General features: G+C 41.5%; 6 protein-coding genes and 1 long non-coding RNA gene across 12 annotated transcripts; 3 read left to right on the top strand and 4 right to left on the bottom strand.

The window, feature by feature from the left end:
- Positions 1–6362: 6362 nt before the first annotated feature.
- Positions 6363–16448, top strand: xab2 (XPA binding protein 2). The gene is made up of 19 exons (XM_037792798.1): positions 6363–6554; positions 7506–7654; positions 8400–8523; positions 8833–9030; positions 9484–9618; positions 9716–9880; positions 10062–10206; positions 10295–10446; positions 10603–10722; positions 10823–10954; positions 11883–12014; positions 12224–12337; positions 12443–12605; positions 12721–12911; positions 13079–13201; positions 13317–13488; positions 14420–14546; positions 15193–15302; positions 15431–16448. Exons 1-19 carry the CDS (start codon positions 6519–6521, stop codon positions 15490–15492), a joined length of 2550 nt encoding a protein of 849 aa, XP_037648726.1. The 5' UTR covers positions 6363–6518; the 3' UTR covers positions 15493–16448.
- A 2890-nt stretch (positions 16449–19338) lies between these two features.
- Positions 19339–50838, top strand: camsap3 (calmodulin regulated spectrin-associated protein family, member 3). Of its 4 annotated transcripts, none has more exons than XM_037792025.1 (18): positions 19339–19851; positions 29644–29906; positions 39773–39913; positions 40488–40574; positions 40948–40980; positions 41762–41900; positions 42494–42633; positions 42734–42818; positions 42927–42969; positions 43064–43119; positions 43436–43469; positions 43811–45935; positions 46035–46171; positions 46643–46932; positions 47046–47139; positions 47625–47743; positions 47836–47954; positions 48598–50838. In XM_037792025.1, exons 1-18 carry the CDS (start codon positions 19644–19646, stop codon positions 48895–48897), a joined length of 4413 nt encoding a protein of 1470 aa, XP_037647953.1. In that variant the 5' UTR covers positions 19339–19643; the 3' UTR covers positions 48898–50838. The 4 variants fall into 4 exon arrangements, with proteins under 4 accessions (XP_037647953.1, XP_037647952.1, XP_037647950.1 ...); XM_037792024.1 differs by having other exon boundaries at positions 43433–43469; XM_037792022.1 differs by having other exon boundaries at positions 43397–43469.
- On the bottom strand, positions 38833–48113 carry LOC119501576. The gene is made up of 3 exons (XR_005209860.1): positions 48026–48113; positions 39782–39895; positions 38833–39640 (listed from the first exon to the last, which is right to left on the bottom strand). It is a non-coding gene; the product is annotated as an uncharacterized LOC119501576 (long non-coding RNA).
- Positions 50839–51090: 252 nt separating the features above from the next.
- On the bottom strand, positions 51091–56960 carry nr5a5 (nuclear receptor subfamily 5, group A, member 5). Its single transcript, XM_037792026.1, has 7 exons — positions 56585–56960; positions 55180–55295; positions 54857–54998; positions 53830–54587; positions 53355–53474; positions 53101–53248; positions 51091–51721 (listed from the first exon to the last, which is right to left on the bottom strand). Exons 1-7 carry the CDS (start codon positions 56676–56678, stop codon positions 51474–51476), a joined length of 1626 nt encoding a protein of 541 aa, XP_037647954.1. The 5' UTR covers positions 56679–56960; the 3' UTR covers positions 51091–51473.
- A 1624-nt stretch (positions 56961–58584) lies between these two features.
- Positions 58585–61801, bottom strand: soul5 (heme-binding protein soul5). Its single transcript, XM_037791177.1, has 7 exons — positions 61702–61801; positions 61411–61470; positions 60762–60843; positions 60554–60674; positions 59998–60131; positions 59031–59194; positions 58585–58923 (listed from the first exon to the last, which is right to left on the bottom strand). Coding segments are annotated over exons 1-7 (660 nt in total). The 5' UTR covers positions 61704–61801; the 3' UTR covers positions 58585–58826.
- Positions 61802–69540: 7739 nt separating this feature from the next.
- On the top strand, positions 69541–74035 carry LOC119501082 (retinol dehydrogenase 8). Of its 3 annotated transcripts, none has more exons than XM_037791170.1 (7): positions 69541–69699; positions 71424–71591; positions 71689–71850; positions 71930–72109; positions 72202–72295; positions 73526–73709; positions 73805–74035. In XM_037791170.1, exons 2-7 carry the CDS (start codon positions 71495–71497, stop codon positions 74012–74014), a joined length of 927 nt encoding a protein of 308 aa, XP_037647098.1. In that variant the 5' UTR covers positions 69541–69699; positions 71424–71494; the 3' UTR covers positions 74015–74035. The 3 variants fall into 3 exon arrangements, with proteins under 3 accessions (XP_037647098.1, XP_037647099.1, XP_037647100.1); XM_037791171.1 differs by having other exon boundaries at positions 69574–69705; positions 71434–71591; positions 73805–74014; XM_037791172.1 differs by lacking the exon at positions 69541–69699 and having other exon boundaries at positions 71430–71591; positions 71685–71850.
- A 2121-nt stretch (positions 74036–76156) lies between these two features.
- Positions 76157–108479, bottom strand: notch3 (notch receptor 3). Its single transcript, XM_037791932.1, has 32 exons — positions 108339–108479; positions 107218–107290; positions 95532–95674; positions 95094–95429; positions 94310–94432; positions 93973–94206; positions 93720–93875; positions 93067–93252; positions 91936–92049; positions 90309–90422; positions 89094–89327; positions 88690–88800; positions 88400–88592; positions 88112–88257; positions 87193–87426; positions 86936–87088; positions 86585–86813; positions 86280–86481; positions 86019–86175; positions 85745–85929; positions 85499–85631; positions 85037–85407; positions 84402–84925; positions 83980–84318; positions 83747–83895; positions 83435–83657; positions 83228–83318; positions 82380–82548; positions 81941–82245; positions 81182–81329; positions 80996–81093; positions 76157–80904 (listed from the first exon to the last, which is right to left on the bottom strand). The coding sequence occupies exons 1-32, from the start codon at positions 108400–108402 to the stop codon at positions 79399–79401; spliced, it is 7443 nt and encodes a 2480-aa protein (XP_037647860.1). The 5' UTR covers positions 108403–108479; the 3' UTR covers positions 76157–79398.
- Between the last annotated feature and the right edge of the window lie 1427 nt (positions 108480–109906).

The raw sequence follows: 109906 nt of genomic DNA, 5'->3' as shown, positions 1-109906 counted from the left end.
AATCCAGTAAGCTAGGATCAGAATTTTTGTATATTTTAGTAAAACTAAAAATGAAAAGGAAGAAAATTAGCGAATACAACAGCTTCAAATTCCGTTATTGCATGATATACATTTTGTATATCATACACTCTGTATGATATACAATAAGATCAAACTAATTTGACAAATACACTCATCTATTAGTTAAGTTGTGCCTTGACCTTCCTTTTTGAACCCATAAACTCTTTACTCTAAGATGAAGTCAAATGTCATCGGTATAAGTAAAATAACACTTAGCATTGTAACTTAAAGTCCCTCACTCACCATATATACATTTTGAAGATTATGCCATATAGAGAAGCATTGGACTTGGCTGTATGTCTGCTCATGAAGCTTAAGTGTGGAATGGTAATGCCCAACGTATGTCCCAAAATAGATGTCGTGCAATACATACACGGGTTTTTGAACCACTAATTTGTTGCAACAAATAATTTACTCAAATTAAGATTGTGACTTACACTGTACTAGAGAGGGCTTTCATTTATATTAGATGTTGTCTCTACTTGCCCTTGCACTTAAATATGGCCACAGCCAAGTAAGGAACTTAATTTTGGAGAAGCAGCCAAGGGCTGCTGGTATATGGTTGCAGCCAGGACATTGGCCCGTCTCATATTCCTCTGAAATTGAATGTAAGGCCCTTTCCACAGAGTTCAAGCGGTATTACACCTTGCCCTAAAAGGACCAGAAGGACATTTGCCAACCACGCTGAGATAAGACCTATAATAAGTCCCACTCGGATGTCAAAGATCTTTATCCCCGTGCTACATTTGATTCTGGAGATGTTGTTGCTGTTATGGAAACTCAGTGTCCTTGAAAACCTCTGTGACTATGGTTTTGAGACACTGCTGGCACTGGCTCAAAAATATAATTAGCTAAATTAATCTGAAAACAACTGACAACTGTTCAAATGTTGTTCAGAAGTATCATTATTGAATTATACAATAATAGTTAGGGATAGTGAGGGAACGGATGAATGAAAACCGAGGCAAACATGCAAAAGGGAATAATAGAGTGCTGAAAATGAGCAGCGATATGAGCAAGTTCAGAGGGAAAGACCTGAGAAATGTATTGTCATAATAAGGTTTAATGAAAAGGCTCAAGAAAACATGAAGAAAATCAACCCATCTGTGCTGACGCAACACAGTCTCACAGCAGTTTGTGAAAAAGTCATGAAATTTAATCTATTTGATTCGTGTACATAGACACAAATTTCCTTTTTTATTTTTTGTGATGCTCAGCACGACTTTCAACAACGTATTTTTCATACGTTTTCCTATGAATGTCCAGCAACACGTGACAAACTTGCCAAATACCGCTCCAGTCTTTTCAAAATCAAACTACTTAGTTAGGCTTAGGAATAGATCAACTTGGTTAGGCTTAAGCAACAAAACTACTTAGTTAGGTTTAGGAAAAGATCGCGGTTCGGGTCAAAATAACTCCGGTAAGATAAGTGCTGTAACTTAAAGGTCCCATATTGTAAGTGACATTTTCATGGCTTTTATATTATAAAGCAGATTTAAGTTCTTTATAAATACTGTGAAAGTATTGAAACACTTAATCCACAGTGAAATACACACAGCCCGTAATCAGAAACTGAGCTTTTGAAACAAGGCGTCAGGATTTCTGTCCATTTGTGATATCACAAATCTACAATATTTAGACCATTTCAAAGTTTTAAATGTAAACATTCTAAAATGTGCCCAGTTTATTTCCTGTTGTAGTGTATGTGAATGACATCAGCTGGACCCAAGCTGTTACCTAGTAACGCAATTCTGTTGCAATTCCATTGAAATGTACTAAAACGGAGCGTTTCAGACAGAGGGTAAATACAGGTATATTCAAGCAGACAGCATGAGGAAAATTAAGGGTTTTTTTTAAACATTGAAGTATGTAAACATGTTCCAGTAGAAACCCCAAATACAAGTATGAACCTGCAAATTGGCATGATATGTCCCCTTTAAGTACGGAAGTTACGTGACAAATAAATGGTTTCACACGGGACACCAACACCGTTCTCCTGGGCAAAAGTCCTGTGTTTTTTGACCCACACATCCACCCTGACTTCCTCCCTACGCGGTGTTCCCCGCTCTCTGTACTTCCTGAATCAATACATTACATTTTGTGACTATTTGACGAACTGCCGTGAGACTGGGCTGGCTGACAACAGCTCTGGTAAGTAAGATATGGGAGATACTCTATGCGAAGGTCCTTAATGATGGCAACCTATTGGTGAGATGCGCGAATGAAGAACAAGTTGAGAACGCACTAAATTTAAAAGAGATAGGAATACTTAAGGTGGCGAACACAGGGAGGGTGGGAGCATGAAATGGTGGTGGATGTAAAGGAGTGATCACAGGGGTGCCAGTGAGTGTTGGTACGGAGGAACTAAAGAGGAAAATAATGAATGCTCAAAGACTGAAAACTACTTAAGAAGGAGTGAAAAAAGGACAGTACTGATTGAGTTTGAAAGAGGCTGTATGCCAAAGAAGGTATTCCTGGGTTTTATGAGTTACCTGGTGAGAATGTGCCAAAGCTATTGAGGTGCTTCAATTGTCAGAGGTTTGGTCACACAGCCCAAAACTGTAAAGAGCAGAGGAGGTGTGCTGGATGTATGGGCGACCATGAGTATGGAAAGTGTGGAACAGGGGTTCAACCAAAATGTTGTAACTGTGGAGGAGCCCATAATGTGGCACATGGAGGGTGTGAGGTGATGAGACAGGATGAATGAAATCCAAAAAGTAAGAGTGGAAATGGTGGGATGCACATATTGAAGGGACTGGCGGGATTACATGTCACTGTGTATGATTACATGTGACAAATGAAAATCGTGCTAGCGAATCTGTGAGGCTGTACTTAGGACAGGTGCTAAGCTAATACTAATTGCTAGGGTTAAATGCTCATGTCCACATACCAGCATGGTGACAGTGACAGTGACAGTGACAGTGACGATGCTAACATGCTGATGTTTAGCAGGTTTAACGTTTACAATATTCAGAATCTTAGTTTAGCATGTTAGCATGCTGAGATTTTCTAACACAATAGGAACGTTGTTAGTTTAATTAATGAAATTTAAATTCTGACCTGATGATGGCGCAAGATGGTAGACAGTTGTTACAATTCATCCAGAGGTGGACATGGTTGTCTGAACCAAATTTCATGGAAAATACCCAGTAGTTGTTCAGACATTTCACTTTTTTGAGTTTTGTTATCTAGTGGTATGTAGTGGTGATTTTAGACTATTTTTAGGGGTGCTCAAGCACATCTAAATTTCATCTCGCCCCTAAAAAATACTACAAAACCTAAGGAATCCATGTTATGCTATCTTATCGGGAAGGAGGCTAAGTAACGCTCCAAAGTTAGTAAAAATGTTGGCGAGGGAAAACTGGCCATTTTCTCTTGATCTCTGGCATCAAGATATCTCGATGAAAATGGGATCACATGCAGTTTGGGGGAAAGAACTGCAGTTTTTTGCTACCCCCAAATTGCTGCAACAACTTCAGTAGTTTATCAGGTGGTGGCTCTGTGGATGTATGAAGTCCTTCAGTCAGTCAAAAGAATAGCAAAGCAGGGAGATGCTGATGCTGCGGGAACCAACGCACGGGCATCGATCACAGGGACGTCCCACACCAACACACGTGGACGTACTGAGGAGAGATGCTGGACGGTGCTGGCGAGCTAGCCAGATGTATGGTGGACTGAGACAGCTGGAAGCTCCGCTTGAAAGCCCGTCTGAGGACGACCCAATGACATTAATTCCGATAGTTGTATTATCACTCTTTCCATCCACCACTATTGGTTTTGTGTTATCAGTCCTACTTGTATTAGCTATTACAGCTGCTAGGCTATTATTGTGGCTGCTTCTCTCTCTCTCTCTCACTCTCACTCTCACTCTCACTCTCACTCTCACTCTCTCGATCTCTCTATCTATCTATCTATCTATCTATCTATCTATCCCCCCAGCCGGTCTCGGCAGATGGCCGCCCGCCCTGCGCCCGGTTCTGCTCCAGGTTTCTACATTTACATGACATTTACATTTACATTACAATTATAAAAGGAAATACTTTATACAAGGGCATATTAAGAACATATGTATTTAGAATATATACAGTATATACAGTATAAGATATATTTTTGTGTAAGAATGTGTCGAATTAATTATAGATTTAAAAGTCTGATGGCCTGGGGGATAAAACTGTTCCTCAGTCTGCTGGTGAGAGTCCTGGGGGTCCTGTATCTTCTACCAGAGGGCAGGAGGGAGAACAGGCTGTTGTGGGGGTGTGTCGTGTCCTTCATGACCCTCAGGGACTTCCTGAGGCACCGCTGGGTGTAAAGCTCCTGCAGGCTGGGCAGCTCGCACCCGGTGATGTGTTGGGCCGAGCGCACCACCCTTTCCAGCGCCTTACGGTCCACGTTGGTGCAGCTGCCATACCAGGTGGTGAAGCAGCCTGTCAGGAGGCTCTCTATGGTGCCCCGGTAGAAGTCCCTGAGGATATGTGGTTTCAGTCTGAAAGTCTTGAGTCGCCTCAGAGCGTACAGTCTCTGCTGGGTCTTCCTGACTACAGCGGTGGTGTGGGTGGCCCATGTCAAGTCCTTATGGATGTTGACACCCAGGTATTTAAAGGTGTCCACCCTCTCCACCGCTGTGCCGTTGACGGTGACTAGGGGGTGACTGCAAACCCCCCCTCCTGTAATCCACGATGACCTCCTTGGTCTTTGAGATGTTCAGGGAGAGGTGGTTGTTCTGACACCACTGTTCCAGGGCGGTCACCTCCTCCCTGTAAGGCGTCTCGTCGCCATGGGAGATCAACCCCACAACTGCTGTGTCGTCCGCAAACTTCACGATGGTGTTTGAAGCTCTTGTTGCCACACAGTCGTGGGTGTAGAGGGAGTACAGGAGGGGGCTGAGAACACAGCCCTGAGGCGCTCCTGTCTATACTTAGACTATAAACTGTGTTACCTTCATCACAATGATCAGGGCTGTATTCGAAACCGCATACTATACTAGTAGTACGTACTGATTTGGCCAAAATGTAGTATGTAGTATGCAGTATGCGAACAAAAGCAAAATCTACAGTATGCCAAAAATACCCGGATGACGTACTGATTTGGAAAAATTCTCCAGTATGCATCGGACCAGTCTATCTCGCCTACTGTATCCCACAATGCAAAGCGCCGGAACAGCACAGGCTACGGGTAAAAAAACAGCAGCCAAAAGCTGCTTGTTTTTTACGTTTTCTGTAGCCATTTCAACACTAAATTCACTTCTGAAAGTTTTTGAGGCGAGAAATCAACTGTGTAGATTATTAATATCGGCAGTTTTACGAAGTTAGATGGCGAATCGAACATTTGTTCCACCGTTGTCGGAGTTTAGAAGCTCCACAAAATACCCTGACAGCCAGCTAGTGCCTGCCTGGGTCGCTGCCAGCAAGCCGGGTAGTCACGCTCAGAGACCGCTATGAGCTGCTGGAGCTCACTCCGGTCTCGTAGACAAGAGGCTTTTATTTCCTTGTTGACGGATAGTTTGTTTAAATATCACAACACAGATGTCCATTATAAATGAACAGGAACCTGTGTTTATTTACCTTTTTTCGAGTTAAAAAGCTCCACAATCGCCCGCGGGCGTAGCTCGCTGGAGAGCCGGCCAGTGACGCTCACAGAGCGGTTGCAGAGCAGCAGAGTGGCGAGGGAAAGAGCAGCTTCTGACGGGGCAGAGAGGTTCCTGCTGAGACAACATGACACTTTTTTAACATTTCTCTAATATCTGGAGGGAGATCAGTCCTTTTGCTGTAACTGAAAAAGCAGTTTGAGTAAAGTAAATGTTGTGGATGAATGTTTTATATTTCCCATCTCTCCTCGTTGATGATCCTGTTTGTCGGACTTCTTTATGAGCTGTCAGAATAAATAGTTTAAACCTGCAGTATCTTATAAAGTAAACAAGCATAACATAAACAACAAAATCAAAGTTGTATTTTTTGATAATATTGTAATAGTGGTACAAGTTAGTTTTTTTGTCCTGTGCTTCAAGAGCTGGTTTGAAAGCTTAAGCCTCGTCTAGCATACTGCTAAATACATCACTTTAACTGTCACATACTGCATACTACTCAGGAACGCAGTATGCAGTATGTACTGCATACTGCATACTGCGCTCCTGAGTAGTATGCAGTATGCGGTTTCGAATACAGCCCAAATGTTTTGCGGCTCCTTTTGACTAAAATGTCTCTTTTGATAGTAAAGGTTGCTGACCCCTGGGTTAGGGTATGTGTGCTTTTATTTTGGAGGGACGCTCCGGAGCACAAGGTGGCGGTAATGCACCAATAAGATGCCAACCGCCCTTAAAGAAGAAGAAGAAGAAGAAGACGTGACGTGCCTGTGACGAAGCCGGAAGTGAGGACTCCACGCTTTGAGTGCTCAGTGCTAGCTGCTAGCTGCTACAGTTAGCATCGCTTTATATATCTAACAGTCTTTCTCTCTGGGAAGAAATGCCTTCACTAAACGGAAAACCCGATGTTATGTTTGTAAGCTACACCTTTAAATATATTATTATCAGCATTTATTGAGTGTTACATAGTTAGCTAACTTTAGCTAACGTTAGCTTAGCCGTGTGTTTATAACAGTGATGAAGTTAGCTCGTTATGAACCATAAACCTGCAATCAAGAGTGTTTTGTTGTGTCAATTATGATCTCACAATACTTATCGTTAATTTGTTAATGTTTAATTTACAATCTAGGGGTTGTTTGTTGACGTTATAGTGACGTTAGGCGCCAAGGAGTCAGGAAACTGAACCTTCATTCAGTTTATAACATAAATATTCATCAGATATGTGTGTTTATATATAAATATATGTTCTTGCCTTCTTCTTCTTTATCATCATTGTTTAGCAACTTCTTTAAATATAATTCTCAAATTCATTCACATAATACTAGACAGGTTAATTATCTTCACCTGCTTTTTAACAAAACAAAACACTCCCTCAGATATTGTGATATATATCAATATACATGTAATCAAGAGCTCGTTATCCTCAGAACATTTTAAAAGGAAATTATCATCACATTTAATTAATGATGTTTAATTATTTTTTGATTTTTTTAGATATATTTTCTTTTTTTTCTCTACTGTTTTTGTATGTATTTAATTGTTTTTAGTGGAATTATTTTCCACTGTTTGGTTAGGATTCTCTGCACATTTTATGTACTTCTTGTTGTTGTTTAACTTTTTATGTTAGTTTAGATCTTTCTTTCTTTTTTGTTATTGTTTTTTTTGTTATTGTTATTGGTCCTTTGTATAATCCTGTGGCTTCTTGACCTCTCCTTACACTTTTTTTTTTTTTTTTCATTGACTGGATTTTGTGCAGTTTTATAGATGTGCAAATAAATAAATAAAATAAAATGTTAGCTTTAGCAAACTCTTTAAAAAGTTGTGACAGTTGTTACTTGACGTGTTGTGTGATTTCTGTCTCTGTTAGGAGGACGATGATCTGCCTTATGAAGAGGAGATCATCAGGAACCCGTACTCAGTCAAGTGCTGGATGCGTTACATCGAATTCAAACAGAATGGAGGAAAATCCACCCTGAACATGATCTATGAGCGGGCTCTGAAAGAGCTGCCTGGCAGGTAACGTTACTCACATTAACATTACAGGGGACCAGGTGTAAACAAAGCATCGACATTGTGCTGAAAGCTGGTGCAAATCCACAGATTATTGCTACCACATCAATACATACATGAATATGTTGGCTGTTGGGACATTATTGTGACCAGCACTGCTTGTGTGTTGTTAAAAGAATTGGTAAAAGTAACCATACCATGACTTTCATTTAGTTCAGGGGTCAGCAACTTTTACTATCAAAAGAGCCATTTAAGCAAAAAAAAAACAACAACAACAATATCTGTCTGGAGCCACAAAACATTTGAGCATTGTGATGAAGGTAACACAGTTTATAGTCTAAGTATATAGCATATAAGTCTAATGCACTGAGGGCCAAAGTGCAAATGTACGACGGAGTATTAGGGCCACACTGAGGGAAAAACATCTGAGATTTCGAGAATAAAGTCATAACTTTACGAGAAAAAAGTAGAAATGGTAAAATAACACGTAAAATTACTACTACTACACTACTATATGACTTTATTCTCGAAATCTTAGATTTAATTTTTTTCCTCAACGTGGCCCTAATACTACGTTGTACCATAGACCTCCAATTATAAACAAAAAAACAGGGAGCCACTGGAGAGGGGCAAAAGAGCCGCATGCGGCTCCGGAGCCGCAGGTTGCTGACCCCTGATTTAGTTGATGAGGTGATCAGGTTTAAAATACTGTATAACTATTTGCTCATGATATAATCCTTTTATTTTACAGCTACAAACTGTGGTACAATTATCTGCGAGAGAGACGGAAACAAGTCAAAGGGAAATGTGTCACTGAACCAGGCTATGAAGAGGTCAATAATTGCCATGAAAGGGCATTGGTGTTCATGCATAAGGTAATCATTCCTGTAGAACTCATACTGAACCACTTGACAGTACAAAATAGGGCTGACCCGAATGCTTCAAAGCTTCGACCGTTGCCATAGTATTCGAGCTCCAAATCAGTATTTGAATGCTTCATTTTTAAAATATTATATATATAGAAGTATGTAATAGTAATGTATAAATAGTCCCGCAACATTATTCATATTCAACATTAATTAAGCCCAAAAAATGGTATTCGGGACAGCCCTAGTAATAGCATTACATTGTGGTCTGAGTGTTGTGCTTGAAACTAACTAACCACCTGTCTTTCCTTAAACCAGATGCCTAGGATATGGCTTGATTACTGCCAGTTCCTTGTGTCTCAAAGCAAGATCACAAGAAGTCGGCAAACATTTGACCGTGCACTCAGAGCTCTTCCTGTTACTCAGCACCCGCGCATCTGGCCTCTGTATCTCCGCTTTGTCCGTAACCTGCCCCTGCCTGAGACGGCCATCCGGGTGTACCGCAGGTACCTTAAGGTGAGAGAGAGAGCACGGTACACAAACTAGTTCAATACATCAGCTCTCATTTAGGAAGGTTTCTGATTACCCTGATAGTTGTATTTGTGCCCTTTCAGTGGCAACTTATGGAGAATGGATGTGATGTGGTATGATGTCACAGTGTGGTACGGTAGATCTGAATGTATGAGCATCTTCTGTAAATATTTGAAGTTTCTCAGCAAAGTGAAAGCTACTGGATTTGCTGATTTAGTCTTAAGGATAATTCACCAATCATCCAAAAGGCGTTATCAGCATAATATTGAGCTCTGATATTGATTAGGAAGCAAAACTACACACACAAAAAAATCGAATAGGATTACTATTAAAGGTGAAAATACCATTGAAAAGGAAAGCTGTCAACATTATGGCATTGACATTTTACATGAATGAAAATGTCCTCAATATGTGCTGTCTGCTCTTTGTACTATGTAGCTTTCTCCAGAGAATACAGAGGAATACATAGACTACTTGCGGTCTGTTGGCCGCTTGGATGAAGCAGCTGTGCGACTAGCAGCGGTTGTCAATGACGAAAGCTTTGTGTCCAAAGAGGGAAAATCTAACTATCAAGTAAGATTTTATTATCCTAAACACCTCCAAATGTGCCTGTTTTTCTTAAGCTGACCAGGAAAATTAAATCTTGTTTGTGCATGTATTTGTTGGACAGCTGTGGCATGAGCTATGCGACCTGATCTCCCAGAACCCAGACAAAGTGACCTCTCTGAAAGTAGGAGCCATCATCCGAGGAGGCCTCACTCGCTTCACCGACCAACTTGGAAAACTGTGGTGCTCTTTAGCTGACTATTACATCAGGAGTGGTCACTTTGAGAAGGTGCGTTTCTTCTGAATAGCTTCAATTTTTATACATATCATAAGGCACTTCATCATAGTGAAATTTATTTATCCAAAATACTACTCTGCTTTATATTAAGCTAGTTAGTGCGCCTCATTAATTTGCCGCGTGTCGGTTTGACTGACTCTCTATGACTATTAATGTGTCTTTACTCTCTCAGGCCCGTGATGTGTATGAGGAGGCCATCCTTACCGTGGTGACTGTGAGGGATTTCACACAAGTGTTTGATAGTTATGCCCAGTTTGAAGAAAGCATGATCGCAGCGAAGATGGAGACCACTGCCGAGATTGGGAAGGATGAAGAAGGTGTGTGTGGATTCATTAATATTGGCAATGTTCCTTGCTTTCACTTCTCTTGTCATGCATGCCTTACTCTCTGTCCCTCTCATCCCAGAGGACGTAGACATGGAGCTCAGACTGGCCCGCTTTGAGCAGCTGATAGCCCGGCGGCCCCTCCTGTTGAACAGTGTTTTACTGCGGCAGAACCCTCATAATGTCCATGAGTGGCACAAGCGGGTGAAATTGTACGAGGGCATTCCACGGCAGGTGAGTTTTGGGCTTTTTACTACAAGTATTTTATTTTTATTTTTTTTTGCATACACACAATTCATAGTGGTGTAACATTTAACAAACACCACACTGATAACACTGCCTTTATGTTGTGCATTACTAATGGATCTGTGCTCACCATATCTTGTGCAGATCATCAACACCTACACTGAAGCAGTGCAGACTGTGGATCCAATGAAAGCCACAGGGAAGCCTCATTCTCTCTGGGTTTCCTTCGCTAAATTCTACGAGGAAAATGAGCAGCTGGACGATGTAAGTCACTGAGGTTTTTTTCACAAACCCTCTGCAAACACGATCAAATGCTTTTTTCTATTCTTGATATGTTACATTACATTTACTGACTGTCCTTCAGGCCAGGACCATTTTTGAGAAGGCTACCAAGGTGAACTACAAGCAGGTGGATGACCTTGCTGCAGTGTGGTGTGAATATGGAGAAATGGAGCTGCGCCATGAGAACTATGAACAGGCACTGCGCATACTGAGGGTGAGACACTTGTATCTCATCTGCAGTCATTATTACAGGTGCAATCAGTAAAATAGTAGCACCATTTACACTAGATGTTTAGTGACATCTAGTGGCAGGGCTGAGAAACTACAACAACACTGGCATATATGCCTTCCCCCAATTTTATTTGAAAATGTATTCTCTATTGAGATTTAGCTTGTGATTTTCAAACTTGTGATTTTCAAACACAAAAGTGTCACTTTTCCACCAAGCAGTTCAGTTCGTTACACATTAGAACAATTATTTTTGCATTTTCCATCAACAAAAGTTGTGGATGATGCCAATAGAGCCACTAAATTTTTTGTACCATCTCAGTCGAGGTCCCACGCGAGCTGAGCAGGTACCAAAAGGTGGAGTTAAAACACTGCAGAGCACTGATTGGTGAGAAAGAAACGCCACGAGCGCGACCGCACAAACCTGCTGCTTTTAAATAGCTAAGCTACCATCAGTAGCGACCGCAATTTTTGATTCACTCGACCCAGATTTAAAAAAAAAAAAAAAAATAGTAGCTCACAAAACTACACCGCTATCGTACCATGTAGTGGAAACACGGCTTTAAGCTCACTCAACCTTTCAGACAATGCAGAGATGTTCACGTGTTTGGGGGAAACAAAACCAAATGCATACCGGATAGTTTAGGGTCCTAGGAAAATTACAGTGTTGACAACAAAATAAATATCGGGTAGCTCTGTCTGTTTAGAGATCATTGAATCTGAGCAACAGATAAATGACTGGCATTGATTAGCCATACTTAAAAGTCCCTGCTCATGAATTATGGAAATTCTGAGCAAAGAGTAAAATATTACTGATTGCACCTTTTTAAACACATTAGACCACTTATGTATTTGTGTATAAATGCTTTGTGGGTATAGAGGTAAGACGTGTTTTTTGAATGATTTGAATACAGAAAGCTACAGCCATCCCATCCAAGAAAGCGGAGTACTTTGATGTATCTGAGCCGGTCCAAAACCGAGTTTACAAGTCCTTGAAGGTCTGGTCCATGCTGGCGGACTTGGAGGAGAGTCTCGGCACCTTCCAGGTATGTTCACTACTGGTTTACAGGTGTATATGTTACTACATATGAGCCAAAGATATGCCGAAGGTATAAACTCTCAGATATTTAGTATCACAGAATTCTGATCCACTGTGGTCTTTTGAATGTCTTTAAAATCAGAGCTGTCATTCATTCTATGTTGGTGTTACATGTTTAGTTTAATTCTTCTTCGATTTTCCTTTTTTCCTCCTCAGTCTACAAAAGCAGTGTATGATCGCATCATTGACCTCCGCATCGCCACGCCACAGATCATCATCAATTACGCCATGTTCCTTGAAGAGCACAACTACTTTGAGGAAAGCTTCAAAGTAAATAACATGCCACTAATCAACTAAACCAACATTCAGTATCATCAATATGTATTATTGCCCTGGTCAACATAAACATTTAAACAATTCGTCGTCCTTTTTCAGGCATACGAGCGCGGTATTGCTCTCTTCAGGTGGCCAAATGTTTACGACATCTGGAACACTTACCTGACTAAGTTCATTGATCGTTACGGGGGCAAGAAGCTGGAGAGAGCTCGAGATTTATTTGAACAAGCCCTGGATGGCTGCCCTGCCAAGTTTGCCAAGAGTAAGTAACTTTGTTAGAATTACATCGACAACTTGTATACAGTATATTCCACATTGTTTCTGCGTGTTTTCTTTATAAAATGTACTGATATGTACCACTGTGCCTTGCTTTGCAGCCATTTACCTGTTGTATGCCAAATTGGAGGAGGGATACGGATTGGCGCGACACGCCATGGCTGTCTATGAAAGGGCAACGCAGGCAGTAGACACGGACGAGAGACATCACATGTTCAATATCTACATCAAGAGAGCAGCTGAAATTTATGGAGTCACGTATACCAGAGCAATTTACCAGAAAGCTATCGAGGTACATGAGAAAAACTCTGATGAATATGACAACATATATAATTTTTTTACATATTATCTATGGATTATAACAAATCCTTCTACTATTTCAGACCCATCAAAATTACAATTTGCTGTTATATTAATTATTGAACTAAAATCTGAATGATCCCTTATGTATTTATCCAGGTCCTCCCTGATGAGCATGCGAGGGACATGTGTCTGCGCTTTGCCGACATGGAGAGTAAGCTTGGTGAGATTGATCGGGGCAGAGCCATCTACTCCTACTGCTCCCAGATCTGCGACCCACGGGTGAGGAAAAAAAACACCTCCTGCCATTACCCATTTCTGAATAAAAGGTCACATTTCCATCACCGATGTGCACATCATTATTCCTCTTGATATATTTATGAACTTGATCTTTCAGGTGACCGCAACTTTCTGGCAGACCTGGAAAGAATTTGAGATCCGCCACGGAAACGAGGACACGATCAGAGAAATGCTGAGGATCAAACGAAGTGTCCAAGCCACATACAACACCCAGGTCAACTTTATGTCCTCTCAGATGATGAAGGCCATAACGCTCTCCACAGGCACTGGTGAGGGAGCGTGCACTAACTTGTTAGCCATGAACTGTACAGGTGATACGGAACATTGGGGGGGATGTTTAATGGGGACCTATTATGCTTATTTTCAGGTGCATACTTGTATTTTGGGTTTCTACTAGAACATGTTTACGTGCTTTAATGTTCAAAAAACACTTGATTTTTCTCCCCCCTCTCAAAAAGCCCAGTCTGCTCTGATTGGTCAGCTGGCCCACTGTTGTGATTGGTCAACCGAACCAAACTCTTCAGACTCCGCTCCAGCAGCGCTCTAACTAGCTTTATTGCACAGCTTTTTTGAATACTTGATTCTGATTGGTCAATTACGCCGTTCTACGGTCGGTTACTTCTTTATAGCAGAGTGTTGCTATGTATAACAGACCGTTGCTATGGGCGCAGTTCTGATCTCGGACTCTGGAGGACCATTTTTGCGTCAAATTATTGATTTATTAAGTAAGTAGCCGTGTAATAAGCGCAATAATGTACAGCTAGCAGATCATTGTTGTGAAAGAAACCCCGACAGGGCGATGCAAGACCCTGACCCGAAACGGCTTGCTGTACATTATCCATTACTTGTTTGAGAGCCGTTAGGCAGGTATTATGCAAATGTGTTACTTGGTGACGTCACCACATTACGGAAGAAAAAAGGCGGGACTTCAATCAAGGCAGTTCAGGAGCAGAGTTTCTGTGGGGGAGAGTAACTTTTTGATTTTGTAACTTTACAGATTTTTACATGCACAGAAACTATACAACACCACAGGAAAGGGAAAAAGCTCCAAAGCATAATTTAATTATAATAATGTGGTAGCCACGCATACTATTTGTCCAAAATCCATCCTGAGGTTACACCTCAGAACTGCTTACGAATGAATGACCCAATATATTTTTTGCTAATGTTTCTGTGTTTATCCAACCATTTGTCTTCCAGTGTCAGATCTTGCTCCGGGCGGAATGGGAATTGATGACATGAAGATGCTGGAGCAGAAAGCACAGCAGCTCGCTGCAGAGGCCGAGCAGGACAAACCCAAGCCCAAAGAGAAGATTCTCTTCGTCAGGTTTGTCCTTTTTCCTTTTTTTACTCCTCCTATTTCAAGAAATAGTCTTATTTAATTCTTATTTATACTATTCATGCATTTATATTTAACACACTTAATAGATCCTACTTCTCAGCATTTATTATTTACTCATTTACACTGTGGTTATACAGTATATTGGATGTTTGATGCACATTTTTGTATATATTTCTCATTTCTTATTTTTATTATTTATTTATATATCTCTACATATGTTGTGTTATATATTGTAGCATTATGTACATAATTTACATGTTGCATACATGCATTATCCTTTGTTTTTTTTTTACTCCAATTTCAAGAAATATTCTTATTTAATTCTTATTTATACTATTCTTGCATTTTTATTATTTTTTATTATTAATATTTAACACACTTAATAGATCCCACTTCTCATATTATATATATAATATATTTCTCTACATATATTATGATATATTCTTATATTTCATTAAGCTTTTATATAAGAGCAACTGTAATGTCCCAGTTTCCCTCCGGGGATCAATAAAGTATTTTTTATTCTGATGAAAAGTATCTGTGAAAAATGATGCCTTTTTATAAAATTGGACCAAACGCTCCAACCTAAATGGAGACTCATAAATCTTATTCTCTCCATCTGCCGACGCAGGAGTGACACCTCTCGCAGCGAGTTGGCTGAGCTCGCCAAACAAGCCAATCCTGATGAGATCGACATTGACGATGATGAGGATGGAGATGATGAAGACCAGGGACCAGATGGTGAGTGACGGACACAAGAAAATGGGGAAACGAGAAAATGGTGGTGTTTATTTAAACATTCATGCAGACGTGTTTTATTCATGAACACGCATGTGTTAATCGTCTTCTCCTCTTGGCCTTTTTTACAGAGGTGCAGCTTGAGCAGAAGAGCGTCCCCACAGCTGTCTTTGGGGGGCTTAAAGAGGACTGAAAGATAGCTGCATCGCTGAATTTTGCTTCTGATTTCTCTTGTAGACATTGAATATGCTCCATTTTAAAGATTTGTGTAATCAATTAGTTGTATCCACTTTATTTTTTAATAGAATGTGACATGAGTGAAAAACAGAATGGCAGCCTTTTTGCCTTCCTGGTGTATTTTTGTAGTACAGTATACACAGATATAAACTTGTATTACTATTGGCCATATGGTGTCAGTCTTTCTCAAGTATGAAGCTCAAGATAATTGTGCAAATGAGCAGTTTTCTGTTATGAAATATGTTGATAACTGTAACTGAAGTCCCATGTAGTTTGACTTTGTTTCCGAACAACATTTTGTAAAAGAATTAACAGTGAAAACCCTTTTGTACACGTTAATAATAAATGCAGAGATCTTTCTGTGACAGGAAGCTCTGCCCTAGAAAACATAGGGATGGGAGGAGCATCAACAAGAGGCATTCTTTTGAAAGTGGAGCTGAGCATTTAAGCCTCACATTGTTGGCTCAAGGATCAATCGTAGGTGGGTGTCTCGTAAAACTCAGTGATCCTTAAAAGATTCCATAACTTAAATACATATGTCAACATCCAAATATTTAAATCATGCTCATGGTTGTGCATGTATTGTACACTCAAGGAACAGTTTGTACAACTGAGTTGAATAATAATAGTTTGATAACATCTTAAAATTCAATAACCCTGCAGTCAGGTCCTCGTGCCCATTTGTTACAAAAGGTGCAAGTGTTCACTTTGAGGCTGTCGGTAGTAATGCTGTACAATGTCTTTCAGTCAGTGTTGTTGAGGGTGTACTTGTGACCCAATGCAGTTTTTGGTATACAAGATGTTTGAAAGTCTAACAGACAAGCTGATCTCTTTGAATGTCTGGAACTTTAAGTACGTTGTCTTGAAAACACAGCTAATAAATAAATAAATAATAAATGATTTATACCTGTTCAATGCTGTGACTTTGAGTAATTTGGTTTTCTTTTGAAAGGATCATTTCATTGAAATACGAGCTAAGCATTCAAGTCTCACTTTCGCCGTATAGTGGATGCCTTACATAAGATTGTGCTCCAGTAATATTATGTGCAACTTCTGCATCCTAGGGGGAAATTACTTTAAAGATTAAATGTGATGTAGATCTGCTTCAGTTTTAATGGAAAAGGCAAAAGAGTTGAATGAAATAAGGAATAAATTGTTTCTTTCATAATTAGATTAAAATAACTTGAGAGGTAATCCTCTTACAAAGTTACTGCAGTGGGGCACTTGGAGTGCTGGAACATCATGTGATGAGGCACTCTGGAGATTTCTGTTTTCCAGTGAGGACGCTGCTACTGGAAACAACACTTAGAAAACAATTGGAAAGAAACTGTCTCGAGTCGAAAAATAAAAACAAATTTTCCAAACCATAAGTCCTTCCTGCATATAGGTTTACATAGAATACTAGTATGTTTACTCTCATTTCAGCCTTTTTCTATATACTGCAGCTATTTTAAGGTGCAGCAAGGTGTATAAGCAACTGAACATATCTGCAGGTTTTTGACATTGCTGCTGATTTATACGAGACAATAACTCACGTATTATTTGATCAAATTGATATAAATACTGTACTTGTACTTTGAGGACACAATTAAAAGTATTTACCAATACAAGCTGCCTCAGGGTGTCATGGTTATGTTGTTTTCTTTATTATTATTATTTTTATTTATTGACTAGTGTTGAATATTGTGAAACCGTACATGTACTTTGTTATGCAAGATACAAAACCATCGCATCATACAATATCAGTGAATAAGACTAAGACTTTGCCGTAACATAATCATCATATGTAAATCCAAAAGCAATATTTTTATGTGAGGGAAACAAAAAATGGATAGAGAAAGAAAAGAATACAAAAACATTTTAATAAAATAAAAGCAAGGAGAAACAGACAAATAAACAACCATAATATTAATAATAATGAAGGTAAATAAATAAGTGAGTGGAAAATAAATTGAAATTCATAAAAATAATAATCATGATTGTAAAGAAAGGAAATGTCTAATATTATAATAAAATAAGTACTAACAAATGAATAGGTAGATGAAAGATGATTGTGAGACAGTAGTAGAGAGGAGTATGTCATCATAATAGTTCTATAGTATTATGGTGGTTTCTAAACGTCTGCATCTCTCAACAATAACTGGTCCGAACAGGTTTGTCGGAAAATATTGTGATTTATATCTCTTGTATATCATAAAAGCAAATGAAAGTCATTCTTTCCAAAGATCAATAATGTTTTGCTTCAGGGATCTTGGGTCTGAACTTTGATTCTCTTTGTTTTCCATCTGCGAGAGGTCAGTGGTCGGGGTCACGTACAGCAGCACCCCTGAGGCTGATGGAGTTTGCCCGGGTCACTGCAGCAGGGCGGATGTTTTATGATGTTGAACCAGGGCCATCTTTTTAAATCTAACAATACAGGACCTAAAGGTGAGGTCAGCGTCAGTGGTGGAAAGTAACTAGGTACATTTAGTCTAGTGCTGTGCATATGTACATTTTTTTTCATACATTATTAGGTTTTGCATGAACATACAATTACATCAGAGCATTTTTAAAAAGTGAAACGGTATACATTCCCTTTATACCAGGACATTATAAAAAGTGACAATTGATATATTGCTAAACCCTAAAACAGCTTACAAAACTAAGAAAACTAAATTAACGCAACCATAAAAACAACAACAACAAAAACATCAGTCAGTTGATAGTAAACCGTGTCCGTAATAGACACAAATAGTACAGCAGCATGTCACTCACGCCACAGCAAACACAATATTGATTATTTCTTCTTCTAACACTACTTATTTACAATTTATGCTGCTTTATACTACTTCCTTCAGGGTATGAAATTAGCACCTGCCAAATACAGGGTAAATGACCGTTACTGAGTAAATGAGTGACCTGACGCGGTGGCACGTGAGGAAAAAAAATAATTTCAGACCCTATTTCTACTCCATTTCATTGGGAAATATTGTATTTTTGTACTGATCGACATTTTTCACCATTTTATAGACCAAACAACTAATCAATTAATTGAGAAAATAGACAATAGATTAATCGATTAATGAAGATAATCGTTAGTTGCAGCCCTTATATTATATTAAATTTTTTGCCAATATATCCCTGTAAATGTTACACACTGTTCTGTTAACCTGTTACCCTGTACTATATTCATTTTTAACAGTTTCTTCATCTCCTGTTATTTTTATATCTGGTATATTTTTTTATATTCTGTATTACTCACTTGTGTCTTTTTACTAATACGTTTTGCACTATGGAATTGTGATGCTGGAAACTTGAATTTCCCTCGGGATCAATAAAGTTACTACCTATCTATCTATCTATCTATCTATCTATCTAGACTGTCTTAGATCAAAATCATTGAATAGAAATGTACTGCACCATTGCTATTATACCATTTTATACTGTATATTTGTATGTTTTAATGGTGTCTTGTCTTATGTGTATGTAACTTGTTTCTATCTATCTATCTATCTAACTTAAGTGAATGCTCTGAGTGCTTCCTGGTCAGCCTTTATATATATATACATATATATATATATATATATATGTATATATATATATATAAAAGAATAAATCTATAAAGCTGCTGTCACAGAAATATTCTTGTTATTAGGTCACTTTAAAGGTGTTCCTTCAGGCGTTCACCTGTATGTGTCAGCAGATGAACCTGTAACAGAAGTCACACCTCCACCTGCTGTCTGTCTGTGTGGTGTTCACACAGAGAGGAGGAGGTCCCGCCCTCTTTTGCCCAGGCTCGCTTCCTATTGGCCGGCCGGCTGAGTGAGTGATGCCAGTGTGGAGCACCTGGTAGTCAGTCAGTCATCAGCTCCCTCTCAGTCTCAGTGGAGCTGCGCACAGTGAACACGACCACACAGCAATGCGGACGAAGAAGAAGGGCAAAAACGAGGGGAATAGTCGGTTTTTCTCTCACAACCCGGCGGATTGGAGCTCTTAAAGCATGATTTAATCCGGATTACGCACCGAAAGACGCACAATAGCTGGCTTTAGGAAGCAGCAGCAGCTCCAGGGCGGATATTTTCCCGACATTTACGCACATTCCCAGCTTCCTCCAGAAGAAAACAATGAATGCTTGAATATTTTTATAGCGTTTTTTTTTTTTACAGCACAGCTTCACATTGTTTTTTGTACACAAACCTCGCCATGGTGGACTCTCCCACCATGAGGAAGACTTTTGTTGTGCCAGACATAAAACCTTTGGATCTGTATGACTGTACTAAAGCAAAAATATGCGCAAGTGTCGGATGGCTGCTGGCAAAGTCCTACGGCAGTGCAGGTAGGTGTTTTATAGTCCAGGCTGCGGGCCTATAATAAAACATCCTTTATTATTATATATATGTATATATTCTGTTCTGTGTCGTGTAAAGCACTAAAGTGTGTCAGCGTTTTTCAGCACAAAGAGCAGCACATGAAAGGGACACCATGCACATTTTTGTGACACATGTCATTTGTTCTCTCTCTCTCAATGTGTGGTCACATTTTATAGGTGTGTGTGTGTGTGTGTGAGAGAGAAACAGGCCTCCTCCCTAGGCCTGATCATGATAACCCATTTTGTTGGTATTTCTAGCTGCAAGGCTTTCAATCACAAATGTGCAGGCTACTGGGGATGTTTTTAATCCGGTTTACGCAGCACACATGGGGCGTATATATATAGTCAGATGATGGTTTTTCAGTAGCCTACCATTTCTGCTCTCTGGGTGATGACAGCTCTGATCAGCCAATGTGAACACACCAGTTTCTTCTGCAGTTCATAGTCAGGATCAAAACGTGCAGTAGCTCATTGTTCACTGAAAAGACTGGATAGTCAGCTAATATCCTCAAACCTTCCAGCCACTATGATGCAAAACACATCCATATGTATAAGAAAATAATTTAGTTGCATAGCATCATAAGTAGGGCTTTCAATCAATTAAAATATTTAACTGAACAATGTAAAGGGAGATTTGTCTAGTATTTAATACTCTTATCAACATGGGAGTGGTGCTTTATGTAAATGTATGCATATATTTATTATTGGAAATCAATTAACAACACAAAACAATGACAAATATTGTCCAGAAACCCTCACAGGTACTGCATTTAGCATTAAACAATATGCTCAAATCATAACATGGCAAACCCAACAGGCAACAACAGCTGTCAGTGTGTCAGTGTGCTGATTTGACTATGACTTGCACCAAAACTGTATGTGATTATCATAAAGTGGGCATGTCTGTGAAGGGGAGACTCGCGGGTACCCATAGAACCCATTTACATTCACATATCTTGAGGTCAGAGGTCAAGAGACCCCTAAAAAATGGCCATGACAGTTTTTCCTCTCCAAAATTTTGCACAGGTTTTGAGCGTTGTTTACCTCCTTCACGACAAGCTAGTATAACATGGTTTTCTAGTTTCATATGATGCCAATATCTTCACTAGCTTTAAAGCCCGAGCCCGCTACAATCTCAGAAAGATCGATTGCTTTAATGCGTTAAAGAAATTAGTGTGCATTTTGCATTAACACATTATTATCACGTTAACGTTGACGGCCCACATCATAGTTTTGCATTAGGTTTCTTGAGACAAGGCTCACAACAGCGTCAACTTCTGACCCTGAGATGATAACAAGTGTCTTTGTCTTAGAGGCCTATCTGGTAAAGATTAGATCTCACAAAGAAGACACCAAAACAGTCCTGTTTGGGGAAAAAGAGCACACACAGTAGTCTAATGATTGTCGTGGACTGGACTGTTTTTTTCTCCGAGTAATCTTGGGTACATTTACTAAAATAACACAAGACAATATAAAAAAAACACATCCTCATTTCTGGGATGTGCATGTAAATAAATACTCAGTTAGAGGTTAATGGTTTTAGATTCAGTTAATACTAGAAGTAGGTGTTAGTTTAACTTCATTTTACTTTAACAACATGACTTGACTGTTGCACAATGTAAAGACTATTGGCTGCTGCAGCCTCTGTTTAGCACCTCAACCACGCCCTCTGGTCAAAGTCACTGTCCACGCCAAGATACAGGATTATAGGAGGCCTGTGTGTGTAGTTTTGTCCTAATCATTGCACTGATAGTTTCCTGCAAAGTCAGGATGACATCATCAGGTCGCTTCCCAAAAACTCAGCTGGGCAGAACAACAGATAGCACAGCAGGAGCCAGACCGGGTCATCTGGTCCTCAGCTCTTCCAGGTCAGTTAATCTAATGATAACAATAGGCGACATTTTTAATCTCTTTGCGATACAAAATGGACTTTCACATGGACCACACACACTGTACATCTTTATTTAGATAGAGGAATGTTAACAGATTGGACAGTAGTAGTTTTAATGGGAGCTTTTAAGGGCCTAACGATGTAAAAAAACTAAACCGAAACAGATCCCTCGTCTGATATAGGTTACCCTAAAATGAATCCATGTGCCATCATGATAATCTAAAAGCTGCTTATAGGCTCGGCTTGGCTTGAAATACCTATGTTAGCATGGGAAAAAAAAACATTTCAAGGCTAGAAGCAAGGAAAACAAGTGCACAGAATACAGTTTTAAAACGTACTGCTGTGACCCTCAACTCTACCACCACCACCACCAAACCCATGGTGTAAAGTTAACAAAGAATTTTTTAAATAACAGTTTACAACAGTGCCTAAACTTTACAGTTTCTCTAAATGCTGAAGAGAAGAGCTGCTGCAGTTATTTTCCTGTACTAGGGCTGCCCCCCTAATCTGTTGTTTTGGTCTCAGTCGACTAAGATCTCTTTAGTCGATTAGTCGTTTTTTTATGCTTTTTCATGCTGAATGACTTATAGCCAAGAAACTTATGAGCACATCAAGATTTAAAGCGGAAGAAGCGAGATTGGAGCAAATATGATTTAAAAAAAAGTTATTTTTTATTAAACGGTCGCTATATCGTGATAGTAGTCATGTACTTCTGTGTACTCCGGTGTCCTTTGGTGCTCCTAACGGCACCTGCAAGATTTCACATACCGGAGGAAAACCAGCAGTCAGAGCTGATCTGAGGTCTGCTGTCTATGAGAGCCGGCTGTCAATCCCTCGTGAACTCCGACCAAACGGTCAAACTAGGCAGCGCTGATCAAATATGAATCAATATTATGTTACATTAATCATCTTGTAGTGTACTGTTTAGCTGTAAAATGAGAAAGTTTGTGACGCCATCGCCATTGTTAAATCTGGTGAAGGAACGCCAAATACCAGTCACATGACCGGAGCACAGCCAATAGGAACGCTCTCTCTCTGAAATTACCTGTGATTAGTCAAAGTCTCCCTTCACGGGTTAGATTTTTTAAAGCCTGAAAACAGAGCCATGAGGAGGTGCAGAAGTCTAGTTTTCTCTCAGAACATTTGAATTACAATATGCTGAAAGGTTATTATGGAATTTTTGCCCAATGATGCCAAAAATATGCTGCTTACTGCAGATTTAAAGTGGTGCTTTCGTGTGATTCTTTGTGGACAAACTCAGTTTTACAGATCTATTGTGTAAATCAACTAATCGGTTAGTCGTCAAAATCGTACGAGTGTTAGTCGATTAAGAATTTTTATGCTCGAGGACAGCCCTAAAGGAACCACAGAAGCATCCTTTATGAGAAGAAAGCCATCCCCACAATTCCTTGCTCTAGCAATAGACAGAACACAATGTGGGTGTTCCCCACAGAGACTGTTTGATCCACCCAGTAACATTATGTTTGGAGTTTCATAATAGCATTAACAAGAATTAAATCTCATTACTTGCTCTAATATGCTGTAATTAGTTAGTGCTGGTTCATATACTGTATGTTGTGGATGTCAAAAGTACTTCCCGTTGTACTCTTTCTGTTTTGCACTCTTCATATTTTCCACCTTTACTTTATTAGGCTATACTGTATGTATTTTAAGACTTGCATCATGGTAGTTATTTGGCTGCTCAGTACCGAGACTTATAGTCTTTTGTGATGCCTTGACATACAGTATATCATTTATGTATAGTGTTTTCCATCAAGGTGAAGGAAAAGTGGTTAGGCAAGGATGAAATTTATGATCTGCCCTTGTCGTTGTTGTGATAGATGACTTGGCAGATCAGTCAAGTGTGACTCAAACTAGTTAGTACCTTTAACATTGGAATGAAACCAGAAACACTTGATTCACCCGTTTGTTGGCTTGGGAATAAACTGACATGTTCGTAGGGATGATATATACAAATTCTGTTTTCCTTCTTACTCCATGCTACTTATGTAATATGTGCATGTTAGTAATTCATCTGGAAACAAGCTAATTACCACTTATGAAACAGCTAATTGCCCAGCTTAACCTCTTTCTTTTCTAGCAGTGAAACCAAACCACTTACCTTGTACCTGCATGTCTCAAAACATATGTTTCTTTAACCTGTTAGCTCCACCTAGCTACAAAGCTGCATGGATCACACTGAATCGGAATGATTACTCATCCTCTTTCAATCTTTGTAACTATGGTGAGTCAACAAGGGACAAGGACCTGAGGAGGATGTCACGTTGCTATCGGTGTTTACTCATGATGAAGGAAGTCCTATTGGTGTACTGTATGAAAAGGCTTCCAGACTTGGGTAAACCCCTTGATATACAGTTACTGAGTTTCAGTGTGTTGCAAGATAATGTGATACTTTATTGTACCAGAAGTCATTTACCACACCACACAGGGAATAAGCTACAGAACAGCATAGAGACGGAGCACAACGCAGGAAAACAATTGGCGCCACAATATGCAACCAAGGACTGAGACACTAACAAAGAGCCTGAACTAGGGATGCTCATTTTGAAAAATGTTCTTAACCGATAACCGACCCTCGTTAACCGTTTATTAACCGTTAACTGACAAGATTTGTGCCTTGCGTCAGCTGCAGTGTACGAGCACAACAGACAACTGAGTCCCCAGTTCACCGTCCGGGAGCGTTAACTTAGCAGCCACGCTGCTGCGTGTAGTGTTGCGGTCATGCAGCCACTTTCCCAGTAAAAGTCTCCACCGCACATTTAGTTTAGCAGGTTGTCCGCTGTGTGTGTGCCCGGCGTAACGACACTTTGTCTGCCCGGATTAACGATAGCGATTGTCCGATAAACAGTGTGTGTATTTGTGCTACGTTAGCGTTTGGACAACATCTTTGCTGTACTCGCCGACAAACTGAGTGTCAGGATCCTGCAGTTTTCTCATTCTTCCTGCTGATGCTTCACATCTTATTGCCTGTATCCTCCTTAGTACTTAGTTCTTTACCCTGTTGGTAGTGCATCCCACCGCATTTTTTAGGCATCTGTCTATTGTTTGCTAGCAGATGTAATTGACAAGGAGGCACCTTCACGCAATACAAAGTCAATGGAGAGCGATGAGTTGTTTTCCCCTCCAGTGTGGGCGGGACTTGCACTCTGTCTCTATGCAAAGATCTGGTTGGGAGTTGGTGCATCCTGCACACTTGGTCACTCCGTCATCCAACGTTGTCCTGTTAGTCTTTCAGGCACCCGTAATGTAATCACACTCTGCCTATAGGATGTGCTGTTCTGTGTACACTGGCCCTTTAATGCAATTTAAAGCTACTGTTACTAATGTCATACCAGAGAGCGCTGTCTGTGATGATGTGTTACAGGATACACAGGGCTGTTAGGGATGGCGTATTCGTGGTAAGTGGACCTGTATAGGGTGATGGGATACGCCTCATGTGTATTGCTCAAAGTGTGCTTTCTCCTTCTGAGTACATACTGTCAGACGTTTGTTCATTTGATCAAATATTTAAGCATTGTTAATTTGCATGCTTGTATGTTTGTAAGTTTCAGCGATTGTTGACCGAGGGAATGGAACCGATGAATAGTAGTTGAAGTTGCAATGCAGTTGATGATGGATGATCATACATCACCTGATAAATGCGTCATTGTATGTCTTACAGCTGGCTGTTGAAATATGCTGAAATTAGGAGTGTTATTGTAAATGGAATAATACAGTCTTAGCATGTAAACAAGTCTAATGATCTCTTCCAGTCTTGTCCGAGTCATCTTAAAATCTGATTTAATAACGATAATTTGGAGCAGGAAAAAGAAAGAAAAAGGGAGAGGGTGAGGGTTTGCATTAATCGGCCAAATCAGTCGCCCTCTACTGTAGTGGTTATGTTGGAATTACCATTTCCCTCAGAACTAGTGTTCGCATATAGGTTAGGGTCTTAACATCGCGCCTCTCACCACTTCTAGATTTTGGGGCAACAAAACAGAACCTGCTTTGTTGTATGAGAGTAGAAAATCATCTGTGTTTGATCTTCCACCACATGATGAGGTGTGTTTGTAGCTCAGGAGGATTTACAAGTCACCGCCAGCAGCCTTATGAAAACACATGTAAAGCTGAGTTATTCATTTTGTAAAATGTTCTCCAGAAGTGGCATAGTGAAAAAAATTAGTTTTCAACAAATGGGATTTTTGATTGAGCAGGTATGCACTGATGCCTAAACATGACATGGGGGTGGAAATGGCTAATCTTGAACTTCCTGGTCGCATGTTTACCTTGCACACTTCTGCATATCTTATGAATTATTTCATCTGTGTCGGGGTTCCTGGAGCTTTCCAGTAAGCAGCCTGACAGGGTTAGACTGTCAAATCCAGCAGGTTTTGCAAACTGCTGTGCCACGTTATTAATAGAGGGAGCTACTTAATGTTCACTGTCACTGTGACAACCTTCTTGAAATCCAATGCACTTAGTTAAATGTAACATGAGAAGGGGTCTGTGGTGGGGTCTTGTCTAACCTTTGTTTCTCCAAAGGAGCCAGCTTGGTTTACACTGTGGCTGATTTCAGCCAACCTCTGTTTGGATATGTTTATGTTGCTCTGTTGGTTACTGTCAGACACGTGTGGTAATGTCTGTGGCATGACCAGCACGCTAGCTCAATCAGTCAATGAAGTAGAAGGACACATGGCTCCTGTTATCAGCAGGCGATCAAGCGCTGCAGGTCAGGACAGACTGGAGCTAAACACAACCATGGTGGCAAGCTGCATCTATTCCACTATACTTATACAGGGCTGAAATGATTCCTCTGGTAACTCGAGTAATTCAATTACTAACAATCATTTTCTTTACTTTTTAAAGTAATTTGAAATTATTTTATTTATTTATTTGTTTGCATTTCGGAAAAAATGTTTTATTTAAAACCCAGAATGTATTATGGCACTTAAATACAAAATTAAATGCGTAATTATGCATAATAATGCACAATTAAATGGGTTTAGTTTTGACAGATATTATTGTATGCAACTTAAGCAATAATAATGTAGATTTTTCAAAAAATTAAATCAGTTGTTCATTTTAAGAGACCCGTCTTATTTTCCCTTATCTATATTAACTATTGCTCCTTAATAAAGTAATTCTTTTATCCGATTACTCTATTCATTCATGGAATAATCTGTAGAATACACGATTGCTAAAATAATCGATAGCTGCGGCCCTTTTTTTAATAACTTATCCAGTTTACATACCAGCTCATCACTGAAATGGTCCTGTGGTCTTTCTCAGTTTGTTTTTGTGTGATGATAAAAGCAACAATGCGGCACGGCTGTAGAGACCGTCCATGTGTGCTTTGAGTGCATGTTAGTGCATGTAAGCGTTCCCCACTGGCTAGCTCATGGCCACCGCTCATACGCCGGTTACAGCTCGTAACAGAACTGTATCACCCACCTTCCAGTTCCCCCTCAGGTTAACACTGTTAGCTCTGTCAGCACTGTTGCTTTCCTTGTTAAGCTTTGCTTATACTCGCGCTAGACGCCCTGGCACGGGCCTCTGTAGATGGGCGTGCACAGAGGTGTTTATGCTCAAGGCGTTGTTCGCTGGAATATGCTCCAAAATGCCAGGAGGCGTACAAACAAAACATTCTGTGGATATGCACGAAGTCAACGAGTGTTACCAGAAAGAAAAGTAGGCTGCCTGGCAACAGTAGTAGACTCCGACGTACCGCCAAACATTGTATTTGTGTGCTGTAATTATTACTGTCGCTTACCTCCAAGTCAAGAACACTTTCTGTCTCTTATTACAAAACAATCTCTCATGTTCTTTCACAGCCTGCAGCAAAAAATCCTCCTCTTTCTCCAGCGTGTTGCTTATCCCTTTACAAGGATTTAATGTCATGTGACTGTCCCTGTGGTCTCTCAATGAACAGTCGTAGAGATGTCTGATGTCCATGTTGAAATGGCAATGGGCACGTAGTTACAAAAATTCAGAGGTGCACAACCAAGCGCTGCGATAACTTGCGTAGCCTTCGCACACCACGCTAAAGCCACGACGACGTCATTTTCAGCTTCACTACAGCGACTGTAAAACAAGCTTCAGCCCTGTTAGCGCTGTTAGCTGTGAGCCGCCGACTCAGCCGTCGCCATGTTGAGAGCCGTGCGGCGGCAATAGAAATGCACCCGATCTCACATTTAGCACCTTTAATAAATTTTCCGCACATTTGACTTTTGCCTTCTTACTCAGAATAGTAGATAAGCACTGACCCCATGACCTGTGACAGTGACAGACAGGCTGTTGCTCCAGTTTATGCACACACACACACAAGCTTGTGTTTTTAATCAAAATATTTCCCTGGAGGTCTATTGATGTCAACATTGTGGAGGCGTCACATTCCTTTTTGCTCGGGCTTAGTTACGCTTTAGGCTGCTAACTGGTCGTTCTGTTTATTCCATCCTATTCCTTTTAGTTCTTTAACATTAGGTGTGTGCTCTATCTTGTGATTGTTGCTATTTTTGATGTGCAGTTTTGGAAAATTGTGTATGGATACCCAACCTGTCAAGTTTGTACTCAGTTTGTTTCTGTGACTCACAAAGTCATCATTCATGGTGAGACTGTCTCATCATAGGGAAATCGGGCTCATATCAATCCCTCTCATCTCACTGAGTTGTGGCATTTGCATCCTGCTTTGCCTTCTGGGCAAGTTTTTTTTTTTTTTTTTAAACACGTCATCGTAGGAAGACTTTTTTTTTTTTTTCCTTTTACATGTAAATACGTCGACTTAAGGCTACAGGAGTACATTTTGGTGGGAGTGTCACAGTGTTTACAGCAGTAAAGTGAGCATTGTAGTTCTGGCACACAGGAGCATATAATGGACCATGTGGTGTGACGGATAATATTGTCTGACCACTATAGTCCTCGTGGAGCGAGAGTGAGAGAACAGCGCATTGTCTAACATCTGAAGCTGGGCGTTTTGTTTTGTTGGCTGTCAGTGGATCCATTACATGACTTTATAATGATACAGCAACACGGTGACACCTCCCTCGTAATAACCCCTTTGTTTTCTGTTAGGCACAATCGTAGACAATCATAAGTTTGTCTTTTCAGGCAGACTGCTGGTGTTTCAGTTTGTTAACCTTTTTTTTTTTTTTTCCGAAGGCCCTTAAACACTTATTCCAGTGTGTTTGCACAGAGACGCAGGTTGTTGAGGTTGGTGCTGGTCTGGTCTGGATGCAGAGAAACCAGTTTCACAGAGGGTGTGTCTAGCATCGTATGTTTTAAGGATAATGTTTGCTGGGATGTTATTTACAGAAAGACCAGTCGGAACAGATTCTTTAACAATCTTCTAAGTCAGTTTTTGCATCCAGTTGCTTTTGATGGTTTTGAGGTTTTGATCAGGTTGCTTATTTCTGCTTCTGAGATTCATCTTTGTGAAGATTTTTGATTGAAAGAGCAATTTTGAATTGAAGCTTTATACAAGAAATTAAGCAAGGGGTTTAGAAAGAGGGAAGAAACGAGTGGCAGAGCATCTTGTAATCTGCAGACCTCCTGAGCTCATCATGCCCCACTGACCTTGATGCTTGCTCTGCTCTACTCACTCATATGATTAAAGCTCGGGGGTATACACACACCAGTTGTCTTAATCTGCCACCAAACCTGGCAGAAAGCAGGTTTCCACACCAACAACCGTAGAACATGATGATCTTTTATTGAAGAAATGAAGGGACGGCTAATGAGGGAACAGAACATTCAGAACCTAATTCATACACCTCCCTCAACATAGTTGTTAAATTTGTTACAACCAGCTCTCTAGTAGCACCACCACTGCTCCCAGGAATTAACTGTGCCTGTATGTTTTTGTCTCTTGGTAGAGAACGTCCCTACAGACCTGCGTGACCCCTTCTACTGTGACCAGTATGAGCAGGAGCACCTTAAACCGCCAGTCACGCGCCTCCTGCAGTCCTCGGAGCTCTACTGCCGGACCTACGGCCTGCTACTGGGGGGCACCGGAGCCGAGGCACAGCCCAAAGACAACGTCGCCCTGCTACAGCTGCTCGCTCAGAGAGGCATAGTCTCCAAAGACCAGGACACGCCGGTGACCGATGCAGACCTCCGACGTAAACCCATCAAAATGGTAATGTCAGGGTTCGGTTATGGGAACAGCAAACACATAGGGGATGACTAGGGCGGCCCCGTCTTAATCGATTAGTCCACTAATCTGTCGTTTTGGTCTTAGTCAACTAAGATTTGCTTAGTCGATTAGTCGTTTGTTATGCTTTTTTCATGCAGAATGGATAGAGTCCAGAACCAATGTCTCTACAGGGACATTAAAAGTATATCTTATCTTATCTTATCCTTATCTTATCCTTATCTTATCTTATGCTTAGCTTATCGTATCTTATCGTATCGTAGCTTGTCTTAGCTAATCTTAGTTTATCTTATCGTATCTTATTTTATCGTATCTTAGTTTATCTTATTTTATGATATTGTAGCTAATCTTATATTAGCTTATCTTATTTTATCTTATCTTATTTTATCTGAATGACTTATTTCCAAGAAACTTATGAGCACATCTCTGGTAAACACAAGATTGAAAGTAGTGCTCTTGTGTGATTCTTTGTGGACAAACTCAGTTTGAGGGCTGAAACTAACGATTATTTTCACTGACGGTAAATCTGTTGATTATTTTCTTGATTAATTGATTAGTTGTTTTGGTCTAAAAGGTTTGTTTTGGTCAGGAAATGGTGAAAAATGTCGATCAGTGCTTCCCAAGTTCCAAGATGACGTCCTCAAATGTCTTGTTTTGTCCACAACTCAAAGACATTCAGTTTACTGTCATAGAGGAGTAAAGAAACCAGAAAATATTGACATTTAAGAAGCTGGAATCAGAGAATTTTGCTTTTTTTTTTAAAAAACAAAATACTCAAACCGATAAATTGATTATCAAAATAGTTGGCAATTAATTTAATAGCTGACAACTAATCAATTAATCGTTGCAGTTCTACTCAGTTTAACAGATCTGTCATTTAAATCAACTGATCGATTAGTGAAATTGAATTTCTTTGGTCTAGGAAACACCAAGTGATGACACCAGTCTGACATGCTATGTTGTTGGTAGTAGCTTCCTGACTGCATTGAGTCAAGGAAATGTCAGAACTGCTGTTTTTGTAGAAACCGCTTCATGTTCGTCTATCGCCCCGAGGACTGAATGTCTCCTCCAGTGGAACCAGATGCTCTGCTATCCAGGAGTCTGTAGAAAAGCAGAAGGGGTGCCTGGTTGTGGATATAGGGGCTTGTTTATGCTTTGATTCAGGGGATTAAAGGACATCAAAAAGACCCCCTCACTCATTCAATCCTGCCCCAATCCCCCCCTCATCTGCCCCCCAGCTGATCCCAGAGGATGAGTGGATCCAGCTGCTAGGACAAGGGCAGTCATGGGGATGACTGCTTTATTTCCTGGGTGTGAGAAGGAGGGCGAGTCTAGATTCAATAGATGGTCCAGATCAGAACAATAGCTAAACAGTTCTGGTGAAACGTAAGATTCTGTGTTGAGAGAATAATCGGGGCTGGCCCGGTGAGTTAAATCAGGAGAAACTGGTTTGTCCTCTAAACCCTTGACAATGGAGCCCTCTCTCTCTCATTCTCTCTCCCTCGCTAGTACACACATAATATAGCTCTTCAGTCTGAAAGCCTGCAGATAACTACATTTATGTCCAAATTAAGAATCATAATAGTCTGAAAGAAGAAGGATGCTTTTAGGTTTGATGGAACATTTACTGCTTTTTTCGCTTCAGCTGACAGATTATTCCTCAAATAGTGGCATACAGCTGCATTTCCCCCCGGCCACCTCAGCTCATGCCCATACAGGCTTCTGTTTTTTGGAAGCTGCGTAGGGAGTCTCCAGGGATCTGCATGGATAGTGTTGTTGTTGCTCTACTGCTGCTGCTGCTGCTGCTGTCTACTGGCCGCTGCAGCAGGTGCGGCACTGCTGGTGCTGTTGTGATGATTAGCTTAATTGTACGCTTGAAAAGGTGTGCATGCATCTGGGGCATGTTCTAAACTAAATAGCACAGGCATTGTGCGACCATTGGCAGTAGAGCCTGGTGATAATGAGAACCAATGTTGTTGACCAATCAGAGCAGACTGGGCTTTTCAGGAGGGGAGTATCTCAAACAGAGCGTTTCAGACAGAGGGTGAAAAGTGAAATGTAAACATGTTCTAGTAGAAACCCAAAATACAACCATGCACCTGATGATAAGCCTAACATATCCTCTTTAATGTACAGTAAATACTGGCAAAGTTGTACTTTGGAACCAGACAGAGTGGTTGTTTTGTACTGATAAAAAGAAGGAAGAAAGCTGGTACTTTGCTTTAATGGGGCTTTCTTTTCTATTTATTATTACCTAGTGTTTTGCCTTATCATACCTCCAATTTCCACAAGTCATAATCTTACAATATAAGTCTCAGTAACTGTCTATCAATCTTTTGCCATCCATTTAAGTAATTTTTAGTGCTGCTATGGTGCGTTGGTTTAGTCTTTTGCTATAATGTACAGCCTAAAGCACATCACATGCACCGTCCTTTTGCATTGAATCTAAGGTCATATAGTCCTTCAACCAGAGGTCTGCGGAGGACTGCAGACAGGACCGCATACCTGCTGTTTGCTCTCGAAGGATTTCTGTAAGGCTGTCCTCGACCAAAGTAATTCTCAGTCGACTAACAGTCACGCAATTTTTTCGACTAATGGATTAGTTGATGTAATAGACAGATCTGTAAAACTGAGTTTCTTCACAAAGAATCACACAAAAGCATCACTTTAAATCTTGACATCAGAGACGTGCTCATAAGTTTCATAGAAATTAAGTCATTCAGCATGAAAAAGCATAAAAAATGACTAATCGGCTAAAGAAATCGTGGCTAAAATGATCGATTAGTCGACTAATCGACTAAGAGTGGGCAGCCCTAGATTTCTGACCACTACCACCTGCACTAACGGATGTGCCATTTCACATCATGGCACCAACAAGGCATTCAATGGCAACAATATAAAATATAACGCAAGCATGAAAGATCACTACAGCACTGGCAATAATAAGCTGATGACACAGTAGGTTGTTTTCATGCATGATGCTGCTGTGATTTGTGTGCGCATGTATTTGTCTGCTTGCGTGCGTTTGTCTCAGTTTTGGGTGATGCTTCCAGGTCAGACCACGGACCATCTCAGCTGTAAATCCTAACCATTAAACTCTTATTTTGGCTGTTTTTGCTGCTTTGGTATACAGTATGAGCCTTCCAGTTGCTGCTTGGCCCTCTGCCGCTCTCTGAGCTCGTCTGTCGCTGACTGGCAGTGTAGCTACAGTGTGGCAAGCAGAGAAAGTGGGTCATGCTGCAGCAGCATTAGAAAGGATGGAGCACCAATGTGGGTCTTGGCCAGTAAACGGCTTTGGAGCAGCAGCAGCAGCAATCTGCTGCAGCACTGCTGTATATTAAAGCTTCACACACCCGTGCCAAACGAGAGGATAACATGTACTGTATATAGTACATGTACATAAAAGTGTGTTGAGTCATGCACTACTGCCAGTTAATCTGAAGCTTAGAAGTTTCTGATTTTTCACTTCACACATATGACCTATTTGTCGTTAATTGCTGATATTTGGCTCCTGTTTAAATCCAGGGATGTAGGTTGATGCTGGTACTGGCTTGAGTTGCTGCACCAGCATCAGTGCACAGCGCCAATGACCCGCTCTCTATAAAACTACACGGTCGGCGCTGTGATCAAAGTAGGGCAAAACCAGACCCACCATAGCTCACCTAATATAATATTGTACTACAGTAATTATTATCTTCATCAAACTGTTACGCTTCTGCTACAGGATGAAGATGCTTTTGCTGTTTGTCCCCGCTTCCAACCTTGAAATTCCTCAGTTAATAGTTAGATTAAGAAATATTCAGGAAGAAAATGGTGTGAGCTCTGCTGTGATATCTGGGACAAGTGGAAAGTGAGTCCCATTTTCCTCTGACTGAAGATTTGAGCAGATAAGATAAGCAGAGGCAGACACCATTAGTTTGCTAGCTAGCATAAAGTCATGCACCTTGACCCCATGATGACACACATTGAGTGACAGCCCCGTCATTTGCATAATGAGGCAGAAATGCATAAAGAAATGTAAAAAGAAATGTGTAAAGAAAAGAATACAGAAATAAATAATTTTGGGGAAATAAATAAGGGATGAAATGCAAAGGGAACATTGTGCATAAATAAATAAATAAATAAATACATGAATACATAAATAAATATAAACATTTAAAATTGAATATAAAATAATAAATAGATAAATGCAAAAATAAATTTATAAATTAAAAATAAATAAATAAATAAAAGGCAAAATGAAACAGAAGAGTAAATAAACAAGTGAAGTAATACAAAGATAAATAAATAAAAAAGCAAATTAAAACAGAAATATCAATCCATGTCATATTTTATCAATTAATTAATGATTACATTTTATTTGTAATATTATTTTTGGCGTATTTAATTACATATTAATTTATTTATCGAGTCATTTATTTATGTATTCATTTATTTTTTTATTTTGGCATGTTGAGTCCTCCATAAGCACCAGTGTCTTTACAGGCCGGGGTTATCATGAAAGGAAAGCTTTGTAGATGGCTCATCCTTGGGGCACAGTAGTGGAGCCTCCGGCTGCCTCCATCCCCTACTTGCTGTATACGTGTGTGTGTGTGTGTGTGTGTGTGTGTGTGTGTGTGTGTGTGTGTGTGTGTGTGTGTGTGTGTGTGTGTGTGTGTGTGTGTGTGTGTGTGTGTGTGTGTGTGTGTGTGTGTGTGTGTGTGTGTGCCCTACTGGTAACTGTCCTTCTGGTCGTGGCCCGGCCCAGATTAGCGATAATCTGCCATGCAGACTGAACGTCATCATCCACGATTGGATGACACGCCAGAGATGACCACTCGCTCCCCACGCTCCTAACATGTCTCACAACATCCGACTAATACATTGTTTGTTGACACAGTGGAATGAAATCATCCATTTTCAAACATACTGATATTGATTACACCAGAGATTCAAGGGGTTAAGCGTCTGTTCCCACGGTGACAAAGCAAGTCATGTAGCCATAATGCAGCTAACCCTCTTCCCGGTCCCCTGTTGGTTTTGGGTCGGCACTGACACTTTGTCTTAGATCGTACTGCTGTGTTGGCAGGTTTCTGGTCAAGTGAGCATCAGTCAGGAGCTTAGTTGGAAATAGAAGTGGCACACTATCAGAAACGCTAACCATCATCTTACACTATTGGCTCTGCTCTGGATCGCTGATGAGAAGCTAACGTGGAGTAGTTAAACTTCTCTACCGTATGTTTAACAAGTTGGGTGTAAAGCTGGTCTAGACTGGTTTTCCTTGCTTAAGCACACAGTTCTCATACATATATTGTTCATATAAGCATGTGTTTTGAGAGGACCTCCTGTCTGAAATCCCCTGCTGGGCCCCAGACCTGCCTGATCCCCCTGTTTGTCTCCCCCTCAGAGAAGGGGGGTGGGCTTAAGTCATATTTCAGACATAATCAGATTTTGCCCTCCTCATAATCTCACATAATGATCCCTGATGCCTTTGCTTTCTTTGTTTTGACTCGGTTGTTGGCACTATTATGCAAGCAGATTTGCCAAATAGAGCCATAAAGATTTCGTGTTGATGTGGTTAACCGATGGGGTGTTATTTCTTTCCTCGGTTCGAGGGATGCTAACTGTTTGCTGGCTGGATGTTTCAGAGCAGAGAGCCCGGTGCTAAGCCAGGACGCACAGAGCAATGCTGCGGTCAGGCTTGTGTTGAGATGCATTGTGGGTCAGCTGGTCGGTTGTTATGGTGATCTGGCAGGCTCTGTGCTGGGTGTTCATGAGTTGCTCCTCTCTCCCCTCTCATTAGGGAGACTTGTGATTGAGCTTAGCGAGCTCTCCTGGCTCTGCAGCGGGGGATCCACTAGAAACCCCCCCCCCTTCTTCTCTTTTCATTCTGCACTTATTGTCATGAATCATCCTCTGCTCTCTCCTCTGAATGACTACTGTACCGCATGACGACATGGTTGGCCACTTTCATTAGTTCATTTCCTTTTTCTCTCTCTCTCTCTCGCTGTCATCCTGTCTCTGTTCACACTGTGACAATAGCTCCAACCTATGATTACACATTGTGGCTAAATGCAAAAATATGTGACTACTTTCAATCACTTTGAGTGTTTGAATGACAGCTGCTGGCACAATTCAGCTGCAGTCTGTTTCTTTTGTTCTCAGGCTTCAAAGACCTAACAACAAAAATATTTGAAATCCATATCACAATATTAATATTCAATATTGATCAGGGATGCACAGATCCAACATTTTCAGTCCCGATACCGATACCTGGGCTTTGGGATTATTCTTTTATATGTAAGGCAACATCAGACTTGACATTGCTTTCTTAACATTGTAAAACAAAATGTAACAAATGAATACACAGATATACATTTATTGAATTGTTAGTTATTATTAAAATAATGAATCTTACAGCAGCAACTTGGTAAAAAATCTTCAAATTAACAGGAATTACTGAGGAAGTGTAAAGCTTTTTAATGCAGAAAGATATTGGTAAAAACTTCAACAGGAATTCAATTTCCAGTCTATAATGTATATAGTATATAAACATAAAATTGAATTAAATAAAAAAAAGTGCCAGTACCCTAATTCAGCAGTTACATGACATGATTATCGCATGTGTTTTGGATATATTTATACGTATATCTTGGAAATATGTCCCACTTTTAAAAAAACAAAACATATTTGGCCTATATACGACATACATTTCCACAGTTCATACATAAATGTATATTTGATTAATAAAAACATTTTATGTAGCTATTGATACGGATCAAATTGTACACAAATATAATATTGCATATATGCTGCGATAAAACCAACTTAAAGTAATGAGAAGGAATACCAAAGGCATTTTCAGCGCTGTTCTCTCAGTATTAAGCTGCAGCCATGTGTTCTCATACAGAGATGCAGTCACGCGGGTGTTTTGTCTGGCCTCTCCGGTCCAGCTTTCGCTGGGCGGCCGCAGGTTTCCCCCAGCTGTGACCGCTCCGACCTCCGCACGGCGATGGTTCATTATTATTATTGATCCTTTATAGCATTGGGTTTAAATTTGAAATATTGCCAAATAGGTGCTTTTGCTTTTCGCTTCGCATCATCTTGTCTGTCAACTCTCTCTCGTCCCGTGTGTGAAATATGACTCCTGCTACTCTGACCTGAGACTCCGTATGGAGCAGATGCATTCACTGTTAATTTGAAGTGTCGTCCGACTTTTTATTGATGACACGGTGCTGATACGCCAAAATGAACTATTTTATTTCTGTCAAAAAAGCAAACCGACGGTTGGGTCGGTGGGTACGTAATGTAATTAGTGTGTGCCCGACCACCGTGTAACACAGCTAACACCGACTACTACGACAAGCCTACTCCCTACCGTGTTTCAATTATCCCTGCGGAGTAATAGTGCTCTGAATCAGTCAGACTGTGGCTGGCGCTGAGAAGCCCTAGTAGTCCCTATATCAGGCCATTTGTCCCCCTCTGTACTGCAGACATTTCCACTGAACAGACAAGTCATGTCACAGACACACAAGCAGCTTCAGTGTTGGAGGGCAGGCCAGCAGGGTCACACAGCTCCCAGTGACTGACTGCAACGCATCCAGAGAGCTCGGCCCAATGCTATCTGACAAGCCTTTGCTGGCATAGCCCTGCCCTGCCCGCCACAGCACCGGGTCTGCCCCGGTCAGCACTTTACATCAGGGTTGAGTAGGCAGACACGCAGACGGGGCTCATGCACGCAGCTGGACTGCCACCAGCCCCCATCTGGGGCAACGTAAGAGGTTAGAGGAAGAATGTCTGGCCTCTAAAGTGGAATTTGTAAGTAGTAAAAGGGAACAGGCACTGATTTGAACCGATTAGGCTCAAAACTGAAGGTTGGAGATTGAAGGAGTGGCCCCTTGACAGGAATGTGTTGTTTGTGACCTGAACAGAATTGATTATTATAACAAGGAGCTTGTTGCCGTTAGCCAGTAGTGAGGAGAGAGGAGCTCCGGTGCTGCTGTTGGATGGCAACTAAAAGTGATACAGATAGAGGAGACAAAAATAGACATACTACTAACCCTGTATGGATGTGATATGATTGCTATCGCTGTTGTATGGCCTCCTTTTTTCCCCTTTGCTTTGGTGAACTCATCATGCTCTTTCGGGTCATGCTTTATAAGATTGCTGGTGTGGAAATTGGCAAAACTAGCACCACACATCAAAACTAAGAGCTGCACACATACCGCCGCTTTGTCACGTCATTTTAGGATCAGGCAACGAAACCACTATAGTTATGTTTAGGAAAGAAGTACATGGTTGGGCACATTTTCTCGGAGCGTTTACTGTTGCCGTGGATGGGTTGACATTATAGTTAAATGAACGCCCGGTACATTTCATACCGCCGCTAAAGGGTGCCGTGTGCGACAGTACCGAACGCCAACGGCTGTGACAAAACCTCTGTATTTAAACCCCTGGGAATGAGAGCGGGCTGGTACTGCGCATGTGCAGCTCTCAACAGAGATGAGAAAGAAGCTAGATGACTCACTTGTTTGTTTATTTGTTAGTTTGGATCCCCATTAGCTACTTTCATCATCGATGTCGGACACAGTGATCGTTTTTTCCAGAGCTGATGATGAAAGTAGCTAACAAGTGAGCCATCTCGCTTCTTTCTCATCTCTGTTGAGTACCGATAAGGCAGCATGTACAGATCGGGTAGCGAGTGACACATGTTGCTGTTGCTGTGTAGCACAAATGAGCTGATAAACGAGAACATGAATTAGATGGGTGCATACTAGACTCGCATACTCGCCGATAACCAATCCAGCATTTTTGTCTGTATCCGGGACATTTCCAGTGCTGGTATCGGTATCGGAACAACTCTGTGTACCAGTTACTGTGATTATCTTAATGACTGCAAAAGAAAAACATGAATGAAATGCACTTAAAATGGTTCAAATATCTGAATCATTTATAACAATGTTGAGGTCAGACATAAGAAGTGCTGTTGTTTGTTGCCCCGTGGCAAAAACATAGCACGATTTCTAATGAGCTAACAGGTTTATGGAGTTAAGGCGCTCTGTCTGACTGAGCCGACAGTGTTGGTGGTGCACTTTAATGGGCTCTAGCCATTAGACAGGACTCTGTAATGGTCTCTCAAGTTTAAGGAAGTACACGTATTTCTGTTGGATACACATGCTTGGGAATGTCAAATATGTGGAATAACAGTGTTATGGTTTTAATGTTGTATTTCTGTGTAAAAACGCTATATTGATTAGATTTTACATCCGTTATGTTGTCTCACACAGACACATTCATACACCGAAATTGCAGAAAAAGACCTGTTTCTTCCAGAGAATACTGTTCATTGTTGTGCTTCCTGGTGATCTCGTTACAACACGTCATTTTATCCTGTAAGTGTTGCACATGAGTCATACAGGAATATTTCACTGCGCAAAAGGGAAGGGAAGCACGCTGAGGAGAAAGTAAATAAAGGTACAGCAGCTGAGGAACGACAGTCCTGGGACATACATGTTATCATATTACTGGTCCATTGCTTATTCAATGACTTAATGATTGAACAAACACGGGTCCAAAGTTCACCCATATCTACTGATGTGTGTGTTTGCTCGCTGAAGACTCTCGTCAGTGTTTCTGCTGACTCACAGCGGCCTTCTGGTGACCTCTAGAGGACGCTGCTGGTAAATGATGGTCGCGCTGCAGCAGTTAGAGGTGGTCTCTGCTCTGCGGTAAGCAGGGCCCTGATGGAGCAGTAAAATGTCCAGCGTTATCGTGTTAGCTGTGATTGATTGATGCTGTCTGGGCTCTTGGCTGTGAATGCTCCCCACCCATCTAAATGTTCCTCTCTTCCTTCTCCCATGTGATTGGTGCAGAGTGCTCACCTGGCAGTGATAGATGCCCTGATGGCCATGGGAGCCATGGAGACGGTGACTGCGGTGAAGACATGTGGTGCTGCCGAGCTACTGGGTGGAGCCTCCAGCTGGGAGGATGCTCTGCTTCATTGGGTTAACGGGGTAAGGAGCAAGCCAGAGAGAAACGACGCTTGTTTTAAACACACATCTTGTTTTAATCCTTTCAGAAAATTAATTGTTCAGACTTTTATCTTCTTAAAAGACCTCTTTTGTAGATGATCCAGTGTCTGTTTAGCTACAGAAATGAGGATGCTGTAATTATTTAACTCACTGGTTTCCAGTGTAAGACAACTTATTGAAAAAAAAGTTGGCCTTTATCTCAGCATTTCATTCATTTCTGTGAAGATTTTTAAAGTTTGGATTATTATTTATAGAGCAATGGCCAAGCGTCAGGAAGAAGAAAACACTGAATTTGTTAAAAAAAGAAGCCTATTAAGTAGGTATGATTGTTAAAAATAAAAAAATACATAATACAGATAGAGTATTGTATTAAATATCCATAAAATATGTCACTTAGTCAGGGGTCGTCACTTTACTCAAAGATAGAAAAGGGGTCCCTTAAGGAAAAATATTGGGAACCACTGGTTTAATCCACTGCATTTTAAAAAGGTGAGAGTATACTGTAGATCTGTGATCTATGTGTGTTAACCATTTTGTCTTCCTGGCATGCTTTCAGTTAAACCAGAAGTTAAGAGAACGTACTGAAGGAGCCCAGAATGACACGTCTCAGGCCATTATGGAGCCCCAACCTGTCCAACCCTCTGTGAGTATTACATTACACATCCAGTGTGTTTCTATCTCTTGTCACACTCATCATTATAACTACGCACACATGATAATCTGAAGAGGATTATGCACTCAGTGCTATAAAAAGGCAAAGTGCTGTGTATTAAGATCATATTGTTGGTTCTCCTACTCTACAAGCACAACCAGTATTGGTTGACACAATAGAATTAAAGGTAGTGTCACTGCTTTGTCAACAAGGTTGTCTTGTTATTCCAAGGAGGTACTGTCATCACAACCCTTTTCTCCAGTTTGTCTAGTTCTTCCACTGAAGGCTTAATACCTCTCCTTCTGCTCCTGTTCTTCCATTTCCTTGTCTTTCTCTATTTCCTGTCCCTCCTCCTCTCTGACAGTGTCCTACTCGCTGGTACTGGAAACTTGTTCCTGTAAGTTCCCTCCTTTCCTCTGCTCCTTCCCCCCTGTCCCTCCATCCCTCCAGTGTCTTCATCAAATTTATCAGCAAATACCTGATGGTCAGGTGTGTTTTTTTTTTTTCTCTCCATATGCTGGTGTGAGAATGTGCATCACATCCTAATCAGCATTAAAGTGCACGTTGCAGCATAAATGTCGATAGGGCGGGGCGTTGTTTGCTGACTCACGAGTGGTGCATGAATCACAATCAGTACTCAAGCCGGCCTTGACACTGCCTTGTATAACCGGTTCCTCTGGTCCTCAGAGGTGTGTGTGTTTGTGTGTGAACGGCTGTGTGGGTTAACAGAGACGAGCTTCTAGGCAGCTGGTTCCCGCAGACAGGGAGCTGTTTGTATAGATACTCTAGTTAACCGGTGTACCTGAAACATTTTCTCTCTCTCCTGAGACTCTCACTTGTCCCACTTTCTCCTGACAAAACCGTCCTTCTTTCCGCTCTGATTAAGTCACTCACTTTGTATCTGTCATTTGTTCACTCTTGTACACATTAGCATGACCTTCATTTGTTCTCTTTCCTTACACTCATACTGCAAATCTTTTTTTTTTAACATTTTCTGTTATGTGTCACAGTGCCTAGAGACTTTAGAGTATCCACCCATGTTTGGAAAACCCTGACTTTGATGATGGCTTTAACATTAACTAATTTGTCAAATGATTTGCATATAAACATTAACAAAGTATCATTAAGGTCACACTGCAGTGTTTGATTAACTTCATTGTTTGTTGTTGTTTTTTTAGCTCCGCTACAGGAAGGATAAAATACAGTCCAAACAGAAGCCCATCTTTCCAGCGGTGAATGAAGTCAAAGACCTGTCTAGTGGTTGTGCTGTTGCTGCAGTCATACATTACTATTGCCCTGGCCTGCTAAGACTTGAAGGTACCAGCAAACATTGTAACCACGAACAGCTTTGTAGTACTTAAAAGGATAGTTTGGGTGTTTTGAAGTGGCGTTGTATGAGGTACTTATTACCTACAGTAGACAGCGGTTGGCACGCACCCAGTTTGAAGAAGCAGACAGGAGTTACCGTCCGGACGCAAAGCAACTCCCGTGTTCTGTGAGGTAAAATTACTGTTTTTGTCAATGGAGTCTGGTTGCTTAAGGCGAAAACATAGATAACGGCTTCAGCTTCCCGTCGGAAACATACACTGTATAGCTGTATGACGGCTCGGTAAAGCCGTGAAAATATTCTAAATATAGCGTACACTTAAACTGATATAGATTTTCTTTAGGTGAGCATTTCTTTAAGGCGACTAAAATACGTTTTGCTGCTGTCCCCGTCCACAGCAGTACATTGCTTTGCTTCCGTGCGGTAACTCCTGTGTGTTTCTCCAAACTGGAGGTGTGCCGACCATCATCTACTGTAGGTAATACACTGACTATGACTATATACAACCTCACTTCAAAACACCTGAACTATCCCTTTAATGTGTTTATGTCAGTTTAACACTTTTTTTCCCTCTCTCTGTAAGATGTTTGTATGAAGGAGTCCATGTCTGTAACAGACAGCCTGTACAACCTGCAGTTCATCCGAGAGTTCTGTGACAGCTGTCTAAAGAGCTGCTGTCACTTGACGCTGGAGGACATGCTGTACACCCCACAGGAGCTTCGGGTACTTACAGTCACTCTCCCGAACATTAGTCGACTGATTGAGACATTAACACAAATATTGAGTACTGTATTGGCTGATTTATTCTGTCTGATTTATTTAGCTCAACTTGCTGAGCTTCCTAGCAGAACTGCTTACCTGGTTTGAAGTACGGAGGCCAGAATTCGTTCAACCGATAGACACGTTGGGTAAGTGTTGCCAGATGTTGTGGTCCTGTATAATAACACTGTGTAATCCTACCATTAAGATCATTACATTGAGTATCCATTACAAAATCTTATTTTCCTTTTTGTTAGATGGACCCACACCAGTAACACCAAGAGGCTTGAGTGGTAGCAGGTACAGAAGCTCTCTGGATATGATTTTGCTTTTGTATGATATTCTTTGTATGAAGCACTCGTTTGGACTGACTGATCGTTTCTCTGCTTTACAGCACCTCCCCTTCTATCTTCAAGAAGCCTTTCCTCCCGATCTCCGCTCCTGCGTCAGGTAGGATTAAGACAGCATCCTGTCATCATTACTCATCATCAAGCTACAGTGTTTTGTATATATTTCTATCATTTTGCAATCTGGTTCACCTACTTCCCTCAACCTCGTTTGTCTTTTTTTCGTGCTGCATTATAGTCTTGTTTTCTTATTTTTATGGATATTTGAAAGTTTTTGTACATATTCTTTTTCTATTTTTGTATTGGTGTATTGTTTGATTTGTGCATCTCTGTGTGGTGTGCATGCCTTTACGTGTCTGTGTGTGTCCCATTGTATTCAGGATCTTTGACTCAGTCTACCTCAATGTCTCATATAGAAGGAGTTGGAAAGACATGGAGCAAGAAACCTCTCAGGTAGGACTCATATATTCGATACTGGGGGTACAACGATTTTTTCGGCCGAACATCGGTTTAGGCTGATATTCGCAGTGTTGACTTGCCATCAGCCTATCGGCAAATAAGATGACATTCGCTGATGGCAGTGGCCTATGTTTATCTGTTGTGTTGCATCAATTTTGTGCCGGCTAAATGTTGTGTTGGTTATTTGCTGTCAGTCTCAGACAAATAAAAAGTGAAAGAATGTTTTTATAATGAAGAGGTCTTTGTTTCTCTATGTAATCCCTATTTAATCCCATTTAAACTCTGTCTTTTTAACTTATTTTTATTGCACTTACACTCGCTTGTTTTTCTTTCAGCCGCCCCTTGTCAGCAGTGTCCTTCAGCATTCCTTTCGGTCTGGACAGTGATGTGGACATTGTGATGGGCAACCCTGTGATAACCCGCTCTGTGAGCTCAGACCAACTCAACCCAGCAGTCCAAAACATGACCCGGGTGCCCTACACCCCTCCTGAAGACCTCAGCCATTTGCTGAGCAAACCCCCCGGCTCCAACGGTCCGCAGAGAGCTTCTTGGGCCACCCAGTCTGCCAGTATTCCCAGGCTGGCAGAGGAGAACGGCCTTGCGGCGAGTGAAGCGGGAGAGCTGCCTACCATTGAAGAGGCTCTCCAAATAATCCACAACGAGAGCAAGATGGAGCCCCGTTTACACCCTGATGGCGCTCCTGATGGCTTCTACCTCCACTCTCCTGATGACCCTGTTAGTTCGAGACATAACAGCAATTTAGCACCCATCAGCTGCTCTGCCCCCCCACGCTCAGGAATGCTGTACCGGCCCACAGGGGAGTCCAGGGAGCCCACTCGCACCAGAAACACCTCTGAATGTTCACGAGATGATGACTCGGTCTTGAGAGACGGCAGTGTGGACTCGGATGCATCAGAAGACCTACCCAAGGCCCAGTCCACTCCAGCCACACCAGCTGCTGGTGTCAGAGGCCACGGCACAGAGGTGTCTGATAGTGGTGTGAAGATGACCAGCTTTGCCGAGCGCAAAAAGAAGCAGATTATAGATTCTCCCAAAGCCAGCGACCCCTCTTCTTCTTCCTCTCCGATGACCACGTGGGCACAAAAGTCTGAAGAAAGCCCCACTAAGAGCCCACAACTCAATAATGAGATGTCTGAGCTGGGAACTCGGCTCGAAGAAAAACGCAAAGCTATCGAAGCCCAGAAGAAACGCATCGAGGCCATTTTTGCAAAGCACCGACAAAGACTTGGGAAGAGTGCCTTTCTGCAGTTAAAGAAGGAGCAGCGTGAGGACGAAGGCGAGGGTGAAGGAGGGAACGGCCAGATCAGCACCTCATCCACAGAAGAAGACCTCTCTCGCTTGACACTGGAAGAAAGGCTGGCTCGAATGGAAGAGGAAGAGCAGCAGGAACAAGATGAGCAGCGCCCCTCAGTGGAAGATGACGGTAATGTCAAAGGAGGACTTCAGTTCAACAAACAGGCCGGTCACTCCAAAGAAAAAGCGGGTACGCCAGGAGAGAAGGGCTCTGGGGCTCCTGGAGAGAAAGCGGTGGCTCCACTAGGGGACTATAACAATGCTGTATCCAAGCTGACTGCAGCTCTTAGCTCTCTGCAGAGTGACATGCAGCGGCTGACGGAGCAGCAGAACCACATGGTCAAGAAGAAAGCTCCAGGTTCCAGCAACAAAACCTGGGTCATTCCACCCAGCCCTAAAACCTCCACCCCAGCTCCTGCACGCCTGTCGCGGGAATCCACCCGAGATTTAAATTCAGCCTCCTCCTCTCCGTCTCCATCTCACAGAATCACAAACCACACCACTCCTTATAAATCCCCTAAAGTCCAGCGTAGAGCCCAATCTGTGCCCCCTAAAAGCCCCAAACACCACCAAAACAGTCGTCCCTTGGACAATAAGGTCCCCACACTGTCGAGGGTTATCACGGCACCTCAGAACGTGGACCGCATCCCCCACCTTCGTCGTGTAAATCCCTGGCAAATGCAAGACCAGACTGTGTCTTCCTTCTCCCTTGGTGACTCTCACAGCCTAGATGAGCTGCGTTCATCTGGACCAACTCCTGTCCCCACGCCGACACAGACCCCTGCGCCAACTCCTATCCCGACTCTCCACCATGCCGCAGATGACGCAATGTCAGAGGTCGGCTCCATCGACGATCATAGTATATTTAGCCTGGACCTGGATGCTGGGCCATCGCATGGTCCTTTGGCTCACAAGGACAGGTTTGCACACGGGGGCTACAGCTCTGGTGCGCCATCAGAGTGCTCCTTCGAGAGTGATGTCCCTGCAGGGATGTCGAATGGCAAACGAAGTAGCCTGATAGAGATCTCGCTGTCTGCTCTGCGAGGAGACGGGGAGGAGGATGACCAAGTACCCGACACTTTATCTGACTCGATGAGTGACCGGACGGAGCCAGAGGCGAAAGGAGGGGTTGGTTTCTTTTTCAAGGTAGGTGACTAATGATTCATATTATTGTATGCACTTTTCTATAAATGCTGTTTTAAGGTCAGTACATTCATGCCTTTTTATTTCTGTCTTTATTATTAGGATGACAAAGAGCGACCGGAGGATGAGATGGCCCAGCGAAGAGCAGCTTTGCTGGAGAAACAGCAGAAGAGAGCAGAAGAGATGAAAAGACGCAAGCTTGATCAGGAAAAAGAAAAAGAAAAAGAAAAAGAATTAAGGTGAGACCCTTTTTTTAATTCAGATACCTGCATTCATGACCAAATGAAGAAACCAAATATAGAATGTAATATCTGACATTAAGATTGGTCAAGTTTGTACAAGTTTGGGTATTACTATAGTTTTTGCAGCATGTAACTAATGAGGATGATTAGGAATTACTCATTTATCGTCCGTCCGTGATATCTCAGGATCACTGGATTTCTTCAAATTAAAAATGACAAACGTCCACTAGGAGTCATGGATGAACTGATTTTGAATGAATGTATTTGGTGGTCACATTTTTGGCCATAACTGAATAATTCATATGCCAATTATGCCAATTTCACACAAATGTCTAATAGGATAAAATGATGACATTTGACGGTTGGCGGAGGCATACAACCGTGAGGCGTAATTCCAGTTACCATTGGTTTTGCAATGTCAATGTCACACAATGAAGGTTTTACACGTTATCTCCCTGCCCCTTTTAGCAAGCCTCAGTGGATGACCATCGAGGGCTGGGGGAATAAGAATGAGGACCAATCCCAGACTCCAGGCACCCCTCCAGCATCACGCACCCCCGTCGAGGGGACTCCCCAGCGCAGAGGAGACTTCACTCGGCAGGAGTACGAGAGGAGGCAGCAGCTGAAGATCATGGAGGACTTGGACAAGGTGCTGAGGCAGAAACCCACCACGGTCCGCGGCGTCAAGAAGCAGAGACCCAAGACTGTGTTCAGAGACGACTCCGTCCTCTCTCATAGCCCTGCCCGGGGTTTCATGGGTAAATAGCTCTGATGTTGTTCACCCAAATACTAAAAACATAGAGAATGCTGGCACATTATGAGATGGGTTACAACCCACGCGTAACCTGTGGTTTATTTTTCCTCCTTCTAGGCACCAAGCTGAGCAAGCAGTACTCTCACTCCACCATGAACCTCTCCTCCATGGCTAATGACTCTGGAGGCCTGACTGTCAGGAAGTCTCCCAGGTAACCCGCACTGTGACGATGGCTTGTACTTTCTTGATAAATTTTGGAAATGAAACACATAATTCAGCCTAAATTAGTGTTCGGATTATTTAACAACACCGTTATTTTAAGTACCAAAGAAATATAACATGTCTTTTATACAATGTTAGTACATTTATCATAATAAAGTAGAGCTGGGCAATATATCATTAGAATATTGATATCATTATTAGGGCTGTCAATCGATTTACAATATTTAATCTCGATTAATTGCATGATTGTCAGTGGATAAATCACGGTTAATCACAAATCTATTTTTTATCTGTTCAAAATGTACCTCAAAGGGAGATTTGTGTGTGTGGTTCTGTATAATTGTATACCAACAACTACAGCTTCTGTGGTAGCTGTTATCATTGTTATCAGTGGCAAAGGTGGATGTAACGTACAACATGTACTCACAGCCTCAAGGTCGTTCCTCACTAAACTCTTGTTTTGACTCCCTCTAGCCGGTCACACTCTCCCTCCCGGTTAATGTCACCACGACGAATAAGTGCTCACAACGGAGAGAAAGACTGGGAGAACGGCTCCACTATTTCCTCCCCTGCCTCGATCCCAGAATATACAGGTCAGTGATGGCTCCTGAACTACATTATGACAATGAAGCCAGTAAGCATTGTTTTGTTGGTTTAATGACATTTGGTAATGTTGTCTTTGCAGGACCAAAGCTCTACAAGGAGCCTAGCTTTAAGTCAAACAAGTTCATCATCCATAACGCTATCACCCGCTGCTGCCTGGCCGGCAAGGTCAATGAACCACAGAAAAACAAGATTGTAGAGGTAAGCCATCCTGCTGTGTCAGAGTCCAACCAAAAACTAGGCTAGAAGTGACTGATCTCAGCTGCACTCACCTCAGTGTTGTTGTCAAGACCAGGGTCTGAAATTAGCATCATCAGGCCATCCTCCAGGCAGGCAAAACACTAGGGATGGGAAAAAGGATGAATTGATTAAATTTTGGTGGTCAAAGGTCCCTATGACCTCACATCCATACCACTCTTGTGATATCTCAGGAACGCCTTGAACGAATTTCTTGAAATTTTGCAGAAACGTCCACTTGGATTCAAGGATGAACTGATTGGCTTTTAGTGGTCAAAGGTCACTGTGACCTCACGTCCATCCCACTCTCGTGAAAGAGATATCTCAGGAACGCCTGGAGGGAATTGTATTACATCAGACACAAACATCTACTTGGATGAACTGATTCGTATTTGGTGTTCAAAGGTCACTGTGACATCACAAAACACGTTTTTGGCCACACACTCAAGAATTCATGTGCTAATTATGACAATTTAACACAAATATCTAACAGGATAAAATGATAAAGTGATGACATTTTGGACAGACATGGATGTAAACCGCAACTTGACTGGCTGACGGAGGCGGTAATTCTATTTTCTTTCTTTTTCTGTCTCTCCCTCTTCAGGAAATGGAGACGAGCTCGGCCAACCACTTCCTCATCCTCTTCAGAGACGCCAGCTGCCAGTTCAGAGCGGTTTACACCATGAACCCTGAAACCGAGGAGATGGTACGGCTCACTGGCATCGGCCCCCGCATCATCGCACCCGAGATGGTCGAGTCCATCTACAAGTACAGCTCTGACCGCAAGCAGTTCACCGCCATCCCGTCCAAAACTATGTCCATGAGCGTCGACGCCATCACCATCCCTGGTCACTTTTGGCAAAAGCGCCCAGGAACTCCCAAGAAGCTTGGCACCCCCAAATAACGTTGGGCAGCTGGGTAGAGATGGGTAGAGATGTAACCATTCAGGGAACCAACTCCCAGTTTCTATTTTGGCCAGTGAGGCTCTTGAGATGCAGTTTAACTAGCAGTGGACCGCATGGCTGATTAGGCTTTTGGCCAGCTATCAACCTGGAACAACCCAGTCAACTCTACATGCCAAGAGAAAGGGCCAATCACTCACTCGTTCAGCCAATGTAGTTATAATAGTTTCTCTCTTGAGGGCTTCTGATTGGCTCAGCCTCGTCTACCTAGATTGTAAAATGTAATGCGACTGATTCTGTTGGGATTTCCCTCGCTCCCTGCCTCCTCATGCCTTGCCTTACCCTGCCCCTGGAGTCATTTTAGGTAAGAAAAAGGAGGGGACAACCATACTGCCTTTGCCCACACAATAGTATTTTGGGCCAGAGTAGTTCCCGCCCCTCTCAATTCTGCTTGCTTTTCCTTTTTGCTGCCTTTTCTTCTTCTTCTTCTTCCAGAGCTCACTCTCTCTCCGGTCTACTGAGACGAGTGGCTCAGCTCTCACTTCTGATAGCTGAATGGCAGGTAATGCTGCTCTCCTATGAATGTAGGGCACACACTTACCACTTATTCCATTCAAGGGTGTTGTCACTGGTTTGTCAGGACCAGAAAATAGCATAGTGGGGTGTTTCCCTCTGTGGGCTGCACTGGTGGTGGCTACTGTGCTACACCTAGAAACTGCCTGTGCCCCCATAGCTCGCCACTCACATTCAACTCCTTCAGCTGTAGACATCTGGATGTTTTTTTTATACGATTTTGACATGTTTTTTGCTGGACAAATCAGCCTTTGAGAGCTGAAAGAAGAATGAAATTCATGTGACTTTTTTTCCCCCCCTTGCTTTCTCATTTTCAACATGTGATGAATTGAAATGTTATCTTGAAAAAAAAAAACAATACTGGAAACATGAAGGAGGGCTTTATCGTTACTTGGGTACGGCTCTGTGTGAAAATGATAATCAATGCTGATTTAATATATACTGAATGCTGATTACTTTGATTTTTTTTTTTTTTTTTTGGACAATGATTTGTAAAAAAGTAAGTTTGTAAGCTACGAATAAGCTAGCCTGCTGCTTAAGCATTAGTGAGATGTATGTTTGAGAACGAGTGTATGAGAATGAAAAGAAATTGCTGAAACCTTTTTGTCTAGGGATTAATAAATCATTTAGGTCACCAGGAGTCTGTTTCCTGTTATATGATTCCCTGTTTGTGCATATAAACAGTAGGTTTCTTGATGAAGGATCATCCCGGACTGTAACAGCCCTCATCTTCCCCACACAGTCTCTAGAGACTCCTTCGTGTATAACTGGGGGAATGTACTGTTTTTTGGCCTGCGTGTCCATGCTGTTGGGAAAAACCACTTGACCCTGCAGTAAGTTGTGATCAGGTCGCCACAAAACCTGTGGGAAATGGGCCTCTTTTGCAGTCTTTAGCACTACAGATGCAGCTGTCCTCTTTCAAATCACTGACTGCCTCCAATAAATGTGTTTGAATGAGAAAAAAAATTAGGAAAAAAGATGATTGATTAAAAAGCGAGTGTGGAGGAGTGCACATGGAATCAGTGGATGTTTGTATTTATGTGTTTGTAAAGAGTAGTATGTGGTAGTTAAACACTATATTTTCCGTGCAATTCTCCCCTAGAAACCCCCACGTCAGAGAGGTGTATTTATTTGGTTTGCATTAGTTGGTGCATTTGATGTTTAGTTTCAGGTTCTACCTATGTCTTTTTTTTTTTTTGGTTAAGGTGGTTTAAGTCTCGCCTTCATTTCATAGACGATGTCATAACATTTATGTTTTCTTTTCTTTTCTGTTCTTTGAATCTGTGCCAGCACATTACGTGTGATCATTTCATAAATTGACTATCCTCCTTGGCAACTGGACCAGACGAATAAAAATCCTTTTAAAATCATTGCCCTTTTTCACTCCCATGTTTATTTTACCATTTGCATTGTTTGTTTATTTTAATTTTGAATGGGTGCAGTTGATATCAGTTTGTGCCAGTAGCCTAAGAGTGAATGCAAAATCTTGCTCCAGAAACAGTGAAGCAAAGAGATGAAACTCTGGTGCTTTGACAAAAGCCGCTACATGGCGTTGCGGTAACGATGCCGCCATTTTGGACTGAAAACATCAGTTATGGGTTTTGAGTACACATCAGCACATCCAGAAACCAAATTTCTTTATTCAATGATGCATTTTTCTTTTGTTTTTTTTCACAGTTAAGTGCTTCCTGACTATTAAAAACATCATAGTAGTGCTTGGATCTCAAATGTGTCCAACAATACTGACAGCAACAAGTATTTACTGGGCTGTTTGGCTGTGGTAATACTGTTAATAATGAGCACTTGGAGCAAAGTATGACACAGGTTTACTAAATACTCCCCTTCAATGCTGATCCTGGATCACATATTTCCCTGTCACTTCTGTGATTGAAGCAGTAAGGGGCTGTTAAAGAGAGCATTAAGGAGGTACAAAAAAATCCACTGCAGCAAACTCAAGCTTTGCCATTCTCGTGTCACCGGGGCTTCAAGACACGGCGGCGTCTTCTCAGTTGTGCTTGGTGTGCAGCATCTCAGTGAGCAGAGAGTTGCAGGGCAAATCTCCCAGAAGATGGCGCTGGTACAAATACTCCTCGACCTGCAGGCTGATGCTGCGTACTTCAGGAAGCCGGAGCAGCAGCTGGCCAAACTTGTCTGAGTGTCTTGGATGACTCTGTTGGGTGTGCTCCATCAGGGCCCGGTTCACCCTCTCCTGTGTCTGCTCCACCTGCCTGCGGCTCTGCACTGACTTCACATCTACAGCAGAAAGAAGATAAATAGTACAATCATCAATACATAAATACATACATGCATTCAACCTCATGCCAGAAGCAGCTGCATGCTTGACTTCAAAGGATAACTTTGATATTTTTCAACCTGGACCCTGTTTTCATATATTTTTTGTGTCTAATGGTGACAACACTTTTTGAAATTAGTCCAGTATTGAGGGAGCCACTAAACAAGCTGTAATGTAATCATTTGGGGCAACCTGGCACCGTCATGCACGTATCCTAAAAGTGCTTGTTTTTGTCAGTGACAGGCTCTGATTGTTTTCATAGGTGTCTGACAACATTATGGAAAGGACCCTACCTTTCACTTCCGTTTTTTTATGTCATGTGACTTGTTACAGGAAGAGACAACGGTGGAAACATGAGTGCGAGTGGAGAGAGGAGTGCCATGTGACGCCGGTGATGTCAGAGTTTGTTGTGTCTGACTACAGAAAGCGTAGCTTGGTGTTATCTAAAATAATTTTCAGTGTCATGGCTGAATATTTAGATGATTTCAACAATGTGGAGGCGACGCAGCATTTCACAACGAGGTTTCTCCGAGCGAGACACACAATAACACAACAGACCGGATCAAGCGAAAGGAAAGAAACACGTTTCATTTCTCTGTAGGGTCCTTTCCATTATGTTGTCAGACACTTATAATAACAATATGAGCCTGTCAGTGGCAAAAACAAGCACTTTTAGTGGACGTAAACTGACGGTACCAGGTTGCCCCAAATAATTACATTACAGGCCGTTTACTGGCTGCCATCTACAGAGTTTTCCCTCAATACTGGACCAATTTAAAAAATTGTTGTCCCCATTAGAGCGTTGGCACACCAAGCCGACGGTCAGCCATCGGACAGTTTGTGGCCGTCGGTGAGCGTCCGTTGGCCTAGTTTTTGCGGTGTGTCCCGCACCGTCGGCTCTAGTCTGCCTGTGTCTGAGTTTTTTCGGCTGATTCAGCATGTTGAGACGGCGGCGGAGGTCGTCGGTGAGAGAAGTCACTCTGATTGGTTGTTCAGCTTAAACGAATCCGTGTATGAGAAGAGAAACGGACGTGAGGAAAGCAAGCCAATGTATAAAGTCAAGAGAAAAAACACAAAAAGGCTCTTTTCATTTTTTATCTTCATCTCATCTGATCATTCCAATACAAGGATATTTTCACAACGACATGGCCATCTGGAATGAAGCTAAGTGGTGAGTGAGAGTGGATATGGTCCAGGTTGAAAAATACAGAAGTTATCCTTTAATATTAAAAGAAAAATGCACAGCTAAAACGTCACCCAGTTGATCAAAAAGCTACATCTGATTTGTTTCTTCTATAAAGTGCCTAATCTGACTAGACTTTCAAAAGGAAAAGCTCACCTGGGTTGAATAGCACCAAGTGTTTGAGACAGACAAACTCAAATCTGTCCAACTGGAACGCCTTCAGTTTGGACACTAAGTCCTGGGTCCTCGATACCAGGCTGCTCAGTGTCACTCCGGCCTGAGAGACGATGGTCAACACCTCAATCTGCATCACAATGAGAGATCGGTGGTGGTGATCGGAATTAAACGTGACATAATGTTCAATCCAAAGATGATCATAAGAATTCTGCATTTCGTTCTGTTAACGTTACCTGTTGTCCTGTGACCAAATATATGCAGCCTTCTTTGCTGTAGGTCACCTGTCTGCAGAGGTGATCCAGGACCAGCAGCTCACTCCAGCAACTCTGCAGCAGCACCATCTGGTCCTCCACCTGTGGGAAGCATAAAAAAATAGATCTGATGTAGTTGCAAATTAAAGACTTCGACCTTTGACCTCCAGTAAGCACCCAACATATGGTCGTGTCTAGAAGGGACAAACCATGTAAGGTGGCTGCGCACATCCAAAACTGTAGTTGGACTAGTAGAAGACAGCAATGAAAAACGAAGACCTATCCTAACCATAACTATTCGAGGTCAGTGCCTAACCTTAACAATCTCACAAGAGTTTCCCGGTTCCCTTCTAGCCACTAACCCCAACACGTAGCAAAAAGTGAATGCCGTATGTCTGCTCACACAGCTAATTTCTACTACTGTGAAATGTAACTGTATAATTTTATGATTCATCACCTTGAGCTCCTTGAAGAGCGTGCTGTTCCTGGCCCACTCCACAAGCCCAAACAGAGTCTGGTCGGCGATTTTGCACATGATGCTGAACGTATTCAGGCGGTCGTGTTTGCCCCGGTTGGCCTGCTCTCTCTGCAGACTGGCGAGGACTTTGGCACAGAGCTGGCTCTCATCCTGCTCCCCCTCCAGGAGCTGACTCAGGAAGCTGGATGTGAGAGTGGCTGATGAGTGTTTGTCTGGGGTTTGGGTGGGAGCTTGGTGGGAGAGAGGGGTGGCTGAGCTTGGTGTTGAGCAGGGCGATGATGCTGGCGTGCTTCTCGGTGTGAATGAATTGTTCGGACATGAGTGCACATAGTTTGCGGGAGCCGGGCTGTTGCTGAAAGGCATTTCTCCTTTCTCCTGGAGGTATCCAGGGAAGGTGCGGTGGTAGAGTCCAGGGTAGGGTAGCGATAGAGGAGGGAGCACCCTGTCTACGTTCATAGTGCAGTCCAGAGGCATGGGTGCATCCGACTGCCCCATGCCAGAGGGATACATGTGGGACTGATGAAAAGCATCAGAAGACAATGGAGCACTTGTGTGACTGCTCATTAGGTGAGGCTCATTTGGAGCTGTGGGCTGGTATGTTTGAGTAGTTTCCATCTTAATCCTGTAGGGAGCGGTGTTTGGCTGGTGATACACTTTTTGCTGTTTCATCTGCCTGTCCCGCCGGTACAGAGGGCCAAATTTATTCCTGCCACCTCTCATACGATCTGCTCTCACCGCTGTTAACAGAACAGGAAACAACTCATCAAGGTTTCACCATGAGATTCAGACATTGCCAAAGATGGTTTATAAAACTGATAATATGCCCACTCCATTTTTTTAGGGCTTAGATACGAAGCCATCATTTATAATCTGGGTCACTGCAGCACTATTTTATGACTTCTTAGATAAGCAATATGGGAGAAAAGAACACGCATGTCAGTGGCACAATGGCAGAATGTAAGTACAAAAGCATGAGTGCATGTGTTTCTGTGTGTATTTACTGTACCTTCGCGCTTCATGCCCACTGACAAACACTTCTGGAAGCGGCAGAAAGGACAACGTTTCCTCTGGGAAAGGTTCATGGGGCAGCTCTGTTGTTCTGCACAGGTGTAACGCTTGTTATTCTGCACCGAGCGTTTAAAGAAGCCCTGCAGAGAGAGAGAGAGACTGTAACCCTGTTGCTTCATTCTCTGCACATCACAATCAATCCTGAGTGACAATATAAAATATGCATCATGATTTGATCTATACTACGACACCAAAGTGCCTTATGGTGCTGTTAGAGATTTCATACTTTCCCATGGACTGTCCAAACCCCCTATCCCTTACCTTGCAGCTTTCACAAGTGAGCAGTCCATAGTGGTATCCTGACACTTTGTCTCCACAGATGGGACAGCTCTCCTCTGACTCTGGTCTGCCGTCTGGCTCTGTCTTTAGTTCCTGAGCTGGAGAATGAAACCACATTTAACGCTAAATGTCAAATGTACAGTATGACACAAACTGAAGGCGGCCAATTTGGCACAAGGTGATAAAACAAGTGCTAGATCAGTGGTTCCCGACCTGGGTCAAATATAACAAAAGATTCTGCTTCAATCCACATTTGTTGGCGTTTAGCCTTTTGAAAAACAACATTTTCACTGCGGTCAAAAACCTATTTGCTCTCCCGCTTGACGCACTGAAAGGGAGGCACGCACCTATATTAAAGGGTGATCTAGCAGCAATCTAACAACACCACAATTTACATTTATTAAACCACAATAACAAAAAATCAATTACGGCTCTAACATTATTATAGTAAATTAAGTCGTTACAAAAAAAGATCATATTATGTATCTGCATTTTCTTGGTGAATTTGTCAAGACGTCATCACTTTATGTTGAGAAAACTGACGGGTTTTATTCATTAAAGAAAGTTGATTCAATAAAAAAAGACTCACTTGTTTAATACACTGAATCACTATATCCAAATTGAGGATTTTGTTTTTCGAGGATTTGTAATTTTTTTTAGAGTGATGACATCATGAGCTTTTCTTAGATACAAGTAAGGGGGGCTTTAAGGGAAATAGGTTGGGAGCCACTGTGCTAGATGTTAAATGGGGATTGTTATGGTGATGTGACTGAAAACACGTATATTCTGCAGAGAGCAAATCCTGCTTCGATTTTCTTTTTTCTTTTTCTTCTTTACTTTTAGTAAAATACACAGCTTGCTAAAGGTGAGTGGACATCCCATTGTGTTTCTTTTGTTGGGAATGATCTGTGTATTTGGCAGTAAACACCAATATAACACCACATTCCAGCTTTGCATCAGTGCAGGTAATATCTCAAGTCAGCCACAATAAATATAATACGTCTGGAATAACAACATTAATACTGTCAGTTAAAATACTCAGTGGTTCAGTGCTTTGCTGCTGTCATACAGTAAGTGTGTCATCTAATGGGGTTTATTGCTCAGCTGAAATATGCTGAAAATTGCTCAGATAGTACCTTATCACTCCGCTTGATTTGCTTGACTATGATCACAGATATGACTCTTACATAATTCCCAGTCTGTCCAATGAAAACTGCTGAACCACTTTATGCCTTTTACGTCTGTGAATGTGGATTTCCACATTGATCAATATCATTTCTGCTCCACTTCATACTATACATTTACAGACACTCCAACTTTAAAACAAGACCTTTATAATACTGTACAAATTCAAACCATATTTTCTGAAGCTTTATCTTTTACTCACATGTTAAGGATCCTTCCAGAGTTAACAGATCCTCTGGGTAGCTGCCAGCGTGGTGGACAAGTGGCTGCTGTGGGTGATAATCCGGTAGGTCCATTCTGGCTGATGGGACATGAGCTTCAGAGTCTGATCTTCATCGTTGGAGGAGATCAGGAGACCAGACAGACACCGTAGGATAGTCACAGAAAGGCTGACTGTCAGGCCCAACAGCCCCAGTGGACTGATGGCTGTTCGGGGCCCACAGGTGGACTTCGATCTGTAGTCAGTGTCATAAAACCTCTCCTGATTGGCACTCCTATACCCAGTCAGTCAGTCGGCCAGCCAGCCAACGAGCCCCTCCATTGAGGACAGTCAGCTGTAGTGAAATCACTCCAGTGTCATTGAGCCATCCTGCAGCTCAGCTGATAAGATAAGACTCCACTGAAGAGTGCAGTAAATCACAGTCAACACTTCAGCCATTCACATTTCATGTCAATTCCTGCATTATCATTATGTATTGTAGCATTGCAATTTACGCAGTGGTGTAAGAAGTATACAGGTCTATTACTTAAACCTGCAGTAGGCTGAATATTTTTGGCATTATTTGGCAAAAATTCCATAATAACCTTTCAGCATATTGTAATTCATGTGTTCTGAGAGAAAACTAGACTTCTGCACCTCCTCATGGCTCTGTTTTCAGGCTTTAAAAAATCTAGCCCTTGACGGGAGAATTTGGCCAATCACAGGTCATTTCAGAGAGAGAGCGTTCCTATTGGCTGTGCTCCGGCTGGTGGGCGGTGCTTGGTGTTTCCTCAACTGATCTCAACATGGCTGCCGGGTCACAAACTTTCTCATTTTACAGCTAAACAGTACACTACAAGATGTTTCTAAAAAACATTTGAGGAGAGAAATAAGCATTACAGTAACAGAATATTGATTCATATTTGATCAGCGCTGCCTAGTTTGACAGTTTGATCAGAGTTTGCGAGTTATTGACAGCTGCTCAGAGACGGCAGACTCCAGCTCGGCTGAAGTACAAATATCTTAAAACTGTAGTAAATTTCAATACTTGAGTAAATGTAGGCTACTTAGTTACTTTCCACCACCATTCTCAAGTAAAACATAATGTACCCACTCTATTAGTGCACTCAAGGAAAGGGCAGTAAAACTTTGCTTTACTCAGTACAATATGATATCAGTCAATGGGTGAAAGGAGAGACTATGATTAACTTGTTCCACTTCCCCAGCCCGTGCTTGAGATGATAAGGTGCCATTCAGGGCAGTTCAAGGGTGGTTATGGTTATGACCCCTGCACATTAGCTTGTTGACATTCACCAATAAAATAGTTCTCCCTGTCTGACACTGTCTCCCTTCTCTCACAGGGTAAATCTTCTAAATATTCAACAATTGTTATCATTTATGAAAAGCTTCAAGTGTCAGGCAGTATGTGTAATCCTGGAAATAATGGTATTTTTGAATTTAGTAGTGCCTTCTGGTGGTAATGTAGAGGTTTGGAGAATATGCAGGCTTCATCTATTGTTAAACCTGCTGTAGGCAGAATACTTTTGGCATAATTTTTTGGCAACATGGCTGCCGGGTCACAAACTTTATCATTTTACAGCTAAACAGTACACTACAAGATGTTTTTGAAAACATTTGAGGAAATATAGGCATTACAGTAACAGAATATTGATTCATATTTGATCAGCGCTGCCTAGTTTGACCGTTTGATTGGAGTTTGCGAGTGATTGACAGCTGCTCGGAGACGGCAAGGCTCCAGCTCGGCTCTGATTGGTTGTTTTTCTCCGGTCTATGAAATCCTGCAGATGCCGTTAGGAGCACCGGACGACACCGGAGTAAACAGAGGAACATGATTTTTTTCTGTCTCATGCACTGCTGTCAGGATATAGTGACCGTTTTATAAAAAATAACTTTTTTAAATCATATTTGCTCCATTTCTACCCACTGCAGCTTTAAATCAGCTGCTTTTGACACATTTTATTTGTTAAAAAACACCAAAAGAAATCACTGCAAAAGCGTTACTTTATTGATTAGAACAAAAAAAACACACCAGTATAAAACCATTGTGACAAGTTTAGCATGGAGTATTCAATTAATTCAAATCCATCTGCATTTTTAAAATCTGTGCTCTCGCTGTCAGGTCATTTATTTATATGACACGTTATGACTAGAAGCAATGTCCAGGTGCAACGTCTCTTCATATACAACGTCTGCTGTAAGCTGTCATTGCACAGGGCCATAATATTCAAATTTCCTCACTGCTGGAGTCTTTGGCGGCGCACACCAGCTTATCCTCTCCCACAAACCACACCTCATTGTGCCTGTTAAAGACCTTCATTGGGCTGCAAGAAACAAGAGCACACACAGTCATTTATTGCCCAATATAAAATGATCAACACATGTTAAATCTTTCTGATTGTCACTGAGAAAATGATGGTGATTTGTTTACCTGTTATATCCAACAGCATAGTAGAAGTCTTCTTTGTACTCGGCCTCCACCAAGTCAAGGGCGGTGGCCAGGCTGCTTGCCTGGTTTTTGAGAGCACCGGTCATCATCCATCCTCCGAAGCTCTTCGCATACACTTTCATCTTTGGCTTCTGCTCGATGTACACCTGCAAGTCAGCAAAGTTTCATTATCTGAAAGTAGTAGGGCTGTCAAAGTTAACGCAAATTTGTTTTAACGCCACTAATTTACACAACGCATTTACACAACTTGATATTTTTAGGTTGTAGCGGGTTCAGTTTTAAAGCTATAGAGTGAAGATACAGGTATCATATGAAACTAAAACATACTGTCATAGTAGCTTGTCAGAAAGGAGGTTAAATAACGCTCCGAACATGTGCTAAATTTTGTCGAGGGAAAACTGTCATGGCCATTTTCAAAGGGGTCGCTTGACCTCTAACCTCAAGATATGTGAATGAAAATGGGTTTTATGGGTACCCACGAGTCTCCCCTTTACAGACATGCCCACTTTATGATAATCACATGCAGTTTGGGGCAAGTCATAGTCAAGTCAGCACACTGACACACGGACAGCTGTTGGGCTTGAGTTTGCCATGTTATGATTTGAGCATATCTTCTTATGCTAAATGCAGTACCTGTGAGGGTTTCTGGACAATATTTGTCATTGTTTTGTGTTGTTAATTGATTTCCAATAATAAATATATACATTGATTGCATAAAGCAGCATATTTGCTCACTCCCATGTTGATAAGAGTATTAAATACTTGACAAATCTCCCTTTAAGGTACATTTTGAACCGATAAAAAAATGTGTGATTAATTTGCGATTAATTGCGATTGAATATTTTAATGAAGTGACAGGCCTAGAAGGTAGATTTCACAGAATGAATTCAAACATGATCATGGCATTGCTAAATGAAGCTTGATGTGGTGTTTCGTCAGAGAAGGTTACCTTAGTATCAGTAGGTTGGGGGGCTTTCCCCTGAAATCCAGCTGGCAGCAAGAAACTCATTGTGTAGGATTTAAAAAAATAACCCGCCTTAGGCATCTTTATAAGGACAGGAGCTGTCATTATAATTTGCTTTCCTGATTATGAAAACACAACAGTTTGAAGAAAAAAGAAATGTCAGAAATAGGAAATACACAACAAGCACAAAAATGTTCTGGCTTGGATATCCAATAAAGCTGCCAGACTATTTCTGCTCTCTGAACACAACTAAATACAGTAATTATAAGGTCAAAAAGGCCTTTTCATTTTAGCTGCACCACATATTCAAACAGAGGCTGGAAAAACTGTTTTCCTTGCAAACTGAATGAGTTACAAAAAGTTTAAAACATTAAACTCTTTACATTACACTCCCTGCTAGCTGTCACTATATTTTCTGTAATGTGCACCACTGTATTGTGTCTAACGGTGTGCTCTTCTGATTTTCTCTCTTAAAAAAGACATCCTGATCTCAATGAGACTACTTCTTTCAGTTACATAAAACATAAATAAATAAACGCACCATCCACGTTGTTACCAGTGATGTAACCAAACAGTCGCCTGAATAATCCCATTGATGCAAACTCCATGCAGATGGAAGTCTCGTTAGTTGAAACCCATGTCTGGGAGTCATAGTGGCGGGCCTGAGGGAAACGAACAAACACAGTGGGTTTCTGGAAAGTTCACCTCAAATGTAAAAAGGTTTCTCTCTTGCTCTCAGACACACTCACCTCAAAAACAGAAGTCTCACAAACCGGATCAAACAGCAGGCACTCCTTTGTCTCAGTACAGAAGCTCAACTCAGATGAGTTTCTGTGTAATTAGAAAGGAAACTATTAAAAAAATGTGACAGCAGTAATCATGTGTGCCAAGATCTGGGTCAGAATTATGAATATCTTATAACTCATATATCCAAGAGGTAGTAACAGTACTTCCAGTTTACAAATAACCAACACTTACACTAAAAACATTCTTTTTTTTACTCAGTTTAAAGTACCTTCTATCAGTACAGAAGCTGGCAAAACAAGCCTGTTTCACTACAGTCCTGGAATGATCTGCAGGCCAAGCTTAAACTTGAGACCCTTGTCTCTTTACGTAAATGATTTTAAATTTAGAATAAAGGAAGTAACAAACACATGACCAAGATGATGCCCTGTTAATGCTGCTGCCGTGATTCAATGTTGTTGTCTTGTTATGTGTGTTGGATGCTGCTATTTGACCCTGTCTTGGCTAAGTCTCACTTGTAAAAGAGGTTTTAATCTCGATGTGACTTCCTAGTTAAATAAAGGTTATATATATATATATATATATATATATATATATTCTGTAATTTTGGTCAAATGCTGCAATCTACTAAAAATGTAAATTCAGGCTTCTTACCCAATTCTGGCCTCAGCTGTTAGTACCAACAGGAAGCCAACAAGCCCTGAAAGGTAAATCCTGAAACACAGATATAGAGTTTTTACTAAGACTTAACAGAGATAGATAGATAGATAGATAGATAGATAGATAGATAGATAGAAAAAAGAAACATACACACAACACAAGACACCATTAAAACACACAAATATACAGTATATAATGGTATAATAGCAATAGTGCAGTACATTTCTATGCAATGATTTTTTTTAATCTAAGACAGTCTAGACAGTTAAATTAAAGACTACTTACATCGTGGCAGTGTTGGGTTCTGTGCTTTGGAAAATTGTATCTTTGCAGTCTGGTCCAAAGCACTATTTATTGCTGCTGTGGTTATGAAAGGACAACTGGCCACTCCCTGAACCCATAACACAAACCAGACAATGGAGTGTCTTGACCAATGGGAACCCAAAACAGAAACAAGAAACTGGGAAGAATTATGAAACAAACACGTTTGACTGCATGTGTAATTTACGTATTATGCAACCCCTTTAGCCATTAATATATCTGTAATGTAGATGATCTTAAAGGGGATCTTTAACACAGTGTCAGGGACACAGTTTAACACTATATAAATATATATATATATAACACAATACAACAGCACTGCAACAAATACTATACTTCTATGGTTGAGACAGCCTGAGACTTGTTAATATTATTTTTTTTTACTTTTAACAACATCATCTAAAAGTCAGCTAGAAGTACCAGTGTTATGTGTGTGCATGTGGGTGAATGTGTGCAACATGACTGTAAGAAGAGGCGTATAGGTGAGACACGTAATCCTAAATATAATTTAATGTGACCTGATTTATCTTATCTATCTTATCTCTTTAAGTGAATAAAAAAGTAGGATTCACATTAAAAAAATTAAATAATCAACAAACATTGTTGTATTGGACAGAATACAAAGCCACATCAGGTGGGACAAATTGTGACAGAACATCACGTGAGGCGGTGAGACACTGTTGGAGAAATTATCTAATAAACAGTTTCTGGTCATTCAGTTAAGAAGCAAATACCATTTATTAAGCAAATGCATTTGGGTTCATACAGCAGACAAGTCAGTGTAGCCCACACCTTCCACCCTGCTTCTGAGTGAAAGCATTGTCTATTGTTAAAAAGAGTTACTTGTGATTAGCTAGTTTTAGCAGAGTGCAGAGGCGAGGATGATAAGTAATGTATCTAAACTAGTACAGTCTGTGCTTTCCAAGGGTATTCAGATTTATCTGAGTACACAAATTCTACACAAAGGGACATGGTATTTTCTCTCACAACACGTTTTAACTCTCAGAACATGAGTGAAACGCCTAGTTCCCATGTGATATTATTTACCACCACATTGTACAGTTTCCTTAATGGTCACCCTGGCTCTGGTTTACACAGTCAGACATGATGGACCATGTAAGCGAATATTCATGTCACAGGAGAATTTCTTACCTTTTGTTAACAAAGATCACGTGATAACGGTTTTGTACCTGCTGAACACCAAGTTTGTTCCCATTTCGAAAAAATGCATTCAACCACGAGACAAAAGGTTTAATCACACCCAACATGTTCCATAGATGAGAAAGGATTGGTGCACAATCAGGCTACATGGATATTATACATTTAACAATTATAAAATTGGTTACTCAAATGTGTTGGTTGGTTTTGTTGAATGATGTAAATGTATAATTTACATTTTAATCCTGAGTATACATTTTATTTTTTAAATGATCACCATAACTGAAAGAAGATATCCAATCAGTCTAAACCAAAAAAGCAAACAAACAAAAGCTATACAATTAATATAATAGTATAAAAACATATTTAAAAAAATACTCCTATACTCCCTCATTTTAATGGCATAATAAACATATATGTATATATATATATATATGACATTTTTACATTTTTTCTTTTTATGGCATACTATATTATGATTTTTTAAAATTATATTTTAATGGCATACTATACTATGACTTTTGTTTAATGATATTTTAATGACATACTATACTATGACTTTTATAAATCATATTTTAATGGCATACTATACTATGACTTTTGTTTAATGATATTTTAATGCCATACTATTGTGAGAGAAAATACCATGTCCCTTTGTGTAGAATTTGTGTACTCAGATAAATCTGAATACCCTTGGAAAGCACAGACTGTACTAGTTTAGATACATTACTTATCATCCTCGCCTCTGCACTCTGCTAAAACTAGCTAATCACAAGTAACTCTTTTTAACAATAGACAATGCTTTCACTCAGAAGCAGGGTGGAAGGTGTGGGCTACACTGACTTGTCTGCTGTATGAACCCAAATGCATTTGCTTAATAAATGGTATTTGCTTCTTAACTGAATGACCAGAGACTGTTTATTAGATAATTTCTCTAACACTATACTATGACTTTTTTAAATAGCATTCAAATTGCATACCACACTATGACTTTTTTAATGATATTTTAATGACATACTATACTATGATTTTTTTAAATTATATTTTAATGGCATACTATACTATGACTTTTGTTTAATGATATTTTAATGACATACTATACCATGACTTTTTTAATGATATTTTAATGACGTACTATACCATGATTTTTATTCACCGATATTTTAATGGCATACTACACTATGACTTTTTTAAATTATATTTTAATGGCTATGACTTTTTCAATAGAGTTTTAATGTAGGTCTTGGGCAAATAATGGTAGGAAACTTAGCCTATAGAAAAATTGTACTACTTGTACTTCTGCACTTTCTGAAACCAGCCATCTAATGTTACAGTTATTGTGTTTGAAATTCGACCATAATACTACACCTTGAATATATCATTAACCCCTAGACAATGTATATAATAATGGAAAGAACTTCTTGTTAAGCTCCATGAAAGACTTAATTATTACTTTTTTTTGTGCATGAACACTGAATAGGGGTAACCTGAGTAGAATATAGAGTTAAAGGATTTTACTTTCGTGACAAGGCATATAGAGTAGGAGGACATGGTAAACCCACCCTCAGGCCTCAGTCCAGCTCTCACACATTCTCTCTCCTGGTGTTATACAAAACACACATTTTCAGCTCTTTTCATAACCACGTTGTTTGATAAATAAACTCTTTAAAGCTGAAGTAGGCGAGATAATCAAATATGATTAAAAAAAGTTATTTTTATAAAACGGTCGCTATATCGTGACAGTACATGATACAGGTAACCTGAAAAAAAACATGTGCCTCTGTGTCCTCCAGTGTCCTTTGGTGCTCCTAACGGCATCTGCAAGATTTCACAGACCAGAGGAAAACAAACAGTAAGAGCTGATCTGAGGTCTGCTGTCCATCTGCTGTCTATGAGAGCCGGCTGTCAATCACTCGCGAACTCTGACCAATGACGCTGATCAAATATGAATCAATACGTTAATGCCTATTTCTCGCCTTAAATGTTTTCAGAATCATCTTGTAGTGTGCTGTTTAGCTGTAAAATGAGAAAGTTTGTGACACCACCGCCACGAGATTTTCTAAAGCCTGAAAAATATGCTCAAATCGTAACATGACAAACTGAAGTCCAGCAGGCAACAACAGCTGTCAGTGTGTCTGCCTACTGCCACTTTAACATGCTCGTGTTTATAATATATATTGCTATGTGAATTGTGTTATGTGAATTATATCAAGTCTTTCCAAAGTTCATGGAAAAAACATTCAGCCAACATGAAATATCAGCATTGTGTTATTGTTCTGAGTGTAGAAGACTTCTAGTGTATGGAGTTTGACTTCTTGAGCCTGTAAACAGGATCTGAGTGCATGGTTTCTACTCCGGCAGCAACATTTTATTGGAGTGATTTTGTTAGTGATATTGACTGGAATAAAGTTTGGTCCTTACCGCAAAAGTTCCTTCTAACAAATAAGGTAAAAGAGGTGTCATTTAAGTTGATCCACAGATTATATCCAGTGAAACATTTCTTACGAAAGTTAAAGAGTGATATATATGTAAGTTGTTCCTTCTGCGAATCACATCCTGAAACTTGCTCTCATTTATTCTGGTCCTGTAAATTTAAATGTGAATCGTGGAAAGATGTCAATAATTTTATACTTGTTAACATTTTCTCAGATTTTGCACTGTACTATAGAAATATTATATTTGGTTGCTATGATTACAGTGACAAGGACAGTAATGCATTTTTTCTTATTAATTTAATTTTAATTCTCGCGAAGTTCCACATTCAGAAGCGTAAATTTACCAAAAAAAGCCTAATTTCTTTGTATTTATGAAAGAAATGAATTATATCTGTCAATAATTTCTTCCTCACAAACAAAAAAGCAATGAAAACAATGAATGTATGCAATATCTTTAAAGTTTTTAAGTGAAATTATTGTCATATGCTCTTGTGGTCTTTTTGTTTTATAATAATTTTTTTTTTTTATTGTGTTTTTTTTTTTATTTTATGTTGGTTTTGTTTAATTTCTGTTGTCCTTTTATGTTTGGCAGAGCTCTTTGTTTATGTTTTCACTATGCTTCTTTTGTATGTAAATGTTTTTAATGTTTTTTGCTGTTACTATGGATACTGGCATTTTAAAATAATAATAGTATGTATGTCGAAAAATTTCATGAAAAAATCATTGCATAGTATGTCGAAAAATTTCATGAAAAAAAGTCGTAGTATAGTATGTCGAAAAATTTCATGAAAAAATCATTGCATAGTATGTCGAAAAATTTCATGAAAAAAATTATTGCATAGTATGTCGAAAGATTTCATGAAAAAAGTAATTCGAAGTATGTCGAAAAATGTCATGAAAAAAGTCATAGCATGGTATGTCGAAAAATGTCATGAAAAAAGGCATAGTATATTATGTCGAAAAATTTCATGAAAAAAAGTCGTAGCATAGTTTGTCGAAAAAAAGTCATAGCATATTATGTCGAAAAATTTCATAAAAAAAGTAATTCGAAGTATGTCGAAACATTTTATGAAAAAAGTCATAGTATAGTATCTCGAAAAATTTCATGAAAAAAAGTCATAGTATAATATGTCAAAAAATTTCATGAGAAAAAGTCATTTTATAATATGTTGAAATATTTTATGAAAAAACAGTCATAATATAGTATATCGAAAAATTTCATGAAAAAAAGTCATAGCATATTATGTCGAAAAATTTCATGAAAAAAAGTCATGGTATAGTATCTCGAAAAATTTCATGAAAAAAAGTCATAGTATAATATGTCAAAAAATTTCATGAGAAAAAGTCATATTATAATATGTTGGAAAATTTTATGAAAAAAAAGTCATGGTATAATATGTCAAAAAATGTCATGAAAAAAGTCATAGCATATTATGTTGAATATTTCATGAAAAATTACAGTTTACTAAGATTTTTATGACTTTATAGATATACTATTCTATGATTTTTTTATGACACACTAAGCTGGTATGTCATAAAAGCCATACTATAGTATGTTAAAAAAGTCCTTAACTACGATTTTTTTTTTATTACTCTGATATACTATACTGTGATTTTGATATTTGACATACTATAGTATGAGTTATTTTTTACATGCTATACTTTTACTTTTTTAAGACATACTGTATTATGAACATTTTTATGACATACTATTCTTACTGAAACAATAATCAAAGTATCAAGACACTTTTTTGCTTCACCGGTGTTTGCTTACTCTGAGTTTGTCCAGCATCCTCTGAATTGAAAAAATAAATAAATACATTCAAAATTAATAAAAATAAACACATAAATAAATAAATTAAAAATTAAACAGAAAAGTACATAAATAAAAGAATTAATACAAAGATAAATAAATAAATACATAAATAAATGAAACCAGAAATATCAATTTATGTCACATTTCTTCAATGAATTAATGGCTACATTTATTTTTAATAATATTTTTGCTACATTTAATGACATTGATTATGACGATGATTGTATTAATAAATCCATGTTTTTCTGTGTGTTTTGAAGCTAAATGGAACAGTTGACCTGAGTGCAGCGAAAAACTGCATCATTATCAAACAATAATCTCCTATCTACACTATACATTTAAAAATAATATAATATAAAAACAAAATAAATACATAAAGAATAAATGCAAAAATAAATAAAAAACATTTAAAATTAATAAAAATAAATACATAAATAAATTAAAAAGAAAATTAATAAGGAAAGTAAATAAATTCAGGAATTAATACAAAGATAAATACATAAATAAATACATCAATTTGATAAACCAGAAATATAATTTTATGTCACATTATATCAATTAATTAATGGCTGCATTTATTTTTAATCATATTTTTGCTACATTTTATGAATTTGATTATGACAATGATTGTATTAATAATAAATCCATGTTTTTCTGTGTGTTTTGGAGGCAAAGTGTTACTTTGCGGTGGACTGAATATTAGAAACAGAAAGGTCTATTTTAAATGTTGGTATTGTGTCTGCTTGATGCTTGGTAAAGTTGACAGCTGACTATATTTAGATTCATATGTAATTTACTGCCATCTGGTGGTCACAGGGAGGAACTGCAACATATTTAAATTCGTCAAGCTAGAGTCAATACTGATAGGATACTACAGGTACATACTTCAGGTAAATACTTTCAAAATCAAGTGTCAAAATTAGTTGTGGCTATTTGTCAAAACGAGTTTCTTCAACAAAAAATGAAACTAACATCAAACAGCCACTGATGCACCATTCCAGTCGGTTTTACTCAGGAGAAACACTCTAATGTCCAGGCAGGATTTAGGTTGATTGATTTTCCTGCACAAAAGCAAACAAACATTCAACATGCTGCCTCTCTGGCTCCAGTTTCCTGGTTCATGACCTGACAATGACACACCTACTATACTACCTTTATCATCTCACCTGAGTGCTTAGTTTGGTGCTTAGTGCCCCTAGTGTCCACAAAAAATAAACAAATAATAAGAATATTAAAACAATCAGTACTAATGTTAATGATATCTGTATTGGGTAAGATGATAGATGATATGCTACACAGTCTATATTATATTATATTATATATTATTATTATTATTATTATTATTATTATTATTATTATTATTATTAATAATAATAATAATAATAATAATAATAATCATGAAAATAATAACATTAAATAAAACAAATATGTCCTTTCAATACATTTAATACATTTTTAAATTGAAATATTACCTATAATAAATTCACAATAGTCATATGGTTTAAATTATTATTTCAATAAATTGTTGTTAAAATCTTAATTTTATTCGTTTCTTATTCATCATATGCACAATTACAGCAAGCAGTTGTGTGTGTGTGTGTATATATATATATATTAATATATATATATATATATAAATTTCTAATTTATATATATATAAATTTCTTATTCGTCATATGCACAATTACAGCAAGCACTTGTGTGTATGTATATATATATAAGTATATATATATATACATACACACATAACTTCTTGCTGTATTTGTGCATATGACGAATAAGAAACAAATAAAATTAAGATTTTGAAAAGCTATTTTTGAAATAATAATTTAAACCATATGACTATTGTGAATTTATTAAAGGTAATATTTTAATTCAAAAATGTATCGGAAGGACATATTTGTATTATTTATTGTTATTATTTGTATTATTATTATTATTTATTATGTGTATTATTATTATAAATAATATTTTTTATTTTTATCATTATTATTATTATTATTATTATATGCTGTTATTATATTTTATTTGTATCATTATTATTATTATTATTATTATTATTATTATTATTATTATTATTATTATTATTATTATTATTATATGCTGTTATTATATTTTATTTGTATCATTATCATTATTATTATTATTATATGCTGTTATTATATTTTATTTGTATCATTATTATTATTATTATTATTATTATTATTATTATTATTATTATTATTATTATTATTAATAATTTGTATTATTATTATCACTATTATAACTTGCTTTAGTTTAAAGTTTAACCCATGACATAACACAGTGAGTTGAGTGATGAGCTGCAGTTATTCTCGGTAGTCACTGTCACTTGAAGAACTACAACTCCCACAGACACTGAGCCGGCCGCTGTGACCTCTTTATCTAATCTCTGGTTTATGTAGCCGCTTGTCCCGCTGTGACTGGGTCGAGTGTGTGTCTGCTCTCAATCCTGCAGTAACGGTACTTTATATTATCTGTATACAGGTTTTATTTCTCCTATACATCTGCCGCTGTGGAGGATCTACAGCTGCTCTACAGGTTGGTAGACTACAACTGTGTTAAACTCGTCCTGTAGGAACTAACAAGTGTCTGCTATGCTCTCAGTCTATATATACATTCATCTCCTGTGGTGTCACTGTAATTTGGATGATATATAATGGTAATTTAAGTACATTAGCCTACTCAAGTGCTGTGTTTAACCACAATTTTGAGGTATTTATAGCCTATTAAGTATCTTATTTTTTATGGTATAATTCTATTACTGTATTTTAGAGGGTAAATATTACAATAACAAATGACAAATTACCCAATGGTATTATTAATGTTTTTGTTTTTTCAATTGTTTTTATATCTTTTATTTTATTCATTATTTTGTACTATTTGTTTTTTACTGTTTACTTACTATATCTTTTTCGTTTACTTGCTTATTTATTCGATTTTTTTTTTTTAGTTTTTGCACTTTCCCCTTTTGCTGCTGTAATCCTGCAAATTAAAGGATTATCTTATTTTATCTTTAATGCCTACAGACTTTTAACTGCATAAACTCTGAATCATCCATGTCAATATTTGAAATAATCCCTAAATTATCAACATTCATTATATCCCACACTGATTGGGATGAGACCGGATTTAAAAAAATATATTATTTTATTATCATGTTGTGCATCTTATGACACTACTTCTAATAGTCACTGTGATTGTACCTCTAACAGGGTTCAAGTGTGAATGAAGGGCCTCTATAGATAAAGCACTAATCTTGCAGTTGTAGGCAGCTAAAAATTCCAGGATAAATCAGATTAGAGCTAATTTATAATCTTTGAACAAATACCAAAGTGGCCTCAGTGGTGCCTCACAGGGGCATGGTTGGCTTATAGCAAAAACTCTGCACTAAATCAACAACATCAGGTTTAAACATTTCGATTTGATATCCACTCACAGAGGAACAAAGACTTCTCAGAAGACTTTACTATTTTGCACCAGCAGTGATTATACAGGGAAGTAAAGATGATAAAGAAATAAAAGAGAAATACTTATCGCTCCACTTACAGTTATCATAATCTAATGCAGCTGCAACATCGGTTGCATTTGGAGACAACACAAGATATGTAAAGAAATATAAGAAAGTAAGAAATGAGAATATATAAAATATGTGTAAATGTTTGCATTAAGACCTGCAATATATGACATATAACCACAGTGCAAATAAGTAAATACAAAATGCTGAGAAGTAGGTTCTATTAAGTGTGTTAAATATAAATGCCAGAATGGTATACATAATAATTAAATAAGAGTATTTCTTGAAATGTAGAGTATAAATGCAGTATTATTGACAGAGTAGTGCACAAATTATTGTACAGTTAAGTTAAGTCAGTATTGTATATAGCAGCTGACGGGTCTTGTTGTTACTGTGCTTTTTTATATATCTCTCTCTGGGGATTTTAAATAGCCTTTAAGAAATAATAATAATAATAATAATAATAATAATAATAATAATAATAAATAATAAATAATAATAATTATTAATAATATATATTATTATTATTATAAATAATAATAATAATAATAATTATAATTATAATAATAATTATAATTAATAGCGTTTTTTAAAGAAATAAATCATTAATTTAAATAGATGTACACAAGGCATTTTAGGAATAATAGGTTGGTTAAGTTGTAACAACACTAAAAATAACATCTTTCTTGTACAGAATGGTGATGACATAAGATTGGGAGGATTTTCCTTTAATTAAATTTCCCTGTTCACAGCATTTGTTTTGACTGAGCAGCCAGGATCCTCCTGAGCTTTGAGGTCAGAGGTCAAAGAGCCATGGGAAGCAGGAGGGTGCTGGTGACTGGGTGCTCCTCTGGCATCGGCTTGGCTCTGGCTGCTCGGCTGGCCAAGGATGAGCTCAGACGGTTTAAAGGTCAGCCTTTCACTTTCCTCAACCTTCAAACAAGAGCAGATGGTAGAAATAACTGCAGCTACTTACAGACGGTGTATTCGTTGTTTATCTGAGGCAGTGGTGGCCACGATGAGGGATCTTGGGAAACGGGGGCCCTTGGAGGAAGCGGCAGGTGACTCCTTAAACAAAACCCTGGAAATCAAACAGCTGGATGCTTGTTGTGAGGCCTCCATCAGAGAGTGTGTCAACAGCCTGCCGGACAGACGGGTGGACGTCCTCGGTCGGTCTCCTCTCATTCACATCCTCTTTAAAGTGAAGATCTCTCCAGACAAGCATCTAACGACACTCTGCTGTTACAGTGAACAACGCTGGCGTCGGCATGATCGGACCGCTGGAGTGCCAAAGCATCGACGCCATGAAGGAGCTCTTTGACACGAACTTCTTCGGCCTGGCGCGGCTGGTGAAGGAGCTGCTGCCTGACATGAAGCGGAGGCAGAGCGGCCACATTGTGGTGATGAGCAGCGTCATGGGCATACAGGGTGCGTTGGTTTGTGTCGGTGAAATTACAGAAGAAGCTCAAAGAGAGTTACAGTGAGAGGTTGCTAACAGGTCTCCTTATGTTTCTACACAGGGCTTCTGTTCAACGACGTCTACTCGGCCTCCAAGTTTGCTGTGGAAGGATTTTGTGAAAGTCTGGCGGTGCAAGCAATGAAGTTTAACATCAAGTGATTACATGTCCTGAGCTTTAAAGGGATAGTTTGGGTGTTTTGAAGTGGGGTTGTATGAGGTACTTATTCATACGTGTACACTATATTTTAGAATATTTTCACCGCTTAATCTCGCCGTCAGACAGCCCTTTCCTTCTCCTTTCCGACAGGGAACTGATCTAAGATTAAACTTATCTATGCTCCCTTCAAAGCCACCAGACTCCATTAACAAAAACAGTACAGATACGTTTCACTTTCAGTTCAGTTCCCCGTCAGAAAATATTCTAAATATTGCGCACACTTAAACGGATATCGTTTTTCTGCCGTCCACAGCACTGTATTGCTTTACTCCTGTGCCGGTGCTCCTGTCTGTTTCTCGGTGCACGCCGACTTTCTTCTACCGTAGGTAATACTAGGGCTGTCACAATAACTGCAATATTGCAATGGCGCGCTATTGACAAGCCAACCGCAGGGGATGGCAAGGAACCACCACTATCGCTATGTTCATGTTTTTGCTTTGTTTTTTAAGGGGAGCGTCACATTTTTACATTTTATACACTACAAATTCCAGCAGCGCGACGAGGCGCTGAGTGTTTATTCTGCGTTAAGCGCTGCACGTTTGGTGCTTTTTTTAAAAACTTTTGTAAAACTCTGAATTTGTCACTGGCACTTTTTTTACCCAGCTGTCTGATCACAACGGAGATCACATAGACCGGCGGGTCCATCCTCTCTCTCTATGTGCTTCATCCTTCCCTTCATCCAGAGCAAGTACTCTACCCTGTGCTGACATTTTTACATCTGCAGATATTCTGTATCATAGCAACCAGATGCAACTAAAGCGTCTCAGCTGAAAAAAATGCTGCACCTCATTGCCCTTCTGTGTTCTGCATTATGTCATTAGTTTTAAAACGGTCGTCATTTAAAAATTCAAAATAACAATAAAGCTCATTTATATAGCACTAAATCGGGATAGAAGAAGTAATTTGAATAAAAAAAAAAATCACAATAATACCGCATATCGCTGTGAGCCAATCACTATCAACGCAGGGGAAATTCCTTCACCGCAACACATCTAGGTAATACACCTACTATGGATAAGTACCTCATACAACCCCACTTATAAACACCTGAACCCTTTCAAAACTGAATGCAGCTGCCCCGCAACTTAAACGGAAAGGTAAGACTTGTTGATTGTACTCTAACAGTGGTCCTGTATCTCCTGTATCTTTTTTATATCTCTGTCACAAGGACGACTCTAGTGGAGCCTGGCCCCGTGGTGACAGAGTTTGAAAGGAAAGTGTACGAGGACGCCGAGAAGATGGATCTATCAGGGACAGACGAGGAGACCGCCAAAATCTTCCGTGAAGTTTACCTGCCGTACTCCAAAAAGGTCTTCGCAGCATTAGGCCAGACTCCAGAGGAAGTGGCTGAGGCAAGTGATGACGGTTACGTTTGCATTTGAGTTTCATTGGTTTTGCCCCTGGAAGTCACTTCCGGTTTTTAAATATTTGTGTTTGTGTTCTTCAGCAAACTATTAAAGTGATCACAGCCAAGCAGCCTCCTCTGCGCCACCAGACCAACCGCCTATACACGCCCATGACTGCACTGAAGCACGCAGATCCGACCGGTCGACTGCCTCTGGACACTTTCTATAAGATGATCTTTAAACACGACAGCGTGTTCAATGCTACTCTCGCAGTGCTGCGCATTCTGCAGAGGAGGGCCGGGAAGAAATAAAGATTTTACTGTCATTTTGCATACACTATAAGTGATTGACTGTGGTAGCTACAACTTGTCAAAGTTTTTTAAGTATAATATCCAACTGTAATGTGACAGAAGTTTCCTTCTGTGCAGTAATGAACTATAAAAATATAGTTAATTCTTCATGTACTGTAAATACACATAATATTTATGGATGTGCAATCTTTTTTTTTTTAACTTTCTATTGGTTTGTACAGTTTAACTCTGTATAATAACTAGGTGTGTAAGAAAATACTGAAAATATCGCAATATTGTTTTTACTGTATCGATTCTAGAAAACACTGTATTGATTTTAAATTAATAGTTTTCATGCAAATATTAACTCAGTCAATACTTTATTTCATTTGCAAAGAGATGTGCCCTCTCAGTGTATGTGTCCTCTCAAAGTAGTGCTATGATGTTGGATGTTACAGAGACTGTGATACATGTAAATACAGATCCCACTGTTCTGACTGCATAAAAAATAAACTTTTTTTACTCAGATTTTATGCACATGGTGGCATGTTCTTTATACTATGATAGTTTTCCTAAAATTAAGTAAATTAATAATAGTATTTTATTTTATAAAATAAAAGTAAATAATATTATTTACTTTGCAGATTCAAATAATAATGTAATCAATAAATAAATGATGATGTATTATTATTATAAGTTAATATAAAACTTTTTGGATCCCCGGTGGAAATTCAACTTTTGTTTTTTTGTGTTCAAAAGATCCAACGCTTTATGCTAGAAATCCCGAGCTTTGTAAATCACGTAAACGCACCAAACTCAAAACACTATAAAGTCCACTATAAACCTATAAACCCATGGTTGTATGTATAAACCACTATAAACCGGAAATTAAGCAGTTAAACTCGGTTAAACTTCACATTTTACAGTCACGCCGACAGATATATGTGTTCTTATCAAAATATTCCACCAAGACGTGTTATTTACTCTAAAAACGGCAGATCTTTAGTTACTTACGGTTCTGCTGTAGAGCTCAGGGGCCGACGGGAAATCACGGCGGCCATCTTTGTCAAGTTAGAGTGACCTGCACACAGGTGGGAGCTCTGGCTGTTAGTGGCCACCTGGTGGAGAAAAGGGGGCTGCACCAAAAAAGATTTAATTTATAATTTTTATTTATTGATTATTATTTTTATTTATTGTAAGTTTGAACACCAAAATCTAAGCAACTCTTACTCCTGACAGTTTTCTCCAGATGCTTGTCCAAATCCAGTCCTGTACTGGTCCCATCACAGTCCTGCACAGTCTAAATAAACCGAAGTCGTTAGTGCAATAAAACATTTGCTAAACAATATCTAAATTTGAACATTTACACATACAAAATGTCTATTTACCATCATCAGGTGCATCCTCACAGCTCTAGTCACAGTAGACCTGGACTGGTCCTACTGGGTGGATGTTCTCCACCCAGTAGTAGTGTGCTGACTTGACTATGACTTCACATATCTGGATGTCAGAGGTCCCCCTTTGAAAATGGCCGTGACAGTTTTTCCTCACCAAAATTAAAATTTGGATTATTTATTATTTAACCTGCTTCACGGGAAGCTAGTATGACATGGTTGGTACCAGTGAATTAGTTTTCTAGTTTCATATGATGCCAGTATCTTCACTTTAGCTTTAAAACTGAGCCCACTACAACCCAAAAATCGCAAGTTTATGCGTTAAAGTAATTAGTGCTGTTTAAACACATTTGCGTTAACACGTTATTATCCAGTTAACTTTGACAGCCCAACCTGCAACTAGTACTACCTTTGTGAAGCTTATAATGTAACTTTGCTGATGCAGAGAGATCAGATAGGTGTTCATTGTAGCGGCATTTTTTATGCTGCAGCTTGTGTTGATGTGCATTGAAATATTGAATATAATGCAGTCCAATACTACAATCGTTGATTTAAAAAATCAATAATGTAATATTAAACATGAGTCCCAAAGACAGGATTTATTGTGGGGCTGGTGTATTTGACAGAAAAAGTAACATTTCAGACTATAAAACTGTTGAATAATTCATCTCAGGTAACTGTATTTTCAGTTTTATGATTTTGAGGACCTGGATTAATGAACATCCTCCTTTAAAATATGAAACAATCACTGAAAACCAGGACACAGAAATGTAGTTCCCTACAGTTTTTATTATAAGTAACTTTACAACTTTTGACTGTAGAAAGAAAAACCGTGGAAAGGTTTTATGTACAATGATTTTGAACTACTTTTAAACAAGTATAGAAATTAATGATAGAAAATATCTATGACTGTTCTAATAACACAAGACCAATGAAATATCAGTCACAGCCTCAGCTTCAAATAATGCTAAATGAAGTACATTTTATTTTTGTCCTTTTTAGTACATAACAATCATTTCAGAAACATAAGACTTCTCAAGCAAAGATCTACCCAGAACAAACATATTTACAAACAGAAGTTGGGAGGTTGAAATGTACAAAACACTTAGTGCGACCTGGTAGGGAAACTGAAAGACCAGTTATATATAAAAATAAAAAAAACAACAGTAAGTAAAATGTGAACTGGACTGTGAACAACAACATGTTTCCCCAGGTAGCTGAGTCTATAGTGAACAGGATAAAACAAGGAATGAAAGATAAACTCTATGACACAACTAGGGGCAGCGTTAGGACACCACAGAAGTAGTAGCTAGGAGTGGTGGCCCACTAATTTCTGTTCATGATGACGGTTACTTTCTCAAAATGCTACTATTATCAATTGACTTTATGCTGAAATGTCCACAGCAGGTTAAGGAGAGGATGACCTCTATCCTAAAACACTCAGGTCACGTGGCGGTTGGTCAGACATTAAACACGGTGTTAGCTGGATGACTGGGAGTGTCATCTCAGGATTTTGTAAAAAGTTCTAAGGGTGCAGCACTACATAGTAGTGTTCGTTCCTTCAGTGTCTTCTAACAGTCATCTTAAGATGCATCTCCGCTGCGCCTGGACTGGGAGCTACTGTAGATGCAGGGGAACCGTCCCGCTGCATGCCATAAAACACCTCCCTGAGGAGTGACAGGGCATAAGCAGTCGCACAGCCCAGCAGCCACACCCTCACACACTGACCACGACTGACTCCACCACACCAGAGACGAGTGTTCGACGAGACCTCAACTGCAACAGATAGTCCAGGAATGGTTCCGTTTAGTCCAGCGAAGGACACGATGTGGACAAATTAAACTTCTGCCTGTCTGTCATCTGGTTTGACTCGGTGTTATATAGTTAGTTCACACTACACGACTTTAGCCCCGATTTTCCGCTCCCCGACAAAAGCCCCAAATCAGAGGCAAATCGGCACGCCGCTCACACATCGGCGTTCGAACTGCTCAAAGACGCTCGCCGATGCCGATGGGACTCCGGCCACAAGCTCCAGCCAATAAGAGCGCAAGACATGGGTTAAGGGGAAACATGGGCGAGGAGGGGTCGCCTGCAACAACAGGAACTTAATACATGTGTTGCATTTGCAACACAGAGCAAAGTTGTTGTTGCACCTAGAGGAATAAATAGTAAAAAAAAGAGTGTGGAAACCAATGTCTATTTTGTGAACAGGTTTAAAAAATTAACCGTTCCATGACTGTACAAACCGAACTGCGGGCTTGTTGAACCGTTGCACCACTATTAAATACAGACCTGCCAATTATATGATGAGGTGCCCGAGACAAAGAAGAGACAATTATCTGAACGTAGGCCTACTTGACCATCTTATAATATGGAAATATCGTTAATTATTATCAATCAATCAATAAATCTATTTATTTATATATTTTGGAGTTCAATAACATTAGAAGTGGTTGTTTTTCTTCTCCTTGATGTGCACAACAAACTGAACCGAAACACAAAAAACGTAATACAAACTGAACCGTGGGCTTGTTGAACCGTAGCACCACTAGCAATGTGTCACATCATTTACCGTGTGTTTCTCGTGTGTATTTTTCGTGACAAAAATTTGTTTGGAGACCTCAACGGGGATCCCTCCCGGTGAAAGATCTTGTAGTTTGTTACCCCTCTGTCGCCGGTCAGTCATGTAGTGTGAAAACCACGACGACTTAAAGACTCCCGATTACAAGACAGCGAGTTGTGTAGTGTGAACAGTACAGCGATCTGACGACTTTGAAAGTCGTGTAGTGTGAACTTGGCTTTAGATGCTACTGGAAGGCACAGCATCCAGACTCAACAAGACAGGCAAAATGGAGGAATGTTTGCAGGGAAGAGTGATATAAAATAGCAGCTGATAAGCATAGCTTAGTACATCCGAAAGTGATGTTAAAAAAAAAAAAAAAGATATCCATGGTTTTCACAAATATACAGAGTATAAAACAAATGGAACAAACAAAAAAATAACATAACTAAAAAGGGCAGTGAGAGGCTGATTTTACAGGAGTCAGGGCTGACAGTACTGGAGGTCAGAGTCCTGTAGAAAATACAGTTGAAATGGGAGCATTACACCTAAACCTGTACTCTGCTGATATCATTTGAAAGTTTATAAAACAAATTACCATGGATTAAATGCCACCCATATATTATAAATATCCATTGCAGTTAAATGTTGTATTTGACCCACACTTGCCCTTCGAGGCTGGTCACTTGAAGTGCTTCAGAGACACTCATCTACATTCTTATTCATAATACTCATATGGAAAGTAATCAATAACCACAATTCAATCAAATCAGGACATATCACTACTGCTGAGCAACTCTTAATATATATCTGCTAGAACCAGTTTCTCATCTTTACCAGTTGTCGTTGGCCTAAATAAATATCAGTCAAGAGAGGTGAAAAGTCCTCTTTCTGTCTGTTCACTGGTCTGAATGATGAATTATATTCCTTATATTCCACACTGGCTAAATAGAAATGTAGGCGGTCCGTATAAAATAGGAGGGGGTGGCACATTATGTGAGAAGCTAGGACAGAAAGAGGGTGAAAACACCTAAAAAAAACAATTCAGAGAGATAAAAACAATAAATAAAAATAAATGAATTCCCTTCAACATTTTACTTTTTTTCTCTTATCTACTTTTTAAATGTTAGTTTCCAGGAGAGTATCCCTAAGTCTTTGAAATGAAAGACTTGGTTTTCTTCATATACTTTTTTTTATAATAAAAAACAAGTCCATCTGTGACAGAATTACTTCATTAAATTGTCTGCTGTTTTTTCAGACAACACACATTTCCCTTTACTTTTTTTTCTCTGCAGAAATCACTAGCAGACGGTCCTCGTGATAATCATAGTCAATCCAAATCCAATGAAAATCTTGGAAACAGGCTGACACATATAAACAGACGGGCCACAAGAGCCAGTCCACAAATTCTTTTACCCCAGGTCCCTTTTCAAGCAGGGGCCGTGAGATCTTCACGCAAACACCTGCATCTTGCCATTGGCCTCTGGGATTTGAGTAATTTGGGTCTGGGCAGGGCCAGCAACTGCTGGGCTGGGTGTGGAATCTGACCAGTCGGAGACGCAGTGAGGAGACGGGCTGGACCAGGGCTCCGGAGACTCTGGGGAGGGGGTCAGGTAAGGGTGCTCACTGGGCAAATGGAGGTAATGCTTGGGCGTGGCATCTAGTGCGGATGAGTAGCTGTGCTGAGAGGGAGGGGTCGGGTAATCCTCCGTCCCTGCAGTGCTGCCGCTGGGCTGGGAGGGCAGAGCCTGAGGAGGCTGGGCTGCTGGCGTGGCTGCCTGTGGCGGCTGAGCGGGAGGCTGGGGCTGAGAGGGTTGCTGAGGCATCTGCTGCTGCTGCTGCTGCTGGAAGAAGGATGGCGGGGGCTGGGAGGTCTGGGGTGTCGGTGGGGTGGAGGTGCTCATGCGGGCCATGCTCTGCTGGTTGGCGATGGTGTGGTTCATGAGCTGCTGCTGCTGCTGCTGCTGTTGTTGCTGCTGCTGCTCAGCGATGGAGGGCAGCTTGACTGGGCTGATGGTGGGCGTGGAGGTAACAGGCGTGGGCTGCAGCATGGCGTTACGGTAGAGCTGCTGGTGCATCAGCATGTTCTGCTGCTGCTGCTGCATGGCTGGGCTCTGGGGGTGCATGCCCGGCTGGCTACTCTGCACAAGATTCACCACCTGCTGACCACACTGGGAGGCGGCCATCCGGCTGTGCCAGTCAAAGGGCACGCTGACAGGGCTGACCAAGCCCATGTTGAGCCCCATCTGGCCTGCGCTCAGCACGTAGCCATGGTTGACGTCTGAAGCCATGACGCGTCCCTGCAAGGACATTCCTGCAGCTCCCAGGTCATTGAGTTGGGCTAGAGACACAGCAAAGGGGCCACCTCCTTCCAACATGCTACTGTGAACCATCGGGGTGTTTGGGACAGACATGGAGGAGTGGTAGAGTGGTGACTGCATGGCCACAGGGGAAGTGGGGTTGGTCATGTAGCCAGCATTGCTGGCTCCCCCGTGGGGTGAGTCCAGTGAGTCGACTGGGGACAGGGTAACTGAGCTCTCCAGTAAGGCACTCTGCATGTCCAAGGTCAGCTTCTTATTACGGGCCTTGACTGACTCTTTCAGACTGACGGCGTGTTGGCCTCCCAGGCTGGAACCCTTGGCTCCAGGCCGCCGGTTTTTCTTGCCCTGTGGGGTGTTCTTCAGACTGGACAGGAAGGCGCTGGGAGGGCACATGAGAGGAGACAGACTGTGTACCCCAGAAAGGTGGTGTCCAGGCCCGCCGTGGCCCTGGGGACTCCTTACTGTGTTGTACTCATCAAGGAGCTGCACGATGTCGTGGTGCATGCGCTCCTGAGCAATGTCCCTCGGCAACCTGTCCATATGGTCTGTGATCTCTCGGTTTGCAAAGTGAGCCAGCAGCACCTTCACAGCCTCACAGCTGCCCTCGCGGGCTGCGAGGAACAGAGGGGTCTCCTCCTGAAGAGAAAGCAACAAAACAAACAGTCTTAGATACAAACATATCTCTATTGAAGCCACGCTGATGCAAAAGTGTAAGTGGAGGTCATACCTTGAGATCTTGCATGTCTTTGTTTGCGCTATTCTTCAGCAGGGCAACAGTGGCCTCCACGTTGTTAACGGCAGCAGCCCAGTGCAAGGACGACTTACCTAAAAGAGAAGACAAAACAATGAGATTACACATCTGTGGTTCCAGTGAATATTATCACAAAACAGGAACATGTGCACACACACTTACCCAGTTCATCTACTGCATTGACATCAGCATGACAAGTGATGAGCTCCTCTACCATGCCCTCTACTGCCAGCCGTGCTGCCAGGATCAGCGCCGTGGAGCCGTCATACATACGGGAGTCAAGATCTGTAGCCCGATTTCGGATCAGAATCTAGGAGGATGGAAAAGATTGGGTTCAACATTAGGATTTATACAGTACATGCAAGTTAACCCTTTAAAAATGGACCTCCCGTGTCTGATCGTTGTTTGCATGATCCTGTTTAAATCATTTAAACCATAATAGCTAGATTAGTCATTCTTTTAGCAGCGGAAAGCTTCTGTCTTTCGTGATGACGCTCGTCATTACGTTACGTTACGTGTGAAATTTAACAAAACTATCAAATTGCCTTTGCACTCAATCTACCCATGAAAATTTACATATCTCAAAAACTAAAAAATTTGCATAGTTCAAATAACTTATGGAGTGTCAAGAAATATTTTGATCATGTTTCTACAGTTAGAAATTTTTTGGATTGTGTTTTTATTTAGTAACATTTTATGTGAAAACATGTCCGATATTTTAATTTTTTTAATTTATGACAAAATACTTTTGTCAATTATTATGGTTTATTGACTTACATAACCTTTTAAATTAGGTTGTACAGATATGAGGGACTTGAAGAGAAATGACATCATAATAAGCAAAAACTACCAATGTAGGCACTGGTGGATCATTTCTATTGCAGAGTTCAAAGGGTCAAAGGCAAGTTGATGTTTGTTTACCTGGAAGACGCCCTGTGCATCTGCAGCCACTGCAGCATGTAGCGGTGAACGTCCTGTGTTATCCTGAGCGTTGGCGTCTGCCCCGGCATCCAGCAGCCTCTTAGCTGCATCAGCGCGAGCGTAGCGAGCAGCCAGGTGGAGCGCCGTCTCACCAGTGCGGTCTGTTTGGGCAGCGAGGGACGCTCCCTGGTAGATTAGGTCAGAGATGATGTTGGCTGAGCACTCCTCGCTCTCCTCCTCCTCTGTTATCTCAGGCTCTAAGCCGCCTCCACAGAATGATGCCAGCATGAGAGGTGTGAAACCATCTGGTAGAGAGATGAAAACAGGCATGGGTGAGTTTATGTCTACTCAAGAGCTCAACATAGCAGATGATACGAGGAAAGTATAAAAGTGCTTATCACAGTTCCAATCTTAAAACTTAGACTATCTCACTACCAACCTGGGCCTCGGACATTAACATCCATGCAGTCGCTTTCAAACTCTCCTTGGGGTGGCGTGAGTGCCATGGTGGGAGGCACACGGATGTCTGCGGCTGCGAGGTGATGCTGCGTCCACTGCCTGCTGTCCACCGCATCTTCACTGTCTGAGAGCATACTCGGCTCCTCAACCTGAAGGAGAAAACTATTTCGTTACTTACTGCAGGCTTACATACAAGCTGATATGCTGTTGTCAAATTTACATGCACACTCTTGTGCTTATATGTAAACTGATTCGGAACATTTATAAATTAGGGCTGTCAATTCATTCAAATATTTAATCGCAAGTTTTTTATCTGTTCAAAATGTACCTTAAAAGGAGATTCGTCAAGTATTTAATACTCTTATCAACATGGGAGTGGGCAAATGTGCTGCTTTATACAAATGTATGTATATATTTATAAATGGAAATCAATAAACAACACAAAACAATGACAAATCAGGCAATAACAGCTGTCAGTGTGTCAGTGTGCTGACTTGTCTATGACTTGCCCAAAACTGCATGTGATTATCAAAAAAGTGGGCATGTCTGTAAAGGGGAGACTCGTGGGTACCAATATAACCCATTTTCATTCACATATCTTAAGGTCAGAGGTCAACGGACCCCTTTGAATATGGCCATGGCAGTTTTTCCTTGCCAAAATGAAGCGCAAGTTTGGAGCGTTATTTAGGCCCGCTACAACCAAAAAAAACGCAAGTTGCGTTAATGCAAAAAGAAATTAGTGGCGTTAAAACAAATTTGCGTTAACACGTTATTATTGCGTTAGCTTTGACAGCCCTATTATAAATGTAAAGAAGTTGTGTAACTGACCTTGATCCTCTTTGGCTCTGGGCAGTCTGAGTCCATCCACTGGTCACTGTGATCTCCAAGGAGAGATTCCTCCACGGTTTTTGGCATGTGTCTATTTACAGATGAATATGTGAAATGATGTCAAAACAAACTCCTAAAGTAATTCCAAATATTATTGCTAAAGCAATTCAGTCCCAACTACATCATTAGCGTTAACAGATAACTTACTTCATTCCCAGAGCGTCCTGGCCCACGGGTTCCCTGCGGTTCTTGTTGCTGCTGGGTTCCTTCTTGAGGAAGAAGCCCTCGGGGAACCAGAGGGTGCTGTGTTCTCTCTTTCTACGAGCGATCAACATGCCTATCACGAGGATGACCAACAGGAAAAGAGAAGCTATCCCCACCAGCATCAGCTTGACCCATTGGTCGTCAGCAGTAGGCACCATCTCTTCACCTGTGGTGGGAAGTCAAAGTAGTAATCAAACACGTGTGCCTCATTAGTCTTACAAGTTTGTTTTGTGTTCTTTAAGTAACCCTACTCACCACGGGCTTCTTTGAGGGGGTAAGGGAAGCGGAGCATCTCTACAGCTGACAGGGCTCCCAGGTAGTCTGCAGCGCTGTAGGCTGAAGGGAAACAGTCCTCAAAGCCCTGAGTGCACAGACGGTTGTCTATTTCCAGGTACACTTTGGATCTATAAGAACAGCAGAGAGCAGGTGTTTAGTGTAATGTACAATCTACAGGAAAGACTTTTATGTTTACTGTATGCCTGACTGACCCGATGACCTCCTCTTGAGGCTGCAGCTCCCGCTTGAGGCGTGCCTCTCGCCGTGCCTCTCGGCGGGTGTACGGGCGGATCATGAATTCTCCATTGTTGTCCAGTCGGAAGCGCAGTGTGGTGTGTAGGATAGCACCCAATTTCTGCAAAAAAGCTGTGCTGGTGCGGAGGAGCTCCTCTGGAGGCAATAGGACTACCAAAACCAAGACCCCATCAGCAATGTTTTCAGGGACCGCCTTTGCGCAGTCCAAGCCGTCCCAGCCACACTCCTCTGTGTTGCAGCCCTGGTCACACTTTCCATCAGCGTAGTGGTCTATACAGTAGGCTTCATATATTGGACTGGAGATGACACAAACAGAATGGTCAGTTCATGTTTTCTCAGATCAGTACAGGAAAAAAAATGACTGTAAAAGTGAACTCACTTGCAAACTTTCTCCTTGCTTTTGCAGTCAAAGTTGTCGTACAGACAGTTGACGTTGTTGCAGCGCTCATCACACTGGCTGTTGTTGAAGACACGCCAGCAGTCTTCACAACGGGACCAGGGGTTCACCGCTAGAGAGCAGTCCCCGCCGTCCCAGCGACACTCGAATGTGTTGCATTCCTTGTCGCAAACACCGTCATCGGCTTTGCCATGACAGTCTGCCAGAGGGCACGAGGGTGTTGGAGGCGTAAGGGTTCTGCTGCTCTGCTCGCACCGTTTGCCCGTCCAGCCACTGGGACACTGGCAGTGGAAGAACGGGAAGCTGGTCTCTTCAGTGCACAATCCTCCGTTCCGGCAGGGCTGGGAGGAGCAACCTTCGTTAGTGCGATGCTGACACTGGGGCCCACCATAACCTTGCGGGCAGGTGCAACGCGCCCCCCTCGTGGTAAGAGCACAGCTGCCTCCATTGTAGCAGGACAGCTCTCGACAGGACATGCTTCTTTCACAATTGGGGCCGGCATAACCCTAAAGATAAACATGATTTATGCACTTAGATTGTGAACTTTCAATACACAAATAACAAAAGCCATAATGCACACAATCAAATTGGGTATATAAATGTGAATGTACACTTACAAGCTGACACGTGCAGGTGTATCCCAGTCCAGAGCTGCTAGATACAGAGCAGACTCCTCCGCTCTGGCACGGCTGAGACTCGCACACACTGAACCTGCTCTGACACCTCCGGCCGGTGAAGCCAGGCTTGCACACACATAGGTAGTCATTGGGCAACTGGATGCAGTCGAGACTGTTGGAGGGACTGCAGGGGCTGGAGAGACACTCATTTATATCTCCCTCGCATCGTTCTCCTGTGAATCCAGGGGGACAATTGCAGCGGTATCCACCCACTCTGTCCACACAGGTGCCGTTGTTCAGGCACTTGGGAGGAGCACTGCGCAGCCTCAGAGGCGGGGCACAGTCGTCTTCATTGATCTCACAGAGAACACCTTTAAAAAGAGAGGATTATTATTTTATTCGCACATAGGATAATCTCTTTAGTAATAAACATAGGTTTCTGTTGAATATGTGCTTGCATACCCAGTGTGCCAGGGGGGCAGGAGCAGATGTAATGTCCCACCAGATCAATGCAAGTGCCTCCGTTCTGGCAGGGATGTGACTGGCACTCGTTGATCTCTATCTCGCAGTTCTGTCCAGTGAAACCTGGCATACACTGTAACGACACGCAGATGACAATTACATTATCTTTCCACAATTGTGACGAAGCACTGTGTGAATACCGACTTTGCTGAAATCTGACAGAGAAGCACAAAGCAATGTACTCACATCACACTGGTACCCTCCCACATATCCCCTGCAGGTGGCGCCATTGCGGCAGGGTTTGTCTTCACAGTGGTCCACTTGGCTTTCACAGTAGCTTCCAGTGTAGTCGGCGGGACATTTACAATAGTGGGCATTCCCGGTGTTGACACAGTGACCACCGTGGTGGCATAGCTCATCCGTCTGGAGCCCTGATTTTGGAAGAAAATGTAACTTAAAGTGCTCAGTTACAACACAAACACAGACGGAGAGGTTACATGTCATATAACACCCCACATACCTCTATGGCGAGCAGCTGTCTCACAAGAGACTCTGGAAATGTCACAGTAACGTCCAGACCAGCCGTTAGTACAGTCACAGATGAAGGAAGCATCTTTTTGGCGACAGCGTCCTCCGTTTTGGCAGGCAGATGAGCGTCTGCACCAGTCGACTGGTGTCTGGGTAGGCAAATGGAAAGAAATCTCAGCATTTGTTGGTTTAAAAACATAAAGTCATGAAGACACAAGGGCTTTTCAAGAAGCGTCCGTGAGTGTGTGTGTACCTGGCATCGGTTGCCGGTGTAGCCCTTGGGGCAGGAGCAACGGAAGGACTCCAGGGCGTCTTGACAGATGCCTCCATTGAGGCAGGGCTGGGAGTCGCACTCGTTGACCTCGTATTGGCAGTGGGAGCCAGTGAAGCCTGAGCGGCAGGTACAGGAATAGCCGTTGATTTTATCTGTGCACGTCCCTCCATTGAAGCAAGAGCTGTGGACACGAGTGAAGATAATTATTGTCACATTCAGTAGTTCAGTATATGAGTAGGTTGATAAAGTACAACGGGAGATATCTCCATGACTCAAACACTCACCTTTCAGTGCAATCAGGGATGTTGGTTTCGCAGTGGATGCCGGTAAAGCCAGGCCTGCAGGTGCAGGTGTAGGAGTTGACATAGTCTGTGCATGCGCCTCCATTTTTGCAGGGCGTACTCTGGCATTCATTGATCTCTAAAGCACAGCGGGGCCCGGTGAAGCCCGCCAGGCAGCTACAGTGGAAGGAGTTCACACCGTCTGTGCAGGAACCTCCACTTAGGCACGGATCTGACGGCACAAAAAGAGAGGACGACCTTGGTCAAGAACAATATGCACGGACCTGGTATTGTGTTCAACAGCAACAGACAATTATAGTAATTCAGAACGCTATGTTTTACATGGCCACTCACTAGGAGAACAGTCATTGAAGTCCGTTTCACACGTCAGCCCAGTGAATCCAGCTCTGCAGGAGCACACAAAGCCTCCAAGCATGTTGGTGCAGGTCCCACGGTTCTTGCAGGGGTTTGAGATGCATTCGTTTACATCCACGTTACACAATTGACCTGAAGAACAGAAAGGTACAATAAGGTTTAACTCAACATCAAAAGACAGATTATTTCACAATACACGAGGAAGTGGTAAGATGGTTAGTACAAAATTGGCTTACCTTGCCAACCTTGCTGGCAGTTACACTGATAGCCCAAGTAGTCTGGTGTGTGTGTGCAGAGGGCATGGTTGGCACAGGGGTTAGGGGAACAAGGGGTGAGGACCTCAGCACAAGTGGGTCCACTGTACGGAAGCTCACACAGACAGGTGAAACTCGCCACACCGTCCACACAAGTGCCCTTGTTCAGACAGGGACTGGACGAACATTCGTTGATGTTCACCTGGCAGAGGTTACCTGTTGGAGGGGCAGAGAAGACATTAAACACATATCACAGAACTGAATTTTGATGGGCCTGAGACTGTATTGGAAACCACACTACAGTAGTATGCAGAATGAAACTGTTAAATCGATTTTTTTTAAGTATATTAGGCCAGGCTTTAATCTTTAAACAAGCTCTTAAAGCACTGGACAAAAAAACGAACTCATACCACTGCAATATTAACAAAAAATACAACTTATTCAGCTATGATTTTTGTGAATTTAGTGATGAATTAGCACATGAAAATTGTAAAAAACATCCAGTTTTTGGCCACTGTTGTTGTAACCATAGACTGTATCGTTCCAACGCTTTGCATTGTGGGATACAGTAGGTGAAGTAGACTGGTCTGATGCATACAGGAGTATTTTTGGCATACTGTAGATTTTGTTTTTGTTTGCATACTGCATACTACATGCTACATTTTGGCCAAATCAGTACGTACTGCTAGTGTAGTATGTGGTTGGTGGTGAATGTATCTGCACATTTTTAATACACCACTAGGGGGAGGTAGACGATTGTCATTCAGGAGGAGGAAAATGATGGAGGACTTGGTGGGAATCTTTTAGACTAAAAGATGTCTTTAAGCAACTCAGTTATGACTCCATATGTTGATGACTTCAGCGGTTACTGTGTGTTGTGCCACCATGACCACCCTCTTACCTCTGAAGCCTTGGCGACACTTGCAGGTGAAGCCATTGAGCTGGTCGATGCACGTGCCAGCATTCTGGCAGGGACTCGGCAAACAGTCATTCCTGTCCAGGTCGCAGTTCTTCCCAACCCATCCGGGCTCACAGTCACAGCGGTAACTGGAAATACAGGAGTACAGTCATTTATCCAAAAGATACCAAGTTGAAACTTGTAGGATGAGCAACAAGCTTGCTATCTTATGCATATATATCAGATGTGATGCCACTTTAAAACTGTGACAAAGTCTGTAACAGTTCCTACCCGTTGATGTCATCCCTGCATGAGCCATGAACACACGGGCTGCTGCCACACTCGTCCACCTGGGAGTAACAGTAAGGGGGCTTAAAGCCCTCAGGACACTGGCAGTGAAATCCATTCTCTTCATCCACACATGTCCCCCCGTTTCTACAGGGGCCAGACGCACACTCGTCTATCTCCACGTTGCACTTGGAACCTGGCAGAGACACAATCAGAAGTGTGTTTGTCAACATTTCTAAAGAGAATTGATTTTTTATCTCAAATTTGTGCTCTCATTTTTCAGAGGGTCTTACCGGTGAAGCCAGGTTTGCAAACACAGTCGTAGCGGTTGATGCCATCTTTGCAGAGGCCATAGTCACATGGGTTACTGGCACAATCGTCAAAGTTTATTTCACAGTTTGTCCCTGTGTTGACAAAGACATTTTTTACATTAGGCATTTTAACAATGGCAAGGAATATGCTTCTGTACAGAAAAATGTAAATGAAATGATACGATATTATGATGCATCTATTCCATATTGTTGTTATCACCCTCAACAGCAACATCATTTGCAGATGTGTGAGCATACAACATGATTTAGCCTACAGTTGCAGTAAATTTGCAGTAAATGTTGGCTAGCTTTTATTTTCTTAAATAGTCAATTCAAAGGTTGGAATTAACAACGTCTGACTGTGATTTCGGAGTTATTCCTCTTACCTGAGGTTCCATGTTGGCACTGGCAGATGTACTTGTTGACCAGGTCCACACACTTGCCTCCATTCTGACACGGGTTGCTGTGGCACTCATTGAGCTGGTTCTCACAGCGATAGCCGGTGTAGCCGGCGTCACAATTACAGGAGTAGCTGGCAATGCCATCGACGCAAGTACCGTGGTGGCATGGGTCGGGCTGACAGTTGTTGATATTACTCTCGCAGAGTGTCCCTTCATAACCTAAAGAGGAGAAAAAAAGTATAAATGAGATTGATGATATTTATCTGCTTTGATTTTTCTGAATAAAAGCTGTTTAGCGGTCAGTTTTTCCTTGAATGGCCATTTTCATCCAACGTTCCTCCTTTTTTCTCAATTCATTCGTTATTTCGTTGAACTTCCTCTGTCTGTTTCCCATTTTTTTCTTTATAAAAGCTTCTACAGTTTGGGGCTCTGATTACTGTGGTTTCCATGTCGACAGTGTCTGTGTGTTGGGCAAGCAAGTGTTGGGTTTGTGTGGTATGTGTGTAGTGCAGTGCTGAGTTGGGCAAAGCAGTAAAGAAGGGCCCTACACAGGCCTCCCAGTCCTGCTTTTGTTCTCAGTGGCGGAGGGAACAATAGACTGCGCCACGTCAAACAGGGCCACTTCACTCAACAGAAGGGGCCCACAAACACAGGGAATACCAAGCAGCTGGCCACTGAAACAATGAAGCAGGCTCCTCCGTAGCCTTAGGTCCAAACAAACATATTAAATATCAACGTATATACACACAGTCAGCTCATATACATGCAGCCTTTGTGCCAAACTTTAATGTAGCTCACTGTATCTGCTCGGCTTGTTTTCAAACATGGACCTGTGTGAATGTGAAGGAATGAAAGTGAAGATGCAGCATAAGGTGGTGTGTGTGGGGGGGGTTTAACAGATGAACAGATGTCGGGGTGATGACCAAGGCTCCTTTCTTGGCAACTGCTGGTCCTCAGTGACCCCATGATCCTGAGAGCCGACGAGGGAAAGAGGGGGATTAGGGGCCTCAAGTCAGTCTGCTTGGCCAGCAGACATCCAGAGAAATCGCTGACCCCCCAAAACACTGAACACTTAACAAAGACCAAACACAGCCCAACAAGTGGTTAATGCTCATCTGCTCTTCTGCCTGGGAGGATATCTTGAGCTGCGTACTCTCTCACAACTACTCACAGACAACTATTAGGTACAGAAGCCCTTACCTTCAGCACAGCGGCACTCGAACCCATTGGGACGGTCGTAGCATTTCGCTCCATTCTGGCATGGCGTGCTGGCGCACTCATCTATGTCGATCTGACACATGGTGCCAGTAAACCCTGGGACATACAAACACAGAGGTGAAGGGTCAGAAAGAAGGTCCAGTGGAAGGGTCCACGCTCAGGTCAGAGGGCAGTTCTGTCTCTTCTTAGAAGGGCAGAGGTCTTTGGCTAGGTTAGTGACGTCTGGCTAAGGTTGGGCTTGAGAGCGTCTCGACTGGTTAAGGACGTGTCATCTGTGCACTTGGACCAGTGCTAAGATGACCACTGCAGAATGCAATGGACAGCCTGTGACCTTGGTAATGTTTTCGAGGAGGGACTTACAATCTAGTGAATATAAGTTGGATCTGAACATAAATGAATATTGCTATCTGGGCAACAAAATCCCATTTATGGAGCTTCAGCTCACTTCAGGTTATGGTACATTTTGGTGTCCGTACAACTCCTACTCTACACTATAATGTAGACTCAGTGGTATATAAAATTATATAGAATGTGTTGAGAAACGATTCATTTTAACAACAATATTAATAACAATAATAACTACAAAATGCATTTCTGCTGAAAATGCGAATTAATGCTGACAGCTGAAATTAATTACAAAGCTTTGTTGAAAATACAGAAAATCTTAGAGCACTGCACTCCTGAAAAACTGATTGTAAAACTGGTAAAGTTGAAAGCTGAACTGCATGACCCCAAAAAAGCTACGAGCTGAAATACGTTGCTAGAAAAGCTGGAGGGTAAACTGTAATACTGTCAAAGGTGGAAGCTGAAATTAATTAACTAGTTAGACATAAAGTAGTATTTTGTTGGAATAAACCTTTAAAACTTTAAATACTTGGACAGAAAGTAGTATTTTGGTGGATTGAACCTTTAAAATAATAATAATAATAATAAATAACAATAATAATAATAATAATAAAGATAACAACAACAGTAATAATATCTCAAATCTACTGGCTTGGAAAGCTTGAGAAACGGAGCAGGCTTGAAATCAGTGGGCACAGCGCCCAGACAGGGGTGAATTGGTGCATTGGTAGCACACTGCTCAGTTGATTAACAGTGTCAGGATGGTCTGTGTGTTGGTGCTTGGGCTGCTAAAGGAAGGGGGTGGGAGGGTTAGAGGAGACGGTGGGATTGTTTTCTCTTTTAGGGAACCCCCCCGTCCCCTTCCTGCATCAGCTCCACCGGCTCAATAGCTAGATGGGGGGTGGAGAGGGGACGTCTGTCCCAGATGTAAATTGAGGACCTGGAAAAGAATCTCATTAGCAGGACTGCTGTTCCCCACCGCCACCAGGGCAGGATGAGGGAGACTGCTGTCCCTTCCACATTCCTCAGAGGAGGGGAGCGGGGGTCACAATAGTGTCTTTGTTCAGGCAGGACGAGAGGATAGGCAGCCTTGTGGGCCTGCCTTTTTATATGAGTGGTGGCTCTCTAAACACCAGAAGTAGCCGGGCTGACCCTCCCTCCTCTGGTTCTGGGGACATTTAAACTTTGGTTCATACTGCTGCTGTCACTGAGTTGGAGTTGTTAACAGGGATGGAAATTAACACAGGGAATAGAAAAGTCTTACCTGGCTGGCAGGTGCATGTGAAACCATTGACCATGTCCCGACAGATGCCATCATTCACACATGGGTTGCTCTCACAGTCATCTACGTCAACCTCACAGTAAGTCCCCATGTAACCTGGAAGACAAGTTTTTACAGTTAAAGCAGATTTCATTATGTTCAGGTTTGTATGTCAGATCAAGCCGGTAATTGTGTGTACTCTTTGCGATGGGGGGAAAGGATCTGTGGGAAACTTTTCTCTCATGGGAGGGCCTCAAGAGTTTCTGGTCCCAGCTGAACCACAGGACGGAATAAAAGATCCCCAGAGCATCCCCAGTGTTCCCACTCACTCTACTGACCTGAAATCACCACACCCTACTGTCCCCTCCCTGGGTCAGCGTCCCATTCACCAGATGCATGTTATACATTTTGCGTTAGCAAACTACGGAGGGTTCCTTCATTGAGGTGAAACAGAGTGTGCATCGGAGAGCTGGGGGGAGAGGCTAGCGTGGAATCAGAAATAATCAGCAGCTCCACATGAAGCTTTGCCAGGCTGGCTGATGATGAGGAGGGTGAAGAGGAAGGGCCTGTCTCTGGAAATGAAGGGGGAGGGGGAGAGGCTCTGGGAAAAGGCCTCTTTCCCTCTCTGTGTATGAGGGGTGCAAAGTGGAGCACAGAGGGGCCCTATTGTTCCGCTCCATTCCCACCACTCTACCACTCATTAGTATTCACAGCACACTCCTCCCCCTAACTGCTCGCCCTCTCTCACATACAGTCCTATAGACCCGACTCCCAGCTCTAATTTGTATAGTTCCCAAAACCCCAGGATGCATGTAGGACTGTGCGTGAGAGTTTCACTGTGTTTTTGTCACTGAGTGTCCAAACCATCACTTAGTCCAAACTAATACCCTGTCTGGGCTGTATAGTGCACAGAGAGTGGAGCACTGCCTCCATACCCCCAGCATCAATGGGAATGCATTACATAACAGTCTACACTGGCAGTCGGGGACGGCAGAACTGTAGACGATGCTTCAGCAAATTTAAATAATAAGTTGTTCCACTCTGCCATTGGTCTGCGGCTGTCCTAAGTGGAGGACATCTGGCTGAATATTGAAGTGTTCTGTATTGTTTTGTGCTGAAATACATCTTGAATACCTGGCATGCAGATGCAGGTGAACTCTCCGATGCGGTCCAGGCAAGTGGCGTCGTTCTGGCAGGGCATGGATAGGCATTCGTTGATGTCAATCTCGCATCGCGGGCCGGCATATCCCCGGCCGCACTGACACTGGAAGGAGCCCTCCGTGTTCACACACTTTCCAAAATGCTCGCATGGGTTGGCACCTGCGGGGAGAAGGCTGACGATCAGTATACACAAATCAGGGGGAGTAAACAAGTCGCCAAAATGGCGGTGGCGTCTCCCTACAATACGCGAGCATTTGAATGCAAATGGTCCCAAGAAGTGTAAAATGTTCTACTTTTACCTTTACTTTCTATCTAACGTTACTTTTGACAACGATGTCTAGGAGTTCGGGAAAAACCTGAGCTCGTAGTGACGGCAGCTGTGTCCTCAAAAAAGCCTTCAATTTTACTTAAATCAATTTTAAACACATACTCATCTGTGTTTATTATCTACGCCAACCATTTACGTAAATTACTACGAACAACCACGGACGCTGTCGGCTGAAAGTCACCAGTCACTATAACTTGCCACCACAGTAATGGCAGTGGCGCTAGATGGCGGAACACACAAAGCGGTCGGTGGATTCGTCTATATAAACATAGTACTGAGAAAAAAAAATAGCAATTACCAATCGAACACTCATCCATGTCCTGGTTGCAGGCGCCTCCTACAAAGCCGGCAGGACAGGTGCAAATGGCGCGGCCGTTAAGGGGGTTGGTGTCGCACACTGCCCCCTCGTTGCAGGGGTTACTCACACATGCATCGTCAAGGTGGCACAGCAAACCTATAGTGGAGACGGCACAGAAAGAAAACACACAACGTCAAATATTTTGCAGCCTGGACTAAGAGGGGCACAGAGGTCACTTGACGAACGCACTTACCCGTCTTTCCAACTGGGCACTCGCAGAAGAAGGACGCCACGCGGTCATGGCAGGTGGCGCCGTTGAAGCAAACGGCTATGGCGCAGTCGTCGATGTTCTCACTGCAGTCGTCTCCGGTCCAACCGTTAACGCAGACGCAGGTGTGACCACCGATGGTGTTGAAGCAAGTGCCTCCATTATGGCAGGCGTTTGGTTGCATGAGACACTCGTTGACATCCTCAGCACAGTATTGCCCTGGTGTGATTAGATGACATATTAGCTCACACCTACTCACCATGATATATATATATATATATATATAAAGTTTATTTCACATATGATGTAAATAGAGTTGTACCTGTCCATTCTGGTGGGCACTGGCAGTTGTAGGTGTTTACTCCATCCACACATATTCCTCCATTCATACACTTGTGACCTGGACAGTCGTCCACATTATTCTCACAGTTGTGCCCCTCAAACCCTGAGACAGATGGAGAGAGAAAAGAGTTATGATACACAGACACAGTAACGTACACCATCTGAGAGTTTATTAAACATTCAGTGGTTCCTGTTCCAGACACCAGGCATCTCTACCCGTGACCTCGAGTCATGTTTCCCACACTAGAGGAAGTATTGGGGCAACGTGGGCAGTAAAAAGGTTCAGGGGGTGTCTGATTGTTTACATCTTCTCATGATGGTTCCCACACGATGCCAGCGACAGCCGTGACTCCTGCCTGCTTCAGAGGCCCGCACTCCCCGCAGTGTTTGCTTGTTTTATAATCTCTCACAGTTTCAATGACTTCCTGTCTGGCAAGAGACATTTCCTGTCAGCTCCCCAGTGGGAAACCAGAAGGCCCATAAAGTAAATTCCTTCTGTTGTGAAAAGAGCAGAGTGGAGTGGAGTGGAGTGACGGCGGGCTGCCTCCTCAACTCTCCCACCACCCCATCTCCCATCTATTAATAGCAGACAGGAAGTTGACCTGGGAGAGAGGAGTAAATCCCAGCAAGAGCACTAACAGCTACGTCATCAGGCTGGGAAAATCTGTATGCCTGCAACACTGCGCTGAGAGCCTGGGAAAAAAAACGAGGTCTGCACACTCGCTCTGATTTAGTGTGTGTGTGCTGATATAGAGTTATTCTACCTGGTAGGCAAGCACACTCGTAGGAATGGTCGCTGGTCTGTCGACAGGTGCCCCCGTTAAGGCACTGGGATGGGGCACAGGGCAGGGTGGACACCTCACACGTGCGCCCGCTGTATCCAGGTTGGCACTGGCAGCGGAAGGACCCATGGGTGTTGATGCAGAGGCCACCGTTGAGGCACACGCCAGGCTTGCGGCACTCGTCAATGTCATTGCGGCAGTTCTTTCCCTGGAAGCCAGGTGGGCAGGAGCAGTTGTAGTGGTTATTCCAATTGGCACAACGGGCCCCGTTGGCACAGGGGCTCGTGGCACAGGCATCAATGAGGGAGCAGTCTTGGCCTGGAGATTAGAAAGTGAATTGTTTTCAGTTAAAAATAGGAACTTTTAATCTCCCTTCTCAGATCTGATCATTCTAATGAAGACAAATACTGATATATGTACCTCTGAACCCTCTCTGGCACACACAGGTGTATTGTGGGATACCATTAACCACCTGGCTCTTACAAGCGGCTCCGTTCAGACATGGCGATCGATGACAGGGATCCAGGTGCTGACAGAGAGGACCGATGAATCCCGGACGACATCTGGACAAACAAATTCACACACATTAGGACGTCTTTGGCCTGGAGGTTAAGACGGTCACAAAATGACAAGCTACGGTATTTAAAACAGACACTCAAACTCCAGTGTAGCCCAATTCCCACCATTTTCTGGGTTTGGCAATCAGGCTCCTAATGACACCTTGGCAAGGCCTGCTGCCTGACTCATACATTGGCTTGAGTAATGCTTCTGGGCCCTGGAACGAATTTGTAATAGCATAGCTTACCCCATAAGTACTTATCATGCAATACATACACACATACACTCAAAGAAATTAAAATATGAAGATGGAGTGAGGCCATCTCTCTGTGTCTTATGGGCTTAACACATAAGGCCCATTCTCTGTTGTTTCCAGCTGGAACGCCCCAGTTTCTCCATGTCGGCTAACATTCTTCCACTGTTCCAGTTTTTCCGCACCTCAGCTCTTGTTTCTGTTTCTTATATATGAAAAAACGACACACCCAGAAACAGCAGTCTGGAAAAGTAATGATTGCCAACAAATACTGCCGAGGAAGACGATGGCTACACACAGCACACATGAACCGAGTAGGAGAAGCAGCTGTGGTATTTGAATGAAACAACACATAAGCATTCTGATAGAACAGAGTGTTATCCTGATGAAACATTAACACCTCGTCTACACACAAGGTGTTTCAGACACGTTTTTCAGTCATCCGGAACAGACAGGCTTCTATTAGACGTAGTCACCGTGATGTCACCCATTGTTTTGTGGACTGCCATTTGGAAGCCTTCGCCATCTTGTTTTTTTGCAATCAGACGTGACACGAGAGGGTGGAGCTAAGTACAAACGAACGCTGAATAAGACATTTTCAGGCGACCAAAATGTTACAATTAACTTTCATGAACTGAAAACACACTGTGAAAGAGTTAAAGTTGTAAGACCAAAACACAGACAACTCCCAGACCGGACAATGCCATGGTAGCGATCTGTCAATCACAAGTTAGCCCCGCCCTAAAGCATCCCCTGCTTTATGGTTTATTTTACTCTAAATGGGACCATTATTTACTAAATGAATATCATGCTGTATTGAATAAGACTTGAAACTAGAGATTGAGACCATAAACTCATGTTTAAGACATTAACTGAGGTAATAAATCAAGTGAGAAGTAGGCTCATTTGCAACCAGAGGAGTCGCCCCCTGCTGGCTGTTAGAAAGAATGCAAATTTAAGGCACTTCAGCATTGGCTTCACTTTTGAGTTGCTCACTGATTTTAATCAATACAGCTGCTTACACAGGCCACATTTTTACACTCCCAAATCTATTTTCTGCTTATTTTCTTGCGTTTTACGTGCTAAGCTACTGCTACTACTGCTGCCAAAACACAGGTGACCGACACTAAATACTGTGCCTGAACGCATCCTGTGTAGACACAGGTGGAGGACTGAAGCTGCTCTGCTAAAGCGTTGCTTTCGCTTCGCGAGCTGTGTAGACATTGTGTGAGCCTGACCTAAACCTGCACCGCTAAGAAGTTGAGATAAACATATAAACATGGCTTCCTCCAGCTCTCTCCAGAGGTCCTATGGGAGTTTAGACAAGGCTTGGACTTACTAAGGAATCCAGTATGAGCTGGTAACTCTACACCCACAGTGGAGCCCCTGGCTGGGGACAAGCCCCCTCTTCAAACAGGCTGTTTGATGCTGATGACAGGGCAGTGACGGCTGGGTTTTGGCCCGCCCTTGGGCTCTCTGTCTTCTCTTTCATTGGAGAGGAACCCCTGGGCAGGATCAACAATGGGTTTTCATCTATTCTCTTTTACAGGAGCATCACCACTACACTGTTTATCTTTACTGTTTTGATGTGACCTCCCCCCTTAATAAACTATAACAAAGACTAAAACAATTCTGTGGCTCTTGCCCCTGGCTAGGAGACTGAAGCTACTCCAGGAAAGGCTACGAAGGATGAACCGATCCGGATCTAGATTTTCACTGAATTGCCTGCTTTCTTTCTGGCTGTTCTGCTCTGATTCAATAAAACTGGAGACTTTGGCTTTTTTTCCCACCTTTACAAAGACAACAGCGAATTGGAGGAGCCACAGGGCTAAGCATGAAGGAGCCAGGAACAATAACGTGCATATACACAGAAACAGTGCAGAAAAAATGTCTCCAAAGTAATAGTTTGTTGGTCTATGAAATTTAATCAAACATCTGAGCGTAGCAACTATAAATGCCGTAGGGAATGAAGATTTTTCCCATGACGAAGGTCAGCACTAAGGCGCTAAAACTTGGTGTGGGAGTTAAAGCGAAGCAGCACCGAATGTTATTCAGACAGTTATTACAGCTCTTCTTCCATCTCCTAAAGCCCCCCTGAACGCCAGCTTGGCTTTCCCCCTCAACAACCCCCTCCTCTCACGCGCTGAGAGGTCAAATGTCAGAGGTCCCCCGTCTAATTGTGATGATAATGTCACTCAGGCTGCAGGGAGCGGGTTGGGGCTGCTCTGCAGAAGAGAATGTCTTTAGAAGGTGGAATTGGTGGCGAGGGCGACGAAGAGGAGGAGAGAGTGGTCTGGTGCGGCAAGAATGTCATGTCATATTTCCTGTAATCCCTCGTCCCTCGCTATGAAAACACTGCACTCTCTCCGAATGCGTGATCCCCGTTGCCCCTAGCAACCTCGCAGACGAACAAGCAAGCCTGACACCCAACCAAACACCCCTCCCCAACCCCCCACTTTTGGTCCCCATGGCTATTTGTCATGGCTTGGCTGGGTTTATTTAGAGGCAAATTAACTATGTCTGGAATCTAGGGTGTCACTTAAAAATGAAACACAAATGTGGCACAAAGGAGGCTTTGAAAGAGGCTGCGGAAGAAAGTTGCTTACAGAGCTGAAAAATACTACACAGACTGACAGTCAAATTCTTCTGGAGCTACTCTGTACTGTGGATATTTGACTGCTAATGAAAGCCAAAGAGCTACAGCCATAACAGGCTGTTGTTTTCCGAAGACCATCGTGACTCTCTGTGGTCAGAGAACAACTTACAACTCATTCAAGGAAGTATTGTGTGTCCAAGTGCATGTTGACGTTGCACCACAGAGACTCAAATATTAGGTATTTGGAATAAAGTGTGTTCAGCTATGAGAATGAAGGGCATTGGTGTTTATTTGTGTGTCTTAGAGTACATGTGGGAGCGTAAGAATGACGATGCCTGAGAAATTATTTGTCCTCCCTTACCAATGCACACCGGACTGAGGAGCCAAAACACACATTCTTTTGTCTAGACCTGACTCATTGCCAACATGCTACTCCCATAACACACAAATCAGAGTGCTATCAGTGCAGAGACTGTGAGAGACATGCAACTTTGTCCCGGTGCACCTGAGAGTCTCCTTATCAGGCTCTTTACAACCTTGTGGCTCTTTACAAGCCTCTGGGAACAGCAGGGCAGGATCTGTGCCTTCGCCTGGGCGGGCCGGGCCTTATGTGTGGCGGATGTGGACGGCAGGTGCAGGCTGCTGTTGTGCAACGGGCCCGAGTCATATTCAGTGAGTGTCGACTTCTGACCTCTGAGGAAGGAGGTCTTTGAGTGCAGCCAGCTGAGGGATGGCCAGAATGGGTAATCTCCCCCCTGTCAACACGCATTTGAGGATTTTTAGCAGCTGCAGCCCCGGCACCATGCATCTGTCCACATCTGTCAGTGCACCTCTGGGTGTCTGGCATCTCCTGCCAGACAATAAGCCATAACAACTGCACTGTTTTACTCATGGGAAATACGCAGTTACAAACACACATTGGCCATTTCACAACACTCAAGCGATGGGGTTCACAAACACATGCATTAACAGTTCCTCTTGACAGACTTTAAAGATTACACGAAGGCACCACTGCAACAAAGCAAACACATGCAACAATCACTACACGCCCAAACACAAAGAAAGGAAAACTTACAACCAGCCTCAGCCTCTGAGGAAGAGTAGTACTGTGAACCCATAAAAGAGAAGATCCACAGAGAAAGTAATAAAAGAAGGAAGAAAGAGATGTTAAACATTTGATGAAGACGAAGAAGAGTTTAATGTGCAAATGACCTTACAAAACATTTCTGTAATTTGAAATATGTCAGAGGATGACTAAAACTGTTTGATTTATGCAAGTGTCACCTATACTTGTGTAACACAATGCCAGTTTTCCTGCTTTCTGGGTCACTGAAGATGGGTAACCTGAGCTCATCCTCTCCTATACAATAGCAGCTACTCTGCCAGAGGTCAGATGGCGGCTCACCTGTGAACAAAGAGGCTGTAATCTCTGACACGGTTCATACACACAGTCATGCTCCACAAAGCAACAAGTATAAAGGAATCTTCCTATCTCAGAGGGCACTTCCTAAAACTAATGGAGAGGAAGAAGCAACAACAACAGAACTACCATCTTTTGACTTGGGGGCGAGATTTCAACTTCTATATTGCATGAGAAGAGCTAATCAGAGTTTACTTTTGAGCCTGAGAAATATTAGAGGTCTTTGGGAAAATTCTTACAACAGTGTCTCTTTCTCTCAACACAGACCTCCTTCCCTCACCCCCTCCTTTCTACAAGCAAGCAGGAACCAGCTCGGCTCCTTTATGCGAGTCCATACTGACACCACACTGCCAACAGGAGCCCATCCACATCCCCCCCCCCCCCTCCTTCCAGCAGCCTCTTCTGCTCTGCTCTCCCCAGCTTGGCTCTCCCTTTCTCAGCAAAGAGCCAGATTGGGGGTTGGGGAGTGTTTTGTGGCCCAAATAAAAGAGCTAAAGTAGTCAGAACTCCTTTGTATGAAAGTGTTGGGGGGGGGAGCAGTGACCCAAACAGCTAGTCTTTCAGGCCTGGGCTTACACGGACCAACAGGCCTGGGCTGTAGCCTGGCAACAGTAACCCACGGTGAGAGGGAGCCGGGGTGAGAAAAAGGGGGTGTTGGGAGAGACAGGGTTTCGTAAGGACAGTTGGAGCACTTCAGAGGACTGATCCCCTTCATATGCAGGTAGCACTGAGCGCCGTGCGGGACCAATTCAGTCTGGTAATTAAGTATGATCATGTCTAAAAGGATGCGTGTTTCACAGTTTAAAGTGCAAAGTTTGTTTCAACAATTGTGCTTAGACACACAATGGAGGTATTGAGATCTCCAGAAGGAGGTTTCCAGAGCACCCCCCCAGAGCATGAATATTAAACATGTGAATATAAGGACATTTAACTTTCTCTTGAGGAAAAGCAGTAATGAATCAGACTAGAAGGCTAGGAAGGCTGTCAGTGCGTCCTTCTCACCTCCAATAGTCCCTCAGATTTACACGTATAAGAATATAAATCCAGAATGCCACGGAAATGTCTTGGCAGACAGATCTTCTGCAACAAGAGAATACAAAATGTACTCGTTGCTCTGTAATGCAGCTACGAAAAAGGGCCCGACAAGAGCTCGCAGTTTTTACACTTTTTGTCCATGTACTATCCGAACAAATTTGTCTCAAGTGTCAACAGATTTTTGGAAGAATACTCCCTGACATTTTTCAAATAGCAACGCGTTTGCCCATAACCACATTGCATGAATCCCAGGGTCGAGGTCTTTCAAAGCATTCTCCACTGAACTCGACCACAAAAACCCCACCCAACCACCTAAACTGAACCAGATTCCACTTTGAAACTGGATTTTAAAAGACCCCCATCCCCAACAAGAAAGATCAACTGCAATGCATTGTCCAATGTTTTGTCTCACTTAACAGAAAAAACATGCTGTGACAAAAGATATCTTGGACCTTCTAATGGCCTGTGTTGCCATTCATTTCACAGCAAACATTTGCTGCCCAGTTAAAGTGGATTAAATCGAACTACAACTGATAAACCACACTCTAGTTTAACAGTGTTGACAGAAACTGTTGCACAGATTGAACAGCACAGACTCTCACATGCTTATAGTCCTGAGCACTGGCAAAGGTTCTTAATGATAAGCAAAACAGCCAGAGGATGTCTATTATCTCAACTGCTGTTACCCGAAGAAGTACTAGTTAAAAACTGTGCCAGATGGAAATAAAACAAACTTGCTACATTATAATTTGTTGTAGTTTTATAACATCTTTAATTTGGTATGTCTGGCCCACACTCTTCTTCTAGTCCCAAAAGCTCTGATAAATCAGCAAAAGGTAAACACTGAAATCAAGATTTCTGTGGAAAATGTGCTTAGTGGAAAAGTGACTTCTTTTCCTGAATCATTTAATGATGGACCCATCCCTTCCTCTTCTAAAAAGGGAGGGAGAGACTAAGGAGATTTTGCTGGCGGACCTCAGTTATTCCAATCAGTCCTGCCTGCATGCCTCTTCAGAAGTCGTCTTCTCCCGGATAAGAACAAACAACCAGGGGGATGAGACTTCAGAGGCAGGCTTATCCCTACATAAGCATGAGATTCAGACATACATAGACTCCAAAAAAGAATAATAATACACAAATCCCAACTGGATGTTCCTGTGCCGACTCACAATAACGGCAAGACTGACATTAATTAGCACACAGGGTTGGTTTTCTGGATATGTGTGACGTGCGAGTGAGGAAACTATTTTTTCATTGCCACAGACGTTCCAAGTAATAAAACAAGTTTAGCATTATGAGGGGAGGATGAAATAAAGTGAGGCAAAAGATGAGAAAGTTGAGGAGACCTGGGTGCACTGAGTAAGCTGCTTAAGCTTCTCTGATAAGACAGGATGTGCGTAGCAGGCAGGTCAGAAGGCACCACTTCCTGTGACGGGGGCCTGGGAACCACAGCTCCCAGTCTCCAGCCATGACCCAGAGAGAAAAAGGGACAACAAACCTTCCACCCTATGATGGCGTAACCTCTGGGTCAGATCAGCTCCTAATAGATATGACAACTGTAGTTTCAAACTACGGGGTCTGTAATGCGTCAGTTTTCCTGGATAATGACATGACAAATGGCTCCATCTGCCTGTCAGGCCAGCGTGAGTGATATGGGCTATATGTTGCCTCACGAAATTGCAAAGTAAGTAATTGCAAATCAAACAAGTCATTCCAAACATCCCATTTTCAATGAGGCTGGGCTGACAGTATTGTTAAAGGCATTCCTGAAGGGGCTGCCAGGGTGAATGGATGGGAGGTATGGACAATAACCTGAAAGCACCAGAGGGACAGGAGGAATCTTACTAAGCATTCCTCTCTAATCCACCATAAAGATGCCAAAGAAAACACTAGCCCTGAGGTGCTCTGAACTAAGCCAACAATATAAGCTGTCTCTTTGCTACGGTCCGTCAGTAAATATGTGCCTTGGCATGTGTGTATATTTCAACCTCTTAGTGAATTGTGTCCTTCAAAAATGCATTTTTTGAGTAAATTAACTTGTAGACGCCACATTTCACATTTGGAAAGGTTGTTACCTCCCCAGAGAAAATTGAATTTGTCCTTGTTGAAAAAAGGAGAAATAATGTGTCCCTTCTCTTCACATACAGTTCTTGCTATTTTCCACAAGAGGAATAAAGTAGGCAGATGCAAACCACTGGTTTTGGTCGGAGTCGACTAAGATTTCTTTAGTAGATTATTCGTTTTTTAACCTTTTTTTCATGCTGAATGACTTATTTCTAAGAATATTATGAACACATGTCTGGTAAACATAAGATTTAAAGTGGTGGTTTCGCGTGATTCTTTGTGGAGAAACTCAGTTCTACAGATCTGTCAATTAAATCAACAAATCGATTAGTCGACAAAATCGTATGAGTGTAAGTCGACTAAGAGTTTCTTTGGTTGAGGACAGCCCTAAAAGTTTTACTAGAGACACAACACTCCACACTGGCTGGACAGTCTGCTCCCTATCAAAGTCAAAGATGTCCTCCTTCATCATGTTAAGAGGCTGGGAGTTGCCGGGTCATAACGACACACAATTTATATGCTAACCCTGCTACTGAGGGCGAGGGCCAAGCATTAATAACATAAAGGGGACCAGTGTATCCACCCACTGGCCTCACGCAGCGGAGAAGCCACACATTTATTTCCATTCAGGATCTGAGAGGAAAGAGTTGGTCGTAATCTGCGATCTGCCACTGTGCTGAGAGACGGAGAGGCAGAGGATGAGCCGACGCCACGCAGAGAGAGAGAGACAGAGAGAGAGAGAGAGAGAGAGAGAGAGAGAGAGAGAGAGAGAGAGTGGACTTGGTCGCCGCTGCACTGTGAGAGAGGCAACATGTGCGAGAGGGACCGCAAGCTACCGGCTTCATTCCTCCACGAGCTTGTCTCTCACAGTATGGGGGCGGCTGACTGCTCAATGGCAGCACCTGGCCCTATGCTTCCCCTTTGTCAAGATCTGACTTCACTGGATTACCATCACAACATCCACCAGCTGTCCTCTACGCAGCCCCCCCGCCCCCCACTCCCTCCCTCCTACCCAGTCTCCCTCTACCCATTCCCCACCCCCAGTCCGATCCCTCCAGCTGGATCCTCTCTGAATGACACCCTCTCAATCTGCCTAATTATCTCTCCTCCGGCCACGCCGCCATGGCCCTCTCAAGGCAGCGCATTCTGCTCGCAGGGAGGAGCTGGGGGGCCAAAGGCTCTTCAACTGGACTTCCTGACTGCTCACCTAGAAGGACGCACTCTCTGTGACACCATCAACCCTTCACTGTCAAGTTCAAAACTCTGGGCCACAGTAAGAGCATAGAAAGATCAAAAATATTCACTGTCAAGGAGAAAAGTGTGTCAGGAAATGTAGATAAAACCTCACATTACAAGAGAGGTTTGCATGTTGAGTAGTGCTAGTTAGTACTTAAAGCTGGATTGCAGAGCTGGTGTTTCAGAGCCAGTTTATCTCTGGAGCAGACAAACAAATCGCACCATGTTGTGCTTATCTGCAGCCCTCAAACAAAGCCAACTGGTTGAAGAGGGAAAGATATTCAGTGGCTTTGGGGATTGGACCAACATCCAACAATTAAGCCGCAGTATATAAACAGTTTTTTCCCATTAGGTTGATATTTTGGGGTTGAAGTGCCTTGTGTTTTATTCTATGCAACTTTTACATCCTGGTTTGTTAAAAGCCACCCTCCTACCAGTGCACCTGTCAATACAAACATGTTTGCAGACTCATGTTTAAGTGCAGGTGCATCACAGTCATGAAGTGCTTCCTTGTCATCTTCCTCAAACTCATTCTACCTGCCTTAATTATACCATTTCTCACACAAACCCATGTGTGACATGAATTCTGAGCTCAAAACAAGTTGACTCATATCAGATTGCTGGTCATGGGTAAATACTGGATTTCCTTATCCACACTAAACCCTGGTTTACAACTGTAGTTGCACTTCTTAGTCACTGCAGTGTTTGCACACTGGAGTTTCAAGTTGGCACATGCATCTGCAGGTGATTTTGTGTAACTTTTTTATTTAATTTGATCACTTTAGTTATAATGAATGCAACCACTCATTCTTCATCATGTTCAAACAGCTTTGCAATCAGAAAGAAAGGAAAGTTATGACTGACAAGTTGCAGCCAATCTCTGATGGCAGTTATTGCCAAAGTTGGGAGCGGGGCCATGGAGCCAAGCTGGAAGCGTTAACTGATTTTTACTGGGTAACTGAGAGAGGTGAAATAGGTATCAGTGTGTTCACTTGAGCAGTTTACTGCTGTAATCCCCTATCAGAAACCTATACTAAGCCACCTGATGAGCACACTCAGAGACACATAAAGAAACTAGCAAGATGGAGAACTTTCCTTGCATGTTGGTGGCGCTATAGTGTGGTATCATAGTTGTGTTTGCCAACAAGAGAGAAGATACATTGGTATCTGGGACAGTAACAATGGTAGCTACCACTATTACTGTCACTTGAGAAGCTATTTCGCCGTAAGAAAAATTAAATAACCAAGTGGCTGAACAACAAGCAGGAAACAGGTGAACCTTCTCTACACAGAACAATGTGTGTGGCTCTGTAGAACAGCGGTGATTTTAAGCACGATTGTTTTCTACCGGTTCTCCAAATTCCTTTCAAATGCCAAAACATGTATCTGTATCTGCATTTTGTTTCTGTCTTTCTACTCCTATACTGGCTTCACTTCGCCACGGCCTTTCTTCTCTCCCTCTCTCTCCGCCCTGTTCTGATGGTGCCAGGTTACAGCCAGGTATCTGGTAGAAGAAAGGATCTTTTCTGCTGTTTAGGATCTCCTGTTTCTGTGGGCTCCCAGGGGAAGGGGTGGGGTGGCTCCACCGCTCACCTCTGTCTAGGACTGGTCTGACCCAACTCTCATGTGTCCACGCTCCGCTCCACTGCTCTGCCCTGCTAGGGGACTCTTTCTACCCTGTGCTATGACATTTGATGTCCCCTTCCATTACAAACCCTTTCCCTTTGCACTTAAAGTACTTCTTTTTCTTGGCACTGAACCAGCGTAGTGATTACACATGCCTAACTCCCACACCCCTAACATATGTACATATACATGTACACAGCACAAAGGACTAAAAGAGCACAAAGGATGAATGAAAAGTGTAAGGAAGTGCTATTTCTGTGTGGCGTTGAAAATAAATGATTTGCTGAAAGAAGATCTGGCTGCATACAATTATACATTGACTCACTTAATGACACCCATCTTGGCTCCAGCTAATGATTGAAAAAAATGTGGGTGGTAGTTACTTGTTCCACATGCAGACAAGTTACACATTGTCTAGCGTGTGGTGGCGACTACTGGCAGAACAATCACTTTATAGAACTAAGTTAATTTAATGTTTAAGAAATGTGAAAATGCCTTATTGTTTGCAAAGTGCATTCCTGGCATTGGCTCAACTTTGACCCCTGCAGTATTGTAAAGTCCACTCCAATAAAATAATAAATGGACTGTTTTGGAGGGAAGCAGCTGGCAACCAAGGAGGTTTTGTTCTATCAATGACTGTATCTCCTCCATCTGAAACACTCAGGCATGTTTCCTAAGCTAAAGGGTTCTTTAAAAAGGACAAATGACCCCCAGGTCAAGACACTGTAGGCTATTTAACTTGACTATTGTAAGAGGTTCCCACACAACCCCCCCCCCATCAGCAATTTAAAAAAAACAAAAGCCTTATCACTGTCAAAAGATGAGGGCGCAAAAATGCCCAAAGCAGGCAGGAAACAAAGACAATTCAACAAGGAAATGTTTGAAATGAATTCACATATTACACAATGAAAAATCAGTGAGAAAGGAAAACTTGGCTTGCTGTGTGCGTCGTAATGCTGCGATGTATCTCTGACAAAGCTCTTTAACAGGTGCAACAGATGAGTGTGGCAGCCAAACATGTTGAGGCTTGACGGTGCTCATCATCTGTGCAGGGCGGCCTCATCAATACCTCCTATCTTTCTCCACTTTTATGTGAATGTTGTAAATGAACAGCCAACAGAACACAAGGAAAGCATATTCACTTCATTGTTTAAGACTAAGTGTTAGACTGGAGATCAATATTTCCTCCTGAACCTTTGACGAACCAGCTGACAAATAAACAGCCTGTCAATTTAAACACAATGACACTTGGATACCTTTTAAAGGCTGAGTTTATGAAGTATTGAGGCAGGAGAAAAGTGACATATGTTCCACTTACATGCACCGAGAGGATGATTCTATGCATGTCCCTCCATTTTCACAAGGTCTGTTTTTATCCACGCAACGGAACCCTGTGGAAATTGGAGAAATTTGTTAGAGAACCACACACAAATGACTTTATGTCATCCACTTTAACATGTAATCCTATTAGAAATAAATCTCATGTCTCACTGGAATAATATACATAAAGAAGATCTTTATAAATTAAAGTATCATGGAGATATACTCAAATTGCTGTAATGACATGACCTTATAGCAGGCCTTTGCCACTTGTAGCATCTTGCAGAGACACACCCGCATGTTTGTTGTTTACTTTGCCAAAAATCAGATAAACTTTTGTTTCCTTGATACATGCTGATATAATGAGATTGTTTTCCCCTGGAAACAGGTTTGTCTTAGAGACGTTAATTCATCAAATGTGACAGTGATTGCTCAACAGCTCTGAGGGAAAACACATTCAGTTGTTTAAAAGGTCTTTGTTCAGAAAGGGAGGAGGAGGGGGAGACTTCTGCTCATCACCTCCTGATTTAACTTAAACTAATCTTCACTCTGCACATTCAATAAATACATTTTTTGGAAACATGTTGAGCATCATTGCATGAGCCCACTGCTCCTCAGCCAAACGTTTAAAGTGCTGCTGATGTTACAGGAGAGACTTCTTCACTAAACCAGGGTTTAGTTAAGAGCAGCAGCAGCAGCTCATATAGCAGCATCACACTTCTCCAACAGAAGATAACCAAACACTGCAGCAAGATCACATGTCATTTGGAAACTAAATTTATTTTCCCCATACAGAAGTGTGAGATTTATTCATAAAAAACTATTTTGTGTGTATGATAATTTGGCATGATGCATCTTCTGTATCGGTTGCGGTTCAATTAAGTCTTTCAAGTGGCTTTGTTGAAACTTTGCAGACTATCTGTAACTCAAACTACTAATAAACTACTAAATAAATACATATAGAAAGTACTAAATCCGTCTTGCACATAAGCATGTCAGTGGTCACCGGTAGGAAAAGCCCCAATTTGATTAGGACCCATTGTCCAGACATGTCCCGTCTGCCTCCGGATGCACAGCTATATACCATTATTAATTAATTAATCAATTAATTCGACTCACCTTCACAAATGTGCATAAACAATAAAAGTGACAAAAAAATAATCCATGGAATATTCCCTTCCATTTCGGTGGAAAAGTTTCCAGCGTTTCAAAGTTGCTCTTTTAGTAGAAATACATCCTTTATAAAGTTCACATAAAAATAAAGTCAGCCGGGAAGCGGAGCGTTAGGTCCCAATCCCGGATTATTATCCTCCGCAGCTCGGCCACGGCTGCTGTGATTCTCCGTTAACCTCCTGAAACTTTTGAAAAACTTTGGCTTTCCCGATCTGTCCCAGCGTCTGGTGGTATTACTCCGCCTCCTCTCTCTCTCTCTCTCTCTCTCTCTCTCTCTCTCTCTCTCTCTCTCTCTCTCTCTCTCTCTCTCTCTCTCTCTCTCTCTCTCTCTCTCTCTCTCTCTCCCTCTCTCTCTCTCTCCGCCACCCCCACCACACACACACACACACATACATGCACAACAAACACAGAATAGTTTTGATTATTTCACTTCACTCCCTAAAAATTGAGAGAACAGACAGGAAAATATATTGATCAGAGTTCCAGCTAGGCAGTTTTAGACTACCAACACAAATAGGTACATGGCTGAGACATTCATTGGAAATCTATAGTGAATAAAATGGTGAAAATGAACTTTTCCCCTCTTCTATAGTAACTTAAATAGTGAAAATAAATGATTCCCCACTTCTATAGTGAATAAAATGGTGAAAATAAACTTTTGCCGAACTTCTATAGTGAATAAAATGGTAAATATAAACTATTCCCCTCTTCTATAGTGAATAAAATGATAAATATAAACTATTCCCCTCTTCTATAGTGAATAAAATGATAAATATAAACTATTCCCCTCTTCTATAGTGAATAAAATGGTAAATATAAACTATTCCCCTCTTCTAATGTGAATAAAATGGTGAACATAAACTATTCCCCTCTTCTGTAGTGAATAAAATGGTAAATATAAACTATTCCCCTCTTCTATAGTGACTTAAATAGTGAAAATAAACTATTCCCCACTTCTAATGTGAATAAAATGGTGAACATAAACTATTCCCAACTTCTATAGTGACTTAAATAGTGAAAATAAACTATTAATCATTTCTATAGTGAATTAAATATTGAAAATAAACTATTCCCCATTTTTCTGGGGACCCCCTGGAACTCCCTCAAGGACCCTTGGGGCTCCCCGGTCCCCTAGTTGAGAACAGCTGTTTTAATGCCATGTAGAGCTACAAATTAGACACTAGTGAAAAACATATTGAACTTCTTATTATTTTTTAAGATATTAAGCTGATAGACTTGATTGCTAATAATCTTAGGAAGTCCAAAAATGTCAAAAATCATCCAAAACACCTCAGAAGAATCAGAAAACCACTCATATATCTCATATTAATAAATTATTCTTTTCTGCAAATCCTGAACCATAGTTTAATATAAGCACAAGGACTCTTGAGGTTGGAGGAATATGGAGATAATTACTATTTTGATGTTAATTCTAGTGGTTGTTTTGCATGCTGGCAAAATTACTATTGAAACTGTAAGTAATATGAGCTCAAAGAGTTTTAAATATCAAAATG

This window comes from Sebastes umbrosus, chromosome 14 (genome assembly GCF_015220745.1).
Source record: "Sebastes umbrosus isolate fSebUmb1 chromosome 14, fSebUmb1.pri, whole genome shotgun sequence".
Taxonomy (NCBI): domain Eukaryota; kingdom Metazoa; phylum Chordata; class Actinopteri; order Perciformes; family Sebastidae; genus Sebastes; species Sebastes umbrosus.
The sequence above is the reverse complement of the archived record's forward strand: the minus strand, read 5'-3'. Positions and strand labels throughout refer to the sequence as shown.

What these genes read in the sequence shown, in the direction of transcription:
- xab2 (XM_037792798.1), top strand. Translation starts at nt 6,519, where the DNA reads ATGCCTTCACTAAACGGAAAACCCGATGTTATGTTT. An exon ending in AGGGAAAATCTAACTATCAA is followed by an intron (nt 9,619 to 9,715) that starts GTAAGATTTTAT and finishes TTTGTTGGACAG; the next exon opens with CTGTGGCATGAGCTATGCGA. An exon ending in ACGAGGGCATTCCACGGCAG is followed by an intron (nt 10,447 to 10,602) that starts GTGAGTTTTGGG and finishes TATCTTGTGCAG; the next exon opens with ATCATCAACACCTACACTGA.
- camsap3 (XM_037792022.1), top strand. Translation starts at nt 19,644, where the DNA reads ATGCTTGAATATTTTTATAGCGTTTTTTTTTTTTACAGCACAGCTTCA. An exon ending in CCCAACCTGTCCAACCCTCT is followed by an intron (nt 40,575 to 40,947) that starts GTGAGTATTACA and finishes CCTCTCTGACAG; the next exon opens with TGTCCTACTCGCTGGTACTG. An exon ending in CTCGATCCCAGAATATACAG is followed by an intron (nt 47,744 to 47,835) that starts GTCAGTGATGGC and finishes TTGTCTTTGCAG; the next exon opens with GACCAAAGCTCTACAAGGAG.
- nr5a5 (XM_037792026.1), bottom strand. Translation starts at nt 56,678, where the DNA reads ATGGACCTACCGGATTATCACCCACAGCAGCCACTTGTCCACCACGCT. An exon ending in AGTGGGCATGAAGCGCGAAG is followed by an intron (nt 54,588 to 54,856) that starts GTACAGTAAATA and finishes TTCTGTTAACAG; the next exon opens with CGGTGAGAGCAGATCGTATG. An exon ending in ATTTGGTCACAGGACAACAG is followed by an intron (nt 53,249 to 53,354) that starts GTAACGTTAACA and finishes ATTGTGATGCAG; the next exon opens with ATTGAGGTGTTGACCATCGT.
- LOC119501082 (XM_037791170.1), top strand. Translation starts at nt 71,495, where the DNA reads ATGGGAAGCAGGAGGGTGCTGGTGACTGGGTGCTCCTCTGGCATCGGC. An exon ending in CAGACGGGTGGACGTCCTCG is followed by an intron (nt 71,851 to 71,929) that starts GTCGGTCTCCTC and finishes CTGCTGTTACAG; the next exon opens with TGAACAACGCTGGCGTCGGC. An exon ending in CTCCAGAGGAAGTGGCTGAG is followed by an intron (nt 73,710 to 73,804) that starts GCAAGTGATGAC and finishes TGTGTTCTTCAG; the next exon opens with CAAACTATTAAAGTGATCAC.
- soul5 (XM_037791177.1), bottom strand. An exon ending in ACAGCTGAGGCCAGAATTGG is followed by an intron (nt 60,844 to 61,410) that starts GTAAGAAGCCTG and finishes CTAATTACACAG; the next exon opens with AAACTCATCTGAGTTGAGCT. An exon ending in CCCAACCTACTGATACTAAG is followed by an intron (nt 59,195 to 59,997) that starts GTAACCTTCTCT and finishes GCTGACTTGCAG; the next exon opens with GTGTACATCGAGCAGAAGCC.
- notch3 (XM_037791932.1), bottom strand. Translation starts at nt 108,402, where the DNA reads ATGGAAGGGAATATTCCATGGATTATTTTTTTGTCACTTTTATTGTTT. An exon ending in GAATCATCCTCTCGGTGCAT is followed by an intron (nt 95,675 to 107,217) that starts GTAAGTGGAACA and finishes TTGTTTGTCCAG; the next exon opens with ATGTCGTCCGGGATTCATCG. An exon ending in GTGCCAACATGGAACCTCAG is followed by an intron (nt 88,801 to 89,093) that starts GTAAGAGGAATA and finishes TTGTCAACACAG; the next exon opens with GGACAAACTGTGAAATAAAC.